The sequence below is a fragment of the Castanea sativa genome, chromosome 12 (genome assembly GCF_040712315.1).
Source record: "Castanea sativa cultivar Marrone di Chiusa Pesio chromosome 12, ASM4071231v1".
NCBI classification, from domain to species: Eukaryota; Viridiplantae; Streptophyta; class Magnoliopsida; order Fagales; family Fagaceae; genus Castanea; species Castanea sativa.
This window is the reverse complement of record NC_134024.1, coordinates 14,068,460-14,212,638: the sequence shown is the minus strand read 5'-3', so window position 1 is coordinate 14,212,638 and position 144,179 is coordinate 14,068,460. Positions and strand designations below refer to the sequence as shown.

The 144,179-nt window shown below is 33.7% G+C and overlaps 10 protein-coding genes and 2 long non-coding RNA genes across 20 annotated transcripts; 2 read left to right on the top strand and 10 right to left on the bottom strand.

Annotated features, from left to right (window-relative positions):
• Positions 1–4,054: 4,054 nt before the first annotated feature.
• Positions 4,055–5,953, bottom strand: LOC142620220 (uncharacterized). Its single transcript, XM_075793622.1, has 2 exons — positions 5,223–5,953; positions 4,055–4,502 (listed from the first exon to the last, which is right to left on the bottom strand). Exons 1-2 carry the CDS (start codon positions 5,951–5,953, stop codon positions 4,055–4,057), a joined length of 1,179 nt encoding a protein of 392 aa, XP_075649737.1.
• Positions 5,954–6,856: 903 nt separating this feature from the next.
• LOC142620219 (uncharacterized) lies at positions 6,857–7,873 on the bottom strand. The gene has a single exon (XM_075793621.1). The coding sequence runs from the start codon at positions 7,871–7,873 to the stop codon at positions 6,857–6,859; it is 1,017 nt and encodes a 338-aa protein (XP_075649736.1).
• Positions 7,874–11,578: 3,705 nt separating this feature from the next.
• Positions 11,579–12,876, bottom strand: LOC142618962 (dehydration-responsive element-binding protein 1A-like). Its single transcript, XM_075792032.1, has one exon. It carries the CDS (start codon positions 12,665–12,667, stop codon positions 11,945–11,947), a length of 723 nt encoding a protein of 240 aa, XP_075648147.1. The 5' UTR covers positions 12,668–12,876; the 3' UTR covers positions 11,579–11,944.
• A 4,966-nt stretch (positions 12,877–17,842) lies between these two features.
• On the bottom strand, positions 17,843–22,343 carry LOC142618963 (uncharacterized). Its single transcript, XR_012841403.1, has 4 exons — positions 22,173–22,343; positions 21,969–22,026; positions 21,573–21,626; positions 17,843–18,153 (listed from the first exon to the last, which is right to left on the bottom strand). It is a non-coding gene; the product is annotated as an uncharacterized LOC142618963 (long non-coding RNA).
• A 10,707-nt stretch (positions 22,344–33,050) lies between these two features.
• LOC142620862 (dehydration-responsive element-binding protein 1B-like) lies at positions 33,051–34,051 on the bottom strand. Its single transcript, XM_075794164.1, has one exon. It carries the CDS (start codon positions 33,846–33,848, stop codon positions 33,240–33,242), a length of 609 nt encoding a protein of 202 aa, XP_075650279.1. The 5' UTR covers positions 33,849–34,051; the 3' UTR covers positions 33,051–33,239.
• A 3,062-nt stretch (positions 34,052–37,113) lies between these two features.
• On the bottom strand, positions 37,114–41,624 carry LOC142619979 (GDP-mannose 4,6 dehydratase 1-like). The gene is made up of 4 exons (XM_075793395.1): positions 41,071–41,624; positions 39,773–39,895; positions 38,017–38,195; positions 37,114–37,413 (listed from the first exon to the last, which is right to left on the bottom strand). Exons 2-4 carry the CDS (start codon positions 39,830–39,832, stop codon positions 37,404–37,406), a joined length of 249 nt encoding a protein of 82 aa, XP_075649510.1. The 5' UTR covers positions 39,833–39,895; positions 41,071–41,624; the 3' UTR covers positions 37,114–37,403.
• A 139-nt stretch (positions 41,625–41,763) lies between these two features.
• LOC142619978 (dehydration-responsive element-binding protein 1A-like) lies at positions 41,764–43,136 on the bottom strand. The gene has a single exon (XM_075793394.1). It carries the CDS (start codon positions 42,904–42,906, stop codon positions 42,223–42,225), a length of 684 nt encoding a protein of 227 aa, XP_075649509.1. The 5' UTR covers positions 42,907–43,136; the 3' UTR covers positions 41,764–42,222.
• A 17,397-nt stretch (positions 43,137–60,533) lies between these two features.
• LOC142620937 (ethylene-responsive transcription factor ERF027-like) lies at positions 60,534–61,669 on the bottom strand. The gene has a single exon (XM_075794254.1). The coding sequence runs from the start codon at positions 61,649–61,651 to the stop codon at positions 60,905–60,907; it is 747 nt and encodes a 248-aa protein (XP_075650369.1). The 5' UTR covers positions 61,652–61,669; the 3' UTR covers positions 60,534–60,904.
• Positions 61,670–70,483: 8,814 nt separating this feature from the next.
• On the top strand, positions 70,484–143,688 carry LOC142619575 (uncharacterized). 9 transcript variants are annotated; one of them, XM_075792721.1, is made up of 11 exons: positions 70,484–70,750; positions 71,530–71,639; positions 72,104–72,226; positions 76,475–76,555; positions 121,339–121,421; positions 140,509–140,624; positions 140,695–140,783; positions 140,910–140,984; positions 141,217–141,324; positions 142,927–143,022; positions 143,290–143,688. In XM_075792721.1, exons 3-11 carry the CDS (start codon positions 72,137–72,139, stop codon positions 143,554–143,556), a joined length of 1,005 nt encoding a protein of 334 aa, XP_075648836.1. In that variant the 5' UTR covers positions 70,484–70,750; positions 71,530–71,639; positions 72,104–72,136; the 3' UTR covers positions 143,557–143,688. The 9 variants fall into 9 exon arrangements, with proteins under 9 accessions (XP_075648836.1, XP_075648835.1, XP_075648839.1 ...); XM_075792720.1 differs by lacking the exon at positions 71,530–71,639 and having other exon boundaries at positions 70,488–70,750; XM_075792724.1 differs by lacking the exons at positions 70,484–70,750; positions 71,530–71,639; positions 72,104–72,226; positions 76,475–76,555 and having other exon boundaries at positions 121,054–121,421; positions 140,496–140,624.
• LOC142619577 (uncharacterized) lies at positions 76,562–80,256 on the top strand. The gene is made up of 3 exons (XR_012841515.1): positions 76,562–76,991; positions 78,935–79,015; positions 79,875–80,256. It is a non-coding gene; the product is annotated as an uncharacterized LOC142619577 (long non-coding RNA).
• On the bottom strand, positions 105,688–106,691 carry LOC142620035 (ethylene-responsive transcription factor ERF024-like). The gene has a single exon (XM_075793475.1). The coding sequence runs from the start codon at positions 106,592–106,594 to the stop codon at positions 105,935–105,937; it is 660 nt and encodes a 219-aa protein (XP_075649590.1). The 5' UTR covers positions 106,595–106,691; the 3' UTR covers positions 105,688–105,934.
• On the bottom strand, positions 131,554–134,475 carry LOC142619576 (ethylene-responsive transcription factor ERF027-like). Its single transcript, XM_075792728.1, has one exon. It carries the CDS (start codon positions 134,316–134,318, stop codon positions 133,689–133,691), a length of 630 nt encoding a protein of 209 aa, XP_075648843.1. The 5' UTR covers positions 134,319–134,475; the 3' UTR covers positions 131,554–133,688.
• Positions 143,689–144,179: the final 491 nt, after the last annotated feature.

Genomic DNA, 144,179 nt, shown 5'->3' with positions numbered 1-144,179 from the left:
GCTATTGTTTCTCCTCTTGCCTTTATTATTACACTTATAATGTGTTCTTTCTCTTGATGTAATGAAAGATTGTTTACTTAGTTTACCTAACAGTAACGTATCTCGTTTATCATTGTTTTGTTGTACCCATCTGCCATAACTTTTCTGTGGTAATTTCGCCTGCCATGGGCATGTGACTAAAAGTTTCAGCAAACAGAGGCATAGTTTGTGCACAAGCCAGACCAAAGTGAGTTGTAGTTGGGCCGGTCTCAACTCTCTTATCCAAAATACTTGGGCCCAGTACAACAGGAGGCAGTCCAGCCTAAAATCACAAAAGGCCCACTACATTTAAATTGGCAACTCCACTGGGGAGTTGGGAAACAGATCATGACAAAAGATAGAAGTTCCCATAAACATGAGTGTCGTGCCCTCACAGGCAAAGTCTAGGCCAACAACACCTCACCAACAGCAGTCCAACCAGGCAGACGACATCAACAGAGTGGGGGCTGTACCCCTACTGCAGCCAAGGATTTGTCGCCAATGAGCTTTAGCTCAACTGGCACATCTTCTGCTTGTAAGTGCTAGGTGTGTGTGTAACTTACCCATTAAGAAATATATTTAACCAAATTTGTCCTATTGAAAATTACAAGATCCCCTAATTATGGCTATGATTCTTCTGTCTTCAGGCAACCAGCTTTTGTGCTTTGCAGAAATAAAGCATTTGCAAAAATTATTGACAGCCATCAACTGGAGATTATTACTCTTTCCAATTTGTCAACTTGAACGGTATGTTGCAAATGTTGCTCTTAAAGTGGCTCTTGTACGTTCATGTTTGAGACACTACTTATCAAAAAAAAGATACACACACATTTCAGACATGCTTTCTTCTACATGTTGAAGTTCTCAACAATCAAGTATATGCATGCAAAGCAGTTTGATATACCATAATGACATGTTTTCTTTATAAAATTTTAGCGATTTTTAATCTGATTTTCTTAGAGTATCCATACTATGTCAAAATCTTTAGTGCTCTTTTATAAATTGGTTTTCATTTTCAGGAATTGAAAAAAATATATACAATTTTTTTATTTTGATACTGATTTTGGCTAGAGCAAGTGAAGCTAATATCTAAAATTTAATGTTCCTTCTGAGCCAAGTTCAGTCCAAGTATTCAATCTGATGATGCCAAAAAAATCACCAATAAGCCACACGTTTCTCACAAGACTGAAACAACACATGCACAACAAAAAGAAAAGACCTAACAAAGAGCACCGGTGTGGTGTCGGCCAAAAACCCTCCGAAGGTCAAGTTAGAATTTTTCGCAACCCTAGAGTGCCAAAGTTGAGTGAATTATGCGTACCTTGATTGTTGAGGGCTCATGGGTTTTTATAGTTAGTCGGTCTCCATTTCTTGTGCACCAAGATGTTTCCTTCTAGGGAAGATCCTCTTTGATGGGCATATATTACAAAATCCATTACTAGTTGGAATTTTTTCATATTGGGATTCCTTAAAAATTATCATAAGGCGCAAGTTAATTTCATTTTAAGAATCCTTGGAGCCCAAGCAAGACAGATGAATGCCACATGTCATTTACGTCGGTCCACTATATGTCTGTCCACATTGGACTCATCTACTACTAGCCTGCCATTTTGACATCGTCACATCTATTGAAATGGATCTGTCACCTATATCTTTTGATCCTCTTCAGTTGTCCTCTCATTACGTGGATCCGTCACCTATCGTACTGACCCATGGAATGACGGTTCATTTTTATCCTTGATAAGTGTGTTTTGAATGACAGGCTAGCTCAGAGCAATAAATGCCTCAGGGACACGTGGCAAACTTTGATTGACTGTTCGCTTGGATCGATGTGTCCCTTTGTCTTCCCCGCCGTTCCCTCTATATATACTGTCCTTCCCTTTCATTTTTACGTTTTGGAAAAAATTGGGCTGGTCAAAGCGCAACCGTCCACTTTGTGTGATTCGTCGCCTCAAGAAGTTGCTGTTTTACCGTCCTTTCAGTTCTTTCGTCGTTTTTTTCGCACCGTCAAGCTGTGAGTATCCTCTTTACTTGTTAATTTCTCTTCTTTATTTTGTATGTTAGTCCGTCATTAGTATAGATCTAGAGTCTTAGGTTTCTTTTACCCGTTATTTGTAGCTGTCAGATGTTTAGTGAGGCGTCAAGTGGTCAGTCTTTTGTCCACGAGGGAGCGGGCTATAAGGAGGTGTACCGGTCAGGTCAAGCAGAGCCAGGTACCTTCAGTGAAGAGAGGGAACCGTTAGCCAGCACTCCTTCCAATGTGGAGGATGAGGGGCAGGGTGAGAACGGGTTAGAGTATGACTCGAACGATGATTTAGACAACATAGATCCTCCCATCCAGTCCGTCATAGGTCCTGATGGGTTCAAAGAATTCGTCATGCTCCATTTGTGGACAGTGAATGACTTCATCTCATCCATCAAGCAACCACACTTCAATACCCTTAGGCAGAAATATCAGATACCTGATAATATCCCCATCCGTCTACCCTTCAAGAATGAGAAATACTATTACAAGGGTCTTGAAGATGTTGGTGTATATGAGTAGATGCTCAAAGCGGGCCTACGATTTCCCTTGAGTGCCTTACACTGGCGTCTTCTCCAATACCTGGGTTCGGCCGTCACCCAGATTGCACCAAATGCCTGGAGGGTTTTTCTAGGTGTTGAAGTCTTATACCGCGTGATGTCTGACGGTGTGCGATGGTTAACAGTGGAGGAATTCTTTCATTGTTACCGTCCGTTTGAGATTACCAAATCAAAGGGTATGTATAGCTTCACGTTGAGGAGTCTAGTGCTTAGGTTAGTGTGTGAGACCCCGGATTCCAATCGTAATTGGAAGGGTCAATACTTTTTCCTTCAAGGGGACGATTGGATGTGTCGCCCTGACGACCAGGAATATATGCCAGTAGATAAGACCTGGGGTATAATGCTACCGTCTGGTATGTGCTCGTCCTGCTTAGTATATTTGTATTGAACTTTGAAGTTATTCTGATCGTTCATTCTTTGCAACTCGGAACCGTCCACCAATTACCACTGAGCAGTTTGGTTTCCTGGAGAAAATCTTTCAGACCACCAGGTTGTCGGAGAGGACTTGGATAAAACTCGTCACTTTGGATACCCTGCATTGGTACTGTGACAGTCCAGAGCCCACCATTGCTGCCCATTGATACGACTTAGGAATACGAAAACGTAAGTCCTTTGCTTGTGCTTTTGTATTTTACCATCATTTTCACCCGTCTACTTCTTGCAGAAATGGAGGATGCCAGGAGAAGGGCCATCATTAAGCAGCAAGCTGCTATCAAGAAGAAACAGGGCGGCGATTCTGCCCCCAAAACGAGTTCAAACCTTCCGTCTACTAAGAGGCAACCGTCCGAGAAGTTCGATCATCATAGTTAGAAGCAGAAGGTGGTGACGAGGCTGCCTGCTAATCAAACTCTCAGCATATTTAAGTTGCCCCCAAGTTGGGCATAGACAAGGGCAAGGGTCTAATGCTAATCCTGATCCCTGCTAATCCCACAATACACCTTTACTCAAGTGACCTCCATTATCAAAGTGGAGGATTACAAGGACCTGGGCAATCATGCTACGGAAGCAATGGGGGAGACTTGTCTGTTCAGCCTTACTCAAGTTGGTACCCGTCACTTATATGCTTCGTCATGTTTCTTAGTACTTCATACTTACTCATTGGTGTTGGTGTAGGGGCCCTTATGGCTAAGGGATTGATGGACCGTTGCCTTGCCCAAGAGAAGACGCTAGAGTGCGTCCGTGCAAAGGTAAAGGTGACGATGGAGGAACTTGACGAGTTGAAGCTCTGGAAGTTTCATCATGAAGAGAAGCTAAAACTATCCAAGCAGGCTCGTGAAAACTTGGAAAAAGAGGTGGAGTTACTGAGGGAGACCATGAAAGCTAATGAAGACAATATTCGTCGGGCAAAGGTTGAGGTTGTCAAGAAATACCAAGGGTGATGTTGTTAACTGTCTATTGAAAAAGATAAACTGAAAATGAGGAGGGTGATGTTGTTACTGTCCTTGTTCATTGCCTACTGGTAATACTTCTTCAGGTACTTTGTGTTCCATGGGTGGCTTAATTTTTGTTCTTCCAGTGTCTTTAGGTGGTACGTTCCCTTCCTATGAAATGAGGTGATCCTGTATGGTCCTTCCCAGTTAGGTCCTAGCTTCCCTTGGGAGGCATCTCTTGCAGTGCCGATTACTCTCCTTAAGACAAAATCTCTAACCTGGAAGTCCCTGTGCTTGACCTTAGAGTTGTAATGCTTCGCCATGAGGTTCTGGTACCGTGCTAATCTTTGCTCGGCCGTCACTTTAACTTCGTCCACGAGATCGAGATGTAAGCTTATGGCTTCGTCATTCTTGTTCTTGTCATGGTTCTCAACCCGATAACTTGTAAGCCCTACTTCTGTTGGGATGACTGCCTCGCTACCATATGCTAATCGAAACGGTGTTTCCCCTGTTGGTGTCCTTGCCGTTGTCCTGTATGCCCATAAGACACTTGGTAATTCATTCGGCCATATGCCTTTTTCCCCCTTGAGTCGAGTCTTGATAATTTTGAGCAAGGATCGGTTCGTGACTTCAACCTATCCGTTGGCCTGCGGGTGGGTGGGTGACGAGTAATGGTTCTTGATCCCTAGCTGTGAACAGAAATCCCTGAATGCTTTGTTGTCAAATTACTTTTCGTTATCCGAAACAAGTACCCTTGGTATGCCATGCCTACAAATGATATTCCTTCATACAAAGCTCCAGATATTCTTCTCTATGATAGTGGCCAAAGCCTCTGCTTCCACCCATTTAGTGAAGTAGTCAATGCTAACCACTAAGAACTTCAATTGTCTTACCGTAATTGGGAACAGGCCCATTATGTCTAACCCCCATTGTGCGAACAGCTATGGGGTCGTCATAGGGGTGAGTTTTCTCATTGGTAGCCTTATAAAATTGCCAAACCGTTGGCACTTGTCGCACGCTTTGATGTATGTGTTGGCATCCTTCTGCATCATTGGCCAGTAATATCCTGCCCGGAGTAGTTTATGCACCAAAGATCTAGACCCATAGTGGTTGCCATAAATTCCTTCATGGACCTCCCTTATAACATAGTCTGATTCTTTAGAGGCGAGGCATCTCAGGTAGGGTCAAGAGAAGCGTCTCTTGTATAGAATGTTTTTTATTAGGACAAAGTGGGAGGCTTTAACCTTCAACTTTCTTGCGGCCTCCTTGTCGTCTAGCAGTTTTTCGTCTGTTAGATATGCGGCTACTAGAGTCATCGAACAATGTTCATCGTGTACGTCCTGCACACTAGTGCCATCTATTAGTGATGCGAGTTGAACGAAAGATAATACTTGGTCGGGGATGATCATAGGTTCTGCGAAATCTACTTTTGCAAGTCGGTAGTCATGTTGGTTCTCTTCTCTTGGGATTTGACCCAGCTTGATCTGGACATTACTCATTCGACCCTTCACTTCCTCGAGATACCTCTTCATTCTTTCATTCTTGCACTCATAACTGCCGTTAACCTGACTGGTCACAATTTGAGAATCAGAGTATACGATCATACTGCTAGCTCCTGCAGCTATTGCGAGGTCTACTCCTGTTATTAAGGCTTCGTATTCTGCTTCGTTATTAGTTATGGAAAATTTCAGACAGATCATACACTCGATCTTGTCTCCTTCTAGTGTGCAGAGTACCATGCTGGCTCCACCTGCATGTTTGTTGGAGGATCCGTCTATGTGGATGCTCCATATAGGAGCTTCTTTTGCCCCTTGGTCCTCCGTGACGGTGAACTCAGCGATGAAGTCCGCTATTACCTGCCCCTTCACAGCGATTCGTGGTTGGTACCAAACATCGAACTCACTTAGCTCTATCGCCCATAATGCCATTCGTCCCACAGCTTTGGGGCTACTCATCGCTTTGCGTAGGGGCTTATCCGTCATGACATTTATGGTGTGTGCTTGAAAGTATGGTTTGATTTTTTGTGTGGCGGTTACCAGTGCAAAGGCTAACTTTTCCATCTATGGGTATCTCTCTTCTGCTCCTCTGAGCGCTCGACTTATAAAGTGCACGGGCCTTTGCACCTTATCTTCTTCTCTAATGAGAGCTGCACTGACGGCCGCTAGGGAGACGGCTGGGTATAGAAACAACTCTTCCCCCAGCTTGGATGGGCTGAGTAATGAAGGAGAGGAAAGATACGCCTTTAAATCTTCAAATGCCTTTTGGCATTCGTTCGTCCATTCAAACGATCTCTTCAGCGTGCGGAAGAAAGGGAGACATTTGTTCGTTAACCTTGATACGAACCTGTTTAGGGCTGCTATCTTGCCATTCAAGCTTTGTACCTCCTTTACCGTTTTTGGGGGAGCCAACTCCATGATCGCCTTCACTTTCTCCGGGTTAACTTCAATACCGCCCTTTAGGACACCATAAACCCCAAGAATTTTCCTGTGGTTACTCCGAACACGCATTTGTTTGGATTCAGTTTCATGTTGTAAGATCGGAGAGTGTTGAAAGTCTCCTAGAGGTCGCTCAAGTGGTCGAATTCTTGAACGTTTTTTACCAACATGTCATCTACGTAAACTTGCACATTTCTCCCAATCTGGTGCGCAAACATCCTATTCATCAATCTTTGATATGTGGCTCCTGCATTCTTGAGTCCGAAGGGCATTACTTTGTAGCAGAAGAGCCCCTAACATGTAATAAATGAGGTCTTCTCTTGGTCCACTTCATCTAACTTAATCTGGTTGTCTTGCGATCGAGTCTACCAGGGTGTCAATACGTGGGAGCGGGTAACTGTCCTTAGGGCAGGCCTTATTTAGATCTGTGAAGTCAACACACATTCTCCACTATTCATTTGCTTTCTTTACCATTACCACGTTTGCCAACCAATCCGGATAGTATACTTCACGTATGAAATCTGCTTCCTGTAACTTCTGTACTTCCTGGGCTATGGCTTGGTCTCGCTCAGGGGTGAACACTCGCTTTTTCTGTCGGATGGGAGAGAATGATGGTGACACATTCAACCTGTGGACTATGATTGATGGGTCGATTCCCAGCATGTCTTTGTGACTCCAGGAAAATACGTCCTTATTTTCTTTTAGGAACGTTACGAGTGCCTGCTGTGCTGACTGGCTGGCCAAAGTACCAATCCTCATGGTCCGTTCGAGCCTAGAGTCATCGAGGGGTACTTCTTCTAAATTTTCCACCAGTTCTACTACCGTCCGTTGTTCCTCGATGTTCATCATCTGCAGGTGGTCGTCCATCTCCATCATGGCCACGTAGCATTCTCGCACGGCTATCTGATTTTCACGTAGCTCTCCAACTCCATATTCGGTAGGGAACTTAATCATCAAATGGTAGGTCAAGGTTACAGCTTTCCATGCATTGAGAGTGGGTATTCCAAGGATAGCATTGTAGGCTAAAGAGCAATCGACCACGAGAAAAATGACATCCTTTGTAATCTGATGGGGGTAATCTCCCATCGTTACAGACAGTGTCACAACGCCCAAGGGGTAGACCCTTGTTCCTCCAAAGCCGACGAGTGGAGCATTTGTTGGAACCAATCGCTCCCTACTGATTCCCATTTGCTGGAAAGCGGAGTAGTAAATGATATCAGTCGAGCTTCCGTTATCAACCAACACTCGGTGCATGTTGTAGTCTCCTGCTTGTATGCTGACGACAAGTGCATCGTCATACGGATGATGAAGGCGTTGGGCATCTTCTTCCGAAAACCCAATGCTTGGGTTATCAACTCGCGTAAAATTTGGTGCGGAGCTCGTCAACTGGACGCTTTGAACCATTCGTAAATATCTTTTACGGGCTTTTTTAGACGACCCTGCAATAGCGGTGCCCCCAACAATCATCCTTATGTCTCCTATCGGTGATCTAGGACGTTCGTTCTCCCATTGGAGGGCCTGTTCCTAGGGCTAATCCATTCTTTCCTTACTAACGAACCTCTGTAGCCTTCCTTGTCTAATAAGAGTTTCTATTTGTTGCTTTCAGTCGTAACAATCCGCTGTGTCGTGGCCATGATCTCGATGAAAACGACAGTATTTGTCCCTTGGCCTCTTGTTAGGATCTCCCTTCAACTTGCCGGGGAACGTCAAGGCTCCTTCATCCTTAATCTGCATCAATACTTGATCAATGGGGGCAATAAGCGAGGTGAAGCTCGTGAACCTTCCCGCGGGTGGTTTGGAGCATCAATCCTCCCGTCGTTCTCTAGTTCTAGCCATCTTCTGCCACCTATCCGATCGTGCGTCTTCCTGTCTTTCCCTTTTTCTGGGCTTCTTTTCTCAGGCCAGCAGTGTGTCTTTCGCGTTCATATACGTAATCGCCCTGTAAAGCACATCCGAAATGGTTTTCGAGTCATTCTTATATAGGGAAAATAAGAATTTACCCTTTCGCAACCCATTTGTGAACACTGCTACGAGTAACTTGTCATCTGCTTCGTCGATCGAGAGAGCCTCTTTGTTAAAGTGAGCGATGTACAATCTTACCGCCTCGTCTTCCCTTTGCCTAATGCTCATCAGACACGCGGTGGATTTCTTATATCGATGACCCCCGATAAAGTGTGACATGAATTGAGTGCCTAGTTCCTTGAAAGTGCTAATGGAGTTGGGCGTCAGTCTGCCATACCAGATCCTCGCAAGTCCTTTCAATGTAGTGGGGAAGGCCCTGCACATGATTTCATCCGGTATACTTTGAAGGTGCATTATGGTCTTGAAAGATTCCAAGTGGTCTAAGGGGTCCTTGGACCCGTCATAACTCTCCACCTATGGCATGCGAAATCTTTGGGGGAAGGGGGCATGAACTGACGGGTGCTATAAAAGGCGAATGAGTTCGCTGGACCAGGTCGTCAAGGTCGCTGGATACTCGACCTCTAAGGGCGTTTATCATCACATCCATTCGTTCCCTCATCATCTACGTCTCAACGGCTATGTGAGGAGGGAGAGTGTCTGAGATAGATGGCCGGTTGGTGTCCTGCCGCTCCGGTCTGCTTGGAGCATTGCTACCCTCAGGTCCTTCCCGATTCCTCCTCTCAGCGCTTGTCCCTTCTTGGTCTTCCTCCTGTGTGCCGGGATGTGCATTCCTTTGCCGCAACTGCTCCTCCAAATCATGATTCTGCTTGGTTAAGCGTTCAACTGCCGCCGCGAGCATTTGGACTTGTCTCTCCAAGGCTATAGTGTGCGGTTCGTCGCCCTGATTGTTGGTTGTTGCCATTGAACGAGTGAGTACCATGCAACTTTTTGTCTCAAGGATAAAGCAACAGCTGATTACTTTTCCCATAGACGGCGCCAACTGATGTTGCCAAAAAAATCACCAATAAGCCACATGTTTCTCACAAGACTGAAACAACACTTGCACAACAAAAGAAAAGACCTAACAGAGAGCACTGGTGTGGTGCCGGCCAAAAACCCTCCAAAGGTCAAGTTAGAATTTTTCGTAACCCTAGAGTGCCAGAGTTGTGTGAATTATGCGTACCTGGATTGTTGAGGGCTCATGGGTTTTTATAGTAGAGTCGGCTTCCGTTTCTTGCGCACCAAGACGTTTCCTTCTAGGAAAGATCCTCTTTGATGGACGTATATTACAGAATCCATTACTAGTTGGAATTCTTTTCATATTGGGATTCCGTAAAAATTATCGTAAGGCGCAAGTTAATTTCATTTTAAGAATCCTTAGAACCCAAGCGAGACAGATGAACACCACATGTCATTTACGTCCATCCACTATATGTCCATCCACATTAGACTCGTCTACTGCCAGCTTGCCATTTTGACATCGTCACATCTATTGAAATGGATCTGTCACCTATATCTTTTGATCCTTTTCACAATCCATGGACAAGATAATGTTATTTGATTTTCTTTGCCTGCCTTTGTATTGTATGTTTTATATTAGTGAAGTCTTTGTAGCCATGTGGTTAAGCATGTGTGTCTATGTATTAAAATGCTCCTGAGTAATTATTCTACTACTGTATCTCTTTAAATTACTGATGGGTTTTTAATGGCCCTTCCAATTTAGTAAGTAGAAAAATGATAAGAAATGGTGTAAAATTTGGGAATGATGTTGGGAAGGGCATGAAACGCTTCAAAACATTAAACAAAAGATTAAGTATCAAAGAAAGGGCTCAGTTGCTGTTGTATTTAGTATCAAAGAAAGACAAAATTCTACATTCTTCAGCCCCCCCCCCCCCCAAAAAACACAAAAGCAAAAAATCAGGAAGGCAATATTCATTGGCTTCTGTATATTGTGTACGAGTGACTCATTAATTTATCGTAATGCTGTTGAGCCAACTTATTTCATTAATTTCACGTATTGCTGTTGGGCAAACTTATTGATGAGCATCTGCCAAACTGAATTTGCATTACCTCTAATCAAGTTACACCCATTATAGTAGATTCTAGATTTTAAACCTTTTAATTAAGGGGGATACTTAATCTTGTAAAAAGAGGCCAGTCCCTTGTTAATTGGTGTTGTATGTGTCAATGTGATCGACAAACTGTAGACGATATCTTACTTCACTATAAGTTGGCTTATGCTTTATGGTGTGAAGTTTTTCATGTGTTTGGAGTCCATTGGATAATGCCGAAGATAGTTATCTCTTCTTTTTGCTTGGGAGAATTGGTTTCCAACTTGTCAACTATCTAGAATATGATACCAGTTTGTCTACTGTGGTTTGTTTGGTAGGAAAGTAATAACTGCATCTTTGAAGATAATGAGAGATCTAGATCTTTTAAAAAATCTTCATTTTGGTACTTTATTTCAGTGGGCTTGTATTTTGGGTCTTACACAATGTGTTTCAATTTTTGCATTCTACAATCTATTAGCTCTTACCTATAGCTCTTGAGCTTTTTGTAATTTCTTCATGTCCAAAGTGTTCGTCATTATGAACACGATATTAATTTTTTCAATAAAAGATCTATTACCTATCAAAATATATACTCCCTCCATCCCATTTAGTTTATCATCTATTCCATTTTGGGATGTCCCAAAATATTGTCCTGTTTCTAATAATAAAAGTCATTAATTTACTAATGTTCCTATTATACCCCTATTTAATTTTCAAAACTACTCCATTTGAAAAGAAATTCAAATTTTTGATAAATTTATTTAAGGGTAATTTTGGAAACTAATACATTTTTAAAAGTTAGACAAGACAATAAATGATGTTCCCTTAAAAATTTTGACTTTTCAAACAGGACAAACTAAATGGGACGGAGGGAGTATATATATATAGAGGTACATCTAAAACATTAATACTAGCCTTGTTACCATATTGAATGTGTCGTTATTTTTAATGTTTTGTTTATAAAATCTTTTATTTATTTATTTCTTTTTGATAGATAATAAAATCTTTTAGTAATCAGGAAGAATGATGTTGAATGAAGCAACAGAGATTACAAACTCCATGCTCGATGACTTCCCTCTCTTCAGCTGAACTTTTATGCAAGACGAAAATGTTTGGCTTTAATTTTTTTATTTTTTCTTAGAAATTTGGAAGAAAGATTTTTTTTTTTTAATTTAAAGAAGACGCTGAGTAACTTTCTTTCTTAGATTTATGTAAATGCCCCAAATGGGTAGACTAAATATTAAAGTACAAACTTATTTTGCAAAAATATACCTTATACCATACATAATGGAAAACGGAATATAATTCAACACTAATCATACTTTCTGGGACACGGTGACCCTACCAACACTATTCTTACTCGTGCATGGCATTTGCCCAAAGTATGATTTTCCCTTGCAGTACTTTCCCCCTCCCTATAACACCACACTTAATCAAAAACAATAAGCATGGAAAATAAAAATTATATTCCTAATAAGCAACCGTTCTATATGCTAAATTAAGCTTCTTCTCCTTTTCTTTTTATTTTTGAGAAGGCACTAAATTAAGCTCAATATTATTAAGCTATAAATTATTAATATTTCAATCAAATTGAGTAACTCCATAATGCCATGTCACTATTAGTTGCCGTGTCATCTTCCTTGTAACAATGAGGTGGAGACAACAACATCCCCTCTGCCATATCTGTCAACAACCCTGGCATGTCGAAAACTGCCTCATCATCCATAAAAAACACTTCTTCCGCCTTCGCCTCAGCCGCCTCTGATGTTGTTGCCATTGTCGTTGTTGTTGTTGTTGTTGTTCCATTTTCTAACCCTTGACTTAATTTATCCCTAGAAACCTCATGCAACTCTGTTGGTCGAAATAATTCAGCCGCCTCCGCTGCTGCCCGCTGAATATCCTTCGCAGCTGTCGACACTGGAACTGGCAGTTTCCAGGTTGAGTCAGCGAAATTGAGGCATGCGGATCGGCCGCGAAGCGCAATGGCAGCCACATCATGTGCACGTGCTGCCATTTCTGCTGTGGGGAAAGTCCCAAGCCAAATTCTAGACTTCTTATTGGGCTCACGCACTTCAGAAACCCATTTCTGTGAGTTCTTCTTTCTAACTCCACGATACACTGGGTGTCTTGTCTCTTTGAACTTCTTTCTCCCATCTCGTTTCTTAGGATTCCTAGAAGCCAATATGAGTTCCTCTTCTGACAAGTTCACCATGCTAGAACTACCACTCTCTAACTCCGAGGACTCCGAGGACCTAATATCATACTGTGCTAGACTTTGTGGGGCAGAGGAATGTCTTATAAGATTCATGTCTAAAACAAAGCTAAATCTCAAAAGTGCTTAATTTATAGTAATGGAGTACACTAAAAGAAAACACTCTTTCTGATAAACAAAAAACAAAAAAGAAGAAGAAGAAAAGATACTCTTTTTATCAAACTTAGTACTTTCTTTTTTTGAGAAGAGAACTCAGTACTTTTAGTTAGATTGCATTGAAGTAGTAAGATATGAGTAAGCAAAGGGTTGTGTTGATGTTGGTGTTTGTTGAAGGAGTAAGAAGAGTGAGTGTCGGACATATATATAGGCGTTATGATTTTTTTTTTTTGGATACAATTTTATGATATTTTAAGTAGGAACACCGAGCGTGATAAAGTGGAAAGGCTGTGATAAAGGGTTCCCTATGCCGACGGTTTTTTTTGTACCATATGACCTTTTCCTCTTTAAGCCAAATTGATTGTGGGGTATTTTAGGATGACACGTGGGGAATTTGTCCCACTCAGGATTTTTAGGAAAAAATTATTGGGCATAGTTTTGCCGCCGCTAAAAAGTAGCATGTGTCCCCTCTCTCCTCTACTCTATAGATAGAGTGAATGAATGTTCGATTGTGTATAGGTGTCATACTCAGCGGCAAGGGATGGTCCGTCTTTTATCACGGTCACCGCTGGTGATTCATGGTCAAGATATTATCAACTTCGGTTTTTGTTTTGTACCCATTTTCTTTTTATTACTAATATTTTGCAGCCTATATTTAGGGTGAGTTTGGTTCAGCTTAATGAAACTGAATTTTAAAAAAAAGTGAAGTTTTTAAAAAGTGCATAATGAAAAAGTATTTTTCTAAAAAGTTGAGTATTTAGTAAAAGTCGTCAAAAAGTGTTTTTTGAAAAAACTGAGTATTTAACTAGCACTTATAAAAGCGGCAGTTTGAGGGGTAAATTACTAAAAATGACAATGTTTATATAAAAAGAATTCTTTGTTTTAATTACCTCTTTTAATGCAAGTTATAGACATAATATTTTCAAAAAAATTTCACAATAAAGTCTATATAACAAGTTGTTAACGGTAGGGAGAAAAAATGTCACTAGTAGGTCTAGATGAAAACTAATAACAACTTACTATATAAACTTTATTATGAAATTGTTATAAAAATATAATGTCAATAGTACTATTTTTTTCTAAAAAAAATAGTATTAACTTAAAAAGTTTAGAGATATAATAAAATGTCACAATATTTTCACAATACTAATTTAAAATTAATCTTTGTAAAATAAAATTTTATTAACACTTATCTTTTAAATAAGTTGTTCTAGTACCCACAATTTTTTCTCCACCACATACTCTATAACATCACAATTATGAAAAAAAAAGTTATAAAATCATTTGTGTTCTTACTCATTATATTTTCTTCCACGTTGCCTAACCAAACCCAAAAACTTTTTTTTTCTTTCACTTTTTTCTCATCCACACGTTCAGTTCATACTTATCTTCTTATCTACCTTTTCTTTTACTTTCCTCCACACACACACACACACACACTCGCACACACCCACCCACACACAGAGAAGTCTAAGCTCTCTCTCAAGCTCCCTCTCTACTCCATGTCTCCAACACACAAGGAAGTCTGAGCTCTCTCTCGACCTCCCTCTCTCTACTCCATGTCTCCAAAGGTTCCATTTATCAAAAACTCTACCCAATTCAAAAGTTTTTTTTTTGAGATTAGATATGTACGTAAATCAACAAAAAAAATAGAGATGAGAAGAGGAAGAAGCAGCACAAAAAAAGAAGAAGAGGAAGAAGAAGATGAGATGCCGCAGCACAGCAGCATAGAGGAGCAAGAAAAAAAACTATGGGCAATTTAGGGAAAAAAAAACCCACCAACGGTAATATTACTGTTCTGTAAACGTGTTTGTGCGCGTTTTCCAACTGGAGCTCTGAGCTTCTTTTTGCAAATACACGTTTTCCTCCTAAACTCAAAACACAACTTTTAACAAAAAGTTGCTTTTTGAACCTAACCAAACGGGCTTTTGTGCTGGTGTTTTCAAAACGCGCTTTTTTGGCTAGAAAAATTGAAACAAGCAGGCACTTATTAGAGTTCTAGCGTGTCAGGCGTGCCCTTTTGAATGGCATTTAACGCATGAAAACTTACTTATCGATTTTAACACATTATTTTCAAGAATGACTTTATTGTTTAAATGTTATGTTAGTAGCACTACTATTAAAATTGATCATTTGTTAATAAATAAATAAATAAATAAACATTCTCTCTAAACTTTAGCTTACTTTGCTGTTGATGGTAGAATGAAACTGTTTTTTCTTGTAATTTTCTTCTTCATCAGCAAAAAAATTACACAACTAATACAACCGACTAATCTATATTTACATCTATGATTCTTTTCTCATTCTCTCTTTCTCCCTTCTATGGTTTCTTTCTCCTTCTATGGTTTCTTTCTGTCTAATCAAGTAGTTTGATAAGTATTCTACAATTTTTTGAGACCAAAAAGTTTTTTAGTAATTGCTCCAATTCCAAGAGAATGACCACGTGTGTAGTTAAAAATTCATACATTTTGAAAAAAAAATCTTATATTAGTTACTATTTTTTTCTTAGTTTCACGTTTATTCCCAGGCCTACTATTAGATGTGTTACTATTCTTCTTTATTATATATTTTTATTTAATTGATATTACATATGATTATAATAAATTATTATTAATTTGACAAATATTATGATTAGTTATTCAATTATATTTATTTATACATTCAATTGCTGTTGTCTTACCTATTTTTAAACTATTAATAATTTTTTAGACTATTGTACATTATAGTTGTATTATATACTATTTAGAATACTATGCTAGATTATTGTATGTAATATGACAATTGTATATACTAAAAAAAAAAAGATAATCTTTTTTTTTTTTACTCTCCCACAACAAAATCTTAACTCAAGACACTATTGACCCCTAGCAAAATATCCTGGAGCTGCCACTAATCATTTTACCATATACTCTACTAGGGTTGGTAATTCATGTTTGTGTGTTGGATTCGTGTCGCGTTGACTCATTAATATCAGATTATATGAGTCAACACTAACCTGACAAGTTTATTAAACGGGTCAAGATTCTTCAACCCTAACACAACCCATTTATTAAACGAATCAATCATGTTGAACCTATTTATCAGATTTTGTCACAATGAAAAAAAAATAGTAATAACCAAACTGAATTATGAAAAAATAAAAAAAATAAATATTTTTATTATAAAATTTAGAACTAACGAGTAACTGCATTACAAATAATCATTCAAAATAAAGTATATTTCAATATCACAAATAATCAATCATAATATGTCAAAGAAAATAAACCACAATAACAAATAAATTTATATACCTAAGGTTTGAAGAGTATATTGGTAAAATATTATTTATTTTAAACAGGTCAGACAGGTCAAACGGGTTCCATGCATTGGACACTAACCCAACCCATTTATTAAACGATTCAGACATGTCAACTCGAATATAACACTAACCTATTAAGTCTCAACCCATAACTTGCTAATTTCGTGTTATGTTGTGTCAAGTTCGCAGATCGTATCCAATTTTGCCACCCCTATACTCTGCATCACATGTTCTATTTTAACATTACACAACATTAAAATAATCTTAAAAAAAACTCAACTATATTAAAAAATTAATTAAAAAAAAAAAAAACAAACCAAACCAAACCAACCCACTAGTCCATCAACCCACATCCTACCACCACCGTTCAACCCCCCCCAAATCCTCCACCACTGCCATTGAAACCCACCACAAGAGACACCAAAACCACCAAACACTACAAAAAAAAGGTTCTATAGCCGCGTTTTTAAAACGTGGCTATAGGTCAAAAAAACATGGCTATAGGACGATTTGGTCTATAGCCGCGTTTTTTTAGGCCGCGTTTTTACCCATGGCCTAAAATGCGTAACTATAGCCTAGAGAGGTCTATGGCCACGTTTTTTTAGCCGTGACTATAGGACATACTCTAGCCACGGTTTGAAAACCGTGGCTATAGGTCAAATGTTGATTGCCTGGAAGAAAGATTAGTCGCGTTCAAAACGCGGCCGTAGTTGTGAGCTTAAGCCACATTTTTAAAAACGCGGCTTTATCCCACAACTGTGGCCACATTTTAAAAACGCGGCTTCAGCCCATTACTATGGCCCCATTTTAAAAACGCAACTATAGCCTTGTTTTTTTTTTTGCTCTCCCTTTGGCCATGAATCTTCAACCCCATTCTTTTCCAGCATGAAAGACACATAAGTCACATAATTTATAAAATGAAATTGATTTAAGCAAAGTCACATAGGATTGTGAACTATATCATTGTCTCCATTGACTTCAAATTATCTAACATATATTCTAAGTCTATAACTGAATAAATTTTGTGTAATCCAACCTAGCCAAAGAAAGAGCACAAACACATATTAAATACCAATTCAGAATGCATATATAGATAATACACTGATACACAGCCACCACACCAATTCTTTACTGTAAAGACTCAAACTAAGATTGCACAAGGTTCAAAATCTAGGCAAATCTGGGTAAAAATTACAATTTGATAAGCACCTAGATAACTTTTAATGGAGAAGAGACTAGTAGGACTAATAAGTACAAGAATGGTGACAGAGACATGAAAGGGTGATCAACAAAGTAAGAGCACCTGACCAATTAAGATGTCCAAGAAACCCATTAACCAAAGTAGGAAAAGCAAGTGAAAGGGAGGAATAATAGGAAACCAATGAAATTGGAGGACTTGGAAAGAATGTTTCTACAAGGAGTTATTCTTTCCAATCATCCAATTCCGAAGAATTTCCATAACCCACTCTCCCTTTCACTCTTGCTCCATTATTCTGACCGTCTCCTCTTATCCACAAAAGAAGTAACTATAGTACTTATCCACAAACTACATGAAAGAAAGAGATGATCAACAAAAAGCACCCCCCCCCCCCCCCAACACACACACACGCCCAAAAAATAAAGGACCTAAACCTTGCAGATCTTCAACTAGGCAAGCCAAGACTAATAAAATTTTACCGCCAATTATGAAAAGAAATACACCTAAGATATTCAAGGCTGAGGAAGTGCACTCTTCACATTTCTACATATCAACCACAGTATGGAATAAAAGAATTAACAACTTATTTTTTATAAGTAAAAATTCAATAACTCTTGCATTGCATGACCCTAATGCTAGAAAGACAAAAGTTGTTAACTTTCATGATTGTTAAAAGGACACAACACATGCACGCAGACAAAGAGCTGCAAAGGAATTGTTTACTGGCCTATTTCAAAATAGTAGTCGCTTTTGTCATATCCATGAGGGTCAAATACATCTTTACTAAAGCAAGACCCTATTTGATCAATATCTTCATACATCACTGCATGCACCAGGAAGTCAGGGTTCCTGTAATCCTTCCTATATGGCGTACCTCTGCATTGAAGCTTTTTCCACCTTCTTGTAATCAAGAAACTTATTTATTTTCCTCTGCAATTACATGAGAGAAAAGAAAAGGATAATAAGAGTAAATAAAATGTCTTATATCTGATAGCAATAGCAGCATATTTGTAATTTTAATACTTTATTAGTCCAAAATTAGCATAGAACAGAATTTTTTATTAAGTATTAAGCACAAATGCCTAAGGGGCCTAGATGGATGAGAAACTAATTGAGATGGGTTCAATTATAGCTTAACTTACTGAAGATTGGTTCAGACTTAAAAGTGAGTACGGAGGCTGTAAACCCTTTAGATGATGATATTGCAGAAACTGACACTATAAGCATAGATCAAAAGGGATGTAGAGGTCTTGATTTTTGCTTAAATATATTAAGGTTCTCTCAAGCCAACATTCTAATGTAATAAAATCTCACAATCAAAGCAATAAGCCAATACCCATTGGTGAATTTCATTTGAAGGTGTCAAATTCAAAAGTTCACCTATTTTCTAGGCAGCACATGGCCCTGTTTCAGCTCTAGTGACCATATATAGGACCTTTTTTTTGTAGTGAACTTATATAAATAAGTGAAAGAGCTGAGAGCTATTTGGATTGCTGGACTGTGGGCATTTAACCTATTCATTAGATCATCCTATCAATTACTTCATCTTTAAAATAAAAAATAAAAAAGGAGAAGTTTCATTGTGAGGCTAAATTTTATTCAAGTTTGAGATAATAAAAAGTCTTTCCAACCTCAAACCCTCTAAATAATCTACATACTGAACAGGCCAACCCTATTACATTTTAGAAATCTATCACAAACCATTCCATTTATATTTGAAAAATCTAAATCCATACCAAACCTCTCATTTATCTTGAGAGTAAAAGAGAGGAACACTTACTTTGTTGCATAATATTTGTAGGGGGTAAAAACTCTTGAATAAACATTTGGGCTTTGGGCCTGATTGGCTGGTACCAGTTTGTTTTTATCAGGGTCTCTAGGCCCACAAGTCAGTCTACACTGTAAAGGTCCGAGGAGTTGTTCGAGGAGGAATGTTTCCTCGGACAAGCTCGGCAATGACCCTGGGACTTACTAATGGGGTTAGGGGCAAGCTTCTGGAAAAACTGATAGGTAAGAGGGTGATCCAAGCACCCTTTAGAAGCAAGGATGTGTGGGAAATATCTGAGGAAAAAACTGCTACCACCACATTAAAGACCCTGCATCTACCTCCCTGACCGCATTAATGAGAAAATGACATCTGAATAGTAGAATTCAGCATTTCTGCTATTGTTTAAAGATTTCAAGAAGGTGGCGGATGAGACAAGTATCCAAAGGAAAGATTTGTGTGACACGTGGATAAACCAGTAAAGAAGAAGTATATAAGGACATGAGAGAGAAAAGAGAGGGGGATCTGCACCTTTTGCTGAGAAAAAATAAGAACTAAGGATTGTAAACTTTGGCATAGAAAGAGAGTATGTATACAACTCGTCCGAGGAGGTCTATTTGTCATATTTGTTTATCATTTGCACAAATGGTGGCACTCTAGCCTGTTAATCAAACTTCCAACATCCCAAACCTAGATTTCAAATCCATACTCTACAAATTTTATTGCATAAGGCTCATTGGGCCTGAGCCCAGCACTTGTTTTTGGGTCCGGGTACAATTGTGCGCTTACAATATTTATAATCAAAATAATTTAATAATTTAAATGCATCAACGCATTTGAGTACCTAAGGTGATCTAAACCCTTCCCAAACCTTAACATGTAAAAAGTTGAATCAAAATCCACCATAAACCCATTAAAAAAATTCAAACCTTTACTTTTCCTTCTCATCATGTAAAAAAACTCAAAACTTAATCCAATATTATCACCGCTAAAAATGTAGGAGGCCAAACTGAGTTCCTCTACTCTCTTTTTTTTTTTTTCTCTTTCTTTAATAATTTTATAGTTAGGATGAAGCATTTGAAATCTAGATATCTCTGTTGAAAACACTAAGAGGTGTTAATTAATTGAGTTACAAGGTTCTTGACCAAACTTACCACTTACAAGTCTTTTATTTGTGAAAAAATTATATATCCATATAAAATCTTGTGCAGTAATTAAACATCTATTTATATTAAACTCTCAACTAGAAATTTGTGGAGAGTATATATCTAGAATCTAATACATGAGGTCAATCACAACTACTCTATTGAAAATCTATAATCGACTTTAACATTTGAACTAAGGCTTAGTTTTTAGTATTACATATTTAGATGTACTCCACAATAAATCATCCTTAACGAGCATCTTATGGTGCCCATTAAGATTGCCCAAAATGCAATTAGCACTAAGGCACAATAAATGATCATTCACATCAATAATGCTAAAAATGCTAAAAAGCCAATTTAACAACCAACACACAAAAATACCTACTACATCAAAACCTAAAAAATAGCTCAAACCTAAAAAATATTAATAAAATTTTACCTTGTTTTGTGTGTTGAGAATCAAATAATATGAACAATCTAAACGAGTGACCCGATCCCAAGGGAAAAACTTTCTTCTTTTCTAATTTTCTTTGGACACCCTCGATGGAGACAGATTCGAAATTTGGGAGATTTAGAGCAGAAGGGAAATATGACCCACTAAAATGCTTGGGACAGCATCAAGTAGGTCAAGGCTTGGTTGACACCATGGTCATGATTATGTAGCCTCATGGGGGAATTTAGTCATAGCTCTAACTTAATTTGACTAGTCTAATATAAGTCATAATTCCAGTTAAAGAATATAATAGATACGTTGAAGCCTAAACTATTCTATATAATCTTCTATTATTTGGAGACTTATCCAAACTCAACTACTTTTTTTTGGCCTAACATTGACATCTTAACTTTATAAAATGTAAAACTTTATATCATAATCTTATAATTTATCAGTTTCAGCTCCTCTTTTTAGCCACAATTAGTATCTTTACTATAAATAAGGCGTTATCGAAGGTCACATCATTAATCTAATTTTCTTATTAATTTGATAGTGATTTGACTTTGATTTAAGCAAGTAATTTGTTTTAATTATATTCGTAGGGACCCACAATAATGCATGCTCCTAACCTGGCCACTAACTTCACAGAATATATGATTACATGTGATATAGATGCTAAAAATAAATAAATTCTCCCAAAAAGAGAACCCATAAGAACTTGGTATCACTCAGTGGCCACTACTTATTACTAGAATTCTACTTATCAAAAAAAAACTTATTACTAGAATTCTGTCTAAGCCATCTTCAAATCTGTAGAATTCCATATCTATACTTCTTAAAGAGCAACAGTGATTATTACTAGAAGTATTATTTGCAACTCAACTAGAAGATCAACCAGATAGAAGAAATTTATCTTCCTCAAACAACATGATAGATTGTTGACTAATGACTATGGATTAATGAAATTAAACATAATACACCACCCACTATATAAGGAAGTACTTACATCTGTGCCGCTCTTTTGGAAAGGGAAACTGCATCCCTGACATAGCAGGAAAAACTACACAATGAAAAAAAAACCAAAAGAAGTTTCGATTAGTGACATCCCAAGCTTAGAACTCAAAACCAAAATCAAAATGTCATAACCTTCCAATTAATACCAGAAATTTTTGGTGTAAGCACCCCAATCAAAGCCAGAACAAGCAGTAACCTTTGCAACACTCTGTACTTCTCCAATGTCAACTTCAATCTCCACCCAATATTCCTCTTATTGGACTAAATTACAAACAACCTTTATGTTTTTTTCAAGTAGTTCAATTACATACAACTAATGGACAATTAGACAATGTACAAAAAAATCTATGCAACAAATCAGTTAAATAGGCAGCAAAATTAAACTTGCCTTTAATTTTTTTCGTATGCTTTCTCGCACTATTGTAAACTCAAGGTGGTCCTTGGGACTGCAAAATCAATACAAGAATAACCTACTTAATACAAGTTGGATGTTAGCTAGTCACACGCAATTGAAATTACATCCATCATTGACAATGATATAAACATCCCTTCAAATGAACAACCAATAAGTTTAAAGTAATTAAATATTCACCTGGAAAGCAAGTCCAGCTCTACTTGAAGATCTAGAGTTGTTGATCTACCTCTACCATGGGTTCCAGCCAAAGCCTCACTATTAATGCTAAGACATTTTCTGTGAAATAGTTGCTCTGGCTATTCACAAATTTGATATAAGTTAAACTAAAATAAAAGAGGAAGAGACCAAGAAAAGAGGGAGAGGGGGAGGGAGCTTAATACTGAGTATAATTTAATGAACTTTTGATGTAGGACTGGCAAAGACAAAATTAGTTTAATTTTATTGGTTCATTGGATTTTTTCATGGTAATATATATGTGCATTATTATACTCCAACGAAGACAGTTTATAATGAGTAACATTTCTATTGGAATTATTTTAATGCCTTCGTGCTAATTCCTAGATTTCTGCCCCCACTTGGTGCTAACTCCAATCAACCCTAGGTGCTGATTTCTAGATTTTATTTTTATTTTTCAGTTCTAATTGATTCACTGCATCAATGTTTTTGCATTAGATCACTCACTGTTCTGCATCATATCAAAACGTACCTTGTTCCACATAATTTTACCCTTAAAAAAGTTCCAAATGGACAATCATATAAATTAAAACTACTATTTTTATGCTTTCTTTTTTTTACAGAGAATGAAATCGATATTAAACATCCCAAGGAGGATAGGAAATGAAGTCTAATGCTGGGCATCAAGTCCAAGGAATTTGAAAGTGAAATGAATTTGGTATTTTCCGGTGAGCTTAGGTTCTTAGAAGTTGTCACAACTACAAATCAACGGCAAGAGAAAAAGGAAACAGGACAAACATGTTGAGCAGTGCAGATGTTTATTAAGCTGGACAAATCCAACCTAAAATACAAACAATGCAAGCACCAATTTTCATTTACAAAGTGAAATTTTAAATTCTTGAACACCTGCTAACCAACAAGCGAGAACCAACTTGATTTTGAAAAGTCAACTTTGCTACAACATAGTTACCTTAAAAAAAACTGTTGAGCACCAAAATTTATAAAATAATTTTAATAAAGGATACTATTATGTTTAAGGGAACAATATGTAAAGCACTTACAAGCAATCATGAGAAGCAAAGTTTGCTGCAACAAACTCCTTAACAAGTAGCCAGCTAAAATCATACTGAGAGTACTGAGATTAAATAAAATACACAGAATGGAAGCACGGATTTTCATTAATAAAGTGATTTTAAATTTTGTAACTTACTATTACCAGCTATACAAAAAGGGGGGGGGGGGGGGGGGAAGAAAGTATACATGTGCTCCTATAAAACAAAATCAAACCGATTTATGAAAGCCAACTTGGTGCAACAAATTCTTTAAATAGCAGCCTAGCACCAAAATCTATAAAAATAAATTGAACAAGGAATATCATGTAAGATTGAATAGCGGGTTGAAAGAATCATAAGCAAAAGGTGAAATCAAGAGAAGAAAAGAATTTTGCTTATTGTTGCAGTCAACATAGTGCAAACTCTGTCGCAAAGTCCAAATCACAAATGCGTCTCCTTTAAACATATCAACACTAAAACAATTAAACATTCCTCACAAAACAAATATGTTGACTAGTGCTGAAATTACTTAAAACTACACAAATGGATTTGGAAATACATATACTGCACACCAATTTTCATTTAAAAGTGAATTCCAAATTTTTAACTCCTTAATTACCAACCAGCCAACAATAAGTGAATGCACTCCAATAGAAGAGAACCAAATCAATCCAAAAAATTTCATCAACTAGAATCTATAAATAAAAAATCGAACATGAGATTGTATAGTAACATGTTCAAAGGAACAACACATTGAAAGAAACTTATAAGAAAGTGAAATCAAAAAGAATAAGAGAGGAGAGAATTCACGAGTTCACCTCAATCTCAGTTTGGGGTGTACTCAATTTACCCTATAATCCAAACACCCAAACCCATCAACCACCACGTCTGATGCAAGCCAATCACAGTGACCAAACCCACCAATAAATCACAAACCAAACCACGAAGCAAGCCACAAACCAAACCCAGATCGGAACCACCAACCACCGCCACCCAGACCCAAATTGGAACCACAACCCACCAAAAATTAACCCATGATACCCATGAACTTGGAACAAACACCATGGCCCACTCCCAACAAACCCCCCTCCCCCCCCCCCTTAGAAATCCAAGACCAGCAACAAAAGCCAAATGCGAAAGAGGGAGAGAAAGAGACATCGTTAGTTTTTTTTTTTCTTACCCTGTTTCTGTCAAATCTAAAAAACAATAAATCAAAACCCTAAACCTAAAATCGAAAACCTACCTAAAATCGAAACCCTAAACGCAAAAAACAAATACATAGAAATCTGATTGTTTCTCGAGAAAAAAAAATCAAGATCTAGAGAGAGAGAAGGGAGACTTACGAGGTGGTGGCGGTGGGAGGCGTGGGAGCGATGGACGACTGGGCTTTGTCGGCGCCGGTGTGTAGGATCGGTGGTGAGTGTTAGTGGGAGTCGCTTAGGGTTCGAAGGGAAGAGACACAGAGTTTTTCTTTTTTTGGTGTTTGATATTTGGTGCCTTTGGGGTTTTTTTTTCTTTCCAATTTATAGTAGAGTTGTAGCCCCGTTTTTTCAAACGCAGCTTCAGGGATGACTATGGCTACTTTTTTCAAAAAACGCGGCTTTAGGGTTACGATATAGCCGTGTTTTTAAAACGCGGCTTCAAGACATATATTTTATAATAATAAAAAACCATTTTAGATGGGTCTAAAGCCGCATTTTAAAAATGCGACTTAAGCCCAACCCAGAAAAACGTAGCTAGAACACCAATAAAGGCGGCCACAGACCTGATCTTGGGCTGCGTTTGACGCACGCGGCTGAGGGTCTGGCACTGTAGCTACATTTCACTGAAACGCAGCTCAAGCAGGGTTTTAGGCCGCATTTTTACAAACGCGGCTGAAAAAAACGCGGCCTAAGACCCGCGTGTTTTGTAGTGAAAAAAACCCTTCCCAAAACCAAAACACAGACCCCATAAGGCAAACAAGAACAGAAAAATAAAAAGAAAATAAGTGGAATAGAGAGAAGAGAGAGAGGCTAGCAACCACTAATAGTGGCTTCACTGGTGAGCTTCAACCCACAACCCAAAAAAAAAAGAGGCATCGGTGAGACAGTGACAAGAGAGGAGAGATATTTGAAGGGAGAAGGGAGAAGGGAGAAGGGAGAAGGGGAAGACTATCTGGTCTGAGAAAGAGAAGCCATATATATATATAAGAGGAGAGAGAAGAGATAAGATAGAATAATTTTTTTACCGTTGTATTAATAGAACGGTATTGTAGCATTTTGAAAAAATAATTGCATGTGTCATTTATATATATATATATATATATATATATATATATATAAGAGGAGAGAGAAGAGATAAGATAGAATATTTTTTTACCGTTGTATTAATAGAACGGTATTGTAGCATTTTGGAAAAATAATTGCATTTTGACACACCTGATGATGTATGGATTTTGGTGTTTGGTGTACCAAATGCTAAAAATTTAACATGTTTTAGCATTTGGTACACCCAATGCTAATGCTCTACAGAGAAATGTTATGTGTGTGTACACAACATTTTTACATCATATCCTAAGTGTTAAGTCATTATTGGCAAGCATATAAGTAATTTCAATAATGAATTCAAACTAGAATTCAGTAACAATTTATCAAATAGGATTTGTTGTAAAAATGTTGTAAAAAAATTGTAGACATAGTACTTCACTTTACTAGCCTGCAAGTTGTAACCCTTGTATACACATTTTTTTATCATAAAAATATACACAATTAATTAAATTATTAGAAAAATAAATGTAATTAGATGCATGTTAAAATTACTGTCTAAGTTTAATACTACTTATGATCATTTTTATTCTAATTTTAATAAAATAAAATGTGTAGTAATTTTTGTTGAATAAGTATATGATTGTTTTTTTCATTAATATTGGACTCCTATAATTTTCCACTCATTGACTCACTTGCGTTCTGTTTGTTTCGGCAATAATGTTTTCTATAAAATGGGTCATTTTCCAAAAAGTATTTTCCATAAAACTATCTTATTTTCTTATATTTGATAGCAAACTTAAATGAGTTGAAAAATAATCTCATAACTTCCCTTTATTTAGCTTACTATGAGATAGATTTGTTTTCTAAAAAAATTTAGTGGAAAATAATCTCTAAACATAAAACATACTTTTTTTGTTGATCAAATATGATTTTCATTTGACTCATTTTTCTGATGCAAAAAAAAAAAAAAAAAAAAAAAAAAAAAAAAAAAAAACTATCTTCACACAATGTGTTCCGTCAAAATAAACAAAACGTTGGCACCAAAATTTAAAAACTTAAGTGGACATATAATACAAAATTAGCACACAATTGAAATCTAATTTAGAATATAATTAAATTTTCTCTCAGCATTTGCTATGCATGTGTGTGTGTGAGAGATTTAGCGCGCGCGCACGCGGGGGGGGGGGGGGGGGGTGGAGGACAATTTATCCCTTTATGGCTGGGCTAGTTCACCATTGTCCCCATTATTTATGAAACCAACTATTGACACCAGTCGGTAGTCAAGAGGAAAGAAACCACCCCCATTGACTTCATCCACATTGGAAGGGTGCGTTGCTTTTTTTTATTATTAAAATACAACACTATTTATTTCTTTTTCTTGGCAACGTGTGATGATGTGTGTGTTAGTGAGACTCTTTTCTTATTTTATTTTATGGAGTCCCCATTAAGTATTGGTTTATTCTAAGTGCAATCGGTCACCTAATATCTAATTCATTTTAATTACCTAATTAACTAAAAATCAATCCTAGGGGTTCCTAAGCTAATTAAGGTAACCAAAGGTCTCAAACCAAAGATTCTTGGAGTCTGAAATTTGGTTACATGTGATGAAGGTGTTAGGCACCTCACACCACCAGTCCAAATGATTGTACCTTATTGTAATTTAATTACAACAATCACATTTTAAAATCTAACTTATATACTTGACTTTTTTTTTTAAAAAGAGTTTTTGTACTAACAATAAATATACATAGCATGTGAATAAAATATTACATACATATAGCATGCGATATTATTTGCAAAGAGTATGTACAAACAAACATGTGAAAATATTTATAAGTAACATGTAAAAATATATGTTGCATGAAATAATATGCATAGCTAGCATGTGAGTATTTAATAAATATTTAGCATATGAATATTACTCTACAACGTAGTAAAGGAGATATGAAAAAAAAATTATCCAAGTGTCATTCTCCTACAAAAACACAACAAACCAAAATTTTTAGTGTAGGGGGGAAATGTTGGCTTGATTGGATGCCATTAATTCAATTAAGGTGAATTATGGACACGTTGCACCCTCTTAAAAATCTTGCCTTTAAAATGGTGAAAATATTCCTTGCATCTCTTGAAAAAAAGAAACAAAAATGGTTCTGTTTAAAAAGATGAGTATCTTATCTTTAAAAATCTAATGAGTTTTTCAAAAGGGTTGGTTTGAAAAAGGTTATCTCATGAGTATATATAGAAAGGGATTTTGATGGCTAAGAAAGAACAATTTCTTTTTCTTTTTTTAAGATTTTTTTTTTAATTTTCCATGATTAAATTTCAAGCCTTTTTGAAAGTGAATTTAATAAAGAAGATGTCTACATGGTTTTCTGTGGGGAAAATTTATTTTAGGGAAAATAATCCATGGCTTTTTTGAAAATTCGAATTTTAGGCCTCTTAGAACTTAATCTAGGAATTGATTTTTAAAAATGCATCCATCAATGATTTAATTAAAAATGCCCATTTAGAGGGTTTTTATTTACGGATAAACTTGAAAACCGTTATTTGAAATACCCATTTTAAAAAGTGATAGCTTTGGAAGATTTTTGAAAAAACTATTTATTAAAGAAAAGTGTTACGTTCACAATATTTTCACAACAAATCATAAGTAGTAAGTTGTTGGTTTTAATTTGAAGTCACAACTTAAAATATTTTTTTCCCACCCATATCAGTCAATAATAACCTACCATTTGAAATTTGTTGTAAAAATGTTATGGATATAGTATTTTTCTTCATTAAAACCTTCTAAAAACACTGTTTTTTTAAAGAGTTTGTTTGAATGGAACCATTCATTATTTGGTGGGATATGGTTTATGGTGCTAGTTAAAGAGTTAGCAACTTTAAACGTTTACACCCATGAGAAATCTACAAGGATTATAAATAAAAAACTTTAAGAAAATAAAATACTTATTTAAACAAAGTTCAATATCCATGTATGTATGTAAGTGCGTGTATATATGCATGTATATATTTATGTCACCAATGATAGATGCATATTCCAACTTCAATGTGGGAAGCCTAAGTTGTCCTGCATCAAGTGGTCACGGAGATATTCCACCCGAAAGGGAGGTGATGTAGTGCAAGAAATTGTAAAGCACCTATAAAATAAAATATAAAAATCACCTTTTGCCTTTGTGTTCGCCGCCGTCATGGCTAACACTACATTTGCGTATTGACCTTAATTCATTCTCATATAACTTGTTCGACTCTGCATGCTGAAACACCTCGGCTGCCTTCTCTTTCACCTACTGAATATCCTCCGCATTCTGAATATCCTCCGCCTTTGCCGACACTGAAAGTGGCAGCTACCGCATTGTGTTTACAAAATTGAGACTCATATTAGCCACGGAGCACAATTACTTCCACATTATGTGTGTTAAATATTAGTATTGATACACCATGTTGAATATATATACTAGTATGGATATGGAAGCGAAAGCATAAAGTATAGAACACAATAACACATGAGGGTTACGTAGTTTAGCCTAACGGCCTACATCTATGAAGAAAATCCTAAATGGCTACATCAATAATATATTAGAGTATAGTACAAATCATATATTACAATGAAGCATTACATGTATATATATATATATATATATATATATATATATATATATAATAGACTAAACCTTAGATTAATAGACTTCTAGTACAAGTAAAAGACTTAACTTATACACAAAGTAAAATTTTAGGCTTACGCTTTTACTAATAAGTTAATATGATGTAAAATATTACAATGATGTAATAAAAAAAGAATCAATGAAAAGAGATAGTCTAATTCCAATTAGGAATTCCTTGGGACCTTTAGGATTAGGAAGAACCCCTCAAATTGCGCATTTTTATTCATTTTACCATTTAATAACTTATAATCAGATCTCGGTAACTAAATATTTACAACTTGACAATTTCAAACAGACTTTTCAAGTGCTTAAATATTATTTAATGGATGAAAATGGTAGGGTTTCTATTTATAATAATCCCGATCCGCGCGGTAACATCGTTTTGAATCCATTCAATTTGAATTGGAATTTTCTCCATCATAATTATTGTGAAGAAGCGTCTAGAATAATTAGCCTTGGGCAGTTTATTTGTGAAAATTTATGTATAGCCAAAAACGGACCGCACTTAAAATCGGGTCAAGTTCTAATTGTTCAAATTGACTCTGTAGTAATAAGATCAGCTAAAGCTTATTTGGCCACTCCACCTCTAATATATCTCTAACAATGTGCACGCGCTGTCATTTCTGCAGTAGGAATGTCCCAAGCCAAACCCTTGACATCTTTTTAGGCTCACGGACTTCACAAACCCATTTCCTCAAGTTCCTTCTCACTTCATGGTACATTAGGTGTCTTGTTTCCTTGAACTTCTTTCTCCAAGCTCGTTTCTTAAGATTCCTCGAAGCCAACATGACTTCCTCGTCCGACAAGTTCAAGATGAGATGATAGCACTGGCACTCTCTGACTCAGATGACCAACTTTTCAGACCCCACTAGATTTGTCTCTGTTGAAGGAGTAAGAAAAGTGAGGGATTGTATATGTGTTAGGAGTTCAGAAAACGCTGAGGAATGAAGAACATGGAGTGTGATAAGGAGTCTGGCTGTGAAGTAGAGGATCGGGGTTGTTCCCACGGTTTTAACACTAGAAATGGAAGATTGGAAGATATTTTGATAATAATTAATTAAAAGTAAGGAAGCCAAAGTGGGAATGAGTTTGGTACCCAGCAGCTGGGTTTTTTGAGCCAAGTGGATTGGGGTGACACGTGGGGATTTTGACCTGTAAAGTAAGTGTGGTCTTTCAAGTCTAGACATTTTCAATTGAATATAATATTGGTTGTATAGGTGTCATTTCAGAGTCAAGGGACGGTCCGTGTTTTCCACTGTCACCGCTGATGATACTTTGCCAAAGATATTATCAACTTTTGTACTAGTTGGAGCAGACCATACTCGCCGACTTTTTTTTAAAATAAATTTTATGAATTTTACTAACGCATCATATGTTTAAAGTAAATTATTTTAGAAAAATTTTAAAAAAAAAATTGATTATTAATGTATACTTTAAAGATATATATTGACTAAATTCAAATTTTATTACTTATACTTTACAACATACTATTTTTTTAATGTTTAATGTATAGTTTATTTATTTTCTTAGTGCATATTCTCATTAGATCGTTCAAAAGTTTGTCTATAGTAATAATAATATAATATCTTACAAAATTAGTTTAGAAAAACATTCATATCATGACATTTTAGTTTAAAATATTATTTTAATAAAATATTATTTTTTATTTGTATAATTATTTTTTAAAACATTCACATCATTCACAGCTCCCAAGAGCACACCAACTATAGAACGTTGTTGGAAGTTGCAAGGAAGGTGTGTGAAACAGTAGGACAAGAATGACGTGGCGCATTGAAAATTTGAAACAACAAACAAATGGACACCTTTATGTGATGACGTCACACTGTTCCCGACACGGTTTGTAGTTAACGTAATGAATAATATATATTATCAAAAAAAACAAAGAATAAAGACAGACAATTAGACAAAGCTAAGCTAAAGCTAAGTTTTTGCCGCGTAACCGCGTATTGAACTTTGTGAATTCCACGTTATTTTTTAAAGAATGTAGAAACCTTTTTGTGTTGTGCTCTGTGAGAGGCCCACTGGATATGCCATTTGTGTACTTTGGATATAATGAAACAACAAGTGGACTGAATAGTTGATGGATATGCTTTATTGCTATGGTGGTCACCACCTGAAACTGCTCATCTTACTTATCTATCTAGTTTTGGATATGTTATGTATCAAGTTGGACAGAAATCTTGACATATGGGTCCCTCACCTAGCTGAGAAGGCATGACGTTTCGTGGTTGCAACGGACGAGTCATCGTCACCATGATCCACTTCTCACAACCAGCTACATTAAAATAATTGTGAAATGAGTGTAAAATTGATTATGATCTTAAAAAACTGTAGGTTAAAAGTTGTAAAAGATATATGTTTCTAGATGAATTGCTCTCATTGGTGTAAATCATTTGAATCAATAATTTAGGTAGGTTAAGAGTAAGGTTACATGCGTAACTTTTTCACTATTTTCACATCGTATCCTAGATGGTAAAGCTTAGTAGTTATTATTTGGGACCATTACTGATTTTATTTTTTTATTCAATAATAATAATTTGTTACTTAATATTTGTTATGAAATTGTTTTGAAAACGTTATTGACATAATATTATCCTTTTTAATTATTGAGTTAATATGTTGTAATTAGTGTCGAACTAACATGATATTAGTAGTGAGGCCATATAAAACTATTAAAGTAATTTTGCACTACTCACACCTAGATAGTTCAACTAATTGTGAAATAGGTTGTAAGAACACTAGCAACATATGTGTTAAATGTTAAACTTTTAGAATTTAGCACACAAAACATTAAAAAATCAAATTGAATGCATCAAATGCTTAAAAAAATTGTAGCATATGGTAGAAGGCTGGAACTAGAATGCTAAAATTAAAACTTATTTTTTATTAGATTTCTCACTCTCCTTTTTGTACTTGTTTTGTCAATCTCTCTCTTCTTCCTTAGCTCTTTCACTCTCTCGTCCCTCTCCACTCTCAAACCAACCTTTCACCATCGATCAACTTCTTCTTTTTCACTATAACTCCTCTCTCAGTTTTTTATACTCTCTCCAAATTCCATTTTTATTTTTATTTTCAAATCTTTGCTTAATCTAATCTTGAACTTGACACTGGTGCTTCTCCAGTCTCCTCCATCCTTTACTAAAAGGTGAGAATTTTTTGCTCATTATCTCGGTTGAGCTCAAATTTGAGCTTTGATTTTTTTTTTTTTTTTTACTTCCCCTTTTCCTTGATACACCTCTTCTCTCCCTATTTATTACAACAAGAATCTATAATTTTTCTTCCTCTGTCTCAACGAATTGGGTGTTTATTGTGGGCTTCTTGTGCTTGATGACTTGCCTCTTCAGCTGAACTTGTTTGCAAGACAAAAATATTTGGTTTTAAGTTTTTTTATTTCTTGGACCGCTGGAAGAAAGCATTAAAAAAAAAGGATGATGGAAAAATGTTTGAAATAGAATTTAGAATAGAATAGCTTTCTTTCTTTATATTTATGTAAATACCCGAAATGGGTAGACTAAATTTTCCATTATAATGTATTATGGAAAACGGACTCTAATTTTTTTTTTTCGTGGTACAACATGGCTTTGCCATCTCCAAATTATACTCACATCCAACATATATAGTTTACACACTAACGCTGCATCCTTCAATTCAACGCTACTCATATTTGTGCATGGCATTTGCCCCAAATATGATTTCCATAGTAGTTCTTTCTCCCCCTCAAATAATTTCCCTATACACCGCACTTAATCAAAAACAATAAGCGCGGAAAATAAAAATTCTCTTCCTAATAAGCAACCATTCTATAATCAATTTAAATTCTATAAGAATGGGTGGTAAATCTCTTGGTTTACATTCACCAATAAGAGAATATCACATCATTATTTACTAGAAAATTGAATATAATTTTCACATTATAACAACCTATTTAATATTCCACTCACTTTGTAAAATATGATATAATAGATTGTTATTGTTGGTAAGAATATGTAGTAAAAAAAAAAAAAATGTGGTAAAATATGATTGACGCAACGTACTTATCAAATACAGACTCTTCTATAATCAATATGCTAAAGTAAACTCAAACAATCAAATTGAGTAACTCCATAATGACACCGCAGTATCAATTTCCATGTCATCTCCACCGTAATAATGAGGTGGAGGCAACAACATCCCTTCTGCCATATTTGCCAACAACCTCGGCATGCCAAAAACCGCCTCCTCATCAATAAAAAACACACCTTTCGCCTCCGTCTTCGTCGCTTCCGCTATAGTTGCGATTGACACCACATTTTTGCCCATGGGCCTCAATTCATCTCCGGATACCTTGTCTAACTCCGTTGGCCTAAACATCTCGGCCGCCTCGGCTGCAGCCCGCTGTATATCCTTTGCCTCCGCTGACGCTGGCATTGGCAACCTCCACACTGAATCGGCAAAATTAAGACATGCAAAGCGGCCGCGGAGGGCAATTGCCGCCACGTCATGTGCACGTGCTGCCATTTCAGCCATGGGGAAAGTCCCAAGCCAAATCCTTGATTTCTTATTGGGCTCACGCAATTCACAAACCCATTTCCTTGCGTTCTTCCTTCTCACTCCACGGTATACTGGGTGTCTTGTCTCCTTAAACTTCTTTCTTCCAGCTCGTTTTTTAGGATTCTTGGAAGCCAACATGACCTCCTCGTTCGACAACCTCACCATGCGAGCACTGGCACTCTCTAACTCAGAGGACCAAATATCAAACCCTACTAGATATTGTTGGTACGAGAAATCCTTAAAAATATCCGTGCCTTAAATAAAGCTAAAATCTCAAAATTTTCTTAATTTATATCAATGAAATACACTAAAAAAGATAGTAGTAGAAGAGTGAGTAGTAGAAGATAAGTACAGTGGTGTTTGTGTTTGTGTTTGTGTTTTTGTTTGTTGAAGGAATAAGAAGAGTGAGAGTTGGGGATATATATATATATAGCCGTAGCGTAAAGGAACATGGAGCGTGACAATAAGTAGCCAGGCTGTGCAGTGTTGTTCCTCACTCACGCTTTCAACAATTTGGAAATGGGAAGATATTTGTAGTATTGGTATCAGCTGGGTATTTTATTTTGAGCCACGTGGATTGTGGGCTTTTGTATGGCTGACACGTGGGTTCCATGTTATCGCTACTACTACGCTAAAAGTAAAAAATAGTATATTGTGTGGTGCGCGGGCCTTTCCACTCTCTCTAGCGAAATCAAAATATTGGTTGTATAGTACTGGTGTCAGATTCGGTGTCACTGTTGATGATGCATAGTCAAGATAATATTATCAACTGTTGTACCAATACGAGGTAGTCGCCCATCTTCTTGACTAATTTGCAACTTTATTTGATTTCATATTCCTGGTCTCTTCCTTCTCTCAATTTGAATTTAGTTATTTTTTATTTAGCGTATTAATTTCTTGTTTTAATTTTGATCAAATTATTTCTAGTGATTTCAATTAGTTCAACTGATAAAACCTTGATAGTTGAATAGAAGATCTAAAATTTATTCTCTACTTATATAAAAAACCGATTGGCACCATCAAGGACGAACGTCATAGATTAAAACTCTCTCCAACAAAAAATTCTAGTTATTCTCTCTCTTTATTCAAAAATTATATTTATTCTTACTTTTAGTCAAATTTCTTTATTAGGCATCTTTTTTCTTTTATATTTTAATTATTTATATGAATTTTGTTATTGAATACCCTAAGGGCATTCGTTTAAGAAAATAATTTTAAACATTTTTTATGGAAAAAGGCATGAAGCACTTCAAAAAATTAAGAGTAAATTACGCATTTAGTCCCTGACATTTGCCCTATGTATCAAATTAGTCCCTAATATTATAAATGTATTAATTTGGTTTCTAACTTTTTAATATTGGGTCAAAATAATCACGGTCATTAAATAGTAGATGAAAAAATTTGACGTAATTAACAGTAATATTAAAGTATGACTGTATGAACAAAACTTAGGTACAATACTTAGGAGTTGTTGCTCAGGTTTTCCTTTTAAGATTCTGTCATGTGGATTTTTTTTATGAGATAGAAGTGTATTTTTTAGTTAAATAGCCACATAATTAAATTTTAAGAGAGGAACTTAAAGAACAACACCTAAAGTACTATATCTAAATTTTGTCCTTAAACTATTTAACTTTATGTCACCTAAGCAGCCACATAGGCTGCTACATGTCTTTAGTTCAAAAAATAAAATAAATATTTGAAATTAGTTTATTTTCAGACTAAAATTTGATTTTTTTTCTTTCTTTCTTTATTTCATTTTCTTTTGTTTTGCTTTCTTGGGAACCAAACAAAAGTTAAAATCCCAGAATTTAAAACTCAAAAATTCAAACTGAAAAATGGTTTGGTACTAATTATATGGAATTATGGCGAAGTTTTCTGGCCTCTAGCTTCGCATGGAGATAGTTTATTGATTTTTGTGAGATCTGCAAGGACTCTCTATATATGTCATTAATATATAGATTGGGTTACAAGTTTTTAACTACCTTGTTTTAGAGTTCATGAAAAGCTTTGGTGCTTTGCCATTCAAACGTTTCTGTAACACTCATTTAGATTGCAGGGTCCGCCTGTTTAGTGTTTTAGTCCCTTCTCCAAAATTTCAAATAGTAAAAAATTCCTATTTATAATTAGAAAAACAAAAAGAATCCTATTCCTCAAGCCACTCATAACGTTAACAGTCAATCTTTTTCTTCCCCAAATAAAATATCAAACCCCACTCCCCTTTAGCTCTCTCTCTCTCTCTAACAAATGGCAAGAGGAAACGAAGAATAAATCAGATGGATGCCGAGCATTTTTGGGGGACGTAATCATCAGCGTTGAGGAATGTTGCAAAGAAATTGCACTTGGAAGCTGCGACACTTCAAATCGAAGCTCGTGCTCATGCTAGTCCTTGTTTCAGCGCTTGATCTCTGTTCAGTTTTACATGCGTATAAATTAATTGAAGCAATTTGTGGTGGTTTGAAATAGCAAGGAATTTAGGGTTGACTGTGTACCTTATTTGGAATTTTATTTTCATATTCAGCTGATCAAAGGGAGATTTTTTTCTTTTTCTTTTTCTTTTTTCTTGTTCAGTTACTGGGAAAATGTGGGAAAAATGAAGGAAATTGAGTTTTGAAATCTGGTTTTTTACCCATTTGGATCCCGAGAAAGCAAAGGGAAAGACAATGAGAGAAGAAAATTTCAAATTTGTCCGAAATAAACTTATTTTATTAACTAAAGATATGTGGCCGATGGTTGCTTAGGTGGCGTAAAAAATAAATATTTGTATATTACATTATTCACATCAATTTTTCCATCCACCACTTCACGATAATGACTATTTTGACACAATATCAAAATATTAGAGGCCAAAGTGACACATTTGATTCACTAAGGACAATTTTGACACATAGTTTAGGACCAAACACATAATTTACCCAAACATTAAACAAAAGATTAAGTATCAAAGAAAAGGCTTGCTGCTGTTGTATTTAGTATCAAATAAAGGCAAAATTCTACATTGGCCAAAAAAAATTTTAAAACATAAAACAAAAAAACAAAAGCAAATGCAAATGCAAAAAAGAAATAAGGCAAAATTCGTTGGCTATGTATTTTGTGTATGAGTAACTCATTAATTTCGAGTATGGCTGTTGAGTAAACTTATTTATAAGCATCTATTAAACTGAGAATGCGTTTGGATAGGAGGGCTGCGTCCACGTCTGGCCAGTTTTTTTTTTTTTTTCCATGCGCATGTGTCACTGTTCATTAGCCATGAACAGTGATTTTAGGCCAATGAACAGTAATTTTTGGGATGAACAGTAATTTTTACACATTAAAAAATTATTTTTGTACAGTATTTTCAGTTTTCAGTTTTCAGCAATAAGTTATATCCAAACGGACTCTCGAATTTGTATTACCTCTGATCAAGGTTTACCTATAACAGTAGATTCTAGATTCTAAAGCTTTTGATTAGGTATTTATTAGTCCAGTACACTGCATTTATATACATTTTGTTACAATCAGTGCATGGTTCATTTCAATTTCTATGTATAATTCTAGCTAAATTCATAAGGAAAAATGAAATATGGATGGGATATTGCCAACTTGCCTAGAATCTGGGTTCAGGATGTACAAGACCTCTTCTCTCTCCATTATTACAGAAAGAATCTATAATTTTTCTCCCTCTCTCAATGAATTGGGTGTTTCGCAGGCCTGTGATCTTCTTGTGATCGATGACTTCCCTCTTCAGCTGAACCTGTTCACAAAACAAAAATGTTTGGTTTTAAAATTTTATTTCTTGGACCGTTGGAAGAAAGAATAAAAATAAAAGTAAAAAAAGCTATTATCCAAAACTAACCCTCTAAGATTCAACTTTTATCATTTCAGTCCTCTAAGTTTCAGTTTTGTCATTTCAGTCCTCTAAGTTTCAAATTTTGTCAATTTAGTAATCTGTTACCCTTCAATTAAGTCCTACATTTAACTATACCAAAACAACGCCGTTTTGATTTTTTTTTTTTTTCTTAATTTTACTGAAATACGTTAATTATCAAAAAATAAAAATTCCTGCGAATTGAAAGTGATCAGATCCAGCATCCCCAAAAAGGCTCCAGTGTTCAAAATTGCAAGATCTCGAACTTCCCAGTACAAAATATGATCTTATCCATCCCATCCACATTGTGATTCCAAGAAGCAAAATAAGAAGAAGAACAAGTATGCTAGAACCAAATTAATGGAATTACAGATATTCAAACAATGCATAACATGATAACAATAACATCTTAAAACACCATCGATATAAATAACTGAATTGAAAACTATATCAGCTCTAAGAACCCCTTAAATAGAATCATTTCCAAACCCCATTGTTGCAGATCTGAAGCAAAAATTGGAAAGACCCAAGCTGATCATGCTTCCAACCAAGAATTTCTTAGCTCTGCTTGCATCTCCATTAAGGTTATCAACCTCAGTAGGCCTAAAATACCTCTTGTCAATCACAACATGATCTTTCCAATTCAAACGCACATACCCAAACGCAACCTGCAAGAACTCCTCCACAATGTGAGAATCTTCCACGGCAATCTTTGATTTTCAGGGGCAGGGGAACGATGTCGTTCCCCTTAGTTTCTTTTTTTTTTGGGTAATTAATGTATTTCAAAAAAATTAAGAAACAAAAATATTAATAAAAACACCAAAGCGGCGTCGTTTTAGTTTTAGTTAACAGCAAGACTTTAACTGAAGGGTAATGGAGGACTGAATTGACAAAATTTGAAACTTAGAGGATTGAAATGATAAAACTGAAACTTAAAGGACTGAAATAATAAAAGTTAAAACTTAAAGAGTCAGTTTTGGATTTTAGCCAAAAAGAAATGTTGAAATAGAATTTATAATATAATAGCTTTCTTTCTTATATTTACTAGTCACTAACCTATGCAATGCACAGAAAAATTAAATAAAATTTATATCTACTTATCAACTCATGCTAGAAAAATGGCTTTATTGTTTCAATTTTTGAAACACTAACTTTGTAGTTCTTCACCGTTTATAATAAGCCAAAAGGCAAACCATCATCACAAAATAAAAAATACACAATAAAATATTTAACATAAGTATGTGTTCAATTAACATTTTTCAACATAAATAATCAAGTGGACCATTATGTATATTCCAATTGTATTTTCATACAAATGGTCCAATGATCTTTATATAGATAAAATCAATGAGAAAAAAAATTCCTCAACTATTGCATAACAACCAAAAAAATAAAAAAGCAAGCCAGCATCACACACTAAAAAAAGCTATCCAAATTTGAACATCAGTATGCACAAGCTATAATTGTTTTGCCAAATAAATTATCAAATCCACCATTGTACCAATACTCCAATTGGCAAAGGCACTTTCACACTCATATCCAAAAATAAAAATTATATTAGGGCATTTGAACTAACAGTCTTGACCCAAGCATCCTCCTATAAAGTTTTCAGCCAGTAATTTTGAGTAAAAATCACATTTGCACAAAATTTAAGTAGTCTAACCCACCAACTTCTGAGCAAAGTGACATTCCTACTGCAGAGACCAAGCATTGCTCACGTTTAGGAACACAAAAAAGTATGACCACAATAACACATAAGACATTTTGTCAAACATGTAGGATGCTGCAAACACACACTAAAATCAATGCCCATTACACATTACACAGAGACAATCTCTAGATTGATGCTAAGAAAGATGAACTTCTATATTTACTTTTGTTTTTTTGGCTAGTAGGCTTATCCTAATTTCCATTGTGGTAGTTAAATTTATAAAGAACATCAAATGGGATTCAAGATGCTCAGTTTAGATTGCTATAACATATAACATTAACACTATTTTACACCCATCTCTCCAAACTGAATAATACCAAGTACTCAAAGAAGATTGAACATATAACATTAACACTATATAGAATGTCAACCAACTCTTTTAGATATAATGGCTCTTGAGCTCTCTTTTCATGAAAATTTTCATGCTTGCTACAATAAAGATATTACAACAAAAAGTCGATATACAAAGCAATGAGAATGTACAAAACCTACATATTTACAATTAGTGAGAGCACAAGTTGACTCAATTTTTACCTGCACTGGAAGATACAATTTGACACTGGGGGAGCTCTTGTATTTGAACCGGATAACCATGGTTGATTTAAATCACCAGGGAAGATTGTGACTCAGATGGGAGTGGAGATGAAGAAGAATTCCCTGGTTACAAAGGCTATGTTGGGTTAGGGTTTGATTTCATAAATTAGAAAGATAGAATAACACTGCAACGTTGTAGCAGATTTACATACAAATAAACTACCAATTTAACATGACAAATCACAGCTTGTAATTTGGAAAACAAAAAATAACAAATTAAAGTTGGCTTACCCATTTAACCTAAAATTGTTTGTATCCTAAAATTATCAAACACATACTAACTAATAGAAATTGATATAAAATATTCACCTTGTGACATAACTTAATAAGTCTCAAACATGCAGCTTCAATAGCTTTAACACAATAAAAAAATTAGCAAAATTCAGAGCAATTGAAGCTTATGCTTCCTCTGGCTGGGACTTGAGAGAACAATGAGGAACCGCTGTTTATAATATAGAATAGACCCGAAATAAGAGGGAATAATCAGCAAACATGGCACCCATCAAATTCTCATAATTATGAAAGTCAATATAAAAAGCAATAAAAGAAACGTGTGTCATGTCATCTTACTTCATTCAAACCAAGCAGGCATAATCAACAAAAACCATCAATTCATTTCTGCAAAACAAATCTCACACTGCGTTGGCATGAAAAGAAACAATAAATAATTCAAACAACAATAGTGGATTTTCACAAAACAAACATAAAATTTGTAACCAAGCCTAAAATCTTCATTGAGTCTAATTTCACTGATACATTTTGTCAAGCACTTTAGAGTGATGGGGAGGATTTTCACAAAAGACATAAAAATTTCACCAAGCCTTTAATCTTCATTGATTCTAATTTCACTGAGACATTTTATCAAACACTTGGGGTGATGGGGTTGGCCTATTTTCACAAAGGATACCAATTCTTATTTCATTCTTTCAACCACTATACCTGAGAGAGAGAGAGAGAGAGAGAGAGAGAGAGAGCAAGAAAACTGGTGAATTTGTTGAAAGAAATTGGATTTTGAATAACATATGGAAGCCCCTGTATGTTTTGAGACCCTGAGTTTCAGTTAATACATGCTCAAAATTCATATTCACTTAAATATATTTTGGTTGCATTTTGATCAAAGCTCAAACAGGAAGATCGTCTATACATATAAAATAGAGAAGAAATGAATAAGATAGCCAAATTGGATTGCAGACATAGATTACCAAGTAGAATAATATAATTAAGATATAAAAACTCACCTGGAGATGATGAGGATGACCAATAGATTAAGAGAAGCCAAATAAACACACGCAGAGACAGATTTTGAAGGAAGGGACCAATTCATGGTGATGGGGCTGGCCTGTCTTTACAAAGGAAAAATATCTTCATCTATCTAACTCTTCAACATAATCTCAATCTGATCTTTGTACAATTTAGTAACTTTGCCGTATATACATGTCACACAAATATACACACCATCAGAGTTCCCAAGTCCCAATTTTTTTGTTTTTAAAATGAAAACCCTTGTGTTGAACTCAAACCCATTTACAAGAAGCAGTAGTTAAAGCTTGATTAGAAACCTTGAGAACCATCCATATATTGCACCAATTCCTTGTGAGCAAAATAAACCAGCAAGAAGGATTTGGGCAAAATCAAAATCGAGAGAGAGAGAAAGATACCCACAAAGAGTGCGAGGTACAATCCCTCAAAGCTCCAGTCATTTTACTTTCTGTCATCTTATCTCCTTATCTTCATTTCACCGACACCCTTTGCTGCCTCTGTGAGTGAGTTCTTGGGTGGGTGGGACTTGGGAGAGTTTTGTCTCACCACAAATGTTTCCAAAACTCAAAACTACGCTAAACCAACAGGTCCAAAAGAACCAAAACACTATTCCTCAGCCTCTTGCTTTTTTAATATATGCAGTTAATAGAAATATATTTATAGATGTAAAACTAGTAAGTAGTAACTACCCTAAATGGGTAGACTAAATTTTCCATTATTGTGTACATTATGTCGAATAGGCTACAATATATATTCTTTGTTACAGCATGGCTTTACCATCTCTAACTTTCACTCACTATTTTTTTTTTTTTTTTGAGAAACAACTTTTACTCACACTTACACTTATATAACTTGCACACGTACACTGACCCATTTTTTATCGGGCCCCTTCAATTGAACACTAACTAATACTTGTGTATGGCATGTGCCCCAAATATGATATTCCCTAGCAGTACTTTTTTTTTTTTTTTTTCCCCTGGATAGTTTCCCTATAACACCGCACTTAATAAAAAACAATAAGCACGGAAAATAAAAACGACTCTATCTTCCTAATAAGTAACCATTCTATAATCTACATGCTAGACTAAACTCAATACTATTAAGCTATAACAATACATTACTAATAAAAATCAAATTGAGTGACTCCATAATGACACGTCAATATTGGTTTCCATGTCATCTTCACCATAGTAATGAGGTGGAGGCAACAACATCCCCTCTGCCATATTTGTCAACAATCCCGGCATGCCGAAAACCGCCTCATCATCCATAAAAAACACACCTTCTGCCTCCATCCCTGTTGTCGCAGGTGACACCGCATTTTTCCTCATTGGCCTCATTTCATCCTCGGATACCACATTTGACTCCGCGGGTCGAAATGCCTCGGCTGCCTCAGCTGCCGTCTGTTGAATATCCTTTGCCTCTGCTGACGCAGGCACCGGTAGCCGCCACGCCGAGTCAGCAAAATTGAGACACGCAGACTTGCCTCGGAGCGCAATTGCCGCCACATCATGTGCACGTGCTGCCATTTCTGCAGTGGGGAATGTCCCAAGCCAAATCCTTGACTTCTTATTGGGCTCACGAACTTCACAAACCCATTTCCCTGAGTTCCTTCTTCTAACTCCACGGTACACTGGGTGTCTTGTTTCCTTAAACTTCTTTCTCCCAGCTCGTTTCTTTGGATTCCTCGAAGCTAACATGACCTCCTCATCTGACAAGTTCACCATGCGAGTACTGCCACTCTCTGACTCAGAGGACCAAATATCAGACCCCACTAGATACTGTGGGTCCGAGAAATGCTTAAAAATATCCATATGTCTAAAACAAACTTAACTCTCCAAAGGGTCTTAATTAGCTATCGGCTCTCTTTTTTTTTCTCACTCAGTGTACTCTAGTTAGCTAGCTCTATTGTATAAGTAAGGCTGGTGTTGAAAGTAAGAAGAGAAGGCAGAGATTGTATATATACGTTAGGATCACAGAAAGGGCTAAGGGTGCGCAACACGGAGTGAGTGTGATAAGGATCCAGGCTGTGAAGTGGGGGATGGGGGGTTGTTCCCCCACGGTTTTAACATTTGGAATGGAAAGATACGTTGATAATTATGAATTAATTTATTAAATTAAAATTAAAAAAGTGGGGGATGAGTTTGGTACCAGCTGGGTTTTTAAGCCAAGTGGATTATTAGAGGACACGTGGGGAATTTGACCAGTTCAGGATTTTGACTGAAAGTGACTGCCTTGTAGTTTTGCTTACTTTGCTTAAAAAGCAGTATATGTGGTCTTTCCAGTGAGTAGTGAAGGTGGTATAGGTGTCAGATTCAGAATCAAGGGACGGTCCGTCTTTTTCACTGTCACTGATGAGCATGCATCGTCAAAGATATTATCAACTTTGATTCCTCCAACAAATAAAAAAGATAACCTTCAACTATTGCACCAATACGAGGAGACAAATTACTCGCCGATTTTCATTTTTTTACTAATATTTTCAACCTGCGATTATTTTTAATGCCTCCAGCTTTATTTGATGATTTTATATTCTTAGACTTTGTTTGGTTACAAAACAATGGAAGAGAAGAGAAAAGAACTTAATGATCGAAAGGAAATGAGAAATAAAATGATAGAAATAAAATCTCTCTTGTTTGTTTGAAAATGGGGAGAAAAGGGGAAAAGAAAAGAGAATAATACATTTCTCTTTCTTTGTTTGGTTTGCAATAAGAAAGAAAATGAAAAGAAATTTTTTTTTTTTTTTTTTTACTCTTATGCCCATATAAATGTGAAAGATGTATAAAAGTTATGGGCAAATTATGGGCTAATATGTAAATTCATGTCATAAAATGCTATTTATGTGGCCCCATTAAAAAAAAAATCATTGTCTCTCTTCAAATTCGTTCAAATTGGGCAAATTGCAAATTTGTGGGCTTGAGAGAAATGGTTTTTGCCCCTCTATTTTCTTTCATGGTAACCAAACAAACGAAAGACTATCTTTATTCTCATTTCTCTTCTCTTCCGTTCTCCTACAATGTTTCTAAACACACGGTTAGAGCTCATTTGAGTCTAGTTGTTTTTTGCTAGTTTTTTTAGTAGTTTAGATGTACAATTTTTTAAAACCTTATATTTTATTATTTTTTTAAAGAACAAGCATACTTTAACACTTTTTTTTTAACAAAAAATGAACCGATGTTTAACACACACTTATTCCATTCTTTCTCTTAAGTTTAGTCAAGCTGTCTTTTTTTTTTTAATTATCATTTTAATTTCTCTCTTTTAAATTTGATCAAATTATTTCATGTGATTCTCTCTCTTTATTCATCAACTAGATCTATACTTATCCTTAGATGACCTTCTTTATTTTACATCATTTTTGTTGTTGTAAATTTTCATTTATTTATATTAACAATTGACCTTTAGAAATTACCAATAACAATAAATAAAAAAATTTCTAAACCATGTAAATTATATTTCGATTTTACCAACAAAAAAGGCAATGTATTCTATTTTGCAATAACAACTTATTCTCTCTCTTTTTTTTTCTTAATTATTTTGTTCGTCTTTTTTTTCTCTCATTAGTCATTTTATTCCATAAAAGCATTAACATCTGATCATGCATTATATAATCACTTAAAAAATATACCTTATATCTCATTCTTTACTCTCTTACCCAGTCTATTTAGATATTAATTTTTATTCTATCTTTGTTTCTTTTGTACGCTTTCTTTATTATTTGTTTTCCACGTTCATTTAAAAAAATAAATGTTTTTAATTTTATATGGGAAAAATGCCAAGAGATCCTCTGAATTTCTAGGTAATGACCATTACACCCCTTGAAGGGTTTGAACTTTTATTTTAACCAATTTACTGTATAAACTCTACACATGTGCCAAATTGATACTTTTGCTTAACTGCTGTTACAATTATCTAACAATATTCATGTGAAACACATTTGAGAGAGAGAGAGAGAGAGAGAGAGAGAGTCGTTGATCTGGACTACAACAACTATTGCAGTTTAACCAAAAGGCCAACAGTTTCTTTCATCTTCATGAACACCATTGATTCTCCGTTTGAGAAATTTTTCTCTTCATCTTTGTACCTAACAACAATCACAAGCTTGTTATTGGGACTAGGAATAACTCTAAAAGGCCGAAGCTTCATGTCGATTTGAACAGGAGGGTCAAGAATCAAGTTGGATAATTTTTTGTTTGGTAAAGTGTTTGTGAAATGGTAATTGTGCTTTGGGTATAAGAATTTGTATTGGGCTTGGAATAGGAGGTGAGATTTTTAGCAATTTCAGTAATTTTAGAGAGATAGAGTTTGAGAAAGTTCTAATAGAAAGTAAAGGAAAATGTGGGAATGAGAAGAATATCTCAGTATGGGTTGTGTAGTGATTAATGAGTGCTATTAGTCAACTTTAACAGCAACCTAATAAGTACTACCTCCGTCCCAATTTGTTTATCCTGTTTGAAAAGTCAAAAATTTTAAGAAAATATCATTTATTGTCTTGTTTGCCTTATAAAAATGTATAAATTTTCAAAACTACCATTAAACTATTTATAAAAAAATGATTTTGAAAATAAAATAGGGGTATAATAGGAATATTAGTAAATTAATGACTTTTATTTTTAGAAATATGACAATATTTTAGAACATCCCAAAATGAAATAGAAAACAAACAAACTGGTATGGAGGGAGTATCAATTTGGCATATATGTAAAGTTTTTAAAGTAAAGTGATTAAAATAAAAAGTTCAATAATCTCTTACAAGTTTTTCCATTTAATATTATATGTTGTTGTAGTAATCATTTATATTTAGATGATATTGTAAGTCTGTAACAAAATGTAAAAATTTGAAGATTAATTAGTAATGCGTAATCAAATGTGAAAGTGTTTTTGATAACTTTTTGTTAAAATGTCATCTAAAATGCTAGGAAAAAGAGGACAAGAATATTCTTCATAGTACGATAGATTCCCAAATGGCTTTTTAACACGAGGGAGAATTGAAAAAAAATCGGCGGGTAATTGAGAGCTATAGAACGTTCTTGGAAGCTACGAGGAATGTGTGTGAAACAGTGGGGCAATAGCAAGGCTGACGTGGCACATCGGAACAACAAACAAATGGACAGACACCTTTTTTTTGAGATGACGTCCCACAGTTTCCAAAACACGGTTGACAGTTAATACTGAATATATGTATATATAACCGCCACATAAGTTAACGTATCAGTTGGTTTCATTGTTAAAAAAAGAAGAAAAAAAAAGACAGACAAAGCTGGTTTTGCCGCGTAACCGCGTATTGAAAATGAAGTCTCTGTTGATCCCACTACATTTTTCTTAGTAATTTAATTAATCTAGAAACCTCTTTTTTGGTTGGTTGGATTATGTTTGTTTTATCTGAGGATCCCACTTGGAATTCATACTTGTGAGTTGTGAACTTGGTCATATCATATAGTACATACAGTTGGAATAACTGAAGGAAGTTAGAGAGGAAACTGAGAGTGTCGTTTTCACTTTACACAAATATCATGAAGACCCATTCTTTTTCTTTTAAATAATTAAAACGAAATAAAGAAAATATGTATATGTATAATCCATCGTGCTTAAAAAGATACAAGTGGAACGGAATGATTCAATGGACATGGTGGACAGTTACCACCTGAAAGAAATTTAATTATTTCATCTTATCTAGTTTTGGTGTCAAGTTGAACAAAAATCTTATTATGGGCCCCTCACCTAGCTAAAGAAAGCATGACGTTGTCATGGGTGCGATGAGTCGTGTGCCATGAGTTTATTACAACATTGGAAAACGATTTTTTTTATTATAATAAGTATTTATTACAATAATTTTGAGTTTATTACAATAGAAAATTTCATTGGAAAATAGCTTATTGTTATCGCTCATTGATATCATTTGAATCAATAATCTAGAGACATAGTTTGCGATTGGCATGGCTTAATTTTGCCAATTAATTTTACTATTCAATTTATTTCTGCAACTATTCATAGGTCTCGCTGCACTTAAAAAGTAATGTTATGTCCATAATAGTTTTAAAAATATTTTTATAATATATTTTAAGTGGTAATTTGATATTTGTTTTTATCTGGGACTATCACTGATATCAAAATTTTATGTATCAGTAACAATTTACCACCTAAAACTTGTTATAAAAATGTTGTTAATGTAACATTACTTTTTTCTTAAGTATTGGGTCAGGGGCGGACTTAATATTTCAAAATAGGGGGGCTGAAGTATAAGGAAAAAAAAAACCAAATAGATATTCATATAATATTAACAAACTATTAATCAAGATAAATACAAAAAATTATGGTTTCTTAATACATTAAGATAAAATTATCTACCAATAATGACAAAAAAAACACAAAATAATATTGTTTTTTAAGAGTATCAACTATTGGAAAAAAAAAAATTTATTTCCACATACCAAAATTTACTTTTTCTACTTTAATATAGCATTTGAAATGTCTTATACAATAGTGATTTTGTTATTTGGTGTCCTAATACTAGGCTTACTAGGATTTTTTATTTTAAAGTTTTGCTTTTTTTTAGGTTTTTTAGTTGAGTAGTTGCTAGTTAGGCTAGGTTAATTAAAATGGAGGGGGTCTAAGTTTTTAGAAGAGGGAGTCGCAACTCTAGAAATAAAAATATAGAACCAATAAAAAGAATATTTTTCTTTTCTTTTTTTCTTTGGGCCAGGGGGGCCAAGACCCCTTGGGTCCATCCCTGTATTGGGTTGATACGTTGTAATTAGTGCACAACTAACATTATATTAATGGTGGATCATATAAAAGTAATTGTACTACTCACAACTTTATGAGTAAGGATTTGCTGCAAACTAAGTTGCAACAACTCCAGCAAAAAACTGCACATGTCAATACTTCAAATAGGCATCTGTCCAGACTTACATTTAAATAAAAACTTTCTTATCAAGATTGAATTTTTCACCAAATGACCACTTGACGCGTGCATTTTACAGGAATTGCTGCAACTTAGTTTACAGCAAATTAATCCGTACCCCAACTTTATTACTTATAACAAATTGTGAAATTTGTTTTTTTTTTAATTGTAAAATAAGTTGTAAAGTGATTTGGCTTGCGATTAGTATTTCAATGTATTGGATTCAAAATAAACTATATATATACTAGCATCATCGCACGCGCGAATCATCACACGTGCTTCACGCATGCGATGAGGCTTTTTTTTTTTTAGTGGTAGTAGCAAAAAAAAATCTATATTTTTTATTATATATATAATTTTTATTTTGAGAATCTAATTTATAAGTGGATAAATAAATTTGAAAAATAATAAGAGAGTGGCCCTATTTTTTAGGCAATGTTGTAGTGGAAGTTATGATTGTATTATTACTGAATTGTCTTTTAGTTTTGTCTCTACTTAAACTTAGAGAAACATGGGTATTTTGGACTAAAAAAAAATTCGGTCCAAACAAGTGAAGCCCCTTTTATATATATATATATATAAACACAACACAATATGTATTTTAAATGAACATGTGCTGCTCTCTCATACCCTAGTTAGTGCATTACCCCACTAAAGAAAAAAAGCTTTACTCATTACAGAAAAAGTTTATGACTTAAGTCTTAAGATTGCTCTATTTGAATTTGCCTAGCTGGGTTGATTGGGAAAGCCCATTCGTTTGTCGCACACGATTGTACTACCATTGCGTTTAACAAATCAGCGCAAACGTTGAAGTTGAAAGAAGCAGCTTCTAATAACCACATGGAAAAATTGACAAGTTGTCAAGTTATCCCTTGTTCGAACACAGATTTTGCACGAGTTCACTTTACATGACCATGTCCATGTCTATCTTGGCCAATGTTTTTTTGCCAACTTCTTTTATTTATTTATCAAATGCTATCTTTGGTTAGGCAAAGTTGATGAATTGCGTTGAAAATAGAAACTGCTAGGAAATGACACATTATAAAAATTCTCTAAAATCTTTAGAAGCTTATAATTAAGATAAATTTTGGCTAAACCCAAGCGTAGTAATTGACTGCTTAGGTTGAAGAAATTAGGGTTGTCCAAGCAACCCAGAGACCTGGCCAAACCGACCAAACCGATTGGACCCGACCCGTGACGTCACGTCACCTCACGTCACGGCCAAATCCAACACCTCTGGCGATCAGTGACGGTTCCTATCCTCTAAAACCCGACTCCGGCAGGTCAAGTGACAGGTTTTGGTCTCTAAAACCTGAGCCACCCGATCCAACCGACAAATGCTAAAAAATGCCAAAATTACCTAGATTCGGCGACTTTTTGGTGTTCCTTAGGTTTGATCCGGCCACCATTGGTCTTCCTTCGCTCGGTTCTGGTGGTATTTGCTCAAATTCACTCAAATCCGGCCAAGATTTACTCTCCTCCGTCAAATTTGCTCAAATCCGACGATATATGGTTAGATCTGACTCAGGTCAACGAAGATAGACTTAGATATTTGGTTAAATCCGACTATTCTTAGTTAGATTAGGCTCTGATCTACTCGAATCCAGTGATATTCCGTTAGATCCGGCGCCTTCAACTCAAATCGGTGAAGATAGAATTTCTCCTCCACCAACTGTCGCTCATTATCGAACTCGACCGAACTAATTATTCGCTCCCCTAAGCCCGGACAACTCAACCCGTGGTAGTTGGCGATCAATTACGAGTGTATTTTTGTTCCACCTAATCTGAGCAAGTGGAGTCTAGATTGAGGCCAAAATCAACTCACGCCGACCCGTAGACAGCCAGAGCAATTGTCTTTTCTTTATTTATTTATTTTGGCATCTCGTAGCTTGAAGCAATTGACCATCCTCAATCAGCATTTAATGTTTCTTTTCCGTACAAAGCAATCGATTTTTTTATATTTGATTTTACTTTTTTATTTTATGATCCCACTGCCACAGCAGCTACCAGCCTACTAATATGGTGGGCTTGGTTGGCATTGTATTGTGAATTTGAGATATACTTTGTTGTTTGATTGCTTAGGCCTGATTGCTTTCATTAGTTTTAATCACCCATTACTCAGTTTTTATCACTTACCATTCATTTTTAATTTTGTCGGTTCTATGCCTAAGATTTGTGTTTGACTATGTTTTCAGTTTAAGTTTTCACCGCTCAAACCTCAACAAAATGAGGGATGAGGGAATGAAAATTAAAACAAGATTTATATGTTTACAAGTGATGAAAACTGGTGGCAGAGTTCCATGAAGCTGTGGGCCCACGGTCAGTGTGTTGCCTTCTTCCTCCTCTCTCCCCAAGCCGGCCTCTGCCATTAACAGAAGCCGTGGTTCTCCCATCTTCGTGCTCTGTCATCTTTGCGGCCCAGAAGCTCAAATCGATTGAGTATCTTGGTCTCCACAAGGTAGATCATCATCTCCTTCCTTCTTCCTTTAGATTTCTTCTTACCCAAAACCAAAACCCATGATAACATAAAACCCATAGCAACCAAACCCATCTTTCTTCTTTGAGCTTTTTTTTTTTTGCTCAGATAAACTCGGAATTAAATAATACCCAAATCAAAAATGGTTTGAAGAAAGTGTCCCAAGTGAGACAAATTAAAATTGGAATGAAGAAAACCCAGAATTAAAGAATACTCAAACCAAAAGTCTCTCAATTTTTTTTGTTTAGAGAGAAAGCAAGTGAGACAAATAAAGATTGGGGATATTACCTTTGGTTGTTGGGTTCAATTCGCAGAGGCCCAGGTGGTGGCTAACTCGATCTGTGTGTAGAGGTGGCAGAGGCCAAAACTGGAAAGAAATGGGGTCTCTGTGGAGTTTCAGTCTCTGTGGGCTCCACCAATATGTGAAAAAGTTGAGTTTTGAGTGTAAGACACTGACACATCTGGGTTTTGGTACCAATCAAGAATTTTGAGTTACAGTAGAGATAAACTTTTGAGACATGAGACATGGGATATGGGATATGAGTTATGACTTATGAGTTAGAATTAAACTCTTTATGGTCCGACAGTCTAGCGGTACATTGCTTAAACAAGACAATGTTAATTAATTCAACCCACCATATATACATGCGGGTTTTAGCAAAATAATACTTTTTCATAAATAATTTCGCAATTTTCTCCTCTTTTTTTCTTTTAAGTAATTCAGATTTTATTCATTTAACAAACACATATTACAAAGGGAAATCTCAAAACAAACCTGCTACAGCAACCAAAATACAAAACTAACTACAAAACAAATGGCAAAGCAAGACACACTAACAACTAAACAATACATCAATAAGGCATCCAAACCAGCACCTTCAGTCAGTAGCACGTAGACAACACAATGGCACTCTAGCAAAACGCACAACATGTTTTCTAGGATCAAATTAAAATACTACTTGGATCAATTCCCCTAATTACATTTGATGGTAGAATTCAAAACTGACTTGTTGAACTTGGTTTTAAACCCTAGCCTAGATTTGACATCTTTAATGATACTTTTCTTCAACTATTTTTTAGTCCAAAATCTTTCTTCATGAACTATAGCATTCCTTTTCAGCCAAATGTGGTAGACTGATGCCTCTCAAGCAAGTTTGTAAGCTATTACTCTCAGCCCCTTCTCTTATAACTCTCTAGTCTCCTTAAGCAATCAAATCCTCTTACACAAACTAAGCATTTGAAACTAGACATGACTTCATCACGTCATCCCAAATTCTTCTAGTGAAAGAATATTCAAAGAAGAGATGATATCTACTTTCAAGGCAATTTCTACCAAAAACAAAAAAAAACAAAAAACACACACACACACACAAGCCATCACCCAAGTACTCCCATTTGGCCATTCTATCTCATGTTGACAACTTGTTGATTACAACTAAGCAACTAATAAAAGAATGTTCCAGGATTGTTAAATGACACCAAAGCAGCTTCTATCGCTCAACTTCACTAGATTTATCTCTAATCTGAGCATATGTTGTAGCATAAGAAAACTTCCCAAATTTAATAAGTTGCCACTCTAAATAGTTACAAGGGCATTAGATCTAGCAAGCCTAGGATGCCAAAGGTCATGCCAAAGAAATATAATTTTCTCATCCCACACCTCAAACCTGATAAACTTTCTTGTTTCATTCCTTAATTTAAGAATTGCTCTCCAACCCTAGGTACATTCTTGCAGAAATTTTACAGTCCAAAAACACTTGCGAAATTATATACATGTAGTTAAGTTTACATTTAATCCATGAAGCACACTAGGATCATAATATGTTAGTTATGTGATGAGGAAGGTTCAATAGAAATCCTCATGAGTTTGGATAGCAAAGGGGACTACTTGTGAGATGTGATAAACTTTGTTATTGATTAGGAGAAGGTTTCTTCATACAAGATTGTTGATCATCCACAACATTGTGGCAAATAACTTCATATTTTTCCCTTCTTCCATAAAAAATCATTCCAGAACATAGAAGTTGGAAAAGTGTGGTGAAGAAAATCGTACATTTTTGTTGTTTTTGTTGAACCACCGTCTGTGGTGGATACTCTATTAGCCTTTGATAAGGCTAATACGTTTTGTAATAGTCTTATTAATTCCTAATTTATGAGTATATCCAGTTCTAACCAAAAAAAAGAAGAAGAAGAAGAAGAAGATCGACCAAATCATAAAAGTTGTTGTCTTGATAGTTGACCGCCCTTTTAAGAAGAAATTTTTTTTTTGGGGCTCCATCACTGTTTCTTAGGATGATTGATTTTAGGCTGGATCCATGGCTGACTTGTTATTCATCATTCCTAGGCCCAAGTGAATGGGCCTGGTGGCCCAGGAGACTTTATTCTTCAATAAGTTTTGAAGAAAACTGGTCTAAATTAAGTCTTCATCTTGTACTCGAGAGACCAAAGTAGAAGGAGACAAAAAATGTAGGACCCCCCCACCTATAGAGAACTATATAATAATATTATAATTGCAATAATTACAGCAAGAATCAAATCCGGAACAGATAAGTTTCACCGCCCAAAAAGTATGACATTAATAATAAATTCTTTGGGATAAGAATCTGAGTCCAAGGAACCAAAGCCCACAAGAATAGTAATGAATCCTCATCGCACATGATTTGAATCTCAATTGTGGAGATTTGAGAATATATAAATCCACTGCTTGAAATGGGATTTGCAAGTAATAAACGAAATAATAGTAGTATTGAAATTTGTAAAACCAATACCATATTGTACTAATTAATCTCGCTATTCGTGGGCACTGAGTTTGGACAAAACTAAATCTGAGACATCTACTTCTCTTGTCAAAATCTTCAACAAAATCTTTGGTTAGTGGATTGCTATCCATCAATAGTCTCTAGATTAAATCATATCTTTCTTTTCTTTTATACAAAATTAGTGTAAATTAGTGTATAGTTCATGCATATGCATGGATACAATTAAAAATAATTACAATTATACAATTCAAATTATATTTTTTTTTTTTTAAATTCAAATTATACATAGTATTAGTTTACACTTTTTTTGAACCATGCGTTTCTAAAATATGCAATGGTTTTCCATTATATATATATATATATGATTTAGAATTTAATTAGATTTAGATTCTTCGGTTTTTTTATCTAATAATTCACTTGCCACAAAAATTAAAAATTTAAATGAACACATGACAGAAAATTAGTTTTCAATTGAAACTCAATTTAGAATCTAATTGAATTTGGACTTTTTAAATTTTACAGTCAATAATTCACTTGGCACAAAATTAAAAATTAAATAAGACGTGGCGTAAAATTGAAAATTCAATTAAAATATAATTAAATTTTCTTTAAATTTTAACTATTAATATATATATAGATATATAGACTGGATATCAATATGAAAACCAATGAATCTAAGATTATTAATTCATTGTTACGCGGATGATGAATGATGGATATGCGGGCCATACTTTACCTATAATAAAACTAAGTAAAAGCAGGGTGGGGTTGTGATTACTGAGGAAACACCCTTTGCTTTATTTCCCATAGAAAAAAAACAAAAACCTTTGCTTTACTTGTCGTCCACGACGAATTACATTCTCTTTTTCATAGATATGATAAGATTTTAATTTATAGTGTTTACTTCATGGCGATTGCTCTTATCATTTGGCTTAAATACCAATTGGTTATTTTCCTCAAATCTCTTATTTGATAATAAGAAATTTTACTAGTTGAGTTAACTATAATCCACAACAAAAGTAAAAGTTGTCTATCCTGATGTTGCTGTGTCGAGAAGAGATAAAGACAATAGAAGAGATATTGATAATTTGTTTTATATTTTTACTTCATTGATTAAATAATAAATGAAAATTGATAAAATTGTCGATTTAAGATATTGATGATTTGTCTTATGTTTTCTCTTCATTGGTTAAACAATAAGAGAAAATGTATAAAAATTGTCAATTTATAATAAATGTAATTTTTTTCAGCCTAAGAATCTACATACCCATCTGTATCAAAGGAATTCACATTCTTACAAGAATAGGGTTAAGTGGGAATCCAAATACCCTAATATTTGATTCCATTGTATGATTTGCAACCAAACATTGGTAAATCTTTCAATATTCCTAAAAATTCTAAAGCATTACTCCATACCAAACATCACCTAACATATAAACCATATGTATTCAAAAATGACAAATAAAACTCCACATTTTTTTCTTTTTTATAAATCCAAGCACAATTCCATTATACCTAAATGAGTTGTAGTTTAATTGATTAATCTTTGAAATCTTGAGGTTTAAATTGTTCCTTTAAAGCTGCACATTTCTAAACTATAGATTCAAAATATAATTTTTTTCATATATATATGAAAATTTACCTAATTATACTTAGGTAATTATTTAGACTCCCAAATTTTAATTACAGCTTAATCAATTAAGGCTAGTCTATAATTAATCCCAAGTGTATGTGATTAACTAAGCATGGATACCAATAATTGCATGGATAAGCATATTAAACTTAAAAACTAAGTTATAAAGCAATAAGTAAAGTGAAGCAAACCTAAGAACCAGCAAAAAAACCTTTTCGCGGCTAGCCACCGAAACAATCCACTAAGTATCTATAAACAGTTGCAATACAAATTGACACACACAACCCTACAAGTAGTGCTACCATCTTATACTCGAACCCTCCAAACATCTGCTCGCAACCAACTACATTGAGTCATTTCTCTAATTGAGGCATTGGTTCCCGCAACCAAGCCTAGTTGCGCCTTCAAGCCACCATGGCTGAAATTGGAAAGCTCTAATGGTTCCCAATAATCTAATTCACTCACAACACTCAATGGATAGTGATAATTGTGATTGAGTAATCTTCTCTCAAGGTTTGGCTAGAATGAGATGGAAGAGTGTAGACAATTGATGGTGTTTAGCTCTCTCAACAATGGATATAATTATCTCAACTCTCAGGTGTGTGCTTAGGGTTTAATTTGTGGAAAATTATAGGTATTTAGAGTAGGAAAGGGTTAGTACAGTAGATGATCTAAATAATTAATTTTTTTTGCTATTCGACAAATTTGAAAATGCAAATTGGTGAGAATCCCAAAAATCTAAAAGTACAACGAATTTTTAAAAGTGTCTCGTGCTTTTTCATGGGTGCCAATGTCCTGCGAGTTCTCGGTTCGAATAGCACCACATTGGACTCTCAAACCCAACCAAATTACAAAAGTAGCCCACAAATAAAAAATATTAAGCATGAAATTTCAATTAAATTGACACGAAATAAAGCAGACACATGCAAAAAATATTTAACTTGAGACATTATTTATTAAAAGTTAATAGTAGTAGGCATTCTTAATCCATGTGTGAAATCCACGTTGAAAAGAAAAGGTAGATATGCCTTCTCTTTCACTTAAATTGAATCTATCCATAATCATTTGTCGTCATGTATGTCGATGGCTACAATATTTTAATTTGTTTATTTTTGTTTTGCTAAAAATAGATTGTTACGGTTAATGTATACCTTTAAAGTATGTATTAATTATCTATTTTAAGAAACTTTTTATAAAAAATTAAAAAAATTGACAACAAAATTTATCTCTTTTTTATTTTTTTATAAATGTTAAAAATATAATTTATTAATGTATGTCATAAAGATGCACATCAATAAAATCCAAAATATATTACCCCTTATGTTATCTTTAATGTCTGTCCTCTTTCGGATCGAGAACAGTTAATTTTCTATATTTTTCAACTTCGTCCAAAAATATCTTCAGCATATCCTGTTTTGGTAAGAGGACACAGTCAAGTGTCTTTCCAAACATACATCATTACTTCCGTCATTCTTTACATTTCACATCATGTGTTTTATTACTTTTATATGAAGAACTAACGAAGCAGAAGCTGCAGAACATTCATAGCTTGCTTCACATGCATAAAAGTTAAAACATCAATAAACTCTTAAGCGCGCATGTGGCTCTTCTATTATTCTTAGAGGTTTTTTTTTTTTTAAAGATTAATAATTTTCAATCCATAAATTAATCTCTCTCTCTCACACACACACATATATAAAGTAAATACACAAATAAAATGTTTTAATGAGAAACTATCACATCATCCACTAACTAAATAAAATGTGGAGATTAAAACTCACTACCACTTGTTACTATATATTTAAAACAAAATGACATATCCAGCTAAAAAAGTACTGGAAGTAAGCCAAACCCTTTATAACTGCTTCAATTTTTTTAGAAGTTATTATCCAATATTCTTTGATATGAACATGGTTTTTTTTTTAATAGGATCTAAATAGTAGAAACCTCTTAAATAGTAATATAGATATATGTATATGTATATATATGTATAAAAAAATAAAAATAAAAACCCACACATTTTACGTTTTAAGAAGGGACAAAATTTGGGGAATTACCTGGTAAAAATACATCTCTAACTCTCACATGAAACATTGCCTACAGAATAGTACCTCAATATAATAAAAAATTTTTTTTTTTTTTGAGGGATCTCAATTTAATATTTTTTTTATAACCTCAATTTAATAAATTAATCTAACACAACTGCCAATACGCATAATTGCTTGCCATTGGCCTTCCAGTTTTTTTCCCCATCATAAACGTTTTCAGTTCTGAGTCTTTTGATAAAAACTTTTCCTTTCTTGTTATTATGTCCCCATTCTACAATCTTTTTTTTTTTTTTTTAAATTACAGATGAAGTCCCCCACTTATTGTGTGTGCTATTGGCCAAGAATACTTGCACATTCGCATCCATTTGCTTCTATCACGAAGATGTGCTTCAATTTTAACTATTATTACCTAGCATCTGTTAGTGTTACCACTCCCTCTTCTTCATCCATTTGTCTTTAAATATTGGCCGTCTCTTTTAGGATTTGAAGTCAAGGAAGTAAGGATTGGTTAGGTTTCGATTTTCAAAAATGAATCTGTTTGGCTATATGTTAAATTATAACACTGTACAACTATCAACTATATACCAATCTCAAATCTAATGTTATCAACAGTTATTATCATGTCTAATTAGCAATTAAAAAACTTTATTTTCTTTTTTTTCCCCCTCTTTTAGGTAGCATTCAAATTATGAAGATGTTGCTTACTGTTATTGCAAGACTAATTGCACATTTTGTCATTTTCTAATTTATTGTTTTACAGGCCTTGACCAATAATTTTAAAAAGTCTGTTTGCACAATTGTTTATTAATTAGCTCTAGTTTCGTTGAAAACACTTGGTTTGGGATCTATGGCATTAGATGACTCAAACCTTTGCTACTATATATTTTGCCCACAAAGTTCAATGCAACCAAGTTGATCATTTAGTGTGATTTGAGAAGTGAAGCCAAATTAATGTTGGGTTATATAGGCCGCATAAGAAGTTTCTTAGTTGCTTTACTTCTTTCACATATAAATGTCTTTCAAGAAATCTTTAAAGTAATGAGAAAAATTACGAATATTTTATGGTGGATTCCGGATATTTACATTATTCATTCATGAGATTGAGTTTAATGATGCACTAATTGGCTGTGGCCTGAGGGTTTTTTTTATATATTTTTTAATAAAATAAATCATGCAAAAGCCAGGTAGTGATATGAATCTATTCACAAAAATTTTCTATGATTTTTTTCATCTATCTTATGTACCTTCCTTATTTAGGGGTGTGATGAGATTTATGTGTTTGTGGGTACACAAACCATTGTTACATTATCATATAAATTTGATTAATTATAAACTCTAACTACAAAAATAAAAGTGCACATGTTAATATTAAAGTATGTTTTTAAAATAGTGTATTCTTTCCCCAAATATCTTGGAAATATATGACAAAATAGTGTACCTTTGTGGATATTTTGTACTACATCTTCTCACATCTTTAGATTTTTCAATAATAAAAAATAAAAATATACATCAACCTCGATTAAGATAAATGAAAAATATTAACCTTTAGAAAGAAAATAAAAATTGAAGAGCCTCATGACACTCCGATTATAGTAGTTCATAAATGCGTAATATCAATAGAAAAACAAGTAAAACTCATATGAAGATGAATAAAAAATTACGACACTAGTGGGTTCCAATTAGCTTAATTGATAAAATTTTTGATAATTGTATAAAAGATCTGGGGTTCAATCTCCATCTACATTAAAAACTGACTGGTGTCTTGGTCGATAAAGAACTATTATCAGGAGTGGATACGTTAAACTCTCTCAAACAAAAAAAAACGAAATTAAACCTCAAAAAATAAAAAGAGTTTTGATCTTAATTTGCTTCACTGTGTGTTCGTGACTCATAACTCATATGAAGCTCAGGTGGACGCCTGGGATCAGGCTAGATTTTCTCTTAATTTGCTTGGACTATCCGGTCACTACTCACAAGGAGCCAAGTTGTACATATTTTATTCTCAGCAGAAAAAAAGAAAAAGCAAAAAAAAGTGGACATATTTTATTTATGTTTATTTTTATAAATTTTACATGGCTCTAAACTGAGACAGGTAGGCAGCTCTTTTTTTTTCTTTTTTTTTTTGGAGCAGAGGTAGGTAGCTTTCAATCTTATAAAGACAAAAGAGAAATAGTTGCAAATAATCCCAGCCAAGTAAAATCAAACCCATACCCCACTCACAACAACTCCACAATAAAAGTGAATAATCCCACACTCCACCGCCGCAGTGATCCATGCCACCACACAAAACCACCTCCTATGTCGGTACCACCGCAAAACAAAGACTGAGTCTTTATTTATGGCAGACCCACCTCCTCCGCCTCAATATTACTATCTCCATTAAAACACTACCTTCTAGTTTCTACTAATTTCTATAGAGATTTATCACTGTGTAACATAAAAAATCTTACTTTAACTCAAAAAAACTTAAAATAATCTCCACTTACAAAATATCTCTTAAAGAGTTAAAGGTCCGGTCATATATAAATCCCCGGCATAGTAGTAACTTGGAAAAGTCAGTCTTGTTCTAAAAAAGGAAGCAGAAGAAAATTCTGTCAGATTTGGCACAAATTTTTGCCTTCTTTCTGGCAATTTTGACCATCGAAGGACCAAAAGTTCAGGTATTTAATTATTGACGGATAAGATGTTCAGAACCTTGTAAGGAAAAAAATCGTTTTTTTTTTTTTTAAACTACTCCCCCAACATCCTTCTTATGTGGGGTAGTTGTGAACTGTGAGAAGTGCACTGGATCGTTTTTATTTTTTATTTTTTGACCCTTATGCTTCAATAACTACAAGAAAGTCTGCTGGGTTTTTTTTTTGGGCCCCCCCTGTGTTGGGGGAGTGCGGGGTGTCGAAGTGTATGATAGTATACATGAACAATTATAGGAAAGTCTAATACTATTTACATGTTCCATACATAGTAAGTGGAACTTTTCATAAAACGATCACACTTTCTTTCATCTACAATGGAGTTCTTTATATTTGCAGTTTTACCCAATCACTCTGCTTTAGTTTAGCTTAAAGAAGCAAATCAAATTAATGTGGCAAGGCTATATAGAAGATGTCTCAGAGATGGATCTGAATCCGCCTTTGGTGCTAAAAATAAAAAATAAAAAATAAATCTTTTTTTTTTTTGCATGAAAAATTTGAATTAATGCATCCAGTTCACTACATCTGTTTGCTTACGTAAAGTGGGCCCTATATATAGTCCCATACTTACGTTAGAAAAGTAGCCTGTTAGGTGTACAGAATAATTTCTCCCGCGCTTTTTATGGTTTAAGTTTTTATCTTATTAAAATCAAATTTCTGCATGCTTTTTTTCTCCTCCTCCATCTCACCCCATTTTTTTTTCCTCCTCTTCCATAATCTACAACAAGAACACTTTTTTTATTATAACAACCCAAAGTTTCAGACGCTTATGTGTTGCAGTAAACTAGGCCTTTGAGTGTCTTTATGTTCTTGCTAACATATTTAGGTCTTTGACGATCTATGGCCTCGCAATCACAATCATGAAAACTATTGGTAATTTCTTTTTCTTAACGAAAATTCTTTGTAGTGCTATATCCTCCAATAAGGAAAGGGTGTTACCTCGCGAAAAAGGACAAGTACATTGGAAACCAAAGTCTCTTTGGACTTTACCAAAACATAGAATCAAAGAAGTACCTTACATATAATACAAAGTATGCACAACGCAACTAGCACCATGAAAATCATAGTTAGCACCACAAGCATCTAATTCTTCTAGGCTTTCTAGCTAGACTTTACAAACCCAGCACATGGAGGGAGCTCATCCGATAGCTAGTTAAATAAAAAAAAAAACAAGAACAAGAACAAGAACAAAGAACAAAGCAAAGCATAACAAAACAAAAAACAAAACAAAAAAACAAAACAAACATACAATACAATACCATACAAAATACAACGATTTTCTCAAACACCATAGGGTTTGGTTTAATATGCGTAACTCCATAACCCATCTCCATCTCCATCTCCATTTCCATCCCCACCAGATTCATCCGAGGACGACTTTGACTGAATCCTAGGCGGACTTAAAAGCATCCCTTCTGCCATTTCCACCAGCAAATTCGGCATATTCAATAACTCTTCTTCGTCAACGTACTCTTCCTCTGTTCTTTTACGATGTGCCGTTTCATGATCAGTTCTACTACTGCTACTACTACTACTACCCTCCGACGATCTCTGCATCATCGCCTCTGCCGCAGAGGCCGCCGCGGCTCGTATGTCACTCGGCGCCAACGAAGCCGGTATCGGATACCAGAGCATCAAATTGGGGAAGTTTAACACCGTGCTGGGTCCTTTCAAAGCCAAAGCCGCTACGTCGTAAGCCACTGCTGCCATCTCCCGGGTCGGGTACGTGCCGAGCCAAATGCGCGTGCTTCTACGTGGCTGCCGTATCTCTGATACCCATTTCCCGCTCCGACTCCGAGCCCCACGATATTTCTTGGGATTGGCAGTAGAACTGGACGATCCGGATTGACCCGAAGACCCTTCCGATTCGGATATCGGAGAGGTGGCGGTGGCGGTGGCGGTGTTGGTGTTGGTGTTGATGTTGTTTGTTAAAGAGCTTGAAGCAGGTATTGCTCCTGTGGTATCACTGTTCAGAGTGGTCTCCTCCCGGCGCACATTAGTGTGTGTGGATGGGTTATTTCCGCGCACGTTAGCAGGATTCTTAGGCATTTTGCCTTTACTATAGGTCCCTTTGTTTTAGTTTTTGTGTTTTTTTTTTTTTTTTTTTTGGTTTTCTTATAAAAAAAAACAAAATTTTTAGGCCTTGAATTGGCCTTTACTTGCCTACATATATATTTTTGGTTTCGTACGGACGTCACAATAATGACAAAAGAATTTATAATGTCTGTTTAAGCTGTTAATCTATATAACTTTTTTGGATTAAAAAGGTTTTATTCTAGAAAAAAAGTGAATAAAAATTGTGATATTAAATTAAAAAAAAATTTGTGATGGGTTATACTATAAATTTTTATTATATAGAGTTCATAAATTAATTAGGATGATAATTTAAATATTTATTTATTAAGTAATTAAAGTTTACCGATCATAATAATTGATACATTAATTTGTAAATTTTAATTACTTTTTTAATAATTTGTTGGTTAAAAATAAGGCGATTTATAGCTACCAAAAAAAAAATGTTAATTAGTTTAGTTATAACTTATAAGAGTGTTAATTTCTTTAATATTCTTCATTTGTTAGTTTCATTATTGTGTGGGTTAATTTAAATTTATCTGGTTTGTAACTTATAAAAGAAGAGGAGGTGAAAGTGTGAAACAGTGGGATAGAAAGGGGGGTGGGAAATTCGTGGCTGAGAGAATTGGTCCGACATCAATTTGTGGCTCAAAGTGGTTACACGTATTGGACGCAATCACGGGATTAGCTGTTATCTACCGAGTCTGCCATCATGTCAATTCCTCTCTTTGTGCATTCCAAAATATCTTGGGGCGGGGGGGTTTATGGATGCTTAACAATGTTGTTCGAAGGATAAAATCGAATTATTAACAAGAATTGGCGATAATTAATCTAGGTCATGCCTACAATTATTTGTATTTTTTTTTTTTGGCAGGTTGTATGAATACTTATTGCGACTTTTTATGGAGCTCTACTTTTTATTTTTTATTTTATATTAAATGGAAGAGCTCTACTTTTTTCATTATTTTTTTTATTGATAGTGGTGAGGCAGACTGATCCTGTTTCAGTGTTTGGAATAGCAACTGCGAAAAAGGTAAAGATGTTCATTACTTTTTTTTTTCTTCTTCTTTTTTTTTTTTTACCTATTAAGTTATATATCAATGCTATAGGTTTTTATCCCTAAAAAATGTTGGGGGTAAAAAACACAAACTATGACAAATAGTGACTAGATTCTTGATCAACAAAACTAATTTCTAAGTAAAAATGGGTAAAGCTTCACAATGAGAAGATTAGACAGATGATTGGAGGCAACGAAGGTAGCAATAAACACTTTGATGGAGAAAAACTAGTTTCTCAAGATACAAAGAGTGAATCTAAGTAAAATACAAGTTCTTGTTCTTCTTCCTCAATTTTTCTAGATCCCCCTTTCTGTTGGCTCCTCCCTCCTTTTATCCCTCCTCCCCTCTTCTTTTTTACCCAGCTGGGTTAAAAGAGATACTTGTCCAATCAAACTCTACTCTTGCCATTTCTTGATCAAGAAAGAAAACTTTTGGGTCTCTTCAATGTTCAAGTTAGTCATTCAGCATTTAATGTTATTGACATTCTGTAAAAATAACTAATTAATGAGGAAGTAATTGTTACATTGAGCTCTGCGTCATTTTTTTCGCGTTTCTCAAGAAAAGGGGATTGAAGTTGCATCTTCGATGAACTCGTTGATCTCTTCTTGGTTATGTCATTGTATCTAAGGGTTAACCAGTTCCTCGGATTACCTCAATAGCTGATTCAAACGAGCTATCTTCTCTTGGGCTTGAGTTTTTCTAAGTTTGGACATGGTCTGAGGTCTTATTTTGGGAATGTCTCTTCGGCCTTTCCTCTTTAGCCCAAAGTCCATGTTCCAACCCCCCCCCCCCCCAAAAAAAGATTTTAAAAAATGGTATAGGTTTTTAAATAAAAAATATTAACTTTCATCGAGTTGTTGATTTACAAATAATTTTTTTCATTTTCAAAGATTGATTTACGGACATTAGGAACCAAAACTAACTAATCATAATTTAACTAAAATTTATTTCATTTGTACTATTCAATTATTATTCCGACAGTTTGCTTTGTTAAAAACAATTATTAATAAAATTGGAAACATAATTTTCTTTATAATTATTGACATGGTCTGTTGTGATTGGTATAACATCTCCACAAATGACATCATTTTTATTGAATTGTTATTTTAGAACCCACAATTCCCAAAAATAAGCTTTACTTGAATGTCTGTTGTTAAATTTCTTTAACATTTTGCCACAATAAGAAGTTACCATTGCAAGTTTTAGTGACTTTTTTTTCTATTTATTAATCTACTCTCTCTCTCTCTCTCTCTCTCTGGTTTGTTTGGGTGAGATTAGTGGGTTGGTTGGGTTCGTCATGGTGGAGATTGGTGGTTGAGTTGGGTTTGTTGTGGTGGATATCGATGGATTTAGGTCACAATAATTGTGACTTTGGTTATGATTTGTTGTGATTTGTGACTTAGATTACAGTTGTGGTGTGATTTGTGTTCCGGTTGTGTTGTGATTTGGGTTGCGATTGTGCTATGGTGGCTGGTGGTGGGGGTCACTTTGGTTGTTGTTGTTAGTGGTAGTGGTGGTGTGTGTTGATTTCGATTTCAATTGGTGGTGGTTTTAGTTGTTCAAGGGTTGGGTTGTTCTAGGTTTGGTGGTGGGTGGTTGAGAGAAAGAGAGAGAAGAAGAAGAAGAAGAAAGATGGAGGAGAAGAGTGAGATGAGCTAGTTTCATATTATATTTTTTTTTGTATTTTATGTTATTTTAACTAGTTTTGCAAGTCCTGCATATGCATAAATACATTTAAAAATATATAACTACATGCATATTATAATTTCTACATAAGTTAAGTACTATTCATGATCATTCTCATATTTTATCAAGTCTTAAAAAATTTTGTAATAAGAAAATTATTTAGTAGAAAATGAAAATTGCTCATGCTTGTTTTCTATTTTTTAGGAAAAAAAGGTTTTGTTACTTCTTAACTTAATTTTTGTTAATGTGATGCAATTAATTTATTACATTTGTGCATTTTCCGGATAAGATATGAGCAACCAATTTTTAGAACGTGGTATAACTTCATTTCATTTGTTTTTGGACTAATGTAGTTTGGTCTTTGTTGTAATATTATTTTAGAGTTAGTTTAATAAGCTACTTTTTTTTTAAAAAAAGTCTTTATATTATAATAATTTATTGAATATTTTATTGTTGATGGGGGTATTGGGAAAAAGAAGCAATAATTTAATATTTTAGGCTAAACATTTCTCCTTTCAAATTATATGTTTAAAGTTTAATTTTGACTAAAATGATTGGTTTTGTTGATTGTAGTTATGATTTAATGGCCCTTTACAAAAAGAGTTGCCTAATTGTCTTAAAATAAATGAACATTTTAAAACTTCAGTTTCAATTTGCAATAAAATTATTATATTTAAGAAAGAAAAAGTAAAAATTCTGATTGAATTTGATGTTACATTTAATATAAAACTAAAAAAGTCTTAGATTTTTGCAATGAGTAGTAAATCTTTTCACAAAAATTAAGAAATTGAATTGACACATGGCACAAAATTAGAGCTCAATTGAAATCTAATCGAATTTTCTCTCAGCGTGTATATATATACACGCACACATATGATGTGTTATATATTAAAATAAAAGTTAAGGTGTTAAGTGAGTTGTAAAGTAGAACGTTAAAATAGATCAAGTAAGCTTTTAGAGTGTAAAATAAATATTTTTTAGATACCCGGATTTTAATGCTCTTAAGAGCATTGGCATTGGGAGTTGTAAACCCCCCCCCCCCCACCCCCAAATGGTAAATTTATAGCGTCAAAACCACAACAGTGTGCATTATCCGATATTCTAATTGTAAAAAAATTTACAATTGTGCTATAGTAGCATCTATTTTATATGATGCTATTGTAGCAGAATGATATTCTTAATTTTTTTTAATAATATCTCTCCTACTTTATATTAATAATTCCAACAAACTTTCTCTCTCTCCTCTCTTTAGACCCAAAAAGACATAGCCATCAGACCATGGCCGGACCCATTGTCACAAGCCACGACGAGCCACCACCCACTCTCATTATTTCTCTTCTCTCTCTCTCATTGCAAATTTGCATGGTGGCATGGAGATTGGCGTTTGGGGTTTGGCGCGAAGATCAGCGTTTGGGTGTGGCGCGGAGATTGGTGTTTGGGCATGGCATGGAGATTAACGTTAGGGCGTGTGTAGACACCGCATTTTATACCCGTTAATAAATTTTGGCCCTTGGCCCCAACGATAAGCTTGACATATATCAACTAAGGATAATTAAAGAGTTTGCAATAGTTTGGAAGTAATCATAACTCAAAAGTGCTCAAATCGCTTTGAAATCAATATTGAAAAATGACATTTGCTCACTTTTTTTTTATCATAAATTTTGACCCATAAAGTATTTTTGAGTGAGGTTTGTTTCATTGGAAAGTAGACATTTTGGGCTTCAATTTGAATACAAAAGTTTGCCAAATTTGGACTTATATTAAGTAAGTTATGACCATATGAAATTAGGCCAATTGGGTAGTTTTATTTTTTGGGTTTTAAAACTTCATTTTAAGAGCTCAAAACATCATGCTTTGATGTGGGCCGGCCCATAAACCTTTGAAAACGTCCAAAGATTATTAAAAAGTCTAAAAACCCTAATTTTAATTGATAAATACTCATCCTATACCTCTAATCAAAACCCTAGCTAGAAAAAGTGATTTTTTAACCTCAATTTTTTCAAAAACCCTAATTCTCTTTTCCAAAACTCACACATAACCCCTTAACACGTTTTTTACAAATTAAAAATCCCTCTTTAGTTAGTTCTAAGGCTGAAACTATTTTCCAAAATTGATTTCTCAAAACATTTTTCAATTAAAGTTTGTTATTGAGTTGTGATTACCTAAATTATTGTGTTCTTTTGATTATTATTGTCTTATCAATCTAATCTTTGTGTTGTAGGCACTAAGGGGTCGGTTAAACAAACTCTAAACTCACAATCTAAAGTAAGGTGAGTATTCTTTGCATGAACTGTTCCTTTGTTTGATAGGATTCACATGAGTTTCTTAATATAGTTTTTATATTCATTATATTTGTTTGTTTGATGTTCAAGATTATGTTTGATATGTTTTAATATGATTTTAGGTTGTTTATAATCTATTCATGTTGTCCTTGGTTTGTTATTATGGTTTCATGTAAAGTATAACATGTATGTTTATTTTATGTAGTTTAGTTTAATTATTTGTTTTGTTTCATGTTTATTTATTTATGTTGATACTTTGTGTTTTTGTTTCATGTTAGTTTAGTTTTTAGGGTTTCTAACATGCTTGTTTGATTTCACATACAATATCTTTGTTTGATTAAATTTCTAAAAATGCAATTTTTTTTCAAGTCTGTGCTAAAGGATGCATACGCATTTTTGAGTATGCGTGCGTATAGCTTAAACGTGCATATGGTTTAACCATGCGTACGCATAGTTGAATACGCATATGCAACTCGAACTCATATTAGGGAAAATTTTATATATATATATATATATATATATATTATTTTAATAACTTTTTAACATGTTATTTGATTATGTTTGACTCCGATTAGGTTGATTATTTATGTTTAATTCTTTTCCATGTTTGCTTTAGTATTTTTGCCATGTTTAGTCTATTTGATACTCTTTCCTTGTGAGTTTTAGTTAATTGTCAACTTGCCATGTCTAATTTATTTTGTTTGATAGTGTTTTATTTATTTATTTTTATATTGTAATATGTTTTAAACATGTTGTATGTGTTGTTTTTATTTAAAGTGCATGATGTATGTTTAGATTAAGGATTAGGGCTCTCTTAATAATTTTTTTAATTAAATATGACCTAGCAACACATAATGGAGGTCAGCCCATAAGTCGAGCGGTCTTGAGTGCCTAATACCTTTCTAAGCCGTACCCAAACTCTAGACCCATGATCTAGTACGTGGATTCATGTGTATAAGTGATTAGCCCCAATGGCTCAATATGGTTTTTAGATCTATTCTAAGTGGTGATTCCATTAGTCCATAGCATGGCAATCGCCGTTGGGTTGGTTGTAGTGGCATGGCGATCGGCAATGGGTGTTGGGGCGTGGGCAGGGGTGGCGTTGTGTTAGAGCCAGGGGGTTCAAATGAACCCCTTGACTTGTCAATTTTTTATTTTATATGTATATATATAAATTTTTTTAAAACTTTTGTTTTGAACCCTTTAAATAAAAATTTGAACACCCTCAATTTTATTTAAACCCAACTAAAATAAAGTTGAATATGATCATCTTAATGCTACTTTCACAATATTTTTACAATAAATGTTATATGGCAAGTTGTAATTGGTTTTTATTTGAATCCATAATTAACATAATTTTTTACTTATCATTAATAACTTGCTATCTAGATTTTGTTATAAAATTTGTGAAAGTATTGTGTATTGAATATTATTAAAAAAAAATTTCATTTTTGCTCATTTGTTAAAAATATATATATGTATATTCTTTGCAGAACTCTAGCTTACTTTACCATCGATAGCAAAATGAAGCTATTTTTTCATACACTTTTTTTCTCTATAAACAAAAAATTACACTACTGTTACAACCAATATATCTCTATCTACATTTGTGATTCTTTCCCATTCTCTTTATCTCTCTTTCTTTCTTATGTATTTTTTTTTTTAGTTTTTCTCTTTATTTGATCAAATTGTTTGATAAATACTCTATAGATTTTCAAATCCAATAAGTTTTTTAGTGTTTGCTCAAATTCTAAGAGAGCGATCACATGTATGATTAAAAATCCATACATGATTCCTAAAAAGAAGAAGAAGCCATACACTTCAAAAACAAAAACTTATATTAGTTACTATTTTTTTTTCTTTGTTTCGCATTACTCCTAGTTCTACCCTTAGGTATGTTAGTATTCTTCTTTATCATATATTTTAATTTAATTGATAATACATATAAATATAATAAGTTATTATTAATTTGACAAAAATGTCCGATTAATTATTTAATTATATTTGTTGACTTATTGACCTGTAAACTATTAATAACTTTTTTATATATTATTGTACAATATAGTTGTATTATATACTGAATTGTATTTAAAATACTATTTTAGATTATTGTATATAATATGAAAGTTGTATGTACAGAAAAAAATCATTTTATTTTTTATTTACTCCCATGACAAATTTCTTGCTCTATTAGTGTTGAACCCCCTAGAAAAAAATCCTGGCGTCGCCACTAGGTGTAGGGTGTGGCGATCGATCGACGATTGATTTTTGGCAGTTGTTGGTTGTTATGGGTTTGCGGTAATGGTGGGTGTAGGGGTGGTAGTGGGTTTCGAGAGAGAGAAGGGAAGAGGGAGAAAGAGATAATGAAATTAATATAAAAATAAGGTGGTGGTGGTGGTGGTGGTGATGGTGATGGTGGTTTCTTGTGGTTGTTGGTGGCTATTGTGGTTGTGATAGTGTACAGATCAAACCCATGCAGTTATAAAATTGATAAGAAAGTAGTTGTGGTAGCTGGTTACTTAGAGGAAGAGGAAGAGAGATAGAGAAATAGTAGAAAAAAAGAATATTTACTTAAAGTGACAAAAATATAGAATTTGGAATGTTGAGTGTGTTGTAAAATGGTATGATATAATAGATAAAATATTTTTTTTTTAATACAAGATAGAATTTATAGTCTAGCCTAATCTAAGTGTGTATATGTGTGAAGCTCTCTCCTGGAGACTTGAATCCCGGCCCTTGCCCTCTCACACCTCACACCCCACAAACACTTATACTTGTGGAGTGACCAACGTACCAAGAATATGCGGTAGTAGATAAAGTAGATTTTAAGATAGTAAAATATGATATTTTTTAGAAACAGAGTGTGAATGCTCTTATGCATCTATTACAACATATCGTATTAAAATTTGTGAAAAGTACTGTCTTAAAATTATTAAACAATTACAAATAAGTGAATTAATGGATTTTCCATTACAATTTTTTGAATTATTAGCAAACGTACTATAACCAAGTCTCTAAAACTTGTCCTTGATATGATCTAGTGAAGAATTTGGTACGAGAAATTTGACATGCTTCTTTATATTTAGATTTTTGAAAATGTGATGTTTGGAAGTATAAAACTCTAAAAGTATAATTATACCATGTCTTTTTTTTTCTTTTTTTTTTTGTTTTGTTTTGGAGGGGGTTAATTACAACTTAATAGTTTGTCCATATGTGGTTAGGTTCATTTTAAGGGTGCTTATTCGTGGTTCGGACGTCGTCCCTTTGCCCATATGAAGTGGTCTCTACTCCATAACTCACATCATCACTTTAACGTAAGAATTAGAAAAATCATTAAAAAAAAATGAAGATAAAAAAAAGTTAGAATTTTGTGAAGAGAAGTGCTATTTTCGTCAACATTTATGCAACAAATCTTGTTAATAGTTATAATTTAAATCTATTACAGGAATTATTTTTTTATCAATTGATAACAACAAATAATAATTTTTTGCTAAAAGTTTGTTATAAAAATTTTATGAAAATATTATGTACATCACATTTTTCTTAACTAAAAATAAATAAGAAACTTTTTTTTTTCTTAATGGAAGAAAATCAAGAACAAACATGATAACAAAAAACTATAGATTTTCTCGAATCCTGATCAAGGTGAGGAGTATAAAAAATATTTTTTTTCTTCGATCATCGTTTTCTCAAACATGGTTATTTACTTTTTTATTTTATTTATAAAACATGGTTATTTACTTATTATTTATTTCTTTATTTTATTAATTATCTCTCTCTTACAAAGTTTCATTGTTTATCACCCATTTCTATCTCTCTCTTTCATCATCCACATTTCCGCGCTCTCTCTTTCTCTCCCAATCTATTCTCTCTCTCTCTCTCTCTCTCTCTCTCTCTCTCTAATTTTCGGTTCTTTTTTTGGGTTTGATCTGATGAAGAAGATGGAAGGGGTTGTTGCTATGGAGTCTTCTCCATATGCTGCGTGTGAGGACCCAAGAACCAGGTTGAGGCATCAGAATCTCTTACTGGACTTTTAAGAGCTACAGAAGGTAATTTCTTTTGTGGGTTTTCATGGATTTGTAATTTCTTTTGTGGGTTTCACCAGATCTGATGATTGTTTGATACTCTGGAGGTATGTATTATTTTTTTTTTCAGCTGTTTTATGGATCTGTGATTTGGGATTTTTTGATGTCTGGTTGCTTAAAAAATTGATTTTGGATCAAACCCAAGACGCTTTCACAAAATCCACACAAAACCCACATCTCCAGCCAACTAATTTTCCCAAAAACACATCATCTTCAGTTCTCTCAGTCAATTTATCAAACACCCATCTGAAACTCGAGCTTGGTACTTCCAAATCAGATCTGATATGGCTTTGAATTAGAGATATAAAAGTGAGAGCAAGCTATAGCTGACGATGATGATGAAATTCCGGTGGCTATGGAGGAGGTGTTCATGCCGACCACGGCGATGGTCATGTTGAACAAATAACAACATGCCACCGCACAACATTTTGACAACATAACTGAATAATACTGAATAATATTATTCAATTATTGTGAAATTATTGTGGACATAATACTACTCTACATGTGAATCAACCAAAATGTTTCTATTTCTCATATGATTAGCTGTGAAATCGTCGTGGACATAACTTACTCTATATGTGAATCAACCAAAATGCTTCTATTTTTTTTTTTTTTTTTGGTATGACGAGGAAATAGTAGTTTTGTGGATTTTTTTTTTCTTCAAAACTCTGATTTTTTATATTCATTTATTTGTTATTATTATTATTATTATTATTATTATTATTATTATTATTTTTCAGTGAAGTGATGAGGTGAGTCACGGATTCCTAGCGGAGGCCAACTCAAGTGGTAGAAGTAACAAAGTCCAAATCATGATTGTCACTACTAAAATGAGCCTAACTACTAAATTGTAATTAACTTCTTTTTTTAAAAAGAAATATGATAATATTTCCAACAAAAAAAAAAAAGATTATATCCCCATGTTTGATTTAAGTTACTTACTCTGCATAGTTCAGAAACATTTTATATAGCATGTCTCAGAATATTTTCTTAAATAAACCATGGCTTTTGTTTCTAAAAAAGGGGGCTGACATGATGCACATTCCATTTGATTTAATCAGGTTAGGAAGTTTATGTATGTTGTAGATAACAATGTTAGCAACATGTTTTAAAATTTTTGTAGCCATTGGTTTAGTGTATTGAGAGAAAAATTAATCCCTAAGTTTGTAATTTGAAAATTTGTGCCTCGTTTTTGATAAAAAAGAAAAGGAAGCTACATTGTTAGAAATAGAATCTACTACATCTCATAAACTTTCGAAACAACAAATGATTTTTTTTTTGTTTTTTTTTGTTTTTGTGTTTATGTTGGATTAGAATTGAGAGAGATAAGAGAAATCAAAGTAGAAGATGACTCTTCAGAACTACACCAGTGCGCTTTTGGACAAGAGAGACTGGGATCCATGTCAAGATGACCAAATGGTTGACCTATTTAGTTTTGTAAGTTCTAGATAGATTTTAATAATTTTTTTTTCCACAACTGTTGTCACTTTTGAATCTTTTCTGCAACTCACTTGAGTTGTTCCCCTTAGATTTATATAAAAAGGGGTGCAATGGCTCATTTTTGCAGACAAGATTTTAGTGGTGTTGTTGATAACAACATGCACTGAAACCTCTCTTTCTCCTATCAATTTCTATTAGTGCATTTAGATCGTGGATGTTGTGTGTTTTGTGTTTGTAACAAATATAACCGTATAAGCTATATCAATATTATATTTGTGTAAAGGAGTTCAAGACAGCGTAGAACATTTTAAATAGTTCACGTTTATTTGTGACTTCAGTAGGGTAACTAAAATGTATGTAAAGAAAGAACTCTTGTTTTTATGTACTTATTTTGATTTTCAACACCTCATATATTTGAAATACTCATTATTTATAGATAGATATGAAAATAATACCAACAAAAGTTTAAAACATAAAATACAACATTTTCATGCATTGGCGAATACTTTTCCTTTTTCGTAAGGTAATGTTTGGATTCAGAGGTTTGCGTCCATGTTCCTGAAAACACGTTTCAGCTTGAACAGCGCATCTTGTACTGTTCATTGTTCATGAACAGTACAAGATGCTTATAAACAGTGCACTGTTCATGCCTTGTCTTTTTTAAGCAGTGATTTTTGACTTTTCTGCACACCAGTGAGTCCTGTGCACTGTTTATGGGACCTATAAATTTCGTTTTTCAACAATTTTTTCATTTTAATGGTCTCACGGGGCTATTCACACATTTAAAAATTATTTCGCTACAATGTTTTCAGTTTTCAGCTCTATCCAAATGGATGTTTCATTTGGATGATCATATTTTCACCTAAGAAAAAAAAAAGAATATACCACTTTTTAAGGCATCACATATTTTAAGGTACAAATATAATTTTACACAATATACACAATTAATGGATGAGAATAAGCTTATCCAAACCCCCTACGTATTTTCTAAACGTGATTTTGAAACCAAGCCTAAAAAGCTTGCACATGTTACACTTTAAAATAATTATCTTTAAACTCTCCACATGTAATTACCTGTCCAATCATTCTTCATCTTGAAATGATAAAAAAAATTAGATGTAAATAAACTCATCCAAGCACATGTACTTCTAAACACGGTTTTGAAACCGGGGCTAAAAGGAAAGCATTCACGTTTTACACATTAATTCTATCAGATTATTATCCATAAACTATACACATGTTATCACATCTCTAATAATTTTCTCTCCAAGCACAAAATAGGGATGGATAGAGCAGAAGTATGTGAGGCCATCAATGGGAATGTCTTATTTTTTAGTAATGCTATAGACAACAATTTACAACTTTTTATTGGTTCTTATTTGAATTTGTCATAACATCAGTTTTGTATCTACTAATAATTATTCTGGTCTCTCTAAAATTATCTCATTTTTCTCTTCTAGGCTCATGGTCATTGTTGATACCATATTTTTTCTGGCCCTAAAATTTGATGAAGACTTGAGGTTTAAAGTAAGGGATTTTGTGAATTTAATGGTTAGATCTTGTTTTTGTAGGTTTCAATTGATTTTATGAGATTAACCAGGTTTTAAATCAAATATTATAAAATTCCTTTCATGTGAAAATCTTTGAACATAAATCATGTTTGAATTGGGAATATAGAAATTGTCCCCATTGGAAGATGTGTAGTATCACATAAAATATGTATTATTTTCCCTTGAATAGCCCTAATTTGCGTTTAAGTTGATTTGGATAGATGTGTGGGTTTCAGTTAGCTTAACTGGTATAGTTTATGATGGTTGAATAAGAGATCTAGGGTTCAATTCTTGCTTACATCAGAAATTGATTAGTGTCTTGATGTGATGACAAAGTGCTATCATTAGGAGCGGATGTTATAGGTTAAAATCTCTAAAAAAAAGAAAAAAACAAGTAGATTTGGATAGATGTTCTAAAATCACATTTACAATTAAATTTCCGCATTTACACTTATATTTCCATACTCTTTGTTCTTTCTTCTTCTCTAAAACTTTCTCTAATAATTTTTTTTGAAATTGCCGCATTTACACTGTTTATTTTGAAGTAAAATGCTTTTTGAAATTTATTTTTCCCATTTTCAGCTGTTTGTTTGCAGGTAAAATATAGTCATTTGTGAAATATTTTCCGTCAACTATAAAATCTTTTATGATAAGCTGTAAAATGCTTTACCTTTGAAAATTTGGTAAAACACTTTCTATAAACACACTGTGGCTTCCCATCCCCCATTTGCTCGCTAGGTCACTAGTTCGGTGGTCGGATACATAGCTCCGATAGTCGGATACATAGCTCTGATGGTCGGTGATGGTGGTTTGGTGGTCGGAGACTCCGCTCTAGAGACCGATGCCGGTGGTTTGGTTAGCGGTGACTCCACTCTATATCTAGCACTGGTTGTCTAGTGTTTAGAGACTTTATTACGGCTACTGGTGCCGGTAGTCTGGTGGCACCAGATGCTTCCCCGGCGATCTGTGCCTGTGGTTTGATAGTCGAAGACGCTGCATTGATGGCTAGTGTCAACGGTCCAATGGCCAGAGACACTGCATCGCAACCGGTGCCGGAGGTCTAGTATTCGAAGACATCGTTTTATTCTTTTTTAATAAGGGAAAAATGTATTTTTATTCTTTTTTCTTCAAATTTTGGGCAGAATGTCATCTCTCCAAACTCGAGAAGAGTGTAATTACTCGTTCATTTTGTCATTGCTAGGTGGGAGCTCACATTTGATACAAGTCTCCTAATTCTAGAGTCTTCCCCCTCTCCCCATGCATAATTGAATTGCAGCTAGCAAGCTTAAATCCTCCCTCACACGTCCCTCATTTTTCCTACACCCCTCTATTATTTTCTTCCCCCAAACCTCCCGAGAAAACCAGTGAAGCTTCATTGAAAGTACTAGAAAAACAGTCCCAAAGGCACTCACATACTCACTGAAAACCCAACCAAAAACCAAAAAATTGATCACAAGTGGTCTGTGAAACCCAGCCAAAGCTCATTTAGTGCTCGTTTGAGAATAGCTTATTTAGCTTTTTGCTAAAAACTTTTCTGCTAAAAGAAAAGTGTACTAAAGTATAGTTTTACCTTGAAAAAATGAAAAAAATGTATCCGAAGACGTCGTTTTATTCTTTTTTAATAAGGGAAAAATGTATTTTTATTCTTTTTTCTTCAAATTCGGGGCAGTGTCATCTCTCCAAACCCGAGAGGAGTGTAATTACTCGTTCATTTTGTCATTGCTAGGTGGGAGCTCACATTTGATACAAGTCTTCTAATTCTAGAGTCGTCCCCCTCTCCCCATGCATAATCGAATTGCAGCTAGCAAGCTCAAATCCTCCCTCACACGTCCCTTATTTTTCCTACGCCCCTCTATTATCTTCTTCCCCCAAATCTCCCGAGAAAACCAGTGAAACTTCATTGAAAGTCCCAGAAAAACAGTCCCAAAGGCACTCAAATACTCACTGAAAACCCAACCAAAAACCAGAAAATTGATCACAAATGGTCTGTGAAACCCAGCCAAAGCTCACTTAGTGCCCAATTGGGAATAGCTTATTTAGCTTTTTACTGAAAACTTTTCTGCTAAAAGAAAAGTATGCTAAAATTTAGTTTTACCTTGAAAAAATGAGAAAAAAGGGAAAAAAGCGAGCTTTTAAAAAACGGTACATAACAACTAAAAGTCAAATGTTAAAAATAGAAAAGTTAAATGTTAAAAATGGGAGCTAATGCGAAACAGGCTCTTAAAACCCCCGCTGCAAACCCAGCTCTAAACACCACCAAAAACCAGCAAAACATCCCCGCAAATTACCCAAAACTCTACCAAAAAACCTCACAGAGACGCTCAAGTTACCCTCTGTAAATTATACCCGAAACACACAAAAATACCCAGAAACAGCCCCAAAACCCGCTGAAAAAACCAGAAAACAAGCGCAGAAGAGTCTCCAAAAACATGTCTGCAAACCCAAACAGAACCAGAAAAATCCCTCTGTCAACCCAGAAAATCAACCCCAAATTCTACATTCTCAACCCAACAGCAACAACCACAAGAGTAGAGAGGAAGCAGTAATAATAGAGAGAACAAAGCTAATTGGAAACTGACCAAAGGAACTGAGAGATTCCTCACTCCCTACGTCTCATTTCTCAACTCATTCTTTCTTCTGTTCTAAAATTTTATTATCCCTCTCTAATCTCTGTATTTCTTTCTGCTAAACAAAGACACAGAAAGGAACGAGGAAAAACAAAAGAAAAGTAAAGGGCAGAGCGAACACAATCAAATTCAGTGCCAAACACATCGGGGTACGTAATATCTATTCCATCTCTTTTCAATTTTGTTTCTCAATGCATGCTCACCATACACACTCTATTGATCATCTCTGTACACAAATACACACACAATTTGAATTCTACGCCATTCTCACTGTTACAATACCTACTGAGACACTGAACTTTTCTCACAACAATGACAAAATACCAACCCATTCTTCAACTGTGAATACACACAAAATGGGGCCCGGACCCATATTATACAAAGAAAAACCACCGTCAGTGGTGGAAAGTTGCAGAGCTCGAAGCTCCGGCCAAGGAGAGAGAGAGTACTGTTCTAGAGGCAGGGAACCCGGTTGAGGAAATATGGAGCTTGGGTCGGGTTTTGCTCGGCGCAGCTCTACGGGTCCAGCCCACTGAAGCTTCTTGACCTCAAGGCCATTACCAGCGTTTCAACCCAGCCCATTTGGTATGAGTCCTGAATACTCCTCAAGCCCAAGAAATCCTAAGCCCAGCTTTAACCCACCTCTCTAACTAAAGTTTGAGGAAGCCCAAGAATTTCATTACGCCCAGATCTGAATTCTTGAAATCCCCAGGCCCAATCCGAAAAATCCCTCTATCCACCACACACATAAGCCCAATCTGAAAATTAAAACAAATTCAAGCCCAAAAGTAAACGGCCAGCCCATTCACATAAAACTTAAATCAAATCCCTTAGCCCAAACATTTCAAAATTACAACTTTTCCACCAAACTTTTCACAATTGTGTTTTTGGCTCCCCCAAACTTTCATAAATTGCATTTTTTGGCCCCCAAGGTCACCAAAAATCCAAAATCCCTAAAGATAAATGAAGTGTCTTCTAGATCAATAATTTTGTCAAACAATTCACATGTTGGTTGATTAGATTTGCATAATATCCTCTTTGTAATTCACATGCTTAACTTGTCAATATGCTTATCTCCTCTTTCCTATTGTGATTTAATTAATGTTGTGTTTATGTCAATTCCCTTGGAGATGTATGTGAGTTTGCATGCTATTTTCATAGATAGCATTGTGAATTCTCCATCTCATAATAAAAGGCTTGATATTTGCACCATTTTCAAAGAAAGAAAACAAAAATTTTCTAATATTCTTGGAGGGTATTTTCCAACAAAAACTCATGATATTTTCAATAAAAACCCTTGGAGGGTATTTTCCTACAAAATCTCATGGGATTTTCATCAAAAACCCTTGGAGACTATTTTACAAAAAAAACTTATGTGATTTTTCCTAAAAACCCTTGGAGGGTATTTTTCAACAAAAACTCATGGGATTTTCCCTAAAAACCGTTGGAGGGTATTTTACAACAAAAACTAAAAAGGATTTCAAAAAGTTTTTTCCTAAAGAATAAAAGAACATTTTTTCCAAAATAAAAGGCCTTTTTCACAAAATGAATTTCAAATGGTGCTTGACCCGTGCCTTAAATTAATTAAATCCATGACCATCAATTAGCCAACAAATCCCCCATCCCCTAAGCACTAATCTTTTCATTAGTATTTATTTTTCAGTGTTAAGTAATAAAATATTAATGGAGTGAGATAAATTTCTTGCATTTAGAATAATTTATCTATGTATGCCTAATTGTATTTCCTCGCTAGTAAATAGTATCTTACATACCATGCATTCTCACATGCACACACAGTTTCACATGCTTCACATGTTTACATGTCCATAAATACTCACTTGTACTGGCATCCTCACATGTTTCCTTGAATGCAAATGCCAAATGAACGAGTCACATTTCAAATGATAGAAATTAGGATTTAATCAAAACAAGGTACTATCTTATGATAGACTTTGTGGGGGTACCTAACATCTTCCCATAGTAATAGAACTTCCGAGTCCATGTCTTTGATTCAAGACATTTGCCTTTCCCTTTAGTTTAAGAACCCTTAGGGTAATTCTTAGTTAATTAGGTAATAGATGGATTAGACATAGATCTTAGAAACCAATAGTTGGTGATGACTCTAATAAAGTGGAAAGATAATGAATAGACTGCCTTGCACCCGCATCACTCAAGTGTAGGACACAAATCACACACTTGGATCACATGTTACCAATAAACTCCTCACATGTAGGAGGTTGATTCTCTAGAGATGCCTTGGGAGTTTCGATGTCAACAGTTGTGGTCGCCTTGTCCAAAGTCTGTAACACAAGAAAACTCAGATTTCTGATAAGGGACACAAAACCTGCATGGTTTTTTACATTTTCATCCATGGAGACCCTCAAATCAATGTTCCCAATTTTTACTACCAACCCATTTTTCTTCAAGACAAAACCTCTTAAGCATCCAAGTTTTCAATCAAGCCACCCCCACCTGTTGCTAGAGCCAAATATTCCAAACTTACCATCAGTTGCTTGCATATATTCCAGGATCGACTATGGAATGTAGATGTTGAGTGCGTTATGCGGGCTGAAGCTGGATAATGTAGTGGTGGAGCTATGTAGAAGCAGGCAAGTGTGACTTGGTTTTTGGATATATGTGAGTGTGTGTATATATATTATTTATGCAAATTGTGAATATTGTTTGTTTGAGACATCAAATCGGAATTCATTAGGATTTTGTTTAGTCTACTGAAACGCTCCCTCTATAAGTTATAAACTGATGTGGATGCTACTGTCATGAATTTTTGAGAGCTTTTTACCACTTGCCTTCCATGTCAAGGTTTCGCAAGGGAATGTGTTTGACAAGTTTTCACTGATTACGGTGGTCAAAGGTTCCAAGAATTCCCAACTTGAGCTGTAAATGATACTTAAAGGATTAAGTGGAGCCAGCAATCTCTGATTTACAATCTAGACAAACAATAAAATCTGCTATCAAATTGCATTTATATGATCAATCCACCTATAAGATTTTTTTCCCCTTTTTTAAATTTATTTATTTATTTTTTGTGAGGGTGGAGGGAGGGTGAGACAAGCATAAGAAGTTATCAAGAATCTACATGGGTACTTAGCATGTAATGTCCTTGTTTTCATGTTTTGCATTGACATCCGAAGGAGTTGTCCGTCTAGATGTGTGCACATTACCATGCCATTTAAATTTGACAATCTCAACACCGTTAGATCTAGAAAATTAAATCTTAACTATGCAATTGACGAAATGGAGGTCATATTTGGTTAGTTATGAGTGTAGTGCTATATATATATATATATATATATTGCCCCACGTAATTAGCAATTGACAATAGGCACTAATATCCTTCACTTGTTTTTCTAGAAATAGAACCATTGAGCTTCACATTTAAGATCATTTACAATAACCATCCTAACTAGGCTAACCTTATGGTAACTCTTCCCTCCATATGCAATGCAGGTCAGGGGCAAGGTCTTCACTCTTGAAGACATCTTGCATCACTTTGCTTGAATTCGATGAAGTGGTATGAGTTTGCCGCCATGAGGGTGCCACAATATTACTTACAAAATGGTGCAAACATGAACTTTCGAACACCTTTTAACACTAGCATGTAACATGCAACCAAGGGCAAGATACAAGAAGAGTCGACATTTATGCAGGAATTTGATTATATAGTGCAAGGTCTATTAGAGAGAAGAAATAATACTTTTGAATTAAAGTCACATTTTATCTGGAAATAGCAATAAATTAATTTTCTTGATTGGATTGTCTTGATAGATTGCAACAAGAAGTAACATGATTGTCGAACTTATATATCTTGAATTCACATCTTAACTTCAATTGTTACAGAGTTCATTTTCAAGCTGGAATTATGTACGCTTCCAATTATGGTGAGCTTGGCCAACCATTTCGTTCAAATATGTTTTCTTTGAGTGGGACTGGGTTTTTGGGTAATGTTGGTCATAGCATAAACTTGGGTAAGCCTTAATTTTTTGTGCATCTTCATTATGTGCCTTTGGAAAACTAGTTACTGAAAAGCCTAGGGGCAGCGGTAGGTCTACTGCAGGTGATTTTTCCCGCAAAACTTGATTCAGATATTGACAACCCTTTTTGTGATGAGGTATTTGCTTTAGATTTTAAAAAAATGAATCCAAACAAGTACTTAAGAAACAACATACAATCATGATTTTCTTTTGAGCATCTTGAATTCTTGATTTATACATATTTTTTTCTCTAGAATGTAGTTCTGAGCTGCTTGAAAAGTATCTGAAAAAGTCGGTGCTCATATTTCTGGTCATATTGATTGCCGTTTTAGCAAATATGGCATTATATTTATAGTATATTTTTGGTATTTGTCTTGAAAGCTAGATTTTTGAGTTGTATTTCATTTTGTCCCGTTTGTGTACTTGCAGCTTGAAAGGGCTTGAAATCCTTTGACATGGACTGAGAAAGTAAGTTTGTTGGCCTTTTTTGCAGGATAACATCATCGCTCAATATGTCTTGGAACAGTCAAGGTTGATCACTAACACGGTTTCTTTGTCATTGAGATAATGCACAATTTGTTTCATGTTAAAGTCTAATATATTGAATATTAAAGATTTCTGGCCTATCAGTTTAGTGGGCAGTGTGTATAAGCTGTTATTTAAGGTGTTAGCTAACATATTGAGGATGGTGTTAGACAAACTCATTTCTGAGTCGCAGAATTCTTTTGAAGGTGGTAGACAGATTTTGGATTCAATGGTTATTGCTAACGAATGTCTTGATAGCAGACTGAAGTATCGTACTCCGGGATTGGTTTGTAAGTTAGACATTGAAAAAGTCTATGATCATGTGAATTGTGACACTTTGTTCTATCTATTGGAGAGGATGGGTTTTGGGGTTCGATGGAGAGGATGGTTAAAGGCATGTGTCACTACTATCTGTTTCTCAGTTTTGGTTGATGGATCTCCTGTTGATTTCCCTAGTAGCTCACGAGGTCTAAGACAAGGTGATCCATTGTCTCCTCTTATCTTCCTTTTGATCATGGAGTTTTTAAGTCGGATTCTAAAGAAAATTGAGGAAGGTTGTATTCTTTGGGGTTTTCATGTGGGACCCCTTAATACTACTGGCATCTGTATATCCCATCTTCTTTTTGCTAACGATACCATTTTTTTTTTTAGTGATGCTTCTAAGAAGCTGTTGCTATCTATTAGATTGGCTTTAACTTGTTTTCAAGCCTTTACCGGTTTGAAGGTGAATGTGAGGAAAAGTGAGATTGTCCTTATTGAGGAGGTGAGTAACATTTAAGCTTTGATCAACGTTTTTTAATGCAGGGTGGGTAGTTTGCCTATGAATTATTTGGGAATGTCATTGGGTACTTCGTATAAGACAGCCTTTATCTGGAATCCTATTTTGGAGAGGATAGAGAAGAAGCTTTCGGTTTGGAATCGTCTTTATTTGTCAAAAGGTGGCAGACTCACTTTGTTGAAAAGTACCCTTTCAAGTCTTCTAATTTATCTCTCTTTTTACCGTTCCTAAAGCCGTAGCTATTAGATTAGAACGTATTCAAAGGAATTTATTGAGGGGTTCTTCAAAGGAGTGTTTCATACCCCTTGGTGGCTTAGGAAAATGTCTGCTTACCACTTGAGCTGGGTGGTTTGGGAATTCAAAAGTTGGTGTCTTTTAATCAGGCTTTATTAGGAAAATGGCTTTGGAGGTACGACCATGAAACTATCCATCTGTGGCGGAGGGTCATTGCCATGAAATATGGAGAGGGTAAAGGGGGGAGGGGGTGGAGCACTAGAGTTTGTAGAATGGATCATGGGTGTGGTTTATGGCGAAGCATTAGTGAAGATTGGGAAAACTTTTCTAAGCACTAGTCTTTTGTGGTGGGTGATTGTTTGCATATTCTCTTTTGGCATGATGAGTGGATTCGGGATGATTCTCTTATAACTCTTTATTCTCAGTTATTTGTGTGTTTGGCCAATAAGGAAGCTTGTATGTATGATGTTTTTAGTTCTCCAGTGAGTGGAAATGATAGAGTGTGGAATTTAAGATTTTATAGGGAATTCAATGATTGGGAGTTAGCTACTTCTTTCTCCTTTCTTTACTTGATCCAATCTCGAATTCCTAAGGGTGGTGGTTGTGATAGTCTTTATTGGAGCTTCAATGGAAGTGAGAAGTTTGACACTTGATCTTTTTATCATAAGATTCAAGATGTTACTTTTTCTATTTTTCCTTGAAAGGGCATTTGGAAAGTAAAGGTTCCTAAAATGGTGGCTTTTTTTATGTGGACAGCAATTCATAGCTAGATTCTTACTTTAGATATTCTTATGTTTTGTGGTTGCCCTTTGGCAAATTGTTGTTATATGTGTTATTGTAACGAGAAATTTGTGGATCATTTGCTAATTTTTAGCCCGTTAGCTTATTCTTTGTGGATGTATATACTTCTGCTGTTTGGGATTGATTGGGTCAAGCTAGGTGCTGTTGTAAACTTATTATTTTGTTGGCATCATTGGATGGGGAAACATAATTTCAACATTTGGAATTTGGTTACAGGCTGTTTGATGGGGACTATTTGGACTGAATGTAATCAGCGTTCTTTTGATAATACTGAAAAATCTCTAACTCAGTTGTTAGATATGTACCAACGGACGCTCTTTGATTGGTCTCAGTGTTGGGGTCTCTTGGATTGTTCTGCTCTTGTTGATTTTCTTGTCTCTTAGAATAGTTTAATGTTTCTTTGTTCTTCTTTGTTTCTGTTTGTTCTTTGTTCACTATCGTGAACTCTATGTATCTTTTTATCTATTAGGGAGTCCGTGGGAGGGGGGGGGGGACTTTCGAATAAATTGGTATGATTTTTGATAATAACCTCTCAATGATGCTATTGCACACATTTATATATATATATATATATATATATATATATATATCTTATATGGCAGATTGTGAGTTGTAGAGAAAATATGGTAGGCCTATGTGATAGTAACAGTGATGATAGCTAATCACAGTCTGCCGCATAAGATAGTTGTGGCAAAGTATGTGGTGTTAACATTATTGTAACCTCCTCACTATTTAGTGTTTCAATGCCTATAATGAAAGTTTGTTTTGGTGGAAATAATTTGAAGTCTGAAAATGTTATGAAGTGATTCGATATCCTGAGTTGGTTGAAAAAATCCTTCACCTGGTTGTTATCAAATGGCTTCCCATTGTTAGTTACTATCACTCTTGGTAGTCCAAACTTGAATATATAGATAGGGGGGGTCTATAATGTCAACTCGAAAAGAGGGATATTTGGCTGAAAATTTAGGGAGTCCACCATCACCTCTGAAAAATATGTATAAGAGAACAACAGTCAGAGAGAAAACCCACCATTTTCCTCATCAAGATGCCCTTCTTCCATGGAAAGATCACCTTCAATCCGTTGATCAATCTCATGCAAACATGAGCCTAAAGGCCTCCAGAATCACACTCAATCATGCATTTTCTGCATAATATTCAATAGTCCAGATGCTACCTTTTCACCATCTTAATCACTCAGATCAAATGCTATTTCATTCACCTTGAATCAGAACTTCAAATCCTTGGTTTTGCTTGGTAAATAAAGATGAGTAGTCACCTTGTTGTCTTCATCAACAATGGCCATAAAGGCACCAACAATACGTTTCCTCATTCCATCACAGGGAGAAGACTCATGGATCATCCAATAGAAGTGGGGATCTGAATGTGGACGAGATTTCTCTTTAAGAATAGAAATCCTAAAGAAGTTCCACCACTAATAAGCTTCTTATTAGAAGTAAAATAGACATGTAGTTTTCTAATCAATTCTTATTTGATTAAAATTGTGATATGAATAAGAATGATTTCCATTTGATGTCATGAAATTGAATTGCATATCATGATCAGTTATTGCATCAAATAAGGAATTGATGAACATGTAGATGATTTCTTGAGAGTATGGTCACATGAGTTAAAATTTGTCATCATCTTGCCATACATGAGTAGATATTATGGTTGTCAGATTTGGACTGTTCAAAGAACCGGTAAAGGGAGAGGTTCAAGGTTTAAGGTTTTTAAGGTCAAACCGAGGTTCGACCAAGGTTGAATCGCGATGACGTCATAATTACTTTAATAATTAATTAAAACCTAAATATAGATATTAAATTTATAAAACTAGCAAAATTGACTAATATATCTATATATGTAAGGGAAATTTAATGATTTTCAAGCATATATTTAATAAAATAAGAAAGTTAATAGAATAAAGTAATAACCATGAAAACATTAAAATTTATGATTAATTTTTGAAGAAAAGTTGAATATCTTTGAAGGATTATAATTATAATTTTTTTTTTTTATATTCCTTGTAAGAGATGGATAATTTAATTAAGTAGAATAGAATTGTGTTAAATTGTTTTTATATAAAAAAAAATTGTGTTAAGTTTACTTCAAGTAATTTTTTTTTTGTTGAGCATCAACATGCAAGTTTAGCTAAGTGGTTAGGCTTTAGCTTCAACTCTGATTGTGCTTAGGTTCTAAACCTGGTTAGCGCACTTTTGTGATTTTTTCTTAATTAACAAGGGGTTCACGGAATTTCAAATAAATCCGATTCTTTATGCTTAAAAGATTGGATTTCAATTCGGTTCTTGGATAACCTGGTCGGACCGCTTGGTCCGGTTTGGATCTGATAACCTTGGTAGATATGATCTCAAGAGGGTATTTCGTGAGTTTCTTTTCATGGAAAATGAGTTTAGTAAAGATTCATGTGAGGAAAATTATGATAATCTATTAGCATGAATTGGATCTACATTTTATGCGTGATTTTTCTATGCAGTTTTATTTTGTCATTGGTCATGTGAACTAACGTTTGTTTTCAGGGATTCAAGTTCTATTTTTAATGTAATCTCACATGTTATTTCTTGATTTTTGTTTAATGTAACATCTATGGATGAAATCATTTGACTTGGAGGGATTGACCATTGGCCATTAATTACTGGGAGACATCTTCGGATTGGGCAAGATTGATAACTTAGACCTTCTCATTTTGTGACACAACCTTCAAGCCTAGATCAAAGGATTTAGATTAGTTCATTTCCAATGTAATTTTGCATTTTCTTAGTTTGTAATAAGGAATCAAAGCAATGCAATTTTTTCTTTAGTTTGTAACTAGGTAAAAGCCATGTAATTTTCTTCTTTCATCTCTTTGTTAAGATAATGTAATTTTGAATTAGTTAATAAAATACATATTTTATTGGGTTTCTTCATTTTTTCCCAATAATAATTGACTCCATTCTACATCCCTTAAATTATACGAATAAATATGGTCACTTGAGCCTCCATTATAAGACTCATTATCTACGGGAATAGCCAAAAATTGATGTGCTATTGGGTTGTGGTTGTCACACTTTAGCACATTGAGGTTTACTTGACCTAACAAACTTGCCTCTGGAATCACAAAAGTGTGGGAATCGACGTAGAGAACTTGATTGATCAAACTACTAATTTGCTATAAAATCTTTATTCATAGTATTCGATGGGTAGCTTCGACAAACCAACCCTAGCAGCAGCATTGGAGAAAGTCCAATGGATAACACATACATTTTTTTAATAGAAAGATCATCAATACATAAGAAGTTCAAGAAGTAGAAAATTATTGGTAAAAATTATCATAGTCAAGGACGAAATCACAAGAAATTTGGTTACTTGAAAAGAATTGTAGTGAGGATCAAAACTCATGCCTTATACAAGGATAGCCTACATCACATTTCGGGTAAATTTTTTTGTTTTGGCTTTTCATTAGTCGTTTTTTCTATTTATGGCAATTTTTATTATTAATATTGGAGTAAATTTCAATTCAAAATTTAGAATGAGATCTCACTTATTTTGGGATGTCTCCTTTAGTTTGTAGAATTCAATTTAATAATTTTCTCAATTTGGCATTTTTTAGGGTTTAGCATTTTTGGGGGTAATTTTCTTATTTTATTGCTTAATTTGTGCTTAATAAGATTTAGAGCTTTCTGGCTAGAGTTTTTTTAGGGTTTTTTATGGGTCTGCTTGCAACCCTAGGATTTTTTTTCACATGCATTATGGCCTCCAAGGCGTTCATAAATATCTATATTCATTTACAACTATACGCAATACTAATGTCAAAAGCACCAATTGTGACCCTCTTTTTAATTTTAAAAAATATTTAGAAAGGATAATTAAAAAAAAGTTTTCTTTTAGAGTTAGAGTAGTAGAACCATTGGCATATCAAGTAATAACATTAATATAACAATAAATATACATATACAATTTTTTTACACAAATTTTCACAATTTTTTATTTTTTATTTTTTTATACAAGATAGAATTTCTACTCTAGCTTAATTTAAGTGTATATGTGTATGCAGCTTTTTCCTGGAGACTTGAACCACAGCCCTTGCCCCCCACACCCCACACCCTACAAGCATTTATACATTGTGTTGATGGAAAGTTGTCAATAGTAGATATCTATTATTGACAACTTCTTTCTCAAAAAAAAAAAAAAATTATTGACAACTTGATAATTTTAAAAAATGTTTATTTTTAAGGTTAGGGCAATAAAAACATTGATTTAATGACATTAATATAACAATAAGTCTACATTCACAGTTTTTACCGCACAAAGTTTCACAATTGCAGTGATGGCAAGTTGTCAACATTGAATTTTTTTTTTTAATTAAAAAAAACTTTTAAGGGTTAAGGGCAATAGAACCATTGACATAATGGCAGAAACAACTTTTTGACATTTTTTTTCTTCATAAATGCAGTGATCATTGTTAATAGAAAACAAGAAGAATGGGTTAATGGTAAGTCAATATAAAAAAGAATAATAACTTCTTCTTTTTTAATAGTAGGCCATATGCTTGATAGAACCTGCAAAATTAAGACTGTATTAAAAAAAAAAGGGTTAGAAGAACACCTGGCTTGGTTAGACAAATTGCTCACTAAGGATGTATCTAATTACTGCATCGAATGAAATTACTTTAATAAAATGGTCAGTTTCAATTTTAGAAAATGACAAAACTTAAGTATAGTATTTATGCGTTGTTTTGTAGGTTTCTTTTTTAAAATTTAACTCTGTGTGTGTTTCTCAAAAAAAAAAAAAAAAAACTAAAAATACACTTCTATTAATTCTATACTTAACTAAAAATACACTTTCATTTCATAAGAAAAAAGTCATATAACTGAATTTTAAGAAAACTTAAGGAACAATGTCTAATGTACTGTACCTAAGTTTTGTTTAAAAAAAAAAAAATAATAATCAATAATAACTTACTATTTTCCCATAAAAAATAATAACTTTCTATCTTTAGTAAAGTTATAATAAATGTTTCACATGTAGCATTATTCTTAATATAAAGGAAATAAATAAAAATATATTATAATACTCTGATTGGAAACCATTAACAAGTTTAGAATAATTTTTAAGATTAAAAAAAAAACCTTTTGATAAAAATAAAAGAAAAAAATGTTATCAATAGGTAGGAGTAGGAGAATTATACACGAAGTCCATGGGTCAAATTTTTTTTTATTGAGAGAAGTCCTGGGTCAATTTAATTTTGAACTAAAGTTCACTTTTTGTTTCCCTTATTTTAATTATTTGTTAGAAAGTGAAAATATGATATGGATATATTTTTTTTAATCTTCTTATAATGTTTTTCTATAATTTTAAAATTATATATATATATATATATATATATATGTTTGATCATTAAGGTTTGATTTATATCCTAATTTAATATTTAAAGAAAAAAAGGGTAGAGAAAATGGTAAATAGTTCAATTGATATCTTAAGGTATGAGTATTTTTAATTGAGTATCAAGAGTTCAAATTCTCCACCTACAATTATTAATATAAAAATATAAAAAATAAATAAATATTAAATCAGTCCTTCCGTTATTTTCCTGTTAAATTGCTTGATTATGCCGTCACTAAAAGCTGAGGTAGAATTATTTTATTTTATTTTGTTTTCATAATTTTACATGGTTCTAAACGTAGACACGTAGGCAGTTGTTTTAAACTTACAAAGAAAAAGAAAAAAAGTTGCAAATAATCCCAACCACGTAAAATCAAATCCCAACCCCACACTCAACCACCGCCCAATAAGCAATAACCACCGCCCAATAAGCAATAACCACCAACAGTCCAGCATCCATTAAAATACTATATACTGTGGAAAAAATAAAGAGGAAAACTATTAGTTCACATTAATTATAAGATTTTTTTAAAATTATTTGTTTATATTGCTAAACTTATAAAATTTACATTATAAATTAAAACTGTAAATTTTTATTTAGTTTACAATATAAATACAATTTAATCTTACATATATAGTTCAATATAAACAAATAATTATCCAAAAAAAAACATAAGAAGCCCTCTTGGGAATGACTTTTTAGGCTATCATTTTTTTTAAGCTAAAGTACAACTTTTAAAACCTTTTATATATATATATATATATATATATATATATATATATTCAAAATAAAAATATACTTTAACATATAAATAATCAACAAAAAAAAGTTATGTGCGCATTTGATATTGGCTTAAAAAATTAATTTTTTTATTTTTTATTATTTACTACTATTCATAGGTCCCATTATATTTTTTAGTACTATTTATTAGTCTCACTGTACTATTTCAATTATTTTTTAACTTTATTTACAATATTATCAACAAAATATTTTTAATTTCAACTAAATAAGTTGCAAACAAACCCTAAATATCCCACGCTACTTTATATTAGTTTCTATAGAGAGTTACGGCTGTGTAACTTAAAAAATCTTAATCTTATCCCAATAAAAAGACTAAAAAAAATCCACTTGCAAGAATATGAATATCTTTCAAAGGTATAGTCATATATATGTGTATATATAAATATCCCCACCATTGTAGTAACTTAGAAAAGTCAGTGTTCTTCTCAAAAAAGGGAAAAAAAAAGAAAGAAAATAAAGTCAGTCAGTCAGATTTGTCACAAATTTTCCTCAAAATGCTAGTACTTCATATTTGGCACAATTTTTCCCTTCGGTCTGGAAATTTTGAACATTGAAGGCCGAAAAGTTCAGGTATTTAACTATATATGGATAGAGCTTTTTAAAGGAAAAAAAAAAGCTTATTTGTTTGTTTTTTTTGTTTGTTTGTATTTTTCTTAAGTACTCCCCCAACCTCCTTCTCGTATGTGGGGTAGTTGTGAACTGTGAAGTGCTTTGGATCGTTTTTTTTTTTTTTGACCCATATGCTTGATTATTTTTTTTTGATGAAGACCCACAGGCTTCAATAACTACAAGAAGGTCTGCTGGGTGTATTTTTTAAGATTTGCTTTTTTTTGTGTTGAAGAGTTTGATAGGATATACCCATGAACAAGTATCAGAAAGTGTAATCCTAGTTACATGTTTCATACTTAGCAATTGGAACTTTTCAGAAAACGAGCACAGTTTCCTTCTTAGCACAATTACTCTGCGTTGGTTCAGCTTAAAGAAGCAAACTTCCTTGTTTAGCACAGCTCTAATGGCTCTATAAGGCCTAATGAACAAAGTAATGTGGCAAGGCTACATAGGAGTGCCTACAATGGAGAGATGTTTCTAAATCCTCCTTGGTGCCCAAAATTTTTTATTAAAAAAAATCCTTATTTTTGCATGAAAATTTTCAATAAAGAAATTTAGTTCACTAAACCTCCCTCTCACGTAAAGTGGAGCCCATAAATTGACCCATACTTGTGTAAGAAGAAAGTAGCCCATAAGGTGTACAGAGTAATTTCTCCCACGCTTTCTTGTGGTTCAATTTATATATTATTAAAACTCAAGTTTTGCATGCTTCTCTCTCCCAACCTCCCTCCTTATTCATCTTCTCTCCCACAATCTACAACATAAACACTTTCTGATCATAATATCCTAGAGATTCAGACGCTTAGGACTTGCAGTGAACTAGGCCCTTTGAGTATCTTTATGTTCTTGCTCTTTTTTGAGCAAATCTTGCTAACATATTTAGGTCCCTTAAGCACCTAAGTTCTCACAATCCCAATCATGAAAACCACTAGTAAATATTTCTTATTAACAAAGATTCTTTGTAGTGCTATACATCCTATAAAAATAGAGCTTAGCACCTCATGAAAAAGCACAAGTTCATTGGGAAACCAAATTCTCTTATTTGGACTCTTCCAAAACACTGGATAGAACTTAGAAGTAGCTTAATACACCGCATATACAGCACAACCTGCCACCAAGAAAGATGCTAATTAGCAGCACAAGCATCTAATTCTTCTATGTAGCTAAGTACCTAATCTGCAGAGTTACAGAGTTACAAACCCAGCACATGGAGGAAGCGCATCCCATAGTTAGTTCAAGAACAAGAACAGGAACTAAGGCAAAGCAAAACAAACACACACACACACATATATACACACACATTCAATACAAAAATACAACCATTTTTCAAACACCATACTGCTTAGTCATATGTATAACTCCATTACCCATCTCCATCATTACCTGATTCATCCGAAGACGACTTTGACTGAATCCTAGGCGGACTTAATTACAAGCATCTCCCTTCTGCCATATCCATTATCAACCAGCAAACTCGGCACATGTACTCAACAACGCTTCTTCGTCAATGAACTCTTCCTCAGTTCTTCTACGATGTGTGGTTTCCCGATCGGCACTGCCACTCTCCGGCGATCTCTGTATCCTCGCCTCCGCCGCACGCGGCACCGCGGCGCGTATACCTGCCGACATCGAAGCCGGTATCTGACACCGAAAGAATCACATTTGGAAAGCCCACTCCAAATCTGGTCCCTTCAAAGCCGCCATCTCCTTCGTCGGGAACCTGCCGAGCCAAATGCGCGTGGTTTTATGCGGCAGGCGTATCTCTGATACCCATTTCCCGCTCCGGCTTCCATCGAGAGCCCAGGTATTTCCTGTGCTCAGTAGCGCTGGCCGATCCAGGTTGACCCGAAAGCCCTTCCAATACCGAGAATCGGTGACTCGACGGCGGTGGTTGTAGAACTTGAAGTAGCTGATGTATTGCTGGTCAGAGTGGTCTGTCCCGGCGCAAGTTAGCGGGTACAGATAGGTCATTTTTGCGCACGGTAGCAGGTTTCTTTTCTGGGCCATTTGCATTTACTTACTTTCTATAAGCGGATAGGGTTTTGTTTGGTTTTTTTTTTGTTTTGTTTTTTTTTGTTTTTTTTTTTTGTTTTTTGAGAGCTTTTTACCGCTTGCCTTGCCTTCCATGTCAGGGTTTCCCAACTTTGATTTACAGTCTAGAAAAAAAAAAAAAAAATCTCCTGTCGAATTTCATTTGTATGATTGATACACCTATGTGATTTTTTTTTGGTTGGGGGTGGGGAAGGTAGGACAAGCATAAGAGGTTGTTATCAAGTGAAATCTACATGGGTACCTCGTTTTCATATTTTGCATTGACATCTGAAGGAGTCATCATCCATCTGCATGAAATTAATGGAAAATTATTCTTTTTCATTTAAAACAAATCTAAAGATGTACAATTATTTAAAAATGACCGTTTGAACATGGTTCGATCCAAAAAATAAAATCTTAACCGTAAAATTGACAAAATAGGGAAATCTTATTTCGTTAGTTACGTGTGTAGTGGCACATATATATATATATATATATATATATATATACCCCATATAATTAGCAATTGACAATAGGCACTAATATCTTTCACTTGTTTTTCTAGAAATAACCATCCTAACTAGGCTAACCTTATTGTAACTCTTCCCTCCATATGCAATGTAGGTCAGGGGCGAGGTCTTCACTCTTGAAGACATCTTGCATCACTTTACTTGAATTCAAAGAACCTTAGAACACCTTTATTAACACTAGCATATAAAATACAACCGAGGGCAAGATACAAAAAGAGCCAACATTTATGCAGGAAATTGATTTTATACAGTTCAAGGTCTCTATAAGAGAGACTAAAAATACTTTTGAATTCAAGTCACATTTTATCTGGAATAGAAATCAATTAATTTTCTTGAGCAGATTGTCTTGACAGATTGTCAAACTTATATATCTTCAATCCACATCTTAACTTCAATTGTTACAGAGTTCTATATTAGGCCAACAATTTCAATGATGGTGAGCTTGGCCAACAATTTCTCTCAAATATCTTTTCTTTGAGTGGGATTGGGTTTTTTTGTAATGTTGGTTGTAGCAGAAACTTAGGCAAGCCTTAATTTTTTGTGCATCTTCATTTTGTGCCTTATGAAATCTAGTTACTGAAAATCCTAAGGGCAGTGTAGGTCTATTGCTTGTGATTTTTTCCTCAAAACTCTCTTAAGATATTAACCGCCCCTTTTTGTGATGAGTTATTTAGAGCATCTTGAATTCTTGATTGACAATATATTTTTTTTCTTTAAACTTTGAGCTGCTTGAAAAGTATCTGAAGAAGTTTGGTGCTCATATTTCTGGTCATATTGATTGTTGTTATAGCAATTATGGCATTATGTTCAGTATATTATTGGTATTTTGTCTTGAAAGCTGTATTTTTGAGTTACACATAATTCCAAATAACAGATTTTCAGTTTGTCCCATTTGAGTTCTTGCAGCTTGAAAGGCTTGAAATCCTTTGACAATGGACTGAGAAAAGTAAGTTTGATGGCCTCAGTTATTCGTGGGGTAACATCTTCGACTGATATGTCTAGGAGCAGTCTCAAGGTCGATCACTTACACAGTTTCTTTGTCATTGAGATAAACCAATTTGTTCCTTGTTAAAGTCTAATATATATATACGTATTAAGGGGAAAAAAAAGAACTTTCTGGAAATAAAACTGGTTTGATTTTTTGATAATAACCTCCATGCTATTATTGTTCCCATGCCTATATTGAAGTTTATTTCGGTGGAAATAATTTGATGTTTGAAAATGTTATGAAGTGATGACTCTATATCTTGAATTGGCTGCAGATATCCTTGAACTGGTTATCAAACGGCTTACCATTGTCAGTAGCTATCACTCTTAGTAGTCCAAAGTCCAAACCTGCATATTATGGGTTTTCAGGTGAAATCCTTGGTGATCTTTTCAGTTACTGCAAGAGCAATGCTATAGGTACAAACTATTTTACAACAACTCTTTTCAGTTATTGTAGTTGTGACCAACTTCTTACTGGTTTTTATCTAGACTCACAACTAATGTCACTTTTTCATTTACCAGTAACCACTTACCACATCAGCAGTTTGTATAAAAGTTTGTATCTCTAGCATTACTCTTACCACAAACTTCATCTATCTTTTGGGTATAGATAGGGGTCTATTATGTCAACTCAAAAGGAGGGACTTTTGGCTGAAAATTCAGAGTCTACCATCAGTCATCATCTCTGAAAAATGTCTATAAGAGAAACAACAATTCTGAGAGAAAATCCATCATTTTCCTCATCAAGATACCCTCCTTCCATGGAAAGATCACCCATCATTCTCTTGAGCAAACTCATGCAAACATGAGCCCAAAGACCTTCAAAATCACACTCAATATCTTGCATTTTCTGCCTAGTATTCAGTAGCCCAAATGCTTCCATTACACCATCAAAATCACTCAGCCCAGATGCTATTTTATTCACCTTAAATCAAAACTTCAACCCTAGCTAGTTTTACTTGTCAAATAAATAAAGATGAATAGTGACCCTGTTGTCCTCATCAACAACAACCATACAATACATTTCCTCGTTCCACCATATGGAGAACCCTGAAAAAGTTTCACCACTAAGATTCTTATTAGAAGTAATACATGCAGGTAGTGATGAACATGCAGATGATTTCTTGAGATTATGGTCACATGAGTTATGATTTATCATCATCTTGCCATACATGAGTAGATATGACCTTAAGAAGGCGGTTCTTTTTATAGAAAATGAGTTTAGTAAAGATTCATGTAATGAAAGTTATGATAACCTATCAGTGTGAATTGAATCTAGATATTTATGCGTGATTTTTCTATGTTTAATTCCTTATTGGTCATGTGAACTAACATTTGTTTTCAGGGATACAGGTTTTCTTTTTTTAATATGTAATCTCACACGTTCTTTCTTGATTTTTGTTTAATATGTGATATGACATCTCTTTTTGTCAAGATAATGTAATTTTGGATTAGTTAATAAAATGCCTATTTTATTGGGATTTTTAATTTTTTTTTCTCAATAATAATCGACTTCATTCTACATCCCTCAATTTAGGAGAATAAGAGCCTTAAAGTAGACAATATCTACACATTTGGGGCGGGATCATTACAAATGGTATTAGAGTCATGCCCTAACCGGAAGTGTGGGCCCCACACATGGTCAATTGAGCCTTCATTATGAGACACATTATCTAGGGGAATACCTAAAAATTGGGGTGCTACTGGGTCCTGCTTGTCACATTTTAGCAAAGTATTATCATGAAGCATGTATGGGTATGACTCTTTATTATGTCCATGCCTACCGCATTCAAAGCACATGCTTTCAATACCAAATACAAACTCGGTTGGGCATATTTTGCAATCTTAATAAAGGTTCTGAATGGCTCATTTGAGGTTTAATTGACCTAACAAACCTACCTATAGAGTGGTAGAACAACAAAAAATGCTAGAATCGACAAAGTATCGGATTGATCAAACTGCTAATTTACTATAAATTCTTTAATCATGATACTCAATAGGGATCAAAACTCATGCCTTCTACTGACCCACACCACTTTTTGAGTAAATTCCTTTGTTTGGGCCTTTAATTAGTTATTTTTGCTATTTATGGTCATTTTTCTTTTACTATTGGAGTAAATTTCAATTTAAATTTTAGAATAAAGTCCTGACTATTTTGAAAGGTCTCCTAGGATTTAATTTTGCAATTTTCTCAATTTTGCATTTTTAAGTATTTTTTTTATTAATTTTCAACTTAATTTTGCGCTTAACACGAATTAAAGTTTTTTAGCTAGGAGTGTTTTAAAGTTTTTCCCTATATATATATATATATATATATATATATATGTGTGTGTGTGTTTCTCAAATATATAAAAAATAAAAAAAAAAGGTTTTTAAAGTCTTCGGTAACCCTGTGACTTTTTTTTTTTTTTTTCTCTATTTACGTGTTATGTTTCTTATGGCCTTCGCTTGTATCAATAAGAATTGTCATGTAGTTTCCAAAAGTTACGAGACTTGGAAATTATAAACACACACACATATATATACACACTAGTATTATGAGAGACAGATTAAGTTCAGGATGGCTTTGATTCAATGTTTCTGCTCTTTGGATAGCTGGAAGACGAAAATCCAATTTTGTCTTCATCATCAAAGACCTGGTTTTGAAGCATATCCTTGCTCAAGGCTCCTGTGATACAACCCAGAAGCTTATCTCTGTAGCTAGTAGTGTACTTAGTTTGATCCCTCAACAAAGCCACTAGCCTTTGAGGCTCCAACTTCCCTGTCTTTAGTTCTTTTGGTACTTCTCTGCAAACTATATGCAACCTCAACAAAGCTTACCTACATGAAGTTTGCCTTTTAGTAATATTTTTCTTTTCTTTTCACGTATAGTTTTTGAGACCTCTGTAATTGCCCTTGGCGGCCATTTGAATAACTACAAAATATTTGTTTGTGTGGTTGTAAGGATAGGTGATTTGTGATCACATTATAATACGACAAACCATTAAGGATATAATATCTCGGCTTAGTGGATGGTGTTGCTTAAAAAAGAAGCCGTGTTATATATATTTAAAAAAAATTGGTATTTGGGCTGACTCATCATTGCTTGGCCCAAGCTAAGCTAAAGTGACGGCCCAGGAATATTGACGTCCCACTAATTGGAATGGAGTTCTCCATGACAACCTACTTCAACAACTTTTGAAGAAAACTTGGTCGGGATCTGGTGAACCCTAGAGACCAAAGCAGAAGGAGACAAAAAAAAAGGACCCTCCCTCCACTAAAAAAGGCTGATATAATTGCAAATTCGCAATAATGACAGCAAGAATCAAATCCGGAACAGTCTCAAACTCTCACCGACCAAAAATCATGACCCTGAAAATGAAATCTTGGGAATAGAATCCGAGTCCAAAGATTTCCCCTTAAAGGAACAAAAATCCACAAGAATAGAAATGAATCCTCAACATACATGGGATTTGTGTCAGAGAAATATTATATTAAGAGTTTGTTTGGATCCGTTTATTTGGTTGAAATTGAAATTTTTTTTACTGAAAGTACGATAGGTAAAAGTAAAAGTTAGTTGAAATAGTATGGTAGAACTCATGAATAGTATTCAAAAGTGTAGTATGACCCATAAATAGCAGCAAAAATAAGCTAAATATTAAAATAAGTTGGCAAAATTAATCATGCCAAACAAACACCAAGGATGGGTTTGGATTGCACTGAAAATGAAAGTTTTTTGTCGTATGGTGTTTTTTATGGGGGCCCCGTGCACTGTTTACGTTACCTGCAAGTACGGATTTCAGTAAATTTTTCTTTAAAACTAAGTCCTATGGCATTATTCACATATTTAAAAATTATTTTGCTATAGTATTTTCAGTTTTTAGTTTTCAGCAACAAGCGATATTCGAACATACTCTAAGAGTCTATTTGGGATCCGCTTATTTTGTTGAAACTAATTTTTTTTTGCTGAAAGTACTGTAGATAAATGTAAAAATTAGCTGAAATAGTACAATAGGATCCATGAATAGTACCAAAAATGCAGCAGGACCTATGAATAGTAATAAAAATAAGCTAAATAATAAAATAAGTTGGCAAAAAATAAGCTATCCAAACGGACACTAGGTCTCATGTAGAAAATGAAAGTGATACCATACGAGTTTATAGATCATAGGCTAGACATTGGATTGAGTTCAGGCAGGTGTGGGTTGGGCTCTCTTATCTAAACAATAATATAGAGCAAACTATATATTTAGTTTTGATCATTTGTACCATATTTCAATTTGGTCCATAATCTTTCAGTGTCGTTTCAATTTAATTACTGCCGTTATCTCTTGAATGAAAATTTCAGATGTGGCAAATAGTTAAAATAAAAATTTAGTTCATTACTACATCGATGGAAACTAAATTTTTATTTTGGCTATTAGCCACGTCTACAATTTACATTCAAGAGATAATGGAAGTAACTAAATTGACACGATATTGAAATGTTAAGGATCAAATTAATACATTGAAGGTTAGAGACCAAATTTAAATATGGTGTAAAGATAAGAAACTAAATTTAAATATGGTGTAAAGAATATAGACCAAAAACGTAATTTACCCAATAATATTTTATTAATAGTTTAGTGTAGCGAGTAATTTATTTATGATAATGTTTAAATTTGTGTATTGACCTATTGTACTAAGGATAAAATTTAGTTACAAAATTTGTTGTAAACAAAGATTACAACTTTACTCAATATCTTTTTATTAGAGGTGAATTTTGACAAATTCACCATTAGATTACATTTTCTTTTTATATCCTCCGTGTTTGCAAAATTTCTAAAACATTAAATATCAATAGCTATGTTATTAATAAACTGTTTAAATTGCAAGGATTTGTAGGCATAAAATATAAGTTTATAGATCATATAATCAATAATATTTAATTAGCATAAAATTTGATATGTGTATTAAGAGGCTAAAGAAAATGCTTGCAATCTAGCGGTTAGATTTTCAAAATATGCAGTCATGTAATTTTTTTAAAGAAAATTATAGTCTTAAGTTATAACCAATTTTATAGCTAAACTTTATTTTTGTACTAATTAATTTGAGATAATGAGGGCGTTTGGATAAACTTATTCCTGCGTCTGCGTTTAAGTTTTTTTTTTTTTTTTTTTTTTCCTCCAGCCGCAAGTGTTGACTAATTCTTCTGTGAACAGTGCATTCGTGCACTGTTCACGGACCCACAAATTTCACTTTTCAGCAACTTTTTCATTAAAAATGGGTCCCGCGGTACTATTCACACATTTTAAAATTATTTTACTACAGTGTTTTCAATTTTCAGTTTTCAATTTTTAGCAATAAGTTCTATCCAAACGGACCCAATATATGAATTCATATGCTTATAGAAAGGATCTTGGATCGAGCTTAAGCATGTGTGGACTAAACCTGCTTATTTAAATAATAATATTTTATTAATAGTTCAGTTGGCTGATCATTTTATTTATGATGATGATTAGATACGTGTATTGCACTCATTACTATGATAGAACTCTAGTCCTCTTGTCAACTCTTGTCAACAAAATCATTGGTCAGTGGATTGCTATCCATGAGTAGTCTTTAGGTTAAATAAATCATATCTTCTCTTCTCTTTTTTTTTGCTGAACATATCTTCTCTTCTCTTACACAAATTAAACTGGAGATGATTAATATGTTACATGGATGATGCATGATGGATATGTGAACTATACTTTACCTTTTAATAATAGTAGAACAAAGTAAAAGCAGGCACTTCATTCGTCGGCTCACGGGTGGGTTTGTGATGAGGAGACAGCCTTTGCTTTACTCGTCATCCATGATGAATTACATTCTCTTGTTAGCAATGATGCTATCATTTTGTTTTAAAAAAAATATATTCTAACCCCGATAATTTAATAGTGTAACAAATTAAATTATATGGTTTCAAAAATAACAACCAAAATTCCAAAGTTTTTTTCATTTTTATTTTTATAAGTCCAAACACAATTCCATTCTACCTAAATGAGTTCTTATTTAATTTGTTAATTTTTGAAATTTTAAGATTTAATTGGTTTTTTTAATCAATAATTTATGACGTTCGCTCCTAATAATAGCTCTTTATCGTTAGACCAAAACACCAATTAATTTTTAGTATACGTAGAGATTGCATACCAAATTTCTTATACAACCATAAAAAAAATTTGTCCATTGATTATAGAGATCTAAACCGTATATATAAAAAATCCACATTAAAAAGAAAAGGTGGGGTGTATGCTTTCTTTTTCACTTAAGTTGAACCAATCCTGTGAGAAAAAAAAAATAGTTGAACCAATCCAATGCCATTATATGTGTCGACAGCCGCATATTATATGCCGACAGCCGCAGAATTCTAAAAACATATTCAACTTTTGCTAATCATCCCACCCATATCTTAAAAGAGTTATTTATCTATAACATAATGATCATGGTCTACTTATGTTTTTTAAATTCATTATTCTTTTTTTTTTGTTTGCTAAAAATAGATTACTCCTTTTATATATTTTAGTTATCATTTACATTCGTCCACTTTTGGTCAAAATTCTCTTTATGTTGTCAATATCTCCAGCAATAATCCTATTTTGGTATGAAAATACGGTCAATTTGTCTTTCCAACCATGCATCATTACTTCCATCAATCTTTACTATTCTCATCATGGGTTTTGAATGAAGAGCTAGCAGCCTAGCAGCAAAGCAGAACATTCGTTGCTTGCTTCACATGCTTTAAAAAAAAGCAATAAATTATTAATTACCAAAAAAGAGTTTCTTATTTTTATTTTTGTGTCATTATCGTCAAATTCTGTAATTCAGTGTAGTGGGTACTGGGTATGCACAACGCGCGAGTACAAGTTCGACTCTAATATTTTCATATTCAGCGACAAAAAAGACTTTCAAATTTTCATTATATACGATATTTTGGTTTCCTATGCTTCTGCAGCTCTGGATGTGATGCCGACTAGACTACAGTGACCTATACTAATTAATTATTTGTGTTTAGAATTAGATTATAAGCTAGTTTTTTAACTGTAAAATAATTCTTTTTGTGTTTAGGACTACACTAATTTTGTGTGTTTAAGCTAGCTTTTATATATGAACAGTCTAACTCTAACACTCTTTAACTTTGTCTGATTTTTTCGTTCTACTCAGGTAAGTAGGCTGAGAGGATTTTGGATCGATGAACCCAAAGGTCGGTTTACATAACACTAATTCAATCAACTCAAATAGGATTGTAAAGATTCAATTGAGTCGAATTGATGTTTTTATTTATTTTGAAAATTACTACAATAGGAACGAGATTTGAATCCTAAGTTTTCTTGTAAAGAATAGAATAGAAAAATGCTACTTAGATACAAAATTCTTGTTAATCAATAGATACAAGACTCTTGTTAATCAAGACAAGTTTAGAAAGTTCAATATTAATTCATTTAATTTTATTTTAAATACAAGTTGAGTTTAAGTTTATCACCAAGCTAGATCATGTGTAGAGGTGTACATGGGTTAAGTTTGAGAGTTCTTTAAATCCTGCCTAATAAGGTCGACTTAATAAATTCTCAAATTAAAATCAATCCAACCCATCACATATATAAAAAGCACCCTAACCCAACCTACATGGGGCGTCGGATTTGGTCAATTTGTGCCAAATGAGTTGAGAAAACAAGCAATCTAAACTCGAGACTTAAAAATAAAATTCCAACCTAACCCAAACCAAGGCATCAAGTTTGGTTGGGTTGGCCTGGTGGGTTGGATGCAAACCCTATTCTTTTTCTTTTTCTTTTTTAATACAAGATGCACACCCCCTAATTATATGTCTAAGATTTCCTCATTTTCTTATAAAACAAGCTTGAATATGCTCACTAGCTGCTTGATTAAATTATCATTTCCACATATATAGTAAACATCACAACTAAGATTGTAACCCGTTCACAAATTTCTACCAATAATTAATAAATAAATTATAGTTGATATTAAATTATTTGAGTTAGTTCAATAGAATCTATAAATTTATAAAAACTAGACTCACCAACCTTGTATTGTTTTATGAAATGAAATATTTATATTATCAAAGATTGATTATATGAAAAAAGTACTATAAAAATTAACAAAATAATTTGTAATCTTATGAACTTATTTAAAAAAAAAACACACACAATTTGATTTTCAATTTATATAAATATATTTTTATACATGCATATATATAATATCGAAATTGAGTCTCATACTCAAGATTTTTTTTTTCACTAATACACTAATATGTTTTAGCTTGACTTGTTTAATAATCAAACTTAAACATAAGCTTGAACTTGGCTTGTTTGCAAAATAAATAATCATAAATAAGAATTTTCTTAAGCCGGGCCTATCTGTTCATGGATAGTTATATTCATTTACAACCATGTGCAATGCTAAGGCCAAATGTCATCAAATGTGGCCCTTTTTAAAGGGAAAAAAAAATTAGAAAGGATAATGAAAAAAAAAGTTTCTTTTTAGAGCTAGGGGTAGTAGAAGTGTAGAACCGTTGATATCATGACATTAATATAACAATAAATCTACTTATACAACACAAATTTTCGCAACTTGCCAAGTGCAGGGATGACAACTTGTCAATAGTAGATGTCCACTATTGATAACTTGATAATTAAAAAATAAAAATAAAATTTTTTTTAGGGTTAAGGGAAATAGAACCATTAACATAATGGCACATGCTACTTTTTCACAAAATTTTTCATAAATGCGGTGATAAAAATGTTGCTACTTGCTAATAGAAAACAATAAAAAGATGCTAACAGTAATTGGTAAGTGCATGTGAAAATAAATAATAACTTATTTTTTTATAATAATAATAATAATGAATAATAACCTGTATTCTTAATAAAGTTATAAATAATGTTGTACTTATAAAGCTCTAAGCCTATAACATTATTTTTAACATAGAAGAAAGAAATAAAAATATAATAATATTAGACTCATTACACGTGCTTTGCGTGTGCAATAATGTTCTTATTTATTTATTTGTTTTTTTTGGTTTAGTGTTATAAAACTTAAAAGTGATATATAAATAACTGTGTGTATTATTTTTTTAATTTTTTAAAGAAGGAGGTAAGGTAACGTAGAAAAATGTTAAAAAATGAGATAGAGAACTGTAAGAAGTTAAAACATAATGAGACATTTGAATTTATTGATTGTGATAAGTAAAAAAAATTGAAATTTGAATAAAAGAAAGATGATATACGTTAGTGTGGATAGATGGAGATTTGTGAGAATTGTATAGAATTTAGATAACAAAAATTTTGGAATGTTTTAAAGAATTATAAGAAAAACCATATAAATTTCGGGATAAAAATGAGTAATTTTTACATGAGGTAGTGGATTTTTTTTTTGAAGAAGAAGTAATTTTGTATTTTTTTTATGAAGATAATTGAAGTATTTGTTTTAATAATTGAAGTATTTGAACTCAAATAGATAATAAATACAGATAGAAATTGGACATTTGAATACAAATAGGTGGTGAGAATAACGATTTTTTTCTTTTGTACGTGAGATAATATTACTGTTTTGACATTTTTTTGCTTTTTTGTAGAAAAAAATATTAAATTAAAGGGTAAGTTATTTCAAAATTTGTACGAGGATGTTTTGGTATGCCAAAAATTAAAAACGAAATAGTGGAATCTTCTTATTAATAGTATAGATACGATTGGAAATCATTAATAATTTTTGAATAATTTGTAAGATGTATATATATATATATATATATATATATATATATATATCTATTTTCCCTTTTAAAAACTTTTAATATAAAGAAAATAAAAAACGTTATGAGTAGGAGAATCATAGACGAAGTACATGGGTCAATTTGATTTTGAACTAAAGTTTTTCCTTTCCTTTAAATTATGTTAAAGAAAGTGTGGATAAACGATGATGTATGGATTGTTTTTATTTTATTTTAAATCTTCCTATAATATTTCTCCATAAGTTTCAATAAAAAGATATATAATTTTTAATTATAAAAAATATATATTTAATAATTGAAGTTTGATCTACGTCATATTTTAATCTCGAACCTTTAGAGTATTCGTATCAGCTCATGCAAAAGTTCATATCAATTTTTTACTTTTCAAAACACTCTATATCAGATTATCTATTTCATACTACATTTTACTACAATATAATATTTTATTAATTTTTTTAAATGTTTCCATATCTTCATATACAATGGCCACTATTTTTTTTTTTTTGGGGTAAAAATAACAATTATTGTTTGCTCTCTTCTTTCATTCTTAAGTTATGTAAAGAAATAATAAAAAATTAAATGCAAATTAAATAGTATTAGTTTAAATTTACATGATTATTGTAATAAACTTATGATTTTACACAACTATAAACAGACGAATGTGAGTCATTTTAACAAAAAATTGTATAAATTTTACATTTTTTTACTATTATACATTTATTGATGCTGGTGTGATCTTAAAATTAAGTGTCTATTGATCTAAAATAATTGGTCATTTAGATCATGGGACACATCTACAGATACCAGGTTTCAAATTATCTATCAAGTAATGTTAAAGATATATAAAAATTCACAATTTTATGTAATAATTTGGCATGTGACAAGTTATGAATAATGTATCACCACTCAACATCATACATTAACCAATTCACCACTTGAAAAATCGTTGTATAAAATTATGCATTTTTATGTATCTATTATCATTACCCTTATCTACATTTTACCCGAGGCAAAAAAACAAAACATCAAATCAGGCACATCCCATTATTTTCCTTTTAATTAATTTGCTTGAATATGCCGTCACTTGAAGGCTAAAAGCTGAGGTGGGCTTTTTTATTTGATTTGATTTTTATATTTATACGTGGTTCTAAAGATAGACACGTAGGCAGCACTGTATTCTTACAAAGAAAGAAAGAAAAAAGCTGCAAATAATCTCAACCAAGTAAAATCAAACCCAAACCCCACTCAAAGTCAATAAGCACCAACACTCCACCACTGCAGTGATCCACCACTCTGACCCACTCCTTTGCCGGCACCACCGCGAATCAGAGACTGAGTCGTGTTCCCCGGTGGACCCTACTCCTCAGCCTCAGTATTAATATCTCCATTAAAATATCATATACAAACATGCGACCAAAAAAAAAAAAATACTAATTTCTATAGAGTTACAGGCTGTGTAACTTTAAAAAATCATACTTTTATCCAAAAACAACATTAAAAAAAAACTCCACTTACAAAATATCTTCCAAAGGTACAATGATCTTATATAAATCCCAAAATTGAAGTAGCTTAGAAGAGTCATTCTTCTTCCCCCAAAAAAAAAAAAAAAAATTGTCTCAGATTTGGCACAAATATTCCTCAAAATGCTAGTCCTTGATGTTTGGAACAGTTTTTGCCCTCTGTCTGGAAATTTTGAACATTGGAGGCCGAAAAGTTCAGGTATTTAACAATTTATGGATAAGAACTTTTTAAGCAAAAAAAGCTTGATTTTTTTTTTAATTTTTAGTTATAATTATTTTTTTAAAACTACACTCCCAACCTCCTTCTTATGTGGGGTAGTTGCACTTGATCGTTTTTTTTGTTGACCCATATGCTTGATTCTTCAATAACCACAAGAAAGTCTGCTGGGTTTTCTATGGGCCCCCCCCCCCCCCCCCCCCTGTTTTTGGGGGGGGGGGGGGGTGTTTGAAGTGTATGATAGGATATACGCATGAAAAACTATAAGAACATGTAATCCTAGGTATAAGTTGTAAACTTAGCAATTGGAACCTTTTCATAAAACAAAGGACAATTTCTTTCTTCTACAATGCAAGTATTTATATTTGCAGTTCTACACAATTACTCTGGGTTGGTTTAGCTCATAGAAGCAAACTTGCTTGTTTAGCAGAGTTCTAATAGCTCTATAAGGTCTAAAGAACAAATTAATGTGACAAGGTTATATAGGAGTTCCTACAATGGAGAGATGTTTCTAAATCCTCCCCACGGTTGTAAAAAATAATAATAAAAAAAATGAAAAAAAAAATCTTTCTTTTTGCATGAAAATTATGCGGCCACTTCGCTGCATTTTTCTCTTACGTAAAATGGACCCTACATGTGGGCCCATCTTTACGTAAGCAAAAGGCTAGTTCACAGAGTAATTTCTCCCGCTTTTTTTTTCAGTTCAATTTTTATCATATTAAAACCAAAACCGAAACTCAAGTTTTGCCTGCTTCTTCCTCAGCTCCCAACCCCCAAACGCACACATTCTTTCACAAATAACACCTTTTGATCATAATAACCCAAACATATGTGTTGCAGTAAACTAGGCCCCTGAGCATCTTTATGTTCTTGCTAACATATTTAGGTCTTTGAGTATCCATGGCCTCACAATCACAATCATGAAAACTACTAATAAATTAATTTGTTTTCTTAACAAAAGTTCTTTGTAGTGCTATTTTATATATATGCTCCTATAAATAAAAAAATGGTACCCCATGAAAAAGGACAAGTACATGAGAAACCAAGTCTCTTTCGATTATACCAAAATACTAGATCATAGGAAGTACCTTAACATATATATACACAACAACACAAACAGCCACACAGAGATAGATCTTAGGAGCACAAGCATCTAATAATTCTTCTAGCAAGCTAGCAACGGACAACGCTGTACTGTTTCAAAGGTACAAACCCCAGCACGAGGAGGAATCTCATCCGATAGCTAGTTTGAAAAAACAAAGAACAAGAACTAAAGCAAAGCAAAGCAAAACAAACACACATACTCAAAATACAATACAATACAATACAACAGAAAAATAAATACAAAATACAACACGAATTTTGCTGGAGCATAGGGTTTAGTTTATGAATAACTCCACAACCCATCTCCATCTCCATTACCATCGCCACCAGATTCATCAGAAGACGATTTTGACTGAATCCTAGGAGGGCTTACAAGCATCCCTTCTGCCATATCCACCAGCAAATTCGGCATATTCAATAACGCATCTTCGTCTACAAACTCTTCCTCACTACGTCTACGATATGTCGTTTCCTGACCAGTGCTACCCTCCGACGATCTATGCAACCTAGCCTCAGCTGCACACGCCGCCGCGGCGCGTATGTCGTTCGGCGACATCGAGGCCGGTATCGGATACGAAAGAATCGAATTCGGGAAGTTCAGGGCCGTGTTGGGCCCCTTCAGAGCCAAGGCCGCCACGTCATACGCAGCCGCAGCCATCTCCGGCGTCTGGAACGTGCCGAGCCAAATGCGCGTGGGTTTACGTGGCTGGCGTATTTCGGATACCCATTTCCCGCTCCGGCTCCGAGCCCCACGATATTTCGGATGCTGAGTAGTACTGGGCGATCCGGATGGACCCGAAAACCCTTCCGATACAGATGTCGATGACGTGGCGGTGGTTGTAGAACTTGAAATATTACTGGTTAGAGTGGTCTCCTCGCGGCGCACATTAGCGGGCGTAGAAGAGTCATTTTGGCTCACGTTAGCGCGATTGTTGGCCATTTAGACTTTACTATTGCCCCCTTTATTTTTTTGGGGCTTCAGTTTGCCATTTACTTCGGAGCATTTATTTTTGTGGATTATGTACGGGCGTTGGAATAAAGACAAAAAGTTTATAATACCGCTTTAATGTTTTATGTTTGCTTTTTTGAGGAAATGTTTAATGTTAGTAAATAGAATGTTTTTCCTAAAAAAAATAGGTAAATAAAATTATTCTAAAACAAAGGTATTCTATTGGAACAAAGTGAAAAAAAAATATGTGTGATATCAAAAAAGAAAAGAAAAGAAAAGATTGATAGGTTATGCAAAAAATTTTATAATACAAATCTAAGTTAATTGATTTGATAAAATTTTTAATGGTTAAATAAGAGATTTAATTATAATTTCTGTATACACCTAAATTCAATTTCTATTTTAGTATAATGATAAAATGTAATATTATTAAGCGAATGTTGTAATTTAAAATTAAAAAAAAAAACATTTTGAGTTTGAAATACTACATAAACTAACCCAAAATATTTATATCAAATCTCAAGTTTTATAAATAACATCTATAATTTTTATTTTTTGATAGTTCTAAAATTGGAACTAAATTGATTTGAATCTTTAATACCTCAGTTGAAGATGCCGACAACTGAGCGCTTGACAATTTAACAATTTTTTTAATATTTTCATTTGTTAATTTCATTTTATGTATTTTATTTAAATTTATTGGAGGATATAAGAGAACGTGAACAATGGGAGAGAAAGGGTGGGAAATTCGTGGCTGAAAGTTTGGGCCCACATATATTTTTGTGGCTCAAAGTGTACACACGTGTCAATTCAAACAAGCAATTTGCTGTGATCTACTACCGGGCTCTGCCAGCGTGTCAACTCCTCTCTTGTGCATTACAAATGGAATCTCGGGTTTTATCCATTCTTATCAATATTTCTGCTTACATTCGGTGCATTCACCATATTTTCACAAAAAAAAAAAAAAAGGTATTTAGTTGTTTTTAGTTCTATTTTGAATTTATTATTTAGGTTCTTTTATCTTACTAATAATAATCCGTAATAATTAGGGCATGTTTGGTATATGTGTTTAAATATATGTTTTCAGTTTTTAAATAACACTACACATAGGATAAAGTTTAGTTACAAAATTAGTTATTGCCTTATGCTACAAACTTACTTAATATTTTTTTATTGAATGTGAATTTTGGCAAATCCACCTTTGGATTACATATTCTTCTTATTTCCTTCATGCTTGCAAAATTTCAAGAAAATTAAAGACCAATAGCTATGTTATCAATAATTTTTTTAAATTGCAAGTTTATGTAATTTAAAATTATGTACAAAATATAAACTCTTAAATCATATAGTAAATAATATCCAATTGACATAAAATTTGAGATGTATATTAAGAGCGTAAAGAAAATGCAATTCAACAGTTAGATTCTCAAAATATGTTGTAATCTTTATTTTATCGAGTGAGTTTATAGCATTAAGTTACAACCAATTTTGTTGTTAAACTTTGTCCTTACACATATTTCTACACACTTTTTTATCCACATGTATTTCTTAAAAAACTGAAAATTGTTGTTTAGACACACATATCAAACGGGCCCTCGGTCACTTAAAATTTATTGTAAAAGAATTATAAAAATATTGTATACATAGTATTTTTTTTTCAATAATAAATACTTTATTTACTTGGATTCAATCCAAATATTTTTTTTGGGAGATAAAAGGTAGAAGGAATTTAATCGAATTACTAATTTACTATAATAAAATTGCTGATTATTAATCTAGGTCATGCTTACCATATTTAGTATTTCTTTGGCTTGGTGTTTGAATATTAATTGCGACTTTTTATGGAACCTACTTTTAATTTTTTGAATGGAAGAGCTCTACTTTATATTGACAGTGATATGATGCAGATTGATACTGTTTCAGTGTTAAAGGAAGAGCAAATGCAAAATTTTTACTTCCATTATAATGGAAGTAAATATTTTTGTTTGGGAGACGAAACTAAACTATCATATTATTAGGTTGTAATTCAAGAAAAATTCAAAGCATCACATTCTTACATACATATTATACACATACATATGTATGCATGTATATCTTAGTGCATTATCTTTTATTTTAATTTTTTTAAGACATACATTTTTAATTTCAAGGTAAGTCATGACTATATAAACACACACAAATTATATGTCTACAAAATTATCATATCTGAAATCTTTACATCTTTCTAAACTCTACTAAATATACACAGTTTTTTAATTTGCTATAAATATGTATAACAAATATTCAAGATTTGCTTTTCCAAATGTCAAATATAAAGAAAATTTTGAGTAGAAGCCTATATATATGGAATTAGAAATAATGAATAAAAACTATCAATTGGTTAAAAGAAAACAAATCATGAACCATAAGATAAATAAATACAAGTGAAAAGTGAGAGGAAGAGTTTTGCACCTCTCAAAAGAATACTATGGTGACTGACTTGTTAATTATTTTAGAGAATGGTGCTATCAATATACCATTTTTATTCTGGCCTCTTTAAAAGGGTATTGGTAACCAAAGGTTGATATATATTGAAGAGATGTTAAGCCAATGTGAGAAGGGTAGAACGTCAAGCGATGATGATGACTAATGAGAGATTTTTTCTGAGTCTAATATATATATATATATATATATATATAAACCACATAGCAATGTGTTGGGACTTGGGAGGTGGATGGAGAAAGTTTTGTTTGGTTTTTTTTTTTTGTTTGTTTGTTTATTTTGTTTGTTTTTGTTTTTTTTTTTTTTTGTAAAAAAAATTGAGTCTGATTGGGAGAGAGACACGTACAAGTCACTGGTGGGGGGCCCAATTTTTTGGTTGGGGGCTAGGCTTTACAAAACTAAGCTTGTCTCACTTTTTACCTATTAAAAGTCAGATTTATAATAATTTCTTTTTTTGGGGGGGGGGGGGGGGGATGGTCCCCCTTTGCTATAGGTCTTTAAATCAAAATTATTAACTTTCATTGAGTTCTTGATTTGCAAATCATTTTTTTCATTTCCAAAGATTGATTTATGGAAGTTAGGAAGCAAAATTAATCAATTATAGATTTCTTCTTCAGCTAAAATTTATTTAATTTGAACCATTTGATTTTTATTCAAGGAGTTCACTTTTCTTAAGAAGTTGAAAACAATTATGAGTAATATTGGAAACATAGTTGTTAACATGGTTTGTTATGATTGATATCACATTAATTTTAGATAAGTTTACAAATGATATCATTTTTGTTATGCGTTTATCGTAACATACCATGTCAGTAATTATAAAATATTGTGTCCTGAAATTTAAACGATTACGAATCGGTCAATTAATGGGTGTTCCTTTATAGTTTCTGAATCATTGATAAACTTACTAAAACAAAGTCTCTAAAACTCTTAACTTGTCCTTGATAAGATTCAATGAAGCATTTGGTATGAGAAAATTTGTGTACTTCTCGGTATATTAGCATATAGATTATTGGAAATGTGATGTTTTGAAGTATGAAGCTCTAAAACTGTAATTATACCTTTTTTTTAAAAAAGTGATGATTTCTTTTTTTTTTTAAATTACACACTTATTTTTTTTAATTTTTTTAGAGAGTTTTAACCTATGACATCCGTTTATGATAATAACTCTTTATCATCAAATCAAAACACCAATCAATTTTTGGTGTAGGCGGTGATTGAACCCCAGATTTCTTATTCAATCATCAGAAACTTTACTAGTTAAGCTAACTGGAACCCACCTCTATTTTTTATTTAAGTAACTTACTCCGCATGGTTCAGAAACATTTTTCATAATTATATCTCTGACTATTTTTGTGGAAAACATGAAAAGAACCATGCTTTTCGTAAAAAAAGGGGGGGGGGGGGTCTGACATGACACACATTCCTTTTGATTTAATTAAGTTAGGAAAATTAAATATGTTGCAGATAATAATATTAGCAACATGCTTTAAATTTTTGTAGCCATTGGTTATGTGTTTTGATTGAAAAATTCCCTAATTTTGTTACTTTTCAACAACATATGGTTTACTTATTTTGATAAGAATTGATAGAGATATAAGAAATCAAAGTTTTGGATCAAATTCTAAAAAATTCTAGAAAATTAGGACTCTAAGGTAGAGGACGACACTTCAAAACTACTGTAAGGAAAGTAAAACTAGTTGTAGCTGAGTTCAAGGATAGTTATGCCTCCAGAATAAAGAGAGATAGGAAAATAGAGAGATAGAGAAATGAGATAGGAAGAAGGTGATTTGTTGAGCAATTTGCTTGAATTGTCATTGATCATGGCTGTGGCCTTTATACAAGAGTTGCTGCTCTGTCACTCTTCCTAACTAACTCTTCACAATACTAACTAACTAACTAACCACCTCAGCCTAACTAACAGCAGTTGCAATTACCACACTTAACAGAACCATGGACCATGACTCACTATTAACCATAGTTAACTAATATAGCCAGTATCAATAGTCAATACAACAGTGAATACAATAGCACAATCAGTGAATACAATAGCACAATGAAGGTAAATCCTAACAATTTCCCCTCCTTTAGAGCACCTTGCCCACAAGGTGAGGAAATTTAGCTTGCAAATCATATAAAACTTCCCAGGTAGCATCATCCTTGCTTTGACCCTGCCACTGCACTAAAACTTAAGTCATAGTTCTGCTCCTTAACTGACTGGACTTTCTATCCAAGATCATCACAGGTTCTGGGGTAACCACCAAATCTACATTCACAACAAGTAATGTAGGTCTAGGCACCACTTGGTTACCCAACTTGGCCTTGAGATAGGAAACATGGAAAACAGGATGAATAAGGGAACTAGGAGGTAAATCCAATTTATAAGACACTTCCCTAATCTTCTAGATGACCTGGAATGGCCCATAATACCTTGGGGCTAGCTTTCCAAGCTTTTTATGGTGTACTGATGACTGCTTATATGTCTACAACCTTTGGTACACCCGATCCCCTACTGCAAATGATCTCTCTACCCTTTTTTTGTTAGAAACCACCTCATCCTCTCTTGAGCAGCACACAAATTCTACTTAAGTAAAGACAAGAGCTGATGTCTATCCTTAAGCAACAAGTCCACTGCCCCAACCCTTGTAGTTCTAGCTACATAATCTAGAACCCGAGGAGGAGGATACCCATACAAAGCTTCAAAAGGTGTCATCTTAGTAGAAATGTGGAAATTGGTAGTAAACCAAAACTCTGCCAAGAGTAACCACTCAACCTAAGTATTAGGCTTATTAGCTGCAAAAGCCCTTAGGTAGTGTTCCAAGCTCTTATTAATCACCTCAGTTTGGCCATCAGTTTGAGGGTGGTAAGAAGAAGACATGGTCAATGTTACTCCTTGCAATCTCATAAATTCCTTCCAAAAAAGAGAAGTGAACACAGGACCCATATCATTGACAATGTTGGAAGGCATACCATGCAATGTGAACACAAATTGCAAATAGAGGTTGGCAACCTTGGCAGCAGTGTAAGGATGAGAAAGATCCATAAAATGGGTATACTTGGTGAGTCTATCCACTACCACAAACACCACAGACCTCAAATGAGACTTAGGCAGCCCTTCAACAAAATCCATACTCACATCTAACCAAGGTTTTTCTGAAATGGGCAAGAGTTGCAGCAACCCAGCAGGGAAACAGGTCTCATGTTTAAGTTTCTGGCAAACATCACATTCCCTCACATACTGCTTTAGGTCCTACCTCAGTCCAAACCAATACAAATCTTTTTAAAGCCTATGCAAGGTCTTTAAGTAGCCAGAATGACCCCCAAAGGACTGTCATGCACATGCTGTAACATCACAGTCTTCAAATCCCTACCAGAATCTCCCAAATATAATTTGCCCTTGTAAAATAACAACCGATTGTAGAAGGTGACCCTGGAGGAACATCAAAACATGATTGGATGGCATGAAGAATAGCCTAAAGCTTAGGATCAGAAACATAGCTTATCTTGAGATCAGACAACTAGGTTAGAGTGGGAAAGGATATAATGCACAAAGTACCCTCAGAGTCAGTTGGAATATCTAAAATAGCTGATACACTTGAGACAGGAATAGCTGAATCAGATTGTACAGGAACAGAACAAGAAGCCACAACTTCAGCACCTTGCCTTCTTGAAAGAGCATTAGCCACCACATTCTCCCTACCTTGCTTGTACTCCACTATAAAAGCATAGCCAATAAGCTTAGTAATCTACTTTTGCTATGCTGGTGTTCCCACCCTCTACTCTAAAAGGTATTTTAAACTTTGATGATTTGTTTTGATAACAAATGGTCTTCTTAACAATTAGGGTCTTTATTTCTTCACTACCACTACCAAAGCCAATAATAATTTTCATAAGTAGAGAGTGAGAGCTTATTACCCTTCAAGGCTTGGCTGTGATAAGCAATAGGCCTGTGATCTTGCATCAGAACAACCCCTAAACCCAAGCCAGAAGCATCACACTCCATAATGAAAGGCTTGGTGAAATCAGGCAAAGCCAACGTTGAAGGGCATGAGACAGCATCCTTAAGCATTGGCAGCTTCTGGGGTCCAAACAAAAGAGTCTTTCTTCAATAATGTAGTTAAGGGTGCTGCAATTTGCCCATAACCCTTCACAAATTTCCTATAGTATCCAGTGAGACTAAGGAAACCCCTTAAAGCCTTAACATCTCTAGGTATAGGCCATTGCTACATAGCAGCAATCTTTTTAGGGTCAGTTCTCACTCCTTCACCAGAAATAAGGTGGCCTAGGTACTCTACCTCCTCACAATTGCAAACATACACTTAGATTTCTTAGCATAGAGCTGGTGTTTGGCCAAGGTTTCAAGACCAATCTGAGATGACCAAGGTGATCAGAAAAGGACTTACTATACACCAATATGTCATCAAAGAAAAAAAAACCTTAATAAGGGCCTCAAAATAACATTCATCAAAAATTGAAAGGTGGAAGGAGCATTAGTCAAACCAAAGGGCATAACCAAGAATTCATAGTGGCCCTCATGTGTTCTAAAAGCATTTTTAGGAATGTCTTCCTCCTTCATTCTAATTTGGTGGTAACCAGACCTCAAATCCAATTTAGAATACACTCAAGCACCTTCTAACTCATCCAACAACTCATCAATGACAGGGATAGGTTACTTGTCCTTAATAGTGTCTTGATTCAAAATCCTATAGTCAATATACATCCTCTAAGACCCATCCGCTTTCCTAACTAAAAGAACAGGTGAGGCAAATGGACTGCAGCTATTCGTAATTGAACCAATAGACAACAACTCCTTAATTATCTTTTCAATTTTATTCTTCTGATAGAAAGGGTACCTGTAGGGTCTTTGGCAGATGGCTTATGCTCCTTCCTTATGCTGAATTTGATGTTCATGCCCCCTAATAGGAGGTAATCCAACAGGAGTTGCAAAGACTACCTCAAACTCCAACAGTAGATCAGTAACCTAGATAAGAACTTGGGTAGAAATCTACAAGATCAACCCTCTCTTCACAGGCTCCGTAAAAAATTGGGTCCCTTCTTGAATGTGAGTACCTGCCCCCTTCAAGCCATGTAAAAGCACAAACTTTTGTGCATAAGAGAAGCACATTGTCAGCAGCTTGAAGTTCCATTGAATGACCCCAAGGGTACTCAACCACTGAGTCCCTAACACCAAATCACAACCCCCATTGGCAACACATGTAATTGAACCATAAATTGATGCCCTTGCAAATAAATGGGAACTTCCTCACACAATCCTTGAGTCCTAAGCACATCACCATTAGCCACTTTCACTTCCAAAATTTGGGAAGTGTCCACAGGAATGTGTAATTGAGAGAACAATGAAGTATCAACAAAATTATATGTGCTACCCGAGTCTATAAAAATTACCAAAGATTTATGCTTAATCTTCCCCATTACCCTTATGGTACCAGAAGTAGGAGTACCATTTAAGGCATAAAGTGTGATTCTAGATTCCTCAACATTGCCTTCTTGACAATGCAAGGGGTAATTAGAGACAGAATTTCCACTTCCCTCTTCCAATTTAGCAATATGCACCCCTGAACTAACATTAGGCACAAACTCCACAAAATCAAGAAGAAATAACATAGCATTTTTACATTTATGTCCAGGACCCCATTTCTCATCACAATTATAACATAATCCTTTTTTTTTTCTCTCTTCCATTTGAGCAAGAGATATTCTTTTGATTGGTAATCTATTAGTCTTATTATCTGTCAAAGGAGAAACTTTGGGTGGACCTAAGATTGAGGGCTTACCTTACTCCAATTGAACCTTAGAACTCTTCTTACAGCTCCAATTATATTTTTTTTAAATCTTGGATAAACCAAAAGACCCATTTAGTGACTGAGGATTGAGCATACGGATAGGAAGTCTTATCTTATCTCATCCGCTCTTGCATAAGAGAAACTGTGATCGCCATATGTTAGAAATGACTAAATGGTTTTCCTATTTAGATTTGTAATTAAATTTTTGATAGATTTTAATATGATTTTTCCAACATTTAAATATAAATATTATGAGAAAAAAGAATTTTATGATAGAATTTAATATGCTTTTTCCCCAGGGGTTGTTACTTTTGGTTTCCTACAAGTCACCTGGAGTTCTTTCCTTACTTTTCCATTAAAGGGGTGCAACGGCTTTTTTGCCGACAATATTAGTGGTGGTGTCAACATACACCTAACATACACTGAAATCTCTCTCTCTTTATTATGAATTTTTTTTTTCTTCTTTTTTGGTAGAAATCTCTCTTAACAATTACTATTAATGCATTTAGATTGTAGATACTATATGTGTTTTGTGTTTGTAACAAATATCATCCAATAAGCTATATCAATATTTTATTTGTGTAAAGGAGTATAAGACAGTGTAGAACATTTCCAAAGATCATGTTTATTTGTGACTTGAGTAGAGAAAAATGTATGTTACAAGAAAGAACTCTTGTTTTTATGTACTCATTTTGATTTTCAACGCATCTCATATATTTTACGTACTCATTATTTACATATAAGAAAATTTATATTAATAAAAGTATAAAATATAAAATACGGCATTTTCATGTATTGGCGAATACCTTTCCTAGTTAACAATTTTATTAAATTTTTGTAAGTTTCATTGGGACGATGGATGAATATATTTTCACCTAAAAATAGAAAATAAATATATATACCAATTTCAAAAGTATCGTGATAATAGTTTAATTTTGCATATTTATATTATTATTAGAAAGTATTATCATACATATTTTGAGTTAATTCATACATTTTATATTTGGTTTTAGAATAATGTTGAATACTCAATTTTGTGCTTAATTGAATTTTAATGCATGAATTTGTCTTTTGTAGGAGAAATGAATTAAATAAGCGGATTTGTGCAAAAATGAAAGTTAATGGACTTTACTTTTACAAGGGCCATAATGAAGTTAAATAAGGACAACCCAATTAAATTTAAGTCCAATTGGAGCAAGAAATCAAAAGAAATTTGCGTCAAATTCACGTCCAATTCGGATTAGGATTAGTATATTGGGCATAACATTCGGCTCAGATGTCCAATCGAGATAATTCAATTTGGGCTGGAAAGTTAACTCAAAGGGCTACAACTTTGTAGTTTACCAAAAGTCTGAATTTTGACGTTACATGGGTCAAAAACTTTGATTAAATGAAGCCTAAAAACTTGGGATTTTCTCCAAACGGGAATCCAACTTGTAATAGGATTTCTTGACCTATTTGAAAGCTCTTTAGGGCAAAATTCAGAGAAGAGTTGCAGTAGAACGTAATTTAGGTTTCTTAAAATTTCTTTATAGTTTTTAGAGTTTTATTTGTGTTTGGATTGCTGTAAGCCTTGCTAAGACAAGGGGTAAAGCCCAACTAATTATTAGTATGTTCTTAACAATTAGTTTATGGTTTTAATACTTATGTTCTTATGTTTTTGATTGATTTACTCATCTAGAAAATTTTTTAATTCTGTATAATTTTTTGATTTATCGTAGACTCCAGGCATATTAACTGTTTAGCATTCTTTGTGAACTAATTCACTAGTTTTTTTTTTGGTCTAAAATTAATCAATTTCATAAAACTACCTTAGACAATTAATTCTTGAGTTCTTATTGTTAAATCATCCGACTAAGATCATAATTCATATGAATTTTATTTGATTTATAAAATAAATACTGTTAAGACTACCACTAGGTACCCGTCTGGGTACAACTGAAACGTAGTGCGTCTGCATTTCAGAGTTTTTTTTTTCCTTGACCAGCGCCTCTTGCACTGTTCATGGGACATGGACAGTGTATTAAGGCAAATGAACAGTATTTTGTGAGTGTAAACAGTAACAGGAAATTATTATTTTTTATTGTTTTCAGTTTACAATTTTCAGTTCTGAGCAAAATAAGCGATATCTAAACGCAACCTAGATATGTTATGTGTGGATCCCTAAACCTTAGTGCTTTAATATATTATTATTTTCTCTCAATTTAAATTTCCTTTACCAAACCATCAAAATCTTTTCAATTAAACTTTATTATTTTAGTTTTATTCTCTTGTAGTTTGCTAATCAATTCCATTTTTCCAGTGGATTCAACTTTAGATTTATCGAGTTATTACGCACTAAACACGATACAAATATCCTATTTTTTAAGATACAAATATAGTTTTACGCACTAAACACAAGAAATTGATGAAAATAAGCTTATCCAAATGCAGACATAATTTCTAAACACCATATTGAAACCAAGTCTAAAAGCTTCCACATGTTACGCTATAAAATAATTATCTTTATATTCTAAACACGTGATTACTTGTCTAATCATTCTTCGTCTATCTTGAAACAATTAAAATTAAAATGAAAATAATCTCATCCTAATACACGCGCGCACACACACATCATTCTTAAACTAAGTTTTGAAAGCAGGTTAAAAAAAAAAAAAAAGAATCCACGTGTTACGCATAAATCCTATCAAATCATTATCCTTAAATTGTACACATGTTATCATAGCTCTGATAATTTTCTATCTTGAACAATCAAAATCAAGATTCCTTATTTATCAGAAATTTGGGGGATAAAAAAAAGAGAGAAGAATAAAGCAGACATGTGTAAGGCAATCAAAGGGAATGACTGAACTTTTAGTAATGCTTGACAACAATTTTCACAAAATATTTCTATGAGAATTGATTTTTTTTTTTTAAATATTTTTTAAAATTATTTAGCCAAGAGACTATATCAGATAAATTAACTAAAATCATTTCATGACAATTGAGTTGATACATTTTATTGATTCTTACTTAGATCTACCTTAACCTCAAAATTTTTGGACAAAATTTAGCACTACAAAAAACGGGGTCTATAGCCGCGTTTCAAAAACGCGGCTATAGACACCGAAAACGCGGCTATAGACCTGAAGCCGCGTTTTCTATGGTCGCGTTTACAACCCCGGCCTAAGCGGCGCAGCAACAGACCCTGCGGGTCTGTAGCCGCGTTTTTAAAAACGCGGCTATAGACCAGACCTGAAGCCGCGTTTTTGAACCACGGCTATAGGCTTCAGGTCTATAGCCGCGTTTTTAAAAACGCGGCTATAGTCAGCGACCTATAGCCGCGTTTTTAAAAACGCGGCTATAGTCAGCGACCTATAGCCGCGTTTTTAAAAAACGCGGCTACAAACCTGCTTTGAGCTGCGTTTAAACCGCGGCTATAGGTCTTTTTAAAAACAAAAAAAAAAAATTTACTGGGGTTTTTTTTCCCCCAAAAAATTCAAAAATTCAGCTTTTTTTTAAAACAAAAAAAAAATTTCTGGGTTTTTTTTTCCCCAAAAAATTCAAAATTCAAACAAAATTTTTTTTTAAATTAAACACAAACCCAAAAAATTTAAAATCAAACACAAAACCAAAAAGTTTAAAATCAAACACACCCAGAAAATTCAAAATCAAACACAATATACTGACAGTACAAATGCAACGTTCTCCAAAATATAACAATACAAACCATGAATCTCCTCTCATTCAACAAAACCAACCCAAATTTAACACTAAATCCATTCAAAGAACACAAAAGCTCAAGAACACAGACCTATTTAAACATAATCACAATATCAGCAACACAATAGCAAAAATAACTTCTAGCAAAAGTATAATACCCGTAAAAAAAATTAGAGAATTTTTACCTCAAATAGTAGAGATGAGTGAGCCTTTAGCTTTTCTTATGAAGTTTTCCAGTGACCCTTGCTTGAAAAATGAAGTATATGGTGGTGTGGAGTGTACCGGTGTGTGCGTTGTATTGAAAGAAAAAAAGAAGGAAAGAGAGAAAAAAAGAAAAGAAGAAGCAACAGTAAAGAAACGAAGAAAAAAAAAAGAGCTGTGTTGGAGTGAAGAAGGAAAAAAAAAAAAAAAAAGAGAGAAAGAAAGGAGAGCTGGGCGTGACTTGCAGAGAAGAAAGAAAGAAAGAACCCAAGAAATTTCTGGGTTCTGGGTAGGTGGGAAAGAATGACCAAAGAAAGAAAGAAAGAAAAGATAAAGAAAGAAAAGATAAGAGTGGGGGTAGGTGGGAAAGTGGGGTTCCGGGTTTTTTTATTGGTGTTACCTATAGCCGCGTTTTTCAAAAACGCGGCTATAGCCCCTCCCTTATATTAAAAAAATAATTTATTTGGACGCACGTACAGCTCATCCTTTTAAAAAAAATATATATTATTTCACTGGACCTATAGCCGCGTTTTTGAAAACGCGGCTATAGCCCCTCCCTTATAAAAAAAATATAATTTATTCGGATGCACAGGTCATCCTTTTAAAAAATATTTATATATATATATTATTTGACTGGACCTATAGCCGCGTTTTTGAAAACGCGGCTATAGCCCCGCCTTTATATAAAAATAATAATTTATTCGGATACACAAGGCATCAGTTTTAAAAAATATATATGGACCTATAGCCGCGTTTTTGAAAACGCGGCTATAGCCCCCGTATTAAAAAAAAAATTTATTTCGATACACAGGTCATCTTTCTAAAATATGTGTAATATTTGACTGGACCTATAGCCGCGTTTTTGTGAAACGCGGCTATAACCCTCTCTTATAAAAATTTTTTTCTACTGTACATAGCACCCCTTAAAAAAAATATTTTTGTCTGGACCTATAGCCGCGTTTTTATAAACGCGGCTATAGTCCGGACGTAAAACGCAGCTCAAGGCCCTAGAAACGCGGCTTTAGACCTAACCTATGGCCGCGTTTAACAAAACGCAGCTATAGGTTGGGTCTGAAGTCGCGTTTCTAGGAAACAGGGCTATAGGTTTGGTCTATAGCAGCGTTTCTTTTAAACGCGGCTATAGGTCAGGTATAGCCGCGTTTTTTTATAAACGCGGCTAAAAAACGCGGCTATAGCGCGCGTTTTTTGTAGTGTAGGTACAATACTTTAGGTGATGTTCCTTAAACTTTCATCTTAAAATTCAGCCATATAACTATTTAACTAAAAAATATACTCGCATTCTATCAGACAAAATCCATACAGTTGAATCTTAAGAGAGGAACCTAAGTAGTGACGGCTTGATGCATTTAGGGGCCTAAGTCGAAAATTGATTATATTGTTTTAGATACAAAATTACTACTAATTAATATACAAAACGTAGAATTTTTTCTTTTTTTAGAAATTTTATAGACACAAAAATTTGACAAAACTTTTCACACTTGTTGATGTGGCAGATTGATAGTGGTAAGTAAATGAGTGGGATTAATGGTAGACCTAGATGAAAACTATTAAACGTTTGCTACCTCAATTCTTATTATTATTTTATTTTTTAAAAGTGCAACATTCACAATATTTTTCACAACAAATCCTAGGTTTTAAGTTGCTTATTGTTTTCTATTTTAAAACACCACGATAATTATTTTTTGCCATCAATAACAGGTTGTAGCAATCTATTATTTAATATTTGTTGTAAAAGTATTGTGAAAAATATTGTAGACGTAGTATTTTTTTTTCATTTGATAAAAAAATATTATTTTATTTATTGATTATAAATAACAGTATTGGTTAAAATTTTGGGGCATTTTTTTTACTTGGGCCTTAGGTGACTGCATCTATTGCTTTTACTATTCAGCCGAACTTGAACTTAAGGAACAACACCTAAGTATTGTACCTAAATTTTGCTCATTTTTTTATACTATTATCAACTTACCATCATTAATTACTGAATAATGTTAAAGACACATAAAATAACACAATTTTACCACAACTTGTCACATGGCCAGTTATGAGTAGTAGAAATGTGAAGGTAGGTTCATGTGGAGACACATCTTTACTATTTATAACTTATCATATAATGAGTTATAATAAAAATTGTGTCATTTTATGGATACCTACTATTAATCTTAATAATTGTGAAAAAATTTTGTCACTCTAAACTAATGACTACCTTTTCTATTCTAGGCTCACGGTCGTGGCCGTTAGTTTTTAGTTGCCTTATCCAAATTCTGAAACACAAAAGAAAACTCTGATTTTCATAAGGGACACAAAACCCACATGTCTTCCTTCATTCTCATCCGTGGAGACCCTCAAATCAACGTTCCCAATTTTTACCACCAACCCATTTTTCTTCAAAACAAAACCTCCTAAGCATCCAAGTTTTCAATCAAGCCACCCCCACCAGACTTCGATTTCACAGAACAGAAATTTTGAATGAATCTAGAGCCAAAATAGCCCAAACTCACCCTCAGTTGTTTGCGTAAATCTCAGGATCGACTGTGGAATGTGGATTTTGTGCGCGTTATGCAGGCTGTGAAACCGGACGATGTGGTGGTGGAGCTATGTAGAAGCAGGTAAGTGTGACTTGGTTTTTGGATATATGTGAGGGTGTGTGTGTGTATTAATTTGAATTTAGTATGTTGATGCAAATCATGAATTTAGTATTTTGAGAGCTTTTTACCGGTTGCCTTGCCTTTCCATGTCAAGCTCAAGGGAAGGTGTTTGACAAGTTTTCACATAATTATGGTGGTCAATAGTTTCCAAGAAATCCCAACTCTGATTTACAGTCTAGACAAAAAATAAAATCTCCCATGGAATTGTATTTATATGATTGATCCACCCATGAGATTCCTTTTTTCCTATTCTTTTTCTTTTTCTATTTTTTGGGTGGGGTGGAGTGCGGTGAGTGTGAGACAAGCATAAGAGGTTATCATTATGTCCTTGTTTTCATGTTTTGCATCGACATTCAAAGGAGTCATCTGTCTAAGTGAAACTAATGGAAAATGATTCTCTATATTTAAAACAAATCTAAAAGTGTACACATGACCATGTTATTTAAAATTGACAGTCTGAACACTGTTAGATCTAGAAATAAAGTCTTAATCATGAAATTGATGAAACTGAGAGGTATTATTCAGTTAGTTATATGTGAAGTTTCAAATATATATATATATATATATACACACACACACACACTGCCCCATATAATTAGCAATTGAGAATAGGCACTAATAACATTCAATTCTTTAATTAGAACCATTGAGCTCCACATTTAAAATGATTTACAATAACCATCCTAACTAGGCTAACCTTATTGTAACTCTTCCTTCCATATACGAAGCAGTTGAGGGGAAGGTCTTCACCCTTGAAGGCATCTTGCATCACTTTGCTTGAATTCAATGAAGTGGTATGAGTTTGCAGCCATGAACCTTAGAACACCTTTTAACGCTAGCACATAACATACAACCAAGGGTAAGATACAAAAAGAGCCGACATTTATGCAAGAAACTGATTTAATATAGTGCAAGGTCTATTAGAGAGACTAAATAATACTTTTGAATTCAAGTCACATTTTATCTGGAAATAGCAATAGATTAATTTCCTTGAGCAGATTGTCTTTACAGATTGCAACAAGAAGTAACATGATTGTCAAATTTATTTATCTTCAATCCACATCTTAACTTCAATTGTTACAGAGTTCATTTTTAAGCTGGAATTACATACACTGCCAATGATGGTGAGCTTGGCCAACAATTTCTTTCAAATATGTTTTCTTTGAGTGGGACTGAGTTTTTTGTGCATCTTCATTATATGCCTTATAGAAACTAGTTACTGAAAATCCTAAGGGCAAGGGTAGGTCTACTGCTGGTGATTTTTTCCTCAAAACTCTCTTCAGAAATTAACCGTCCTTTTTGTGATGAAGTATTTGCTTTAGAAAATCCAAACAAGTACTTAAGAAATGACTTACAATGCTACACATGTTTTTCTTTAGAGCATCTCGAATTCTTGATTTATAATTTTTTTTTCTCTCTAAAATGTAGTTTTGAGCTGCTTAAAAAGTATCTGAAGAAGTTGGTGCTCATATTTCTGGTCATATTGATTGCTATTTTAGCAATTATGGTATATTAGTCGTAGGTGCGTACAACGTACGTGATAATTTTTTTTAGATAAAATACTATTTTGGACATCCTAAACTTTGTAAAGATTGTTTTTTTATAATTAGTTTTATCATATTTTTCATGATCTCATATGTAATGTTATGGACCATTATCATATATTTGCTGGTAACTAATTTGCATAACAGAGACATTAAATGAGAGGTTGAATTATTCATTAATTACATTTTAAAAAGTCACGGTGTATGAGAATTATAAGAGCGCACACACGCGCCCACACACACACACATGAAATTTCAAAAAATGAGATTATAAAATTTTTCAATTTTATTTCTTATATAATTTCTATTATTATTGGAGAACATTTCATTTTTAGTGATGATAGGAAACATAATTTCCCTAATGAGAGTTTGATTAGTTTTAAGTTTAAATTTTGTATTATTATATATAATTGTTGATTATTGATTTAATTTAGTGAATGTAATGGTTGGTTTTATTGAACTGTAAAGTTTTTAATGTCCTCTATATGGTTATCTATCTTATTTTTTTACTCCTCTTGACCACTTCTATATTTTCCATTAAACGGTTACTAAATTGACGTTAAATTTCATTTCATTTTTTCTTTGTTACTTTGTATGTACCCTTGCTAGTTGTAATTTCATTAATGTCTTAAATAGTTATAAATGTAGTTAAGTTAGTGGTATATCAAAAGTTTTTTTTTCCTTATAAATTTTCAAGGAAATATAAAAGGGATTTCTCTAGTCTGGTTTCAATTAATTAAGATATCCATAATATCTTAACGGAAATAATAATGAGCCTTTTTTTTTTTTTTAAGTATGAAGTGGTTAGGTTAGTGGTATGTCCAAGTTTTTTTTTATTTTATTTTATTTAAAATTAAATGAATTTCCAAGAAAATGTAAAAGGCCTTTTTTTGAAAAAAAAAAATTGGTGACTTTTTGAAGAGTAGAAATATGTTTTATTTTTTTTATTTTTTATACAAGATAGAAATTTTACTCTAGTCTAATCTAAGTGTATATGTGTGTGAAGCTCCCTTCCGGAGACTTGAACTCCAGCCCTTGCTCCCCATACCCCACAAACACTTAATATTTATAGAGTGACCATCGTGCAATTATTTTAATTACCTTGTCCATAGATTTCATTATTTAGTTATAACCATCTAAATTAAAGTAAATGAATATATAAAAAATTATATGTAGAGTTACAACAGAACACGATGAATAAGTATAGATAATATTTTTTGTTTTTGTTTTTGATTCTTCATGAATCATTATTTCATTGTTTAGTTACAAATATCTAAATTAAAGTTTTTTTTAGAGAAGTCTAAAATAAAGTAGATGAATATGTAAAGGTAAAATTATATGATGAAAAGTTAAAACTACCTGAGATAAATGTTTAACCATTGGTAGATGGTAAATATGTGTTTTTTTGAAAACTAAAAGTAGGCTTGATTACTTTAGCTGGAACTATATAACTATGTAATATTGTTGCGAGTGGTTCCATAGTTTGCAAATAATCAAGTTTGGTGGCCTTACAAATAATCAAGTTTGGTGGCCTTGCAAAAAAATTTACATGAACTCCTTTTTTGTGACAACTTTATTTTTTTGGTTGAACTTAAGAATATTAAGACTTAAGTTACAACATGTGGTAGCGGTAAATCGTGCTAGTGATATAAAAAATAGAAATGTTTAAATATTTAAAATGCATTTTTAGTAGATTGTAATATAAAACATTTTTTTCTCAAAATTTTTTGTAACTTTTCCCATAAGATCAATATTGTTGGCATCCTTTAAAGATGATGCATAATTTTTTGAGAAGAATAAGAAGAAGTAGAGAAGGTGCTAACACATAATATAAAATTATTAAGTTTGCTTGATTTAAATTTGTGGCAAAAAAAATTAATATATCTATGATAAAGGTTTACAAATTGCTCAATCTGTAGGCCCAAACACATTCAAAGAATGCTATCTAAATTATAAATTCTATGGCCTTTTATCACACAAATATTTTAATTCCCCTAATACATGGTAAAGAAGGCAGGTTTGTGTCTAGCCATTTTCTTGAGTTGTGTTGCATAATTTAATGATATGGAGGATGTTATTAAATTTGAATGTTGAGTAAAATATGATGAGAAGAAAAAATAGTAAAAATAAAATATATAGCAATAAACATCAAATTATCAAAGTTATGTTATGTAATATAATAACACTATATTATTATATATTATATGTATAATGCAGTAGGATAATATTTAACAATAAAAAAGATAATAACTTAAAATGCAAAACTAAATTGTATCAATTCAAAGTAGAGTTCTAATTAACACAAATTCATCAACCTAAAGTATGGATGTAAGAAAAATAAAAATAAAAAATAGAAAAAACAAAAAAAACAAATTGAGAGGGAGAGAGAGAGAAGTAACAATTTTTGTGTGAGAAAACTACACAGAGAATAAAAGAGAAAATGTCAAATTTATAGTAATATGATTAGAATAATAAGAATCAAAATAAAGGAAGATGAAAGGATAAATAAAGAGTGATATTAAGTTCAAAAGTAGTGGGGAAATGAAAATTTAAAAATGAGAGAGAAATGTTGGAAAATTAATAATAAAAATGATGGTTAAAAGTTTTTTAATTTTTAAATAATGGAGTTTTGAAGTCACCTTAGATAAGTAAATGTTTTAAAAAAAAATATTGGAAAATTTGAAATAAAAAGAATAATGACGTGACTGCTAATGTGGCTCAACTGGAATGTAGTAACAATAAATACTATGCTTTATCTTTTAGAAATAAATTATTGGTAATGTCTTGAAAGCTAGATTTTTGAGTTATACATAATACCAAATAACAGATTTTTTTTTGAGAAACAAATAACAGATTTTCAGTTTGTCCCATTTGTGTTCTTGCAGCTTGAAAGGCCTTGAAATCTTTTGGCATATGGACTGAGAAAGTAAGTTTGGTGTCCTCGTTATTTGTAGGATAACATCATCGACTGATATGTCCAGGAAGAGTCTTAAGGTTGATCACTTAAATTGTAATATGAATGATTTCCTCTTGATGTCATTTAATTGAATTGCATATCATGATCAGTTATAGCATGAAGTTAGGAATTTCACATGAGGATGTGATGAACATGTAGATGATTTCTTGAGAGTATGGTCATTTGAGTTAAGATCTGTCATCATCTTGCCATACATGAGTAGATATGACCTTAAGAAGGCAATTCCATGACCTTTTTTTTTTTCATAAAAATTGGGTGAAATAAAGATTCATGTAATGATAAATATGATAATCTATCAACATGAATTGGATCTACATGTTTATGCGTGAATTTTCTATGTTTGATTCCTTGGTCATGTGAATTGAAATAGTGAAGTTTGTTTTCAGGTATTCAGGTTTTTTTTTTTTTAGGTTCATTTATTTATTTATTTTATGTAATCTCACGTGTTAGAGCACTTGCACCAATCATTACAAAATAGAAAAGGTACATAATTTTACACATTTTTGCTCAAAATTTACTCACATCAACCCCTCTATAATACCGTGCATTTCACTATTGCTACACTAATCATGTATATTTACACGGTTATTGTAGCTTTTTATTTCATTTTTCTCTCTCTCCTCTCTCATCCGATTCTCTCTCTTCCTCTACTCTCTTTCTCCTCTTATATTCTCTTAAATCCAACAACAAATCTATACAAATCACCACATTCTCAAACTTATTCTAAATCTAGATCCCAAATTCATTAAATCCTCTCCTAAAAAAAATCATCAAATCCATATAAATAATCAAACCCAAATTGCAAAAGAAGAAGAAGAAAATGCAAAAGTAGAAGAAGAAGAAGAAGTAGCAGCGGAGAGCCCAAAATCACTGCACACAGTAGCAGAGAAATCTGCCCAAATTACCACCTAAATTGCAAACCCAAAATAATTGCCCATAATCAAACTTAAATTGCAAAAGAAAAAGGAGAGGGAGAAGAAGAAGAAGAAAAAAGAAGTAGGAGAAGACAAAAAAGAAAGAGAGAGTGTTCAGAGAATTAATGAGTTTGGAGTGTGTGGTAAGGTGGGTGGGGCCGTGGGTAGGTGTGTAATAATTAAAAAAAAGTAAAAAAAATATTATTTAAATAAAAGAGGGTGTATTATGGATAATCTTATGGAAGTGTTTTTGCAAAATAATTGCGTAAAAAAATAGAAAATGTGTATAATTTTACATATTTTTGCTCAAAATTTACCTACATCAATCACTCTATAATATTGTGCATTTTTATTATTGCTACAGTAACTATGTAAATTTACACGGTTATTGTAGCTTTTTATTTCATTTTTTTTCTCTCTCTCCTCTCTCATCTGATTCTCTCTCTTCCTCTACCCTCTTTCTTCTCTCAAATCCAACAAAAAATTTATACAATCATCAAATTCCTCAAACTTATAATAAATCTACATTTCAAATTCATCAAACCCTCTCCCCAAAAAAAAAAAAAAAAAAAAAAAATCATCATCAAACCCAAATTGCAAAAGAAGAAGAAGAAGAAGAAGTAGCAGTGGAGAGTCCAAAATCACCGCCCAGAGTAGTGGAAAAATTCGCCCAAAATTTAAAAAAGAAGAAGAAGTAGCAATGGAGAGCCCAAAATCACCGCCCACAAAAGTGGAAAAATCAGCCCAAAATTACCACCCATATTGCAAACCCAAAATGACAGCCCATAATCAAACTCAAATTGCAAAAGAATAAGGAGAAGAAGAAGAAGGAGAAGGAAAATGAGAAGAAGAAGATGCATACGAAAAAGAAAAAGTCTAGTGTCACAACAAAAGGTACAATTTGTGCCACAACTTGCCACATGGCGAGTTATGGTTGGTGGAGAGTGATGGTGGGTCTACCCCTTCACCAACCACAACTTGTGCCTTTTGCTGTGACACTAGAACTTCTCTACTAAAAAAGGAGAATGAGAAAAAGAAAGAGAAAGAGTGTTCAGAGAAGTAATGAATTTGGTGTGTATGATAAGGTGGGTAGGACCGTGCGTAGGTGTGAAATAATAAAAAAAAGTGAGAAAATATTATTTAAATTAAAAGGAGAGTGTTATAGATAATTTAATGGGGGTGTTTTTCCAAAGTAGTCGTGTAAAATAAAATAAAGTATAATAAATAGAAAGTTTTAGATAGATTGATACGAATGCTCTTATTTGACTCATTCCTTGATTTTTGTTTAATGTATGACATGACATTGATTTATGATTTTTTTTTATTTTATTTGATGGGAGTGATCATTTGCCATTAATTCCTAGGAGACATCTTCAGATTGGGCAAGATTAGTATGTCGCTAAGCCTTCAAGTCTAAATCAAAGGATTTAGATTAGTTCACGTCCAATGTAAGTTTGCATTTTGCTTTAATTCATAAAAAAATAAGAAGTAATTTTACATTTTCTTAGTTTGTAATTATAGATAAAAGCAATGCAATTTTTCTTTATTTTGCAACAAGGTAAAAGCTAAGTAATTTTCTTATTTCATATTTTTGTTATGATAATGTAATTTTAGATTAGTTAATAAAATACATATATTATTGGGTTTCTTGATTTTATCCCAATAATAATCGACTCCATTCTACTTTGCTCAATTTAGGGAAATAAATATGGTCAATTGAGCCTCCAATTTGAGACTCATTATCTAGGGCAATACCCATAAACTCCAGGTGCTATGGGTCGAGGTTCTCACACTTAAGCATAGCAACATCATGAACAACTTATGGGTATTAGTATTACTCTTTCTTGTAGCCAAGTCTACCATACATGAAACACATGCTTCCAATACCCTTATAAAAATTCAATTGAGCATATTTTGCAATCTTCATAAATGTTTTGAGTAGCTCATCATGGTTTACCTGAACACAACCAAACAAACCTGCTTCTAGAACCAAGAATAGTGTGGGAATCAACTTAGAGAACTTGATTGATGAAACTACTAATTTGCTATAAATTATTTAACTGTAGCACTTGATAGGTAGCTTCGAATGAACCCAAGCCCAAATTGATAGGAGAAGGTCCAATAGATAGCACAAACATTTCTTAAATAAAGAGACCGTCTAACACAAAAGAAGTTCATAAGATAAAAAGTAATAGTAGAAATTATAGGAGTTAAGGACGAAACCACGTGAAATTTCGTGACTTGCAAAGAATCATTGTGAGAATCAAAACTCATACCTTATATAGCAATTACTTACACTGTTTTTCTGGTGAATTCTTTCGCTTAGGCCTTTAATTAATCATTTTCGTTATTTATTGTATTTTTTCTTTTATTATTGGAGTAATTTTCAATTAAAATTTAGAATAAGGTCTTACCTTTTTGGGACATCTAATATAATCGTAGAATTTAATTTTGTAATTTTCTCAATTTTGCTTTTTTTTTTTGATAATTTTAATCTAATTTTGTGCTTAACATGAATTAGATTTTTCAAGCTAGGAGTGTTTTAGAGTTTTTAAGGGTCTCCCGGCAACTTTAGGATTTTTTTTTTTGTGGTTACGTGTTATATTTCTTACCGCTTTCACTTTCGTTGAGAAAAAATGCCATAAGGTTTCAAATGGTTATATACCTAATACCTTTACTATGAAAGACAAATTATGGCTAGGAGAGAAGGAAGACGAAAACCCTCTTCAATTTGGTCTTCATCATCAAAGACCCACTTTTTCTCAAGCATATCCCTGTCGAAGAAAGCTTGCTAAAAGGCTCCCGTGATACAACCCCGAAGCTTATCTCTATACTCTGTAGCGAGTAGTGTCCCTATTAGTTTGATCCCTCAACAAAGCCACTAGCCCTTGAGCCTTGAGGCTCCAATTTCCCCGTCTCTGGTTCTTTTGGTACTTCTCTGCAGCTATGCAACCTCTTTAATTGTCAGAAAGTTCGTACAAGTCCCACTTTCAATCTTTCATTTTCAAATGCTTATAAAGAAATTAATAGGACAAGGTTATACAGGACCATGGGGGTCTAGAACAGAGACATGTTTCTGACCCCCTGACACCCCCCACCCCCAAATATAATAATAAAGGGGAAAAAAAAACCTTTTCGAATTTGGATGGTTCCTACTTCCTATCATAATAAACCAACATTGAGTATCACATTTTCAAAACAACTGATGTGCTAGCTAATTACATTAGTGCGCTAACATTAGTTGTTCTAAAAGAGTTTTATTTTAATACACTAAAAAATTATTTTATCTATTAAAATTCTTTTTTTTGATGAACATCTATTTTAATATAACATATAACATTTAACAATATACTCCACATTACATTTCTTATTTTTAACATAAAACCTCTAAAATTTAAAATAAGATTAATCTTTTATTAATGAGACATGGTACCTTGCAGTACAAAATGCTGAATTTTTATGGCATTTGAGAGATATGATGTTGGGTTGTTTCTTATGTTTGGTGTGCTAAGCTGTTATTATATGTTACCCACTACAACAGGTGAATTTCTTTCAATAATAACCTCTCTTCCACACACACACACACACTATGTCACTATAACCTCATAATCATAAAATCTAATACCTACTAATAACTTTTTTTCCTTAAAAGACGAAGAAAGAAAAAGCAATATATATGTATAGATCCTAAAAGAGCATTAGCATTTAGCATTGATAGTGTTAAAAAACCAAATTGTTATTTTAAGCACTTCAAATACTAAAAAACATGCTACAATGATGGTGTTATATCTAAAAATTTTTGCGATATCCCCCGTAAGAGCATTCTCACTAGCACTAGCACTTGCACTAGCATTAGCATTGCCATATGTTGGCAAATTTTACCATTTTCCCACAAAAACCAAGCTGCATCCATGCTACTAATTGTAAATTTTTTTACAATACTGCTACGTTACCATCTTACATGTAAGATGATACTGTAGCAGCTTGTATATATTTTTTAATAATTTATTCTCTCTCCTCTAGTTGTCTCCACTTTGTCTCTCTGTCTCCCACATCTCTCTCTCGTTTCTTTGCCCCTTCCACATATAATTCTCTCTCATTTTCTCTGGTTCTTTCTCTGTAGCAGTGAAGCCTCAGTCCGAATGTGGAGACTGGCGTTTGGTTTCTTTTGGTTTGGCCCCTCTCTCTGTTTCAATGGTCACATTCCAATCTCTCTCTCTCTCTCTCTCTCTCTCTCTCTCATATATGCAAAAATAAAATTAGTTTCTTTGAGATCGGCGTGGTCGCGAGGCTGGTGGCGTGGTGGCATTTAGATCAGCACGGTGGAGATCGGCGTGGAGACCGATGTGGAGACTGGTGTGGAGATCGGCATAGAGACCGGCGTGGAGATCGGTGTTTGGTGGGTTTGGTGGTGGTGGCATGGTGGCCAGTTTTTGGTTTTGGTTCTTGCTATGGGTTTCTTGGTGATTCTTGCTGTGGGTGTCCATTTGGATATGGGGTGGTGGGTTTTGGCTTGGGTTTGATTCTGTCCTTGGATTCTCATTATGGTTGTGACTGGTGTTTGGATTGGGGCTGTGACTGATGGTGATTGTTTATGGTGGCGAGGCTGGTGTTTGTTATGATTGGTGTTTGGATTGGGGCTATGACTGATTCGCACCGTGTGGTGATTGTTTGTTTGGTTATTGAGAAAGTGAGGGAGAAGTAGGGATAGAAATTAGAGAGAGATTGATAATTTCCAATGTGGGTTCCGAATGGTGGGTTTTGATGTGGGTTCCGATGTGCAAGGTAGATACTGATTTTGGATTGGATTTTTTTGTGGGTTCATGGTGGTGGAGGTGGGGGTGGGTTTTTTTTAAAATTTTAAATGGCTCATTTGTGGGTTCACAGTGGTGATGGTGGTGGTAGTGGTTTTTGGGTTTTGTTTGGGTGGGTCACAGTGGGTTTGCTAGTTGGTTCTTCGGTCACGACGTGTTTGTTGTGATGGTGATTTTGGTGTGGTGGTGCCTCTGTCGTTGGTGGTGGTGTGGTTTGGTGTGGTGGCGCATTTGTTGTTGGTGGTAGTGTGCTTGAGATAGAGAGGCAGTGACAAAAATTAGAGTAAAATGAGAGATAGAAAATTTTTTATTATTGTATAATTTATATTATTTTAATATATTGTATTTAAAAATAAAAATTGAGATGGTATAATTGATAAAATAATTTTTTGAGATAATATAATTGATAAAATTAAGATAATATAATTGATAAAATAATTTTTTAAAATAGTAAAATAAGATAGAATAGCTGCTATCTTTAAGAGTTCACCGTAGCTCCAAGGGAAAACAAAGATATAGTTTATTTGATGGGGTACTTTTTCTCATTAAAAAAATGTTCTCTCTCTCTTTTCCTCTCTTCAATCTTCTCCCTTTTCTACTCTCTCTCTCTCTCTCTCTCTCTCTCTCTCGCTTCTCCCTCCCTCTTGGCATATGTAGATAATATTGCCTGCTCATTTTCTGTAATGGTCAAGTCTTTGTGATGTGATCTTCTACATGTCAAAGAAATTATAGAGGAAATGATGAAAATTGGTAGTGTTGAAGTTGCTTATACTTTTGGGGTTGAGGAAACATTTCATCCTCAGTGGTTGTGGTAGTTTGTGGTGGGTTTAGGAAAAAAATTTTGCAGTGGGTTGTGAGTGTTTGTGGTGGCTGGTTGTGGGTGCTTTTGGAGTGGGTGGTGGGTTGTGGCGATTTTGTAGCTGGTAGTGATGCTTTTTGAAGTGGGTATGTGGTGGATGTTGAGGTGGGTTTGTGGTGGTGGTTGGTTTTTTTTTTTTTCCAATTAGAGTTGCAGTGGTTTTTTGGTGCGTTTGATATGATTTTTTTTTTGGGACTGTGAGTTTATGGCTGTGGATTGTGACGGTAGGTTGTGCTGGCAATGGGTTTTGCTTGGTGGTTGATCTTGCTTCATAGAAGAGAGAGAAACAAAGAGGAAGAGAAATAAAAGACACAACGGAAAAAAGTAAAAATTAAAAAATAATAATAATTTTTTTTTTAAATGAAGTAATAAAGTAAATAAAACTATTGATGTTTAACCTATAATAAGGGTTGTATCAGTACCGTTAACAACACAATTTTAGATAATTTTTTTAACTTTTTAACAGCCCTTCAATTTTTTACAATATTTTTTATTTCTTTTGACAATTTTTCTGACAATTTAATTTTTTTTTTAATAAAACACAAAAAGTAAAACGTTAAAAAGTACCAGCAATATTTGTTAACATTTCCCAATAAAGTAAAACTATAAAATTGATAAAAGTAAAATTTTAAAGTGCAAAATTTTATCACTGGCAAATGCTCTAAACTTGAGAAAGTTCCAATAATAGTAATAACACATTGCAAAAGTACTCAGAAGTCTCTTCAGACTTTACCGAAACTCTCCAGCATATTACTACATAACATTAACATATATATACAGCAGCAGCAGCAGCAGCAGCAACAACAACAACAACCAGCCACAATAGCAGCAGCAAAACGACATTACTCACTTACTGCAAAATCAAGCACCTAATTCTTCTACCAACCTGCCTAGCTACAGGCACGCTTCAGTAGTACAAAACCCAGCATGGAGAAGCTTATCCTAATAGCTAATTCAACCAAAAAAAAAAAAAGAAGAACAAATCCCAAACTAAAAAGCCAGTACAAATTGGCCGTACATGGGTTTGACAAAGGTTCGTGCATATGCTACCTTAACGAGATTCCGCGGCATTTAAAAAAAAAAAAAAAAAAAAAAAAAACAGCACCACACATTATTTAATTTAGGTATAACTCCATAAATTATCTCCACCTCCACCAGACTCATCCGATGACGATTTTGACTCAATCCTCGGCGGACTCACCAGCATTCCCTCCGCCATGTCCACCAGCAAATTCGGCATGTTCAGTAACTCTTCCTCATCAACAAACTCCTCCTCTACGCGACTCGCCGTTTCCACATTCGTCTGCGCTCCTCCTCGGCTACTGCTCTCCGACTCGGTCCGCACCCTCGCCGCCTCCGCCGCACTCGCCGCCGCGGCACGTATATCGCTGGCCGACGCGGTAGCCGGTGTCGGGTACGTCAGCCTGGAATTCGGGAAGTTCAAGGCCGTGTCGTGCCCCTTCAAAGCCAGCGCCGCCGCGTCGTACGCCGCCGCCGCCATATCCGGCAACGGGTACGTCCCCAGCCATATGCGCGTCGTTTTACGTGGCTCGCGAATCTCGGATACCCATTTGCCGCTCCGCTTCCGAATCCCCCGATACATCGAGTGCCTCCCAGACAATACGGGTTGACCCGAAGACCCACCTGGAGATTGTGCGAGTCTTGGTGACGTGGCATCGGCATCAGGAGTTGGAGTTGGTGTGTCATTCGGATTTTGGGGCACGTTAAAAGGATTGTAATTGCTGGCCATGCATATATGGGTATATAGTATGTGTTTTTTTTGGTACGGATGTTGAAATGTGGCAAAAAGTTTATAATATGGTTTTCTTTTTTTGTTTTTCTTTTTTGGGGGGTTGTGATAAAATGTTTGGACTTTGGAGAGCTTAAGGTTGCTTAATGTGATTTGAATTGAGGTATTCATTGTTGGATTTTATAAGAGGAAGTGAATGTGAAGCAATGGGAGAAAGCGTGGGCAATTCGTGGCTTGGTACTTTTTTTTTTTTTAAGGAATTGAAGAAGTGGGCACACGTATTGGGTTACAATTAAGCAAAATTAGCTGTAATTTATCTGGTTTTCCAAACGTTTCAATTTCTCTCGTGTGCATTAAAGAACATGGAACCTTCAGAACCTTGGATTTCAATAATTTCATTGATGATTTTTATTGTTGCTGATCATTGGTCTTTGTTCGTGCTTACCTACCACTCTGTATTTATTTTGCTCTGAATATATAGTACGACTTTTTTTTAGCTTTTATGGAGCTCATGTGTTTTGACAGAGATATGATGTAGACAGTAGTAGACTATTGCTTAATAGTTTGAGCAACTGCAATATGCTTTGAATCTAAAGCTTGAACTTTCATCCAGTTGTTGAGTGTTAGGAATCATTTTTCATTTTTAGAAGATCGTTTTATGGATTTTAGCCAATAAAATTAACCAATCCTAGTCCTTTTCTATGGATAAAATTTAGGAGTGATTTGTCTTATTAGAGTATCATTGTTGGAGTTTGCTTTTCTAAGGAGGAAAACAATTATGCTAATCGTAGAATCGATTATTGGTATGAACCCTCATGACTTAGCTATTTGCAAGTTTAAAGTTGTCTGTTTTAGTAGTGATAAGTCCCACTATTATGCAGGTGGTCTCATGCCATTAATGAGTATAGTTTGAGTGAGCTGGAGCCAATGATCATACCTGTGAACTTTAAAAAGAAAATAAAAAAGTAATTATGGTACCATCAATTAAATGTATTCCTTTATTATTGTGTGGACCCATGGACAGAGCCATCATTGGACTAGGGGGCAACAGTGCTCCAATTTTTTTTTTTTTAAATATTATTATATGCATGTGTATCAATTTTAGTAAATTTGTTCTATAAAATTACATTTTGTTTTCATTAAACAACACCATTAATTCTTCTAAGAATAGTACTATACTCACGAACTTTTTTACAAACTATTTTTGTAGTAAATTCTTATTGGTTCGCATATGGGCCTACTATTTACATCACTTTTTTATTTACTAGTAACTACTTATCACATTATTAATTTATAAAAAAGTTTAAACCTCCAGCATTTTTCTCATTTTAGTGACCATAAAAAAATTTATAGATCTAAAATCTAAAACAAAATACACAAGCCCCATAAAAATAGCTCAACAAAAAAAAAGAAAAAAAGAAGCTCAATTAACTAATTTTATCCAAAATAAACAAACTTGCCCTTTAAAAAAATTCTAAACAAAAATAATTTTGTTCTTATCCATTAAAAAAAAAAAATCAACAGCTAAGTAGTATCTGTGTTAGAGGTTGAAACCACCAGACACAACCAATAGTAAAACTACCCCCTAACTTAAAGTTCTAGCTCTGTCCCTGTGTGGACCTTTGGTAAAGTTCTAACTAAGTCTTTAACAATTGGTCCTAGTCTTGGTTGGTACCAGAAATTTGATTCTTAGCCTTTCCTGTTTGGAAATATTGACTTTTGAAAATGTAATTATACCATGCTTGGTTTTTTAGAAATTTGAAAATACTCAAATTTTTTTTATGGATGATTTTTGCATCTTTTTTTCAATGAAAGGAGGATATTTGATTTATTTTTAAGAATTATATCTAAACTATACTCTTATTCCCAAGCCTTTTGTAGCTTATATGATACTTCCAGTGAAAACATTAAAAATTGGGTAAAAAGCCTTTCCCCCTCTCTAAGTTTAGAAAATGAACAAATACCTTAAATTAGTTACTTTTTTAGTTAAATCCAATAAAATCACAATGATTACGAATGAAATTTAAGAAACCAACAATGCAATCTTTAACTCTTTCTCTTCCTTATGGTGTTCAACTATAATTTCTTCAAAAAAATTCATTAGATTTAGCTGAAAAAGTAACAAATTGGGAGCATTTGCTTATTTTTCAAATATAATAGGGAAATTAATTGGTTTCAAAGATAAAGTGGGGAATTGTGAACTACCCCAGTATAAAGAAGGGGAAGTGTTTTTTTTCCCCTTAAAAATTCAATTCTACAAATGGAAATATCGTCTAATATAATAGTATATTTTAAGGTCATGTTAACAAATGCCTTTAGAGTATTGGTTAACAATCTATTTAGTTTTGACATAACTTTTATGAGAAATGAAAAATATTGTCAAAACATTAATTGTTTTTTTTTTTTCATAAAAACTTTCTTTAAATAAATTATTAACCAATATTCTAAGAGTATTCGTTAGCATTTTTTTATATTTTAATTACTGGTTGTTTATCCGTATGGAAATAAAATCAACATAAAAAACATAATGGGATAGTTTCCTGTATTAGCAAATACCTTTCCTTTTCAACTATTTGATAACTTTCTCGTAGTTTCTAAACACGGTTTTGAAACAAATCCAAAAGGTCCTCAAAACTCAAAATCTAGCTAGCTTCCACGTGATGCGCATTAGTCCTGTCAAAATCACTGTCCTCAAAATAGCACGCATGTTTGAATATTAAAAAAAAAAAAAAGCACACATGTTATGTACCATAATTCTTGTATCACTTTACTAATCTAATCATTCTCTGCCTCCGATCACCAAAATCAAAGTCTTTTAATACCACTCCTGTAAAAAAAAATATAAAAGTTGTCAAATAAGGGTGCGTTTGTTTCAGTGTAAAATATTTTCTGGTAAAAATATTCTTGAGAAAATAAAATATTTTCAAGTGTTTGGCTATATTATGAAAATTATTTTAGAAAATGTTTTCAGGTGTTTGATTGCATTCTAAAAACCCAAATTTCTAGTAGTTTCTCACATTTTCCCAGCCATTTTCTCAGCTTCCAAACAAATTTTATAATGAAAAATTTCAGTACATACAGTTAACAAATCAAAAATCCATTAGCTCCATTCATTCACAAGCTAAACTTGGTCAAACTGAGAGAGAGGGTGGAATAAAGAGTGAGAGATTGAGGGAAAGAGAGATAGATCGGGAAAGAGATGGAGATGGGGTCAACGAGATCGATCTTCAGCGGCGGCGACGAGATCGGTCTTGGGTGGCGACGACGAGAATGAGATGCAAGGCTTCGATTTAGATGACGGTGACGTTGAGCAAGAGGGAGAAGAAGAGTCGAGGAAGGAGAGAGAAAAAATAGGAAGCTTGGCTAGCACGTGATCTGGGCGGTGGGGCGACATGATCTTAGCTAGTTGGAGCTTGGCTGAGGTGAGCTTAAAGATGGGTTTTGGACCGTGTGAGGAGTGTGCTTGAGTTCTCTTTCTTCAGGTGTGGTTTCCTAAAAATGTTTGAAGGTAAAATCAAAGTGTAAATGATTTTACACTTTTAGTAGCTTATTTTATAGTTAACGGGTTGCTGAATTTTTGTTTGATCGTATTTTCTGTGAGTACCAAACATATATGAGGGTGTAAAATAATTTCCTAAAAGCATTTTTATGTGAAACAAACGCAGCCTAGGTTAATTCATTTTTTGTAATCTTTTTCTACAAAAAAATTTTAAATTTTAAATTAATACACTTAATACATCCATTTACTCTTTATAGGCCAGAACTTATATATATATATATATATATATATATATATATATATATATATATATATATAAGACCAAGTTACCGCAAGTGGGACAATCAAGGTCGTTGAAGTTAGTTGCCTTATCCAAATTCTGAAACTCAAGAAAACTAGTGCTCCAATTTTTTTAGTCCACCAAACACATCTAACTCCTTAATTCTTATCCATGGAGAACCTCAAATCAACCTTCCCAATTTTCACCACCAACCCATTTTTCTTCAAAACAAAAGCTATCAAACCATCCAAGTTTTCAATCAAGCCACCCCCACCAGACTTTGATTTTAGAACAGAAATTATGCACGACTCTAGAGCCAAAATAGCCCGAACTCACCCTCAGTTGCTTGATTTGGCTAATAATGGGAGCTTGGTATTGATTGAGAAAAGTCAGTATGGTCCTGTACCAGCATGGAGGACCGAGTTTGTGGAGCCTGAGGCGATATGGTTGGTTGGAACTACGCATATATCAGAGGGATCAGCTGTGGAGGTTGAGCGCGTTGTGCAGACTGTGAAGCCTGATAATGTAGTGGTGGAGCTATGTAGAAGCAGGCAAGTGTGATTTGGTAATTGGGATTTTCTTTTCTTTTTTTGGGGTTTGAATTTAGTTTGTTGATGCAAATTTTGAATGTTTATTGAAGATGTCAAATCCGAATGCATTAGGATGTTGTTTAGTATTCTAAAATGCTGCTCTATAAAAGACATTTCCTCAGAATGGAGAAATGCTACTGTTACGAAATTTTTAGGGCTTTTTACTGTTGGATATATGCTTGTGAGTGGAGTTAATATAACAAAATTTGAACCAAACTTACAAGTTTTTTTGATTAATGATGTCTCTTTATGTTATTATTATTTCTCCAATATTTACCACTTGCCCTACAACTTGCGAGGGAAGGTGTTTGACAAATTTTTAAATGGAAATGACATTGTGAGGATTCTAACAATCATTACTATCATAGTTTATAAATCAATATCCTTGACCACTGGAAAGTGCCAATTTTCAAGGATAAAGCCAGCAATCTCACCAGGAATCTCTGATTTACAGTCTAGATGACAGTAAAATCTTCTCTCGGATTGCATTTATATGATAGGAAGGACACAACCTTGTCCAAGATGGTTGTTCCTTTTAAGGGGGTTTTACTCAATTCCTTTGAATCCCAACTTTTGATGGTTTCCAATCCATGCCAGGTTGAGCTCAACCATGTTGGTGAGAGTGAGACAACAATTAGGGGTCATTTAAGTGAATCTACATGGGTACTCAGCATGATTGTCCTTACTTTCATTTTTGTCATTGACATTTGAAGGAGTCCATGTACATCTTACACTTATGTGTGGAGTGCCATATGTTGCCCCTAGTAGTTAGCAATTGACAGTAGGCACTAGTAGTCTAGTACCGTCCACTCGTTTTTCTAGAGTTAGAACCATTGAGCTTCACATTTAAGATGATTTACAATAACCGTTGTAACTCTTACCTCTGTATGCAGTACAGGTCAGGGGAAGGTCTTCACTCTTGAAGACATCTTGAATCACTTTGCTTAAATCCAATGAAATGGCTTGAGTTTGAAGCCATGAGGGTGCTACATTACTTACTTACAAAATGGTGCATACATGAACCTTAGAACACCTTTTACACTTGCAAATAACATACAACGAAGGGCAAGAAAAAGAATCAACATTTATGCAGGAAATTAATTTTATAGAGTGCAAGGCAAGGAAGCAAGGATGGGCCGATTTGGGTAGTGCACCCAAGTCGGATTTGCGTGGATGCGGCTGCACCCGCGACTGTGGACAAATTTTTTTTTTGGACGCGGCTTGATTCAGGCCGATTTGGTTTGTAACAACTCAAAACAAGACCCAATTCGGTCCAATATGGGCCGATACGGTCCGAAACAGGACCCAATTTGGTCCGATATGAGCCAAAATTACTTGTTAAAAAAAAACATCAAAGATTAGATCAAAACACACTGTTTTGTTGGTGGACTTTAACAGAAACAACACTAAAATCATCTCAATTCCCACTTTATTATCTACTATTGCTCTTAAATGGATATATGTTTACCGTTATATGAAAAAATAAATGCTTAGCTATATATAGAAAATATAAATAAAAATATATTTTATAATTAATTAATATACATATCCCGCTGCACCTGTCCTACTTTTTCAAAAATTGCCTTGTCGCCGCACTGCACCTGAACTCGAATCCGCACCCGCGCTCCCTAAGTGCAAGGTTTGCCAGAGAGACTAAAACTTATTACTTTTGATTCAAGACACATTTTATTTGGAAATAGCATTAGATTAATTTTATGAGCAGATTGTCTTGACCATTAGCAAAAAGAAGTAGCATGATTGTCAAACAAGTTTATCTTCAATCCACATCTTAACTTCAATTGTTGCAGAGTTCATTTTCAGAGCCGGAATTATGTACACTTCCAATGATGATGAGGTTGGCCAACAACTTCGTTCAAATATGTTTTCATTGAGTGGGACTGGGTTTTTTGGTGCTGTTGGTCGTAGCATAAACTTAGGTAAGCTTTAATTTGATCTGCACCTTTATTATGTGCCTATGAAAACTAGTTACTGAAAATCCTAACGCAGGGGGTCAGACTGCTCTTGCACTACGTCTACTGCTGGCGATTTTTTCCTCAAAACTCTCTTCAGATATCAATCGGCCTTTTGGTGATGAGGTAGTTTTTTATTTATTTATATATATATTTAAAATAAACCTAAAGTCCAATCAAGGACTTAAAAAGCACCATATAAATGTGTTTCTTTGGAGCATCTTGATTTACAAAATTTTCTATAAACTGTAGTTCCGAGCTGCTCGAAAAATATCTGAAGATATTGGTGCTCAAATAGTTTTGGGTGATCGGCCAATTGAAATTACGGTATGGACCTATGTATTAAGTCTTGCATACACATGAGACAACTTGATCAAATGATGCTAAAATATCCAGCTAGTTCTTAACTTCTATTTCTGGTCATATTTATTGCTGTTTTAGCAATCATTGCTCTACATTTAGTATATTTATTGGTTCTTGTTTTGTAAGCTGGATTTTTTAGTTATGCATAATTTGCCAAATAACAGAATTTCCATTTTTCCTATGTGTGTTCTTGCAGCTTGAAAGGGCTTGGAAGTCTTTGACATGGACTGAGAAACTAAGTTTGGTGACCTCAGTTATTCGTGGAATAACATCATCATCCGATATGTCTAGGAACAGTCTCAAGGTTGATCCCTTACATTGTTTAATTGTCATCTAGGTAATCCAATTTTTTCGTTGTTGAAGTCTGATGAGAGAGAGAGAGAGAGAGAGAGAAGGGAGGGGGGGGGGGAGGGAGATCTATAGAAATGATTGGTTCTATACTATCTGAAATTAAACTACTAAAAGAAAAGGGAAAAAAAAAAAAAAAGAACTTGCCTGAAATTATATGATTTTTTGATTCTGCATAATCTCCTGGCTGTTACAGATCCCGCGCCTCTATTGAAGTTTGAAAATGAAGTGATAACTTTAAGTCTTTGGATTGCCTGTTTCATCTATTGAACTTGAGAAAGCCTTTGTTCCACTGAACTCGGGTTCATTACAGGAATTGTTTTTCACCATCTCCTAGTCATTTGTTTTCACCTGTAGGATATCATTATCGGTTTGTTGTACCAGGTAAGGAAAAATGATGATATACTGATTCCTAACATGTGCTAGAAAGCTATATTGCCTTACATGGCTAGGACCATAGAAATTGGTGGCTAGTCTCTTACAGTGTTACCTAAGTAAAAGCTAACAGTGTCCCTAGGGGGAAAGAAGGGGAAGAGGCAGTACTGCATATGTTATTAAAATGGTGTTCTTGTCATATAGAAACTTTAGATCCTTCCATTACTCGACCATTTGAATGCTGTTTCAACCAGGATGGCAATGAAACCTACATTTTAGGGTTAAAGTGTGTTTCTTTCTCAATTAACACATAAGAGTGAAAATGTAGTAAATCTTACCCTTAGTGTATTTTTGTATTAATTGGACTGTTAGACATTTTAAGTTTACTGTTCTTTTTCTATTTAGACAAAAATTTCCCCACAACTCTATTTTTATCAATCCTAGTGTTATACCCATGGATGTAGTGTTGGGTTTTGTGGAGCTTAGTTGTGTTTAATTTGGATTATGACCGACCGAAATAATATTCTTATGGTTTTTAATGGGAGTTTCTCTGAGGTTTAGTCCTTGGAGCGGAGGCTTGGGCTGATAGGCTTAGTCCACGGTTTTTAATGGGAGTTTTGGCCCTTTTTGTAGCCCATTGTGAATCCTGTGCACAGGATAGAAAAATTGTTGTTTTGGAGATTAGGGTTTAATGTTGTTTTTTAGAGAGAAAATTGTACTGTTGCATCTTGTATTTTCTCTTGAGAATGGTGAAATCCCTAACTTCGTAGACGTATGCAAATTTTCAAACCATGTAAATATTATCTTGTGTAATTGTTTTCTTTGGCACATATGTTTCTCTATTTTTGCATCTCACACATTTGGGAATTTCGTGCATATTCCCATTTCACGTAGATGTCTTGCTGATGCCCTTATTAATGATGTTTTCTGTTCTGAAGGATTGGAATTAATTGTCCAGCAGGATAGGCCTTTATAAAGGAAAAATAAAATTGTGAACAAGATCCACAAAAATAGCATTGAGTGCAATAGCAACAGGAAATGCATTAACAAAAGTTTGAGCTATTAGGATGTAAAGTCAAAGTTAGCTGTAATATTCAATTTTTCTTTGCATTTTAGACCGTAGTTCAACAGTATGGTGACATTAGCATGATTATTCCTTTAGAATTTTTACGACCTATTGCAGGAACCAAGTTCAGATGATGGAACCTTTCAGCTCTATGAGCAGCTCAGTTTTTCATTTCCATCACTCCTGCAGCCTCTTATACACGAACGAGACACTGTAAGTACTCCTCAGCCAGAAAACCACTAGAAAGCTGCAATGTCCAACTCCATGTTAGATATGGGTACATTCTCATTTAATTAGAGTTTTGAGGGAAAGAAGAAAAAATTGTGCAAGGACTTACAATTTTCATATAGTTTTGGTGACTTTAGTGTGGAAAATTTTAATCTTTGCTGACTCATTGTATCATAGTAATCGTGCATCATGTTTCTACTTTACTAAGGCCTATAATTTCCATCTAAAAAATATATGCTACTGCTTTCTCAGTACCTAGCATGGTCACTAAAGAGGAGCAAAGCTGTGAATAACAGTAAAAGAGTGGTGGGGGTGATTGGAAAAGGCCACATGAATGGTGTGATCTACGCACTAGTATCAGACCTAGGAGACTTGCGATTTCGGGACCTTGCAGGGAAGAGGTCAAATGGTGATGGCTCCAACCGGTGGGTTGATGGTCTTCTTAAGAGTTTGGTTAGAGATACTGTAATTGGCATTTTGTTGTGGGCATTATATGAAGCAATAAAAGGTAGAATATAATGTTCAATGATCCTGACTTTCAATTATTGTCAGTTTGTTCAAGATTCAAGTTAGAAAAGGATTAAAAAAAATTGAATGATAATTTGAACAACAAGTATTCTTTTATAATTGAAATATAATTCTTATTTTGTATGCCCTGTTCAGGAAAGAAAAATGATTATTTGTGTGGCACCAAGTTTAAGTTGTTAGTATTTGTTAACATGGCTCTGTAGTCTTTCTGTTTCTAAAGAAGTGGAAAAATAAAATTGTCAGTGGAAATATGAATCTTTCCAACCGATTGAAGAAACATCATTTTATGTGTTACTAGTGTCGTTATCAAAAGTCTTCCTCTCATTTAGCAAAATAAGTGAAGTGCATTTGATTTTTTTAGTTGTGCTAAAAAAAAATAAAAAGTTATTTTGACACATCAAAAAGCTTATATATTTTAACACATCAATTTACAATTCACCTATAAAATCAACATCTATTCTATATTTATCAAAAAGTTGAAGCGTAGCATTTATTGTTGCTACGCTCCTATTGAGCCACATCATCCATCAATTTCCAACATTTTTTATCTTATTTTTAACTCTCTTTTCTCTTGTTAATTTCTCAACTTAATGTTATATTTTCTCTAACTTTTT

What these genes read in the sequence shown, in the direction of transcription:
- LOC142620220 (XM_075793622.1), bottom strand. Translation starts at nt 5,953, where the DNA reads ATGACGGATAAGCCCCTACGCAAAGCGATGAGTAGCCCCAAAGCTGTG. An exon ending in GACAAGGAGGCCGCAAGAAA is followed by an intron (nt 4,503 to 5,222) that starts GTTGAAGGTTAA and finishes ATGGGCATACAG; the next exon opens with GACAACGGCAAGGACACCAA.
- LOC142620219 (XM_075793621.1), bottom strand. Translation starts at nt 7,873, where the DNA reads ATGATTGTTGGGGGCACCGCTATTGCAGGGTCGTCTAAAAAAGCCCGT.
- LOC142618962 (XM_075792032.1), bottom strand. Translation starts at nt 12,667, where the DNA reads ATGAATCTTATAAGACATTCCTCTGCCCCACAAAGTCTAGCACAGTAT.
- LOC142620862 (XM_075794164.1), bottom strand. Translation starts at nt 33,848, where the DNA reads ATGGTGAGGTTGTCGAACGAGGAGGTCATGTTGGCTTCCAAGAATCCT.
- LOC142619979 (XM_075793395.1), bottom strand. Translation starts at nt 39,832, where the DNA reads ATGGTTATCCGGTTCAAATACAAGAGCTCCCCCAGTGTCAAATTGTAT. An exon ending in AATTGTATCTTCCAGTGCAG is followed by an intron (nt 38,196 to 39,772) that starts GTAAAAATTGAG and finishes GAGTTCTTGCAG; the next exon opens with GTTGCGTTTGGGTATGTGCG.
- LOC142619978 (XM_075793394.1), bottom strand. Translation starts at nt 42,906, where the DNA reads ATGGATATTTTTAAGCATTTCTCGGACCCACAGTATCTAGTGGGGTCT.
- LOC142620937 (XM_075794254.1), bottom strand. Translation starts at nt 61,651, where the DNA reads ATGCCTAAGAATCCTGCTAACGTGCGCGGAAATAACCCATCCACACAC.
- LOC142620035 (XM_075793475.1), bottom strand. Translation starts at nt 106,594, where the DNA reads ATGGCCAACAATCGCGCTAACGTGAGCCAAAATGACTCTTCTACGCCC.
- LOC142619576 (XM_075792728.1), bottom strand. Translation starts at nt 134,318, where the DNA reads ATGGCCAGCAATTACAATCCTTTTAACGTGCCCCAAAATCCGAATGAC.
- LOC142619575 (XM_075792718.1), top strand. Translation starts at nt 138,269, where the DNA reads ATGGAGAACCTCAAATCAACCTTCCCAATTTTCACCACCAACCCATTT. An exon ending in TGTCTAGGAACAGTCTCAAG is followed by an intron (nt 141,325 to 142,926) that starts GTTGATCCCTTA and finishes GACCTATTGCAG; the next exon opens with GAACCAAGTTCAGATGATGG. An exon ending in TTATACACGAACGAGACACT is followed by an intron (nt 143,023 to 143,289) that starts GTAAGTACTCCT and finishes CTGCTTTCTCAG; the next exon opens with TACCTAGCATGGTCACTAAA.